Source organism: Cheilinus undulatus, linkage group 20 (assembly GCF_018320785.1).
Source record: "Cheilinus undulatus linkage group 20, ASM1832078v1, whole genome shotgun sequence".
In the NCBI taxonomy this organism is placed as follows: domain Eukaryota; kingdom Metazoa; phylum Chordata; class Actinopteri; order Labriformes; family Labridae; genus Cheilinus; species Cheilinus undulatus.
In genome coordinates, this window is record NC_054884.1 from 12,171,351 (window position 1) to 12,304,189 (window position 132,839).

Sequence of the window (132,839 nt, forward strand, 5' to 3'; positions counted from 1 at the left end):
ATAACACATGTTAAAAAGTAAAAGTTTTTTACAGCCTGGTTTAAAAAACAAAACACGTCTCATTAGCTAATGTCTATATGTTCTCAAACTGTATGGAGGGTGAATTTTTTTGTACAACAATTGTTTCAATTATATTTAGATAAAAAGCCTCACAGCTCACTGATTGGCGCGTCTCATTTGATTGACAGATAGCTCGACATTCAGAAGTTGAGTTAGTGGGCGGGCTGTTAGGTTGATCCAAAGTTCGGTGGAGACAGGGATTTCAATATGAAAGCCACTGAGGATTGGCTTCGAAGGCAGTTTGAGCCCACCTATTGTAAGCAGATGGCTGATGTCACACAGGCTTTGTCCAATTCTTTATACAGTCTATGGTGTTTTAGCATGCTAGCCATAGCATTAGCATCACAGAGTTGCAACATTCTTACCTTTTGGTCCAAATCCTCAGCTTTTCTGCTGATTTGAAGTAGACTTTAGTATGCAGTGTATTCAGTCTTGAATAATGATAAAATACATCACCCTCAGGGCAGACTACATAGATTCTAACTGCCTTCTTGATCTTCCCAAAATGCAATGCACAATGGAATTAAAATTAGGGATTAAAATGGGTTAAAAAAAAAAAAAATCTAACAAAGCTGCTTTTTGAAGTTGAATTGTGAACAGTAGCTTCTGATCAATAACTTACAATCTCATATGTTTTTATTACCTGTTAAATTGCATTATCACCTGTTAGCTTACACTGGCTGTTCTGTTAGCTCCATGTTCAACTAATAAATGATCATTTTCATGCTTTGCATACTATCCAAATATGTGGGGACTGTACAATTATAAAAGAGAGCAAGAAACATTTATTTTGACGTTATAATATGACCTCAAACCACCTCATATTTTCCATCATTGCTAATTCTACATTTGCTCTTTAACCATACATATATACATAACAAAAAAAACTGAAATAAACATGAAATAAACAACAAAATCAATCTGAGATGGCCAGACATAAACTAAATTTAGACATATAAACCAATTACTTTTCTCCTATAACTATCAAAGTATCATCTTATATAATACATCAGTTTGGATATCAACCTTAATGTGAGCAAATAAATACATGAGTGAGTACAACAATCAGTATTCAGCACATGCACAACCTATAAAGGAAGCTAAAATGAAGTTTTACAAGATTTAAAGGAATTATTACAAAGATTTGAAGGAACATCTGTAATAAAAGGAACATAATTGTTCTTCTTCTGGTCATTAAAGCAAAGCTTGGCTCACATTACCACATCAGTAAAGAAGACATTAATTAATGAGTGACCAGATCTATTCACAGCTTGCTTAATAGACAGTCATTGTTTAAACATGAGCTGCACTTGCGCTTTTAATTTATTATGAGAACATTTGAATGTCAGACTGTCCTCTTTGACACGTTTATTGATCATTATAGTTTCTATTAAATAAAGGCCATTCGACCTTCCAGCTCACTTAACTTTAATGACAAAATTAGAGCTTAGACAGAAAACATATCCGAGCATACTGGTTTAAACCTAATTCTAATCACATTTAAAGGTGTGTGTTGTGAACTTTATATCAATTTGTGTCTCTATTGATCTAAAATGTGGTAAAAATACAAAATGAATGATTATTTCTGTATTGTTATGAACTTCTGTCTCCCAGATACCTTCATGGTGCACATGTAGTCACAGTAAACTTCAAGAGTAGACGGTTAAGAGGAGTACTGAGTCCCATACTGCACCAGGAGAGGCTCTTTTTCTTCTTTCTTCTCATTGGAGAATTTAAAGAGAATCGTGCTCTGACCTTCAGATTCATCGTTCTTCAGGAACAGGGCGTTACTGGAGGCAGTAATCTGCAAAAATCACAAATGTACAGACTCATTTCTACCAGTAATGAAACACATTTCTCACCCTTTCTTGTTCTGGTAGCATTCATTTCTAGCTACAGACTGCCTCCCTGTGGTCATAAAGGGCATTAAACTGTGATCATCACTTCTCTGAGTGGTTTGGATTTCATATGTAAGAACTAATGCAAACAAATTTACAAAATTGGTTTCAGAGGAAATGGACTGCAAAATAGTCTTTTCAGTGTTCTAGCCCATTAAGTGCTTTTTACTTCTTATCAGTATTCATCCTTCCACACACACAATTACACACTTATTTAGTGGCATTGTACGACTGATTGTTTATACACAATCAGATAACTCAGGCCATGTCTTTTGGAGCCATTTGGGCAGTGCTTCTTAAAGTGTGGGCCATGCCCCCCTGGCCCTTGATGTACTGCAAGTGGGCTGCAAGACATCATTTTAAAAAGTTGAGATTAAAATCCTAGAAATAACAAAACAAAGAAAAAGGTTAAACTTTAACAGTACTGTGCAGAACTCTTAGGCATGTTTGGGCCAAAACTTGAGGCTGTTGTGGGGGGAATGTGGGAAGTAAGCCACCTGAGGGCACTAGTGGAGGAGGAGATGTTCTCCAAGTAAAGAAGGGAAATTTAAAATAATGTCAAAGGGTATTTCTGCTTCCAGCCTTTCTCGAAATAACTTCCAACATAGAATATTATGTTTTAAGACTGTTGTGTATTTCTGTGGTGTTCTTATGCCAGTGTTTAGATAGGCGTAGTGAGTGTTGGTGGTCCTTTGTAACATTATATCCTCCTGAGACCTGAGCTTTTGTTTGGAATGCAGTTAGTCTATCCCACTTATTTGGGATGAATAAAAGTTCTACATTTGTGGAAATTTTCATTTCCAACATCCACACAAATTCCCCAAATTCCCCCCAAAAATCTGTGAATATTCTTAAACATGTTTTAAAATATCCCCCAAAAATGACCCAAATTCTTTCTACTATTTTCCCCCAACAAATAGTCTAACTATGATGTAAATAAATCTCCAAAATTTCTCAAAATCACCAAAAATGTTCAAATGAGCTACACAAAACTTCATAGAAATGGTGGAAAATTCCCCGAAACATCTGCAAAAATTCCCCCTTAAAATCCAAATTAAATTCCCCCAAATTTTAAATACATTTATCAAATTTCCATGAAAATGCCTGAAAATTTCCATACATATACCTACCAAGCCAATACCAAACTTCTGTGCTAATCTCACAAATTCCCATGGAAATGCCAAAAAAAAAGAAAAAAAAAAAATCAAAGCAAATTTCCTCAAAAACTTCCAATGAAACAATAGACCAAAATATACTACATCCCATAAATTTCTATGAAAATACTTGAAAATTTTCACACAGATTCTTCCAAACATCCAAATTCCCTAAAATGTCCATGAAATTCTTGAACATTTCAAAGAACATCCCCACCCTGATTTGAATAACTAAAACTTCACTATGGACAATTATCTGAGAAATTCTAAAAGCAGAAATTATTACTTTTGTTTACTTTTGTTGTACAAAAGCAAAAACTGTATGTCCTCATATGTACACGCCAGGTCTCAGGAGGATATGCTGAAACATCACGATACTGGGAGTCCTCATCATCTGGCACCAATAATTTGGAACCCCTGCTTTAATTGAATGACAACAGTCAAACATTCTACTAAGCCCCTCACTTTGTAATTATAAAAGTTTCTCACCTCATTCAGAGCAATAAAATCGTTAGGAAAGAGTATGTGAAGTCTCAAGGTACATTTATATTGTTGAATATTATACAAGAACATATAGGTGATTTTGCAGATGCCTGATGTAAATGAAGTAAATATAATACTTGGGGACTCATATTTTGTAGGGGTCTTGGTGGGCCATTTGAAAATTTTCAGGTTTGAAAATGGGGCCTGGCATATTTAAGTTTGATATCAGTTTCTTGCCCATGGATATTTTGATATGTAAACCACAGAGGCTGGGTATCGGCCTGCTAACCTCAACTACCAATCTCCCTTATTGGAGGATGCCCAGCTCCACCACTGAGCCACAGCTGCCCTGATTATAACCATCAGAGATATTTAAATATCTGTTCCATCTAATTGCCACTTTTTCCATGAGATTATGAGCATGCATTGAACAAATCCCAAAAAAGGGACGAATTGTATTTTGTGCGTACAACTGAGGAGGTGTTTAAAAGATCTTGGGGTAGTTTACACAATTAGATTTGTAAAATACATTAGATGGTTGCATTAACATCATGTGAAACACTGAAGAGGAGTCTGATACCAGACAGATACCCTGTTCATGTGATATCATGCCAATATTCAAAAAAGATACAATCATTTAAATCCAGTTGTGCTAACTCTTTCATCAAGTAATGATAAGTTATTAAAGCAATTTGAAAATGTATTATTTCATGGACATATTGTCATTATTTTTTTTTAAATGTTTTTTAATGTTTTTTTTTATGTGGGGCTTGTTTGAAAATACTTCAAGAGTATAATATCAGTTCTTGTTGAAAAGTGATTAGTTGGATTAGAAAGAAATATGTTACAATCAGACACTTAATGTTTGTTTCTTGGTTGACACATTGCTTGGGTAAGGGTATTAAAAAGGGACATTCCTCAACAGACAGATCCCCATCATTGTCAGCATTGAAACAAAGGCTTGTACAGTCACTGGTCAAAATCTTTTCAAAATGCTTGTGCAGGGTCCCTTCAGCGATGGTGGTATGAAATAAAAAAGATAATTGATTAATAACCATCGCTACACTGTTATATTATTCTTGGATTTTTGGAGTAATTTCCAGACTTTTAAAATTCATCTTTAAACTTTTGTTGTGAATATTTCTTTCTTCCTATAAAATTCTTTTGCTAAACATAAACTAAAGATGTCATCAAGTTGTTTGTAAAATGTTGTAAAAGATGGTATGAACCATAAAAGAAGGAAAGCCTAATAATTTGTTACACACTGTAAAATGAAAAAAAAAGATGAAATTCTGTTATTTGAGCTTAGCTTAGAAAATAGGAATTAATAAATTTTCCCAAATACTTATCTATGTCCATCCATTTAAATGTCATTTAGTATGCCACATTTGCGATCCATGTAATGGTGGCATTGTCTAAAATTCATGTTAACTTTTGAGGCCCTTGTATTCCTTTTTTTAATTTTTAAATTCAGTCAGCTTTTTAAATTATAAGTTGGGGACTCCAATGAAAAAGGTTGTAAACTGCCAAGGTATATGATTACTCATTCATGCGAGATTTAACTTGTAAACACAATGTAAACATTTTTGGTACCTTTTGTTGTGAAATCTAATTTAGGTTAGTGTTTCCATTTAGACCATAAAAATCAATCCTTACCCCTATAAACCCTCGCTAATAAGGAAACTAATTTTTAAAATGAAATGAGATAATATATATAATTTAAAAGAACAATGAATTCCAATGCAACCTGCCTTACCTCTCTTTTGTTTTGACGACGAGGGCGACAAGCAATGACCATGATGAAGGAGAAGGTTGCCACAAGTATGGCGGCACATGCCAGGATGAAGAACATGTGGGTGTTATCTGAAAATAATAAAAAAAAAAAAAATCAGATTTCTTGTGAATGTTGAGTTGCTGAAAAGAGGATTATGTGAGCAACCATGAGAAAACCATTAACAAATCAGCCTAGCACAAGTCCTATAAAATGAAATCTTTTTTTCTTAAAAATCATAGTAATTTTCATACTTTTGCAAAAATTTAAATCACAAAGAAGCCACTCCATGCTTCAAATAATAGTATGGGGTATAGGGATCTGGAAAACCCCTGGAACCTCCTCGAGGAGGGTTCCCAGAGCCCCCTTTGAAAACCATTGTAAGGGACATTTTTGGATGTCCATTATGCCCAGACATTGTTGGAGAGCTTAGAAACCTCACTTTCAGAATCTGTATGTATCTCAAAATGTCCCTGGGGAGACTTGTTCCTGGTTTTTCCATGGCTGGACACATATGTTAAATTTCCCTTTTCTGCAGATTTTTATTTGTTCTTTTAATAATTTCTATTCCAACCACTTGGCAAATGAAATTGTTGACCATGTTTGGTGGGAAGAAATGAATAAAATATCTACAAGTTGTTTTTAGGCTGACAGTATCGAGGTCACAGTTTATGACACAAAGTTCATATTTCCACCAAAAAAAACTTAAACTACTGCCTGGTGGTGGGATGCCTGTCTAAGGTATATAACTGCTGGAGAGTTAAGTACAATTGGGTGTCAAGAACAAGGGCTGGGGCAGTTTTGACCTTGACCCTGTACCCCCAAAATACATTCAGTTCATGCTTGAGTCAAAGTGGACATTTGTGCAAAGCATCCTAAGATATTGGGTTTATCAGTAAGTACTCCACTCTCAAAAATCTAATCAGCTCATTCTTGTTGTAGAGTGGACATTTGTTTAAAGGTTGGAGAAGATCCCTTGTTATTGAGATATCACATTAACATTAACAAATAGGGACAGACAGACAACCTAAAAACATAACACCTCTGGACCTGCCTATCGCTGGCGTTGCAGCATTAAATGGAAATCAGCTGGCACTAAAAGTAGATTATTATAACTGTAACTTCACAGCAGAATCAAACTGATTGAACACAGCAGTCATGTGCTGAGCAGTCAGATCACTCTCAGCCTGGATTCCTTCATTTTCACTGCCTCCTCTTTGGCTGTGGAACTAATGCAGCGAAATGGCAAATGTTTAGATTTAGATCTGAAGCACCTCGAGACAGAGCAGCTTCTCCCCTTGGTGTTACAAATTTTGATGGTGGAAAACTAGAAAAGTAGATAATTATTTGCATGCACAGCCTACACATCAGCAAACTAATGAGTCAATATGATTTTGTTTGATATTCTTCAATTCAAAAGGACTTCAGAGCATGACACTGATTGTAGTTCAGGTAGGTGAGTTGTAGGGTCTCAAAACCCTACAACTGCTGGATCAGTCTATAATCCGATGTGTAATATGTAATCTGACCCCTTCATTATGTGTCATGTCCAAGGCCTCAATCTTGCATCCATAAATTTGTGAATTGTGATCCCTGACCTATAAAACATCTCAAATGTTCACTGAGGCTCAATCAGGAATAATGTTAACTTGATGGATAGGTTTGTTAAGGTCACATGGCACAATGACAAGGTGTGGAAAGTGAAATAAGAGCTTGACATTACAATAGCTAGATAAATAGACTTAAGATTTATATCAGATCTAAGAAAACTTCTTGAATGAGAAGAAAAACATCTTAAACACTGAAAACGAAGGAACGGAGCCTTGCATTGTTATGTAACAATATGACAATGCACTTTTGTCAAAAAAAGGATTTGTTATGCTTTTGTTTTGTAATCCTGAGAAAAACATGTTAAGTTATGAAAATTATCAACACTAGATTTGAATGGTTTTTACAGTTATGTATCTTTAATTCATGAGCACTCATTTACTTTACAACTGCTTCTCAGTTTCTGGCTTTCCATTATTGTTCAGGTCTTTTATGATTTTCCTTCATAATCTCAATCTTTTACATCAAAGTAAGCAAGTCAGTGTAAATGTAAATGACTTCTGTGAGTTTTACCACTGCTGAGGACATCTTTGCAAGATGGAGATAATTACAGGCCCTTAACTAAGCCATGCTCAGATGACAAGTTTTCAGCACGATTATCTCCAACATACACAGGGTTTCGAGACCACATCAAGTCTGAAAATTTGTAGTTTCATCTCTTGTAGTGTGTCATAGTGAAAAACAATTGAGAACATATCTGAGACACTTCATGACCGCTGGACAGAAAGTTTAGCGTGTTTGATTTTTGTCCTGCCTTCTTTGATTTGTTCTGTGACATTTGACAACAAGTGAACAGAGAATTTTGTGCAGCCATCACAAATGTAAACAAACTAAATTGCAAAGGAAAAAACAAGTAATGAAGTTAGTACTGTGAGTTGTGACTATGAGACAGAGGTCTCTTATGATGTGTTGTAAGAGGGACTGCTATTTTTGGAAAGTAATAGCAGACACACTTCAGCAACACAGATGTAAGCACTGCAACCACAGTAATCACTGTTAAGGTCATTAGAGACAGTGTAGCTGCAGACTGTTCATCTCTTACTTCCACTCTCACAGACCATTCCTTTAAGACACTGTACGTCTAAGAACAGATTTTCCATAATTTGCCGGTGCAACATAATTTCAGTTACAGTCATGAAATAACCGCAATGTAAACATTACAGACTAAGCAACATTTTGTAAATAAACAGAAAAAAATCAGTGGTCTAATCCAGGATTCAATTATGTAAAGACCCAATTCAGAAGTAGTTACACAAACATGGCTTGCTTTAACTTTGTTAGCTGTTGGTAAAGCTAACACGGCTATACTGGCTACATAGTTAGCATTACTACATAAGCCAATGTAGCTAAGTTATCTTAAGCAATGTGGGTATCAGCAAACGTGACTAAAGCTAACTAAAGATACATAGCTAACGTAACCACTCTGTGAGCACGTACACTTGTATTCTGACATCAAGGCACTGTTTAATACATGAGACCTCAGAAGTCCTGCTTTCAGATAAAGTCCTCATAAGTGTGATAAACACACATGTATGTATGAGTGTGTGTTCTAGTGCATCATTTAGAGGACCTGTGTAAGTTTAACAACTTACAAGGACTTCTTTATCTAAAGGGCATTTGAAACCATATCAGGATATTTTTAGGAAGTGAGGACTATTTGTGGATGCTCACTTCTATAAATCCTTACTATTTCTTTTGGTGAGTGATTATGGATCACAGAGCCCTGTTTTTCAAATAGGGCCCTCATTATTGTGTTAAAACCTTTGTGTGTTTGTGCAGCGTGTGTAAACCCTCACAGCTTCTCTTGACGTAGATGCTGAAGGAGCTCTGCAGCTTGCTGATGTCATTGCGGACCGTGATGTCGAGGCAGTGGACACCGGCTGAGTTGAAGGTGTGGTTCAGTCTGAGGGTGTTTTCATATAGCATGGTCAGCGTGCAGCCCCCCGCCGCATCCGGCACACAGTTTGGCAGAAAACGCCAGCACACCCACATTGGAGGACTAAAGTTACACACGAATACATACATATATTCATTAAGGTTATAGCAAAGATTACCCTTCAACTTTTTTAATTGTGCTGTAAAACCAGCAACTAAACCCCAGAAACTTTTTAGTTGAAAACCTATGCATATCTATATTTGTATTAATAGTATAGTTGATCAATTAGTGGCCAGAGCTTGATATTTGAGTACAAAGTATTTAAATCTAATATTTGCATAATGATCGTTACTCACAGGTTGAAATCCAGCTACTGCAAATGAATTTTCCTACTGGCTAATGGTGGCAACTGACACATGTAGTGCCAGCTTTCATCTCCCCAGAGCTCAACAGTGTCTGCCTACCTTTTCCACAGCTGTTGTTTCAAAAGTAAGTTTCCCCATTTAAGTCTTTTGTAGGGAAACATGGCTTTAACTTCAACTGTAATGATCAACAACTGAACTTTGAGGGCAACAGCAGGTTCTACCAATCAGAAAAGTCTTTATGATGCTGGAGAATTGTGGGTTGTGTAGTTCTTTTCATGTTTTTCTTTAAATAAGGTTGATAACATAGAAACATGTGTCTTCTACAGGATACATTTTTGACATTATGAGTAATAGTCAAAGCCCAAAAGCATCACTGACTGTATGATGCTGCTAATGGTGAAAGCACAAAAGAATAAGTGAGCATGTCTTATCCCCGTGATGCTCTAAAGGCATTTTGTGAAATTCCAGGATAGATGCACCTCAGTAAAAACTCTAGGGTCTCTATTTTTACACAGCTTCAAGGAGGCCACTAGGTCAGAATGTACACAAACATTATAAATAGCACCTGGAAACTATCATGTTTTTTAACAATTGATATTCATGGTTTAATTCACATGTGCCATTATTTCTTTTTGGATTGTGATGCACATCACTTTAAATCATAAGAAGTATTTCTGTATTTATATATTTTATTCATATTGATCAGAATAAATTAATGAACTTAAAGTAAGTATATTTAATTCTGAGCACATATTTGCAGCTTTTACTTTCATATTTTGGACTTGCATCAATAAAACGTGACTATCATAAATGTCTGTTTTTTTGCAGACAACATAACTTGTTTCAATTGCAGCCAACAAAAAGATTTTTTTAAAAAAAGAAGACAAAATGAAAAAGCTTACCTTCCATCAACATGAACAGCCAAACTTGCATTCTGAGACACTTCAAAGTCTGGAGGCCCCTTCAGCTCGATGTTTTTGATGGCATCTACAGAAATATTTCAACAATTATACATTTGCTGCTTAGCCAAAATGCATTTAGGAACAGCTTTATTGTAAAAACACAGAAAGCACTTTACATTTTTTACAGTTTCTGTTGGTTCAACAAGTCCAGGTTAGCTCCTTATTTTAATGAAATAATAAGCAAAATAGGGCCTGAATTTCTTGTAATGACTAAAGAAATCTAAAGGGGTCAGGCTGCAGACCGCTGAATTCAGACACCACCTCTTGCAGACCACTACTGAGAAGCTGTCTCTGTCAGAACAGATGTGGTGTAATTTGCCAGTACAGTGTATTTCCTATTTTAGATTTTCTTTTTTAAATTAAACTTTAATATTCATAAACAAGGTCTGGCAGTTGCAGTCATGAGATAAAATCTAAATCTAATCACTTTGCAAACATTACAGACTGAGCAACATTTCATAAATGAAACAGAAACAAAGGTCAGAAGTCTTAATTTTTCAATGTAAGCCATACATTCATTTTGGCTAAAGCTAATGATGCTAAAGTGAGCTACTGTTTAGGTAATTACTTGGTAAATGGTAAATGGACTTGAGTTTGTATAGTACTTTCCTACTCACACCTACCCATTCATTCCCTATAACTCCATTCAATCCACATTCAACACTGATGATGGCAGAGTTTACTATGGAGAATTGGCGATCACTATTAGCTAATCCTATTCAAACGCATCCATACCCATTAACACACCACCGACAAAGCCATGGAACTGTTGTGTTAAGTGTCTTGCCCAAGAACACGTCGGCATGTGAATGCAGGAGCTGGGGATTGGACCCACAACCTTTCAATTGTGAGATGACTCTACCAACTGAGCCACAGTCGTACTTCTGAAATGGCTCTAGGTCAAGCAAACATACAATAATCTCGATGTAGCTTTGCTAGCTCTAACTCTAGCTTTAGCTAGGTTGGCCATATAGATACTGTAGCTTCATTAGCCTTAGCTACATTAGCAACATAGCTACTGTAGCATCATTAGCCTTAGCTACATTAGCAGTTAGCAGTCAGGTTTTTAACTTTTAATATCCTAAGCTTTACATCAACCCTTATCCAAACCCAAATCGAGAGTTTAATCTGATGTCATTATGAAAGTTTTAGCATGTTTTTCTATTCCAACAGTCTTGAAAAATCTGCCAATCCAGTGAATGAATTTTACTTAAGTGTCTTGAAATGGAAAATTTAAATCTTAATATAAACGGCACACTTGAAAACTCTCAGCTAAAATTTGACTCATTACAAAAAGTTCAGGCCTTGTTTTTTTACTTTGAATTTAGATAGACTTGTTATGAAAGTTGTCTCATGCATCTCAAAGTTTTTATTTTCTTGTAATTTCCAAATACAAAAAGAGTGACTCCCATGATTCTTTCAAAATTACACCGATTAATTTCTTTTAAGGACACACCATAAAACATGGGACTTGGTATTGGGGAAAAATCTGAAATATTCACAAACAAATGCAAGTAGTCACCACTAAAAATATAAAGTAGAACTACATACCGAGTACTTGGACATCCATGGAGTAGACGTCAGTGATTGGTGCTGCAGATTTGTTGAAATTCACTCCCACTTGCAGCCTCAGTGTGTAGTTTCCTGACACTGGATAATGATAACGTACGACCGGCTCAGTCCCTTGGATCACCTCTCTGCATCACAGAGAAAAAGAAATAGAATAAGAGGTAGAAAAATAGCCCCCCAAAGCTCCATTTATATTGATGCTCTCATACCCGTTCCCTAAGTCCCAGGTATAAGTGAACTTTGCTGTGCTGTAATTCAAGTGTGGGTCGAAGAGTTCAAACATGGTCTCTGTGGGAACATCTGAAGCAAGCTCTCCTGTGTCCCTCACATAGGTGGCATTTCCTTCCATCTGATAGAAAACCAGCTTCCCAGCAATATTTTCTGCCCAAAATTAAACATATTGATGATTTTGTGATGCCTTTACATAAAGGAAAAATAAAATATAATGTATGACCTACCCAAATCTGTCAGTGGGTCTGTAGTCACCGCCACGCCCAAGACGACCAATGGCAGCAAAACCAGGATCCATAGTGAGTTTTGTCTGAAATAATGCATCCAATGATTAATAACTAATCAAGAAACATTAAATGTTTATCAGAATGTTACCTGTACCTGTCCATATCTGCTGGTCCTCTCAGAGAGGACCCCAAGAAGAAATAAAGAGGATCCTGAGAGCTCTTTCTGACTGGGCGTGAGGTTCAGAGTCTGCAGATGAGAGCAGTAGAAGCTTGAAATCGTCACCATGCGTTTCAATCATGTGGCTCCAACAACAACAATCAGCTTCTTAGTGTGAGGCTCCAGCCTGGGTCACATTCCTGTCAGAGATGTGGGGCATCTTTCGAAGATATGGGATTTTTCTCTACATTTATTCTCTGAAACCAACATCAAACTTTTGTTGGTGAGTCTATTCTATTGCATGAGATAGCCACATGGTGGTGCTAAACACCAGACAACAGTCTCAGTCCCTTCACCACAAAAGAATGACACAAAACTCATGTTACTTAATGTGACTAGTAACAGGGATTATTCTTTGTGAATATGCACTTCAATGTAAAAATAAAGGGTTTTAACTGTATCTTTCTGCAGGCCTTAGCTGAGGGTCTTATGTATGATCATATCACTGTTGCATTACGGAAAGGGTGCCGGGTACAACATGCCTGATCCAATCAAACACAGTTTCTTTGTCATCTTTCCTGCCATCGTTTAGTCATGGTGAGCAGCTGACTATTTTCAGTGTCGAAACATTGCCTGGTCTCGTGCTATTTTACATTAAAGTGGTTCCAGTTTAGGGCTGAATGGTGGAGTGGTCAGTGCTGCCCCCTCCCAGTAAAGAGATGTGTGATTCAGATTCCAGTGTATTCAGCAGTTGTCTTTGGGTACTCTAGTTTCAATTAAGAAGGAGAAGGAGGGGGCCAGTACAAGTTAATATGACATAGTTAACTCTTTATGTGGTCTCCCCCAACTCCCAGTGATGAAGTGGAACCAGTACGATATTTCTCAGCCAATCAGCAGAGATCAGTCAACATCATGGAAAGTGACATCTCAGCATCTTACCTATCAGCAGCGGCTTAAACTTCCTGTTTCCTTTAGAACTTGTGAAATGCAGTTTTACATCCACACAAATGGCCCTGAATCATAACTAACCATGGAAAGTTGTTGAAACTCACATAATATAAATATTATAGAAATCACTGCAATTTTTGCATAAAAAATGGAGGAACCATATTTCCCATTTAGGGGAATATATATTAGTGGCTGTATCAACCCTCTGAGACAGACATTGTCTTATACAACAAGGAAACACCCGTTATTCAAAGTTAAATAACTGAACCATAAATTGTAGCCACTTATTGTTTCCTCCAAAAGCTCTCTGTTGTGCCATTCTAATGCCACTATCCATGCCTGCACTGCTCTTACAGATCGTTTTATAGCAAGCCTGGAACCTGGAGGACATTGCAGGGTCTTTAAAGATTAAATCCACACCAGTACTCTGATTTTGAACTTCTTTTCATCCATCTATTAATTATTTTTTTAATTTTTCCTGCAGCTAGCGGGTTAGCCCACCACCATATTGTCTGTGTCCCAGGATGCACTGTGACTGGGTTGTGACAATAAATTGCAGGATGTTCCATCATCTCGTCATGCTTTGCCAAATGGAGAATGTGTACAGACTTAGAAACTTGAGGAGAGAGCCTGAATGACTTATAATGGAGAGAAAGGGAAGCTATTATGTGGCCCTCTGTGTCACTGCAGACAGGAACTACTTTGAATAATGACTCAAATTCCCAAAAGCACAAGGACTTTTTGTAAAACTGTAAATATTTTGAAGATTTTTTGGGTCACAGAATGATTAGTTTTTAATTATTTGGTCCCAAAGAGATGGGAGAACATGTTTGACCTAGAAAAAAAAGTCTTAGTCATTACTGTTACTGTCTTTAATACATGAAAATCCGAATTTTAAATTAGTCCAATTACTTTTTAAAAATTCAAGTGACATTACTGAAGTACACATATTCTTAAAGCCCATATTTTATTGAAAAAAGGATGTTTAGAGCTTGACTGTGCACCACAGCGTTGATGTTTTACAAGCTTTTATAAACAAGGATGCTTCCTGCCTGCTGCCTAATGGCAGTTGGGAATACATCCAGCCCTGAGAGACTATGTAGTATGGGTACTGACTGGTGCACAGATGGTTCAAGTTAAATGACATCAGGAGAAGCTTTCTGTTTTGGAAAAAGGACTGAAAACCTGATGATATTTGATATTGATATTTATATTCCTCTATATAACCTATATGCCTCTGTAGTGTTTAGTTTGCATACAAATAAAAGGAAATGACTTTGGCTTAAAAAAGCTCCAATTGTTAACAAGAAATACAATTCACTAATTAATTAATTTATTCAATTCAAGTTAACAAGTTGCATGAAATTAGTGTGTTGCAGCTTGTTAATTTGAGTTGAATAAACGTAATTCAAGTCTTTTACCAACTGAAGCATTTACTTAAGTAGGTAGGTAAACTATTTTCTCCTTAGATGCCTACACAACGTGCAGCTCATTGAAGAATGGTAATACTTTGGATTGAAAGAGAGCATGTATTTGATGGCTTTAAGTTTCTCTCTTTCAACTGTTAGTATACATCGCCCCCATCAGGATGTAGACGTTACTATCTTGAAATAAATTCTTCAGGAAGTATCTTACATTTACATTTTCTCAAGCTTCATAATTTCTTTTTAACTTGCATAGTGTTTGGTTCACTTTAAAGCCCCCGGGAAGTTTTAGCTATTTATGGAACAGACTAAAACTGAAGGTAATGCCTCTTTATGCCCATCAAAAACCAGCAAGATCATCAGCAACGTGACTGATTATTTATTTGCAGGTAGTTTCAAATGGCTCATTAGCTGCCACAAGAAAGGTGTCAGAGAAGACGATTCATAGCACTGAGGAAACAGCCTTATTAACTAAAATTCCACAGCAAAGATTCTCAACATATTACACATTTCACTTTCTAAAAGAACATAAATGAGATTTTTTTCCTCCAGAGTAACAAACACTTCAACCATAGGCAAATCCAGATGATGTTTAACCCCTGAGAGGAACGAATACATTTTAGGTGTATGACAACAAATGAAAACCAGATTCCATTAGTTAAAGATGCAGTGTTTTAGTGTTAGTCTTGCTGAAGTGTAATATTTAAGGATCTTATACTTGACTTCCCCATTCTTCCTCATGATTTTTTTTTTTTTTTTTTTTTTTTTGATTGTTTATAACACCGCTTTCCAAGCTTTTTATTTTGTGATAAATAAGAGGTCTGAATTTTTTTGGAAATTTTCTTCTCCAAAATCCACAGAAGTTCTCTACATTCTCACAGAAATTACCTAAACATACTTACCTAAACATGTTTTTAAATATCACATCAAAAGGACCCAAATGTTTCAATGAAATCTTATTTAAAAGCCTACACATTCAAACAGAAAATCCCAAGAATATTAAATGTTTATCCCTGAAAAACTGAAATAGATAACTTCGCTCCTAAATTTCTTTAAAAATGTTCAAAACATTTACTAAAATGAAAGTGACTGAAATTCCCCCTAGACATCCAAACAATTTCCCTGAAATAATCAGGAAAACTCCAAACCTTACCAATTTCCAAACAAATTTCCAAAATTTTACATATAAAAATGTAAATTTTCATTAAATATACAAAAACTTTTGAAGCAAATCTTAAAAATTAAATTTAATCACATTCTCCCAAACAACTTATTAATTTCCTACATTTCCATGAAAATGCCTGAAAATTTCCAAACGTCCACCAAATTTCTAATTTCTTTGCACAAATTTCCATGAAAATAGCCAAAAATGTTAAAGCAAATCTCCCCAAAAACTTAGAATGAAACTCTAAAGGAACATCCCCAAAAATTCCATGGAAATAAATGAAAAGTTTCAAGGAAATTCTCCAACAAAAACAAAATAAATTCACCAAAATGTCCACTAAAACTCTTGAAATTTTCATAGCAATTTCTCTCAATATTTTAAGGAAGTCACATAAACTTCATGAATATCTAATAGTAGAAATGATTACTTATATGTAGGATTTAATGTCTTCATATGTACATGCAGGGTCTCAGGAGGTTTTTGTTAAAACCGTCTATGAGATTGTGAAGACATTCATCACTCCACCATTATGTATTACAGCGCCCTCTGCTGGCCAGTTTTATAGTTAAGCCATAAATCCACAATACTAAAATGCTCTGTGCCTTCTATAGTTCTCTTTTCATGACAGATATTCAGAACTAACCTTCCTTGTCATCTTACGGCTCTTTATAAAATCTCCAATATCTTCAGCCCCGCTCATGACGTCACACCCCTCCCTCGTGCTCCTCCGCCCTCCTCGAGCTGAACGCACGGGAAGGTCCCTCGGTGTTCAGTCAGTCAGTTAGAGCGTCCTCCGCCGGCTGCTCACATGCGTGGAGCGAGGGGGCAAACAAGGACCAGGACCAACAGTGGGATTTATTACTCGGCGTGAGCGAACACCTGGATTACTAGAAATCGTTTCTATTTCTCTTTTTTTGTTGTTTTGTTGTTAATTTTTGACTTTGTGGGCTTGAGGAACAACCTGCCATCATGTCTCGCGCTCCAGATGATGTGAGCAAGCTCACTGAAAACACATACAAGGTGAGTGGAACTAGAAAAAAAAATTGTTTTACAGGCTAACTGATGAATATCATTGCTATTTTGTGATTAATGCGGAAATGGGGGAATAATTCTGTCATAGCTGGAATATAATTTAAGTTAGCTGCGTTTAATACGGACCATAAATCACAGAGATAACAACACTGTAAAATAGTTCAAGTTTTATTGGGCATGTGCTTTCCTTTTACTGCACTTGTCACGCTTTATGGCAGCTTTCTTTCCTCTTAGAGTAAATAAAATATTTTTTGCTGTCACACTGCAATTAAAACGCATCCTGGTTGAGCAATCGAAACTTTCTGTTGTTGTTTACAAGCACAATTCAGGACACACCCAGTTATCCAATTATTAGTCGGTTCATTTATGCATAAATCACAGTAAACCACAGTATGAGGGAGAGAGAGAAGAGACAAAGTTTGACCCATCAATCAGCTTGCCAGTGGACTTAAAGTGATCAATATCTATTTGATCATGGGATTGATCTTGATCCCTGGATTAATCTAATCACGTTCACACTGCTGTCTATCACATGTGATAAAATGAGTGTTACTGGAAGAATACGAGGCCCTAAAGCTCTTGCTGGGAGTTTTTTACCTGGTTATAAAACATACCTATACTTATACTGATGTCTCTTTATGGCCTATAGAGGCAATCAAAAACATTGTTGACACTTTGACTCTTTCTTTATAATTACTTTTGATGCCTGAAACCACTGTCAGGGGGTAGGTGTCAGACAGAATGAAACAGCATATTTTTCTTCACTTTTCCTTGACAAATTACCTAGAAAAACACATTTTAATGAGATATACATTTAAAATTTCTTGCACATGTGGGCTACTGGACAAATCAGAAAAAAGATAAGGCCATCAAGACAAGGAAATCCAGACAAACTAGAAGACGGAGATTAAAAAACAATAGAAGATGTCATACTTTTATCCTTGGCATGACATTGGTGTTGGCAGGTATAGCCAAAAATCAATCATCTGCACTGGTAAATATAAAAATCTCTCCTGATATCTACAACTGATATATGGGCTGTAAATTTCAGCCTTTATCACCTGTAAATAGTAGCTGTGTGAATAAGTTTGTGGAGTTTTAGGCTGGACCAACAGACAAATGTCAGCTGGTCTTTTTCTTTCTTCACCCTCATTCCTTAAACTTTAAAAATCCAGTATCACGCACCCCTACTTTTTTCTCTTTTGCCCTTCCATTTTAAGCCATACAAATTGTGTGTTTTGCGTCTAAATTGAGGTTCTCATGTACACGTTTTCAATTGCATTTTCCAATAAAAAATAAAAAATAAAATTAAAAAACTGACTTGAAACTCTGCAAATAGCGGAAAAACAGAAATATTGTGAATTGAGTATTTCTGCTGGGAAGAGGTGGAAAAGTTGACATAACAAAAGAAAGTGCAAATTAGAACCACATTTAGGAAATAAATGATTATTTAAGCTTATTTAAGCACAAACTGCTGTTACTAGAACTCTTCCAAGACCACATTGTTTGTAAAAAAAAAAAAAAAAAGTTTACCATTTTATTCTTTAACTAGCCTTGGATATACCGGCAGTGGAGCACTGAATTAAAGGCCCTTTACGTTTGCTTTTTTTTTTTTTTTTTTTTTTTTTTTACTTTTTTCACAAGTTCTCCTTATGTATGCATAATGATACTGGATGGATCGTAATATCACAATATGATCGGCATGATATCTGTATTGCCAGATATTAGCTAAAAAAGTGAAATATTGGTATGAAAATTAGTGCCAATATTTACAGCTTTTTGGCTATTAAAAATTGGCCTATTTCAACTGTAAATATTTGCTGTATGAACAAATAAGTTCATACTTTTTTAAGCTTTGGTCTTTGTCAGCTGTAGTCTTATTTCTGTCTTTATCCTCACCCTTACACCCCTACACTTTGAAGGTAAGCGAATGACGGAAATTTGTTAATTTGTTCCTCCTAAATCTTTAAATTGAGTTTTTTTAAAGACTTAAGCTTTGAGATCTGAGCTACATTTAAATATCTGTGTCAATATCAGTATCATGTAGAATTACTTTGCAAATATCAGCACATCGGATATTGTGAAAAAATCCAATATCACGCATCCCTACAAAAAGATGAATAAAAACAGAAGCAAATGTTTCAGCTCACGACTATCATTGTTACTGACGTGAGTGTTTCAAAAAGCAGAAATTGCCCTTTACTGGCACTTACATTGTGTAGAAAATGTAGTATTTTAAAAGTTTGAAATATCTCGACAGTATTGATTAAATTAATGGAGACATGTCACTTTAAAGCTACGGAGAGGAAGCTTCAATTTCTGTTGATTTTGGCGCCCCCAGTGGACAGTGATTTTGTCCTTTTCGCACCTGCAATTTGCTGTCTTTTAAAAAATATATCCCTGTTCTCTTGTAACGGTGTAAATAAAATTGTGTCATTTATTGTTATTTTTTTGTGGAAATGTTTTTCTTTAGTTAGCTTTAGTTAACTTGTCCCCTACCCCACCACAGCAGTTTTAAGGCGTTAAAAGTAACTTCATAGAAATATTCAGTTTATTTTTGATGTTTTTTTTGCTTTTGTAGCTCATAAAGAGTCTTCATAATTAATTTTAGTCTATTTCATAACCAGATTAAAACCCCTCACAGGGGCTTTAAACTAGGAAATATCAAAAGTATCCAGGTATTTATAAGTGACAGCCTGGGTTTCAGCTGTGTTTGTTTTGTGTGCATGTGAAAGAGAGAGAGAGAGAGAGAGAGAGAGAGAGAGAGAGCAAGGAACCTGTTTCCCTTTTTCTCTTTCTCTCCTCTGCTCTGCTCTTCATGTAAAGTCATACCTGCCCCTTCATTGTTCTGTCGAGGGCGTGCCTTGGGACTAGAGACGGGGAGGTGAACAGCGCTTGATTGTCAAGGCATTTCAATAGAAAGAGAGACAGAGAAAGGCAGAAGGAGAAGAGGGGGGAGCGGTGAGGTTAACGCCACAAATAGCTGCCACTTTGTATGGGACTTCGCTCTTTGGAGGGAGTTGTAAAGCATACGTGAGGGGTCAAGTTAAAGATTGAAAGTTTTATTGTTCTCACATGCAGATATTTATAGAGCACCAACACTCACACTTGTTTTCATGTATTTCTCCTCTCCACCCACTGCCACAAAAAATACCCCCAGGAGTTGTATTATCCCCAGAAAGCTGTTTGTAAACACAGAAAAGAAATGAGAGATGTTTTTGAGGAATCAAAAAAGAAAGTAACTCACAGAAAAGTCAGTGCTCCTCTCTGCCATTCTCCACCTTAAATCTGTGCTTTTTGTCCCAGATTGTGATGGAGCAGTTCAACCCAGGCCTGAGGAACTTGGTCAACCTGGGGAAGAACTACGAGAAATCAGTCACAGGTAAACACATCTACACAAAGACCGCACACATGGTAAAAACTTGGTGACCTTTTGGCGTCAAAATAACCCCCAAATTCTGCCTACTTAGGTATAAAATGATCTGTTTTTATATGAAGTGAAATTTCATTTTCCCAGCCTGTAACTTGATCATTGTCTGTCTCCGATCGCAGCGATGACTGTCGCTGGAAAGGCCTATTTTGATGCCGTCTCAAAGGTGGGAGAGAATGCTATCGCGTCTCCGGTCTCCAGAGAGCTCGGTGAGTTTCATTCAAATCCACCTTTATGCTAATCTCAAGGGGTTCTGCCTGACATGTCTCAAAGTATCTAGTGCAACTAGAGCTTGAGAAAGGTTATGATTTCGTGGCTATATTTCAGTTAAAGCACATGGAAGTAGGAATACGCTTCTTTGATATTATGTCAAATAGATGACAAATGTAGTTCTCTCACATCACTACTGTAAATGTGAAACAGCCAATTCACTTGGCTTAGCAATTCCTCACCACTTGGACAAAAGAAACTAAAGTACATCTACCATCTCTTCTTAAATCACCAGTCAACTCATTGTAAAGTGTGTTTTTGCCTGATCTATTTAACAAAAATATGTTGTTTGAAATCACACTGTTGTGACTGTAATTAAAGCAGTGCAGAAAGCAAACAAAAGTAAAGAGTGCAAACTGAACTTATTCCAGTCAGATGAAGCTTTGTAACTAAATGACCTACAACCAATTTCTTTATATCTTGGAGTGGTGAAGGAGGGGTGATTTATATGTCTGAGTGGATATGGAGGTGTATATGGAACCAGTAGTTGTTTCAGATATTATGGGAAATTGACTCATTCAAAGATAAATTAAAAAACAGTGAAATGGATTTGGATTTGGGCTGAAGCCAGAGATAATCAAACACAAAGCACTGGTGTGTTTTATATGGACATCTCCAAATAAATTCACAGACAAGTGGGAATTAAATGGCATAACCCACTCTTTAATCAGCTGCCTGGAACATTTGTTGTCAGCAACACTGTACGGCTCAAGTCTTTACTAATAAGGCATGAAAGTGCTGCCTGTGATCTTCTGATCCTGTGTAAAAGTTGAAAGAAAATTTAACTTGAAAGCATTAGTGCTGGCTGGAAAGTTAGGCAACAATGGCATGGTGTGGTGAGCCTAGCTTCTGATGCTAACTGCTAATTAGGATAGTGACTTGTCAAGAGTAGAGAAAGGTTGGCTGTGTTCCTGCAGTATTTTGTTTTTGCAAAGCTTGCTTATTGCATGACTCATGTCCACTCCTGACACATTTGAAGAAACCCAAAATAATCCAGTATCTTTGCTATCAGTCTTGCTAACAGCAGACTTTCTTGCCCATATTTTTTGCAGCTGCCTATTGATTTTTTTGCTAACTGCACTGTAGGGGATGCATATTTTAAAACTGCTGCCACAACATTTGCAACAGTATCAGTCCTGCAGCATCTGTATTCAAGCGTGTGTGTTGTGAAAGGAATACATGACATTATGTTCTCAATTCAATTTATTTTTTTTTAAAGATTTTTGGGGCTTTTTCGTGCCTTTATTAGACAGAGGAGGACAGACAATAGACTCGGAAACAGGGAAGAGAGCGGGGAGAGACATGCGAGAAATGGTGCCACAGACTGGATTCGAACCCGGGCCGCCTGCCTACATGGTGCGTGCCTTAAACACTCAACTACCGGCGCAACCATAATTCAATTTTTTGATTACAGGCCACGGTATTGTCGTTGAAGCATATCCCTGCTGAATTTTAAAGAGAACAATTTTTTGCTACAAATCATCTCAAAATAATCTAAGAGTAGCTACAGGCTAGCCTGACTAAAATTGTAAAGTCTAATGCCATTAGGGTCAAATTACCCTTGCATGTGTTGTGCCCAAAGTGGCCTAGGCATTCTAGGCATGCTACGCTGCCCCTAAGAAACTGCCCCAAAAGAAACAAGATGAAGGTGATAAAATGGGAGTGCTAAAGTGATAACAACCATATTTTCACCATTGGACAAATATCAAATTCGATGCTTGCTTACATCTCTGTTGACTGCTTGGTATGTGAAGAATGGGCAAATAGGAAGAAGGTCCAATGCTTATTTCAATACTGTTTGAAATATACATTCCCAATGGTGCATTTAACAAAAAAGCAAACAGGTGGCAGCAGACTCTAAACTGCATGATGCAGCAAACACTTCAGACCAAAACAAACTTATGGATGAAAAAGCCTATCCACTGTCAGCAAGTCAGAGAGCAGAGATTATCTCTGACTTCTTTTAACACCAAGAAGTTAGGGTTTGGACATGAGTCATGCAATATGCAAGCTGTGTGAGAACAAGGTAAAACGCTGCAGCAACACGACCAACCATAATCAACTCACCAGGCTAATTAGATGTTAGCAACAACAGGTAGGCCTGCTACACCTGGCTAAAGGGGCTGTATCGCCACCTATCATAACAGAGTCGGATACACTCCTGTAAATACATCAATTCTGCCCCAGTCATATACTGTGATAAAGATAAAAGTTCAGTTAAAGGGCCTAACTGAGCTTTATCTGTAACCTGAGTTAGCTGTGCATGTGAACATACAGAATGTTAAAGCTAGATTTAGAGCTTTTAGATGTTTTTGTACTGTTGGTGGTTGGTGTTGTTGCCACTTTAAGAAAATAACAGTCTAGTTGTTTCCTCTTCTTTTTGTCTTTGTGCTAAGCTAAGGAAATTTAGTGTTGTCTTTACCCTTTCATGGAAGGTACCGGCACGAGATGAGTAGATTTTAGTACTGAATCTAAGAACATGAAATGTTGTTCCATTTGTTGTCCAGATAATGAAGAAGTGCACATCCCTCCTGTTTCATCCAAACATCCCATTACTGTAAAAATTAGAAGATGAACACCATCAAAAAGCTGATTCTATCCATCTTCACAGTGGTGGCACATTTTGGCTCTATGTGACGATGATCCCAAGTATGTGGCAGTTATGCAAACATATGGTAATGACAATGATTGACAGCTTCACATCAGTAGTAGAAATTCATTATTGTCTGCTGTCTTCCCCTAGCTCTGATTGAAGTGCCTCCTTACCTCCGTTTTTTTTTTTTCACTGTTGCTGCCATCAAACATGCACAGGTTGTTTGTTATCCATCCTGTGACTCATCTCCAATTATTCTATTAGTGCTGAAATCTGGAGCTGACCTACTTTGCCTAGGGGCCCTCATTTCACACTATTACGATTCATCAAGTTGCTTTTTGTATTCTGATGCATCCCCTTTTAATGCATAGGGCTAGAAATTGGCTTTTTTGTTACCTCAGGCTGATATGGCAGAGGAAACAGACCATGGTGGTAAAAACTGAAAGGTAAGGATTGTGACCCACCAGACTACCATTATCATTCCCTCTGAAAAATAGCTTTAGATTTTCAGTAGATCTTTATATTTATCCAAGTTTTCTTATGAATGACATTTGCACAATAGTCACAATAATAAACAAAATCTGATATAATGTCACACTGGGTGAGGTGATTTTCCTGGAGATGACACAGTTTGAAAGATAAGGTGTGTCTGCAAGAAGTGATGAAAACACAAATAGAAAAATCAGGGATTATTCAGGTTGCAGTAATACACAATCCTCTGCACACTGAAAATGACTTAACAGTGAACAACACATTTCACTTAAAGCTTCATCAGGTGCACAGAGCCTCCATTATCTGAGCGTAATGAGGAAACTACAGGCAAAACACATTCACTCACCAACAGGCCACAGTAAAGTGATTTACAGTATATGCAGGCTTTATGTTGTACAAATAAGTCCACAGAAACACCTTATGTATTGAAATTACTGGCTAATAGTTAGGCATTTGTTTTTGTGTGTGTTAGGTAAAAAACACTATTATTTTAACTTTTGCAGTGTGGACAGTTTTGTTTGTGTTTGATGGATCGATGGATGGATGGATGGATGGATGGCTATAGGTGGGTAGATGGTTGGGTAGCAAATAGGATGCATGGTTGGGCTAGGATGGATAGATGGATGGATGGTTGGGTGGATATATGGAAGGATAAATGGTTGGGCGGGGAATGGTTTGTTCGCTGTATGGATAGATTAAAAAATAAATGGATGGATAGAAGGATGGATAGATGGATGGATGTTTGGTTGACAATGGATGGATGGATTAATGGGTGGCAAATGAGAAGATAGAGGGAATGGCAAATAGGTAGATAAATGGTTGGATGAAGATGGATGGATGGATTTATTTATGGTTAAGTGACAAGATGTTTGATGAATGGATGGATGAACGGTATGGTGGTGAATAGAAAGATGGATGGATGGGGAAGTTGGATGGATGGTTGGGTGGATGGATACGGCACAAACGGGGAATAGGTAACAGAATAAATACACAGTAAATAACACCACCAAATAGAAAAGTACATCCATCCAGATCTCCAGCTTGATATGAGTAAGTATAAAGCAAGGTTAATATCAAATATGACGTTAAAAACTAAGAAACTAGAAGCTTAAAAGCCTTACTAAACAAATAAAATTAAATTTACTTTCCAAGGATAAGGAGTGTATATGTGTAAAATTGTGATCACTTACGATGTTACAGTATAGCGCTTCACTTATATTATTAAAAGCTACTAATGTGCAATATCACAGATCAGTGTTGAGAATGGACATTTACAGTATATATACAGAGTTATGATATACAAATCAGTGGTTAGATTGTGTAAAGTGTTTAAAGCTTGACCCAAAGGGGAGACTGGATGACGTTAAAGGCATTTGAAAAGAAAGGTTTGAACTGATATGAAGAAGTCTTATGGAGAAGAGGTACAATGTTTTTAACCAAGTTCAGTATCCTCTTTGGATCAAGCCTTAGATAACCATAAGGGGATAAAAGACAGCCTACACAGATGTGATATAAAATGTAAAAACAAGGTCATGATATCGAGAACAGTACAAAAAGTTAATGCTTGGCCTTTGACTGCAGTTGTCCCATGTCCCATGAATATTTTATCTCTATGTTTTGTTGTTAAGATCTTCTTATTCTTTATATTCCCGTCTGTCAGAGCACAACACAACGTTGACTGGGATAACACTCTGCAAGGTTAATCGAGTTTGCCGGGCCACACCTGTCAGTGAACAATGCCAGCGCTTCATCGCTTCATTAAATAATATGTTGATGTTCCATGGTCGGCCGGTGACATTTTTACTACATACCAAAAAACAATGAGCTGAAGCAACATCACAGATGCCAAACGAAGTGCTGTGCCAACTACTTTTGATCATGTGGAGATTTGCAGCTTTAACATTGGTAGCTTAATTTCCAAAGCAACAGCTGTTTAGTCACAACAAAACCTTATGTAAAAAAAAAAATGACAGTCCTTCCTTAGTCAGTCCATTTTAATGGGAGTCAGAGAAAAGGCATCTGTGGATGTTTCACAAAACAAATATGATAGAAAAGGAACCAGCAATTTTTATGTTTTACCCCCATTCGGAATTGCAATGGCTTTTTTGAAAAACAGCACATGGAGATGTTGAACTTCCAGCTCATTCCCTCCATCCCTGTCATTCCTTCTCCGCCTGGAATAGACGACAACGAGACGGTGTGAATTCTCTCACTGCAGGGAGCAGGGTAGCAAACACGTTGAACAAACAGACAGACAGAGGGGACTGTCTTCCCAGCAGTGATCCTCTTCATACCCTGTCACTCCATCTGGCCCACCAAACCCACCACTGGTCTTTACTGTGTGTTTGTGGAGGCCAGGGGAAGCTAAATTGTATGGAACTAAGGGGGCTATGCTTTTTATAATTGGTCTAGTGTTATACAAGAAGGATTTTTAGTTTAGGTCAAAGGCTGACAGAATTCAGCAAAGCTTCCTTTAAAAAGTGAAGTCATTACTGTGTTGTGAAAGGATTTTTCCCCCGAATGGTTCAGTGAAGAAAGCACTTACGTCACAGTGGTTAGCAGGTATTTGCAGAAAGGAACCTGAGGTTTTCACTTCATACCACTCTGTTTATTCTCCATGACTCCTGTTTATCCAGGTTTTCTTTAAGAGTATTGCTGTAATGCAGGTCAAGTGTTGTAATAAGGCAAGACAGTCAAAAATAATGGCTTCCTGAATCCGACTAACAGCTGAGAGTCTGTGGCCTGTGCCCTGCAGCGGACCATTGTGCTGTAGAATTTATGATCCCATATAGGATAAAAATTACACTTTAATCACAGGTCACTAATAAAGTTCCTGATAAAAGCCAGCCTTTTGATAACCTGTTTATATGCTCTAATATGCCCTACTGAACATTATCTTGACCCATGTTCTCCAGCTTTATCTTTGAGTATCAGTGCTAATAAGTAGTGCTAATGATGGTCAAATCTCTGACAGAAAGGTTTCTGAATTTTACCTTAGAGTTTTTGTGTAATTTAAGGAATAAATAGCAGGGTGTTTTTAGAATGTCTGTAGATGAAAAAGACAGGAATTAGATTAAAACTAGTGCTGTTAATTGATTTAAAAAATTTATCAAGTTAATCACATCACTATTATGTGATTAATCATGATTAATAACAGCATTTTTAAAAAAAATAGTTTAAGTATATTTTTGTTTTTATATTTTTAAAGGTTGTTATTGTCAAGTATTATCATCTATTGTATACCCCTAAAATATAAACATATATTCACACTGTATTTATTGAAGTTTCTCATCAAAAACTAAATGTTCTCATTTTTGTGTGACATTTGAACATATCTTTTTTTTTTTTTTTAAGATTTATTTTTGGGCCTTTTCATGCCTTTATTTGATCGAGGAAGGACAGTGGATAGATTCAGAAACAGGGAAGAGAGTGGGGAGAGACATGCGGTCAAGGGCCACAGGGCGGGTTCGAACCCAGGCCGCCTGTGTACATGGGTAGCGCCTTAAACCACTCGACCATATGCACTCACATTTGAACACATCTTAACATAAAAATACAGTGGTCTAATTTACTGAGGTTACCTGAATGCATCAGATTTTCCGTCTTCAGCTCGTAAAGTTTGCTAATTAACTTCGATTGAAACTTAAAACTCGTGCTTCGGTGTAGACAGTTCATCACTGCAGCATGTACCCACAATTTTGGTTTTATCTTCACTAACATTCGCCAGCTTTTTAAAAAGAAAATGACCATTAAGCAGACCTGGGTCTGTCTCCTTACTTATCACTGCTGGCTGTGTCTGACCCGCCTCTTACTTCTTCACCCCGAGGCACATAAACATCCGCGCTGGTGGTCAAACTTAGTCATATAATTAAAGTGCGTTATTTTTTTTTACGCGTTAAGGTTACAAGGTTAATCACAAGCATTAACGCGTTACTACTAACAGACCTAATTAAAACATAAAAGGAATTTAGGAGTTTTAGTGCCTTACTTCATCCATTATCACTAGTAGCTCATGAGGGCTTATTAGGGCTGTCTTTAATTGCAAAATCATGTCTCCCAAGATTAACCAAAACTTAATTTAATAAATGTAATCATCTGCATTTACCTCACTGATGTAGGTCATAACAGTGCTACTTCTAGCCTATACCCACTGTTTGTGTTTTCTAGATGCAATATAGTTTTGTGATTTTGCGTTTTGAACATAAGTGACTGAACTATTTGACAGCTCTGTACAGTTGCCCTTCACTTTACTTTCAGCAAAAATACAATGCGTTTTACCCCTTAAGCTCATGGTGATATCTGAAAGCAAACAGCATTGTGATTTCTGCTAAACTAGCATTGATGCTGTTCGAGTTCTTGGTTTAAAAAGTCTGGCAGAGGATGTGGGAAAGAAGCTGAATGGCTAGTCTGGTTTTGGTATGATTGATGCAGGAGTAAATCAATACCCAACCACATTATCTATGTTTGTTTGCCTGATTTTTAAATTGTTTTTGTACAGTTTCCATCAGACTAACATGTTCTTATGCATGTTTGAAGTCCAATTTTAGTTCGATTCACACAACAGTTTGACTTACTATAACTGCACACAGACATACTGATGAGGCTTTCACTGTTTGAAACTACTACACTATAAAACTATATAACATAAGACAATTTAGCACTGCATTTAGGGGGTTTACTGATCTGCTTAAAGTCTCACTTCAATGGTGGCTAATGTGATCTATAACATACAAAAGACAAAGATACTTATTCTGTGACACGAATAGACTTATAGAGGCAAAACCAGCTAACTAGAAATGACACATGAATTTGTGCATGCCTAAGTAGATGTATTTGTGTTGCAATCCATCTTCTTTGCAGCTGGTGTGCCTTACATATGTCAACCCTGTGTATTTAAAGCCAGTTTTCAGAGTTGCACAATAAGAAACTTCCTGTGCATTCGTGTGTGACTGGACTCCACAGGGAGTTGGCTGCAGGTAGAGAGGGACTGAAAATGTTACAGGGGAAAGAATAGCATGATCCACACCCTTTCCACCTTTTCTCTGTGCCTTGGTAGAAATTGTTTTTTTGAAATATCGAACTGAAGTGAACATGAGAGGATTCAGGATGGAGAGATTTGTATGTCCTGTTAGCTGTTGTAATATGCTTTTGCTTTTATAACAAGCAGTATTAGCTGGTCCTCTAAAGTTAAGAGTGAATCATACACCATATTTAATTTTATTTTAATTTTCATGCCGTTTAGCTTAGTCTTGGGCACGAGTTAAACCACTCTATTTGTGCTTTTTTGTTTTTTTTTTTAAAGAAAGGGCCAGGAAATACATAGCTTAGCTTATATAAGCTAGCTAGTTAATTGGAACAAAAGGCGGTCAAAAGGGTCAAAACTTAGTACCTCTTTGTTAAAATGCTGAGAAATTACAGAGATGTTAAAAATCAAGTCTTTCATCCATATAAAATTTGCAGGTCCTCACACTGAAATGCTTGATCCCATAGAAGATAACTGTGTTTAATTTATTACAGTGACATTTATATTATAAAGGCCAGTCATTATGGCTTTTAGAGAAATGTTTTTTTGGGGAGGTGGGGTTGTGCACCATGGTTGAATGGAATGCAATGGAAAGGAATAGTAAAATGGAATGGAATAGAATGGTAGAATAGAATGGAATGATAGAATGGAATGGAATGTATAATGGCAAGGAACAATGGAATGGAATGTATAATAGAATGGAGTGGTAGAATGGAATGGAATGTATAATGGAATGGAGTGGTAGAGTGGAATGGAATGGTGGAATGGAATGAAATGGTAGAATGGAATGGAATGGTAGAATGAAATGGTAGAATGGAATGAAATGGTAGAATGGAATGGAATGGTAAAATGGAATGGAATAGAATGGTAGAATAGAATGGAATGGTAGAATGAAATGGAATGGTCGTATGGAATGGTCTAATGGAATGGAATATATCATGGAATGGAATGGTAGAATGGAATGGTAGAATGGAATGGAATGTATAATGGAATTGAATGTAAAATGGAATGGAATGTAAAATGGAATGGAATGGTAGAATGGAATTAAATAGTAGAATGGAATGGAATTGTAGAATGGAATGGAACGTATAATGGAATGTAAAGGTACAATGGAATAGAATTTATAATGGAATGGAATTGTAGAATGGAATGAAATGGTAGAATAGAATTGGCCCCTGTGGTGCAGCCTAAGCTTTTGTCCTTAATGGCATTTTTCCCCCTTACATGACTTTTACGTTTATGCTTAAGTAGTTTTGAAACCAGTACTTCTATACTTTTACTTGAGTAAAAAGCTTGAGTTGATATTTCAACTTCTACAGAAGTCTTTTTAAACTCTACTATCTCTACTTCTACCTGAGTAATGAATGTGAATACTTTGACACCTCTGGTTAAACACTACATAAATGAGCATTTCGCCGAACGGTGAAATAGACAGGAACATCCCTAGTGTCTTGTCAATTGTTGTTTTTTAAGTGAGACACATTTGCACCATAAGTGAAGTTATCCACTGAGTTAGAGTTCCATCTTTGACTTAAGATGAAGGACATTTAGTGAGTTGTCTTTATCAGTATGAATTGCCTTGCTATGAGGTTGACTCTGCTTTGTTCTTGCCAGAGGAGTTCCACCTTGCCACAGATTTTCAAGAATTACTGTTTGAACCAGAGCATCTGTACTTTTCATGTGCTACCTCGTTTTATATCTTTAATTAAACTTGCTGCATGAACGCAAGTCAGTAGCATTTTCAAAATACTAAACTATGCTGTGTGTCTGCAACAGTCATATATCTAATGGTTTTAATTATGGAGCATTTCTACAGAAACAATTACATGAACCATACAGTGTCTGGACCACTGCTTTATCAATGCAGATCACACAGACGGGGATTGTTTTTCCTTTGCATGCTCGTCTGTTGTAAAGAAGAAAAATAGAAAAGGGTGGAGGTTGTTTTTCAAAGAGTTCCCTTATTGCTCAGTCAGTTATGACTCCTTTCGTCACACTCCACGGCTCTGTAATGATCCCAGACCTCAAACACCCTCGCCCTGCATCCACCGTTGAACAAAAGCCTCTCCAGGCTCTCCTTTTGGGGAGTTTTCCTCGAGGGACCTGTAAAGAGACCACAGACTCACGTACCGCTCAATAAACTGTGATGTTGGAATATCTAAAACCCTGTCACACGTCAGTGCTTACCAAAAGTGCCAATGATTCTTTTTAGCCTCTCCATTTATCAGCTTTAGTTTTCACTCTGTGTTTTAAGGAAATAGTCCATAAACAGCGAGTTTTCTTTTCTTATCAATCAAGAGCGTTATAGCAGTGCAGTGGTGAGCACTGTCGCTTCACATGGAGGAGGTTTCTGGTTTGAACCTCTGCATGATCCATGCATGTTTAGATTCTCTCTGGGTTCCCTGGCCTCCCCTATGGATAGATAGATAGATAGATAGATAGATAGATAGATAGATAGATAGTTTTTCATTATTCATTTATGTCAGTGTTTGAGGCTGAAGTCTCATCTACTTTCATAAAAAATGATGTTTTGTTATGAATCATGTCAGGTCTTCAATCTCCGTTAAGGAACCTGTCAGGATATTGATCTTCAGTAAACACAGCTGATAGCTGAAAAACACCCAACTCAATAAAGAAACCCAAACCTTAAATGTCAATTTTAGCCATCTTTACAGAGAAAGAAACATCACAATACAGGGTGAGATATTTCATACATAAAAACAAATCTGTGGAGGGCTCAGAGAAAGTATACTTGTCTTTTCAGGGGTTAATTAAGTGTCTGCAAGAAAACGACAGGATTAGTTCAATGATTAATCAGTTAATCAGTTTGCATACACTTTTAGTGTTTCTAATTTTTAAAATGCAGTATATTAACAAAATTTCTGAGCTTTTGTCTAGAAAGTTTCATCATTCATTCACAGAAAAGCTGCTGGATTAGAAATTACTTGATACTCCATAACTAGATTTTTTTTTTTTCAGGTATCTTATCATAAGTATTTTGTGATACATTTTTGATATATTCTTCCAATAGCCCCTAATTTCCACATTACCATTTCTGAAATACCACCACCAAATTGTAATCTTTAGTGAAAATCAAACTCTCTTGTATTTGCATCATTGCTTGCTCTTGTATTTGCATCAAGACTTTCTTTTAAACTGGAAGTCAAACAAAGTTCAGTTGTTTGTGCAATCTTTTTTCCTGCACAAGAGTTGGATGGAAAATAGACAAAAAAGATGCAGAAACTTTTCTTTGACCTGAAGCCCTTTTATAGATTTTGTTGGAGGTTTCCCTCACAGTGAATTTCTTTATTTTTTTTCTGGTTGTGACTCCATTATTTGTTTGTTTTTCTGAATATATTGCTTGCTTTTTTTAAAAATCAATCAATATATGGAAATTTGAATTTTGATCCTTTCACCTTGTCTCCTTGCCTTGGGGGGGGTGTTGATATAGTTGGTGGTTTCACATTGTTGGATGTGGCTCTGGGACGTCAGCACTCACTGTTCAGCCCACGAAACAACAGTGAGGGGATGGTCCAGGTTGACAACCCAGGTGGAGTGCTGGCTTTTTGCATCCCATCGGCCTGCAAAGTTCAAAACTGGGTTTTGGGGATTTCTCACGAGAGCACCTATCTTGTTTTCTTCACATGTCCCCGGTGTCATCTCAAGGATACAGCCACACCTTTAGTTTAGTTTTATTTAGCCGCTGACAAAATAATATCTAGGTTGATTTAGAAAGCCATGTTTTTGGTTACATCACACAACCTCCATCAGGTGGAGTCGTAAATTTGAGATATTTCATTTTCATTCTTCAGTTTCATCAGCTGCAGTTGCCAAACATTTGAACCTCTCAGTTGATTTAAGAGTTGATCTGGAGCTTAAATTTCAGTGTACAGACAACTCAAAGAAGCGGTGTTCAGAAGGACTTTAACCGCCTTCAGTCTGGTTAAGCACTGATTTTTGACATTATTCCGTTCACAGAAAGGGAGTAGGTCATCCAGTGTCTCTCCCCTCCTCAGCTGTAATATGTTTAATTCTGATATCATTCTGAGTCACATATGAGATGGCTGCATTTCATCACACTCTGCTGACCTGCGTGGACAAGCCCAGTGATGCATCCTAGTGATAAAATCATGCTATGTGAGGATAACCGATGACCACTGTTAACCTTAGCTTGCACAATAGAGGACGGGTTATCCATTAATTGTGAAATAAAAGAGAGCTGTAGAAAAAGGTGCCAACAGGTCGGCTGCCAATGCCCACCCTGCTAACGTCACCCTTGTTTAGTACAGCTTCCTTATCTAGGACCAAACACAGGCAGGAGTTGTGTTGGCACGGGGCACTCCCAACTCATAAAAGGCATCACCTGTAGAGAGTGTTGAAGGTGTTGCTGTGCATCTTATCTGCAGGCTTGTAAAACAGGCATTCGATGCAGGTGAATGAAGCCATGCAAAATATGTATCTTAACTTGAGTGCTTTTAAATAACCACTGTATTTTGAACTGAACATAAAGAACTGACCATTATATGGTTGTTTTGATTCTATTCTCTCAAGCCTGTAATATTACAGAGGATTAAACGTGAGGTTGGGTTATGCAGTGGCCTCATCAACTGACCAGAATGAATCTACTCTTGAAACTAGGCCTGTATGATGTGAGGAAAATATGCAATGACACTGTTCAAAATGCACTAAATAGACCTTTGCATATTACCTCTAAATTCTCTGTTTTTTATTAGGTACTCCACAAGGGACAGACATTGCACTGCTTCTTTTAACTGGTTTATCAAAACAGTCAGAGACATAGTTGGTTTTCAACTGGTGGGCCAGGACCCAAAAGTGTTTGGGAAGATATTTTCAGTGGCTTTACAGATGTGTGCCAGGGAAAAAAGTGGCAAAAAGTCTATGATGTGCTTTTATTTTGAAAGATATGTCTCCATCTCTCCATTCCATTTCAAATCCAAACAGCCACATTTTTCATCAAAGATGTTTGGTTGTAATTGAAGAAAGTTGGGTCATGATTTGTTGTTGTAGGGGCAGTGGTGGATCCTGATGCTAGACCAGTTGAAAACCACTGGTTTGCCAGTAAACAGTGCCCACTGTGTGTTTTAAAAGCATTACAAATTTGTCTGTTTTGCAGAGTGCAAAACTACACTGTAAACCCCTTTACCTGTCTAAAATATTATAAGGAAAAATAAAATACACTTTGTAGGGACACTTCATCCAAACAGCTTTGAATTTATAAAAGGAAACCTAAATCCACCTCATGAGCAGATTCATCTTCTCTAATCCCCGACTCTACAGGCATTATGTCCTCAGCTAAGCATGAGTAATGGTGACATTTGCTGTAATGATAGCAAAGTAATTGACTTTCTGCTTGACATTTTTTGTTCTGTTTAAACAGTTCTGACTGTTTTGGGTTGTTTTTATAGTGGTGTTACAGTTGGTGATAAAGGTTTGTCATATTTCCTCTGAAAGTAGACACAATGGCTCGGCAGGTGTTACACAGTACCTGTTAGTAACGTGCCGTGTCTCCTGAATGAAAAGTAACCCCAAAATACAGTCTTTCTAATCCACATATTCTTGCCTCGTCCTAAGATCTCCGTCATATTTTTGTTGATAAATAAATTATCCAGCGGCGGTTGCATCCTGGGACAAGTCCAGCACATACAAACAATATTTCAATCAGGAGGGACTTAATATGAGTTTAACAATTTATTTTACAAATCGACTTAAAGAACTGTCCAAAGTCCTTGGCAATTAGACTCCACCGTGATGATTTCATATATTTGAAGGAGTAGTGAAGCAAACGGCAGGAATAGGATACCCCCCTATGGAGTCTATACATTGGTGGTGGTGTTGAGAGATACAGGATCAGATGAGGAGAAGACTTCTGAGAAGCTGCCCAGGAACCAATGAGGTGGCATGGGGGAGGAGACTGGATGAGATTAGCAGGAGACCTGTTAGGATCTGGACTAGACACTGAGTAGCTGAATGGATGTGGCTGGGGTGGAGGAGGGTTGCAGCGTCCGCACAGAACGACTGGCTGACTGTGAAAGAGCGAATAACAGATTTAAAATCTGACAGGTGCATGATGATTGGTCAAACGAGGTTGTGGCAGAATCTGATTAGCTTAGTACTTAGGAGAGTGAACGCCCTCCTAAGTACGCCCATAATCAGCTGATCATCAGAGTGGGAAGAGAGAAAGAAAGGAAAAGGGAGAGATGTGAATGAGTGATGACTGAAGAATGATCAGAAACAGTATTCCTGCTTGAACTTTTGCTGAGCTCCATATAAAATCGCACCCGGTTAATCTGGGGGAGTATGTTTGTTTGTGTGGAGCTTCATCTGATTGGTCAGCATAAGCACAAGTATCAAAATCTGCTACCAATAAAGTACGAATACCAACACATCTGATACGATATGATCTGATTTTTGGGCTTTTTTTTTTCTTAGCACTTCGCCACCCCACCACTCCAAAGACGGGGTGGCAAGGTTATCTGTAATAACAGGCTAGTTTAGGTTGTTTTCCTGAGATATCATGGGAAAAATAGGTCAGCATTTTGAGAAAACAGCCTTAATGTATTTTAACAACAAACCTGAGTCAAAACAAATACAAAGCTGTATGCCAAATTAGAGCTTCGGTACATCATAGACATTTTGTTCGATTTTTTTTTCCCCATTAAAAACAGCCCAAAGGTCCACCATTGAGCCCCAAACCACCAGTTGAAAACCACTCCTTTAGACCATCTTGCAAAACCTTGTATGAATTTGCCTTCTTGGTGATAGATCATGAGTAATAAGAGTGAATCATGGGTTATGTAGTTTTCCACAGCTGTCTTTTCCCAGCCCTGCTTGGAAACCCATGTTGACAGAGTTGTATATTTGAAATAGTTGTGGTAAGATTAGATTATCTCCATACTTAAAAACATCAAAAGAGAACAAATGACCAGTGACAGACAGAGATGTGAGATAAGATAAACGGAGAGAAAGCTGCACTGTGATGTTGTCACTGTGTGAAGGTGATAAACTTAAGTAACAGTCCCTTTCAGACCACCTTGTTTCACATTAATTTTATCTAAAGAAAGCCCATAAGCATTGACTTTTGTGTCCCTCTCATCTTCTCTTCAGTCTTCTGAGTTGTCCAGATATCTGATACACCATCCAGCCTCTGAATACCAAGCTGTGATAACTTTCTCCAGCATTTACTTTCACACCTTGTTAACCCCAAAGGTGAAACCTGCAGGTGTACAAGGGCCTCTTTAAGCACCCCCTCCCTGCATTTCTCAGCCTCCCTCCTCTAACCCCCCGTGCTGTGTGTTGTTTGGGCTGTATAAACAGCTCCCCAAGCCCGCCGCGGCCACCACTCCTACCCCTCCCCATCCAAGCACAAAGGCAGCATTTACCAGTACGTTCTGGTGACCTTCAGAGGGCAATGTTGTTGTAGCTGGACGCTGCCTGTCGGATCACAGAAGTTCAGCTCTGAATCTGCGGGTCATTACGTTTGTTTGCTGAGTGCAGGAGGAGTTTTCACGCATTGAAGCATGCTGACATTAGCATCTTTATGGATAATTCCCTTAAAAAGCACTTATTAACCTTACACCTGTTGGTTTTTGACTTTTTCTGTAGGTGTTGAAATCCTTAGAGGATTTTCCGTCACGCTAAGCCCACCTCACATCCACATCCAGTACAGTTTTCACAGGTTTCACCAGAACACTTTGTCCTATAGTAAACCTTGAGTCTAGATTTCACCCCATTGTGACAGAGGTTGGGCTATAAACTGCTTAGCTATGATTGTCCACTCGTGTTTACAGTATTGACTCAGTCCCATTGTCTCATGTCATATGCTGCTCTATCTGTGCTGTAGCCCGTCCGTGAATGGAGACTGTTCTGTGTCTGACCGCACAATACCAGAACCTTTCAAAGAGATTACTTATTGACAGCTGTTCAAATACAGACAGGAGATAAGTCATCTGTAAAATATGGGGCTGTAAAGATGTATGCAAGGCTTCAGAAAAAAAGAAAAGATTATAAGGTTGATATGGACTATTTGCAAAATGGTTATTGTATCTCATTGTGTGTTGCACCTCCTCCTGCATCTGCTTTTGTTATACTCCGCTTTTGGCTTCTGGTTTTTGGCATATTATTCTCCAATGAGGCAAAACTGAAGCATTTTGAGGAAAATGTTTTATCAGGGCTTTCCACAGACACATGGAGTTGCTGGATAGATTTGGGAAAAATATCCAGCCAAGTGAGTCCACAAAGACATTCCCTTGAGCTGTAAGTCCTTCCCAAGGAAATTTTGAGCATCCAACACACCCTGGTCAATTTTTATGCAACAATGTATATTAAATGAGAGCATAGTTATTCACCATGCAACATTTGATCTTAACTTTTCATGGTCATCTAAAAATACAGGGTTAAATATAAAAGATGAACATCAGAGAATTACATTTACCAGTTTCAATCGCTTTAAATGAAGACTTTCAGGGTTTAGACCATGGATCACAAATCTTACATAACAGCCACACACACACACACAAATTAGTAAAATGTTCAGACATGTCCTGTTTTGTGTTTTTGTTTTAATCCTCTTTTTAACATCAGCAACCAAATACATGTATTTCCTAAACTTAATGGTCTTAGTCAGTCCTTTGACCATTGTCAGATAAAGAGAAAAACAGACCATTTTTGGATTAATCAGATAATCTGACATACTTAAAGTCTGTTCCTTCTGTCTTCCTAGGTGTGGTTCTAATGGAGATCGCTGAGGCCCACAGAAAGGTTCACGTTGAACTGGAAGAAAACGTGAGTTGCCTTGAAATTTATCCACTGATCTTCTTACTGTCAGAACTGGGCTTTGATCAACGTGGCTAATTAATCTCATTCTTCTGTTCCATCAACCTCCCTTCAAAAGCACAAGTAATTAATCCACACTGTTGCACTGGGTGACATGTCCCTTTGTGAAGATTGATATGAGCACTGTAGTTTATTTTTTTTTATCCCATATCCACATCGACACTGCTGAAAGTTGGCAGTACAGTGAAAAATCTGCCTTTAGAAGTTTCCCAATAAATGCACGATGTACTAATATATGATTCAAATTTGTGATTCAATTCAATATAGTCTGCTTCACCTAATAGCATGTTGGGCGGTTTCCAGACTCCCTCAGTTCTGTAAAAGAAAACCACTGCTATTTTAGTTCAGTCTCTCTGGTCCTGAGTCAGAAGAATGAAGGAAAAGCAATGTGAAGAGAAATTCTAAGTTGCATTGCTTCCACTTAAAAAAGTTTCTTTGCGTCACAAACCAACAGTTGAGAAATTGTCATTCTTCAAAGTCCCCCTTGGCCAACAACACTAGACTTATCTTCACATCAGGACCATTTGGACAGATTTTCAATTTGTTGCACCGTCTTTTCTGGTCACCTCTGCCATCTTCTGAGCTCATTCTTTTCATTTTACAAAGTTTGAAAGTGTTGTAACAAAAGGGTGAAGGAAAGTTTGACGAAAGTGAAAAAGCCACAGAGTCATTTCTGACCTGGCTGCCTCAGGGTAAGATGCTTTGGATACCTAATAACTACGAGTCAATTGGAGTCAAGTGTCATTTGTAAAGTGCAACTTTGAGTGTAATGTAAGAGAAGCACCAAAAATACACAGTTTTCCAAAATAAAAGTGATATATCATTTTAAGGATAAACACTACAATTTCTCATTTTCCCTCTGGAAATAGGGGACTGATTTAAAAGCATCTACAAGAGGGGAAAGTTGTTAATCTTTAACTTTAACAGGCTGATAAGCTATCCCAACAGGTGGAATCACAACCTCTTAGAAACCCATTATGATACATTCCTCCAGGTCACTCCTCTCTTATCGAAATGTTTCCATTGAACCATGTGACAGATCTGTACATTGTGTTTAGAACAGTGTGTGGGCAAGGTGATTGGTGATGCAACGAACTGCTGTGCTAATGTGTGTGTGTTTCCTCTCTCTGCAGTTCAAGAGGTTCCACCGAGAGGTTGTTGTCGAGCTGGAGAAGAAGACAGAGATGGATGTTAAATACATGAATGTAAGTGTAATGAATCGTCAACTGTCCACCTCTTCTGCGAGTGAGTGATGTCTAATTAGCATCTTTTCATTTCCTAATACTGATCCCGACGTAGACATGAAGCGTTGCCAACATCCCTGCAGTAGTGCACAAATATAAAAATCAGTTCTTCACTAGATTTGAGCTGTTATACTACCAAATCTCACTAAGGAAAGTGTTACCGTTGCATACTTGTTCAGTCATGATTAGTACACTTAATGAATACTAACCTAATGACAAGTTAAGTGGCTCTCATGAAGGTGGGAAAAATCACTCCTTTAACAAAATGAAAAAATCACTTTTCAAGGCTTTTCTAACCAAAATATGTGCCCCTGGCCTGTCCGCAGTCCCCTCAAGTACCAGAAAAATCCATTCCCTCCCCAACTCTCTTTCTCCACCTTTCAGAAAATGTGTGCTAAAACAAGCCATTCTCAGACTTTCTCCTCATGACCTCATGTGGGGAGTTAGCCCTGCCCTCAGGTTTGGTTGGCCCTCCCCACTTGGAAGAAAGTTCCTCCCTCTTCTCCTTCAGGAGAGCCACATCCATGAAGCCACACTCACAAAACAAAATGGGCAAAAGAAAAAAAAAAAAAAAAGGAAAATACTTCGAAAATGAACTCAAACAATACTTTAATACAATAACAACATCATCAAATAATAAAGCCATAAAAAGATCTGATCTGTTTATTAAATACATGCAATACCCTGATCTCATAAAAAATATGTATATACTGTTTGCTCCCCCTATATATGTTTGAAATATTGTTTTTACATGACTCTTTGTGTTAATACTGTGATTTGAATAATAAGTTGATGTTTTTTTTGGAAAAAAAAAAAAAACATTAAGCCACATCCATTTTCTGAGAGGGGCAGAGTCAGACAGCTCTTAAACATTTAAAGCTACGGACACAGAAACAGCTTGTTCTGAGCAGGGCTCAAACAGAGGGCTTTTTAGACATGTAAAAATCCTATACTGGAGTATTTTTCTAGCATCAAACTTCACAGGCATGTTTTGAGGACCTCTGAGACCAATATAAACTTGTCTTTAAAGGGTAAAATATGCCCCCTTAAGGTGTAAAAACAATGACATATACAGAAGCGCTGGAAGTGATATACTGCCTAATTATTATTTTAGCATTTCACAGGTAAACTGACTTACATTAGATTTGAGGATCTAATGTAGTTTCTATTCTTACCCTCCTTCTAAGGCTCTCTTTTCCTCCCTCTTCTTTACCATCTTCAACCCAGAGATGATATGAGAAATAATAATCCAAAATAGGATCTGGAAATGTGAAAGTTCTGTTTGCTTTAAAACAAACAGAGATGGGCCTTAAATATTATTTATTTCCACGTTGTGCATCAATGTGAAGTAAACTTGCGTCCGGCTGTAAGTTCACTTTACAGGAAGCTTGGGGTCAGACTACTCCAACGCCAGAAATTTACCAACATGAACCAATTAACTTTATATAAATTTCACATTAAAAGGGGTAAAGGTTAGTCTAAATGTTTTTTAAAAACTGTTAATGGTTTTAGTTGTTCCTGATGCTGCTGCACATGGTTATAAATAAACTTTAACCTTTTCCATCACTTCCCTACACCCAGAAAGAGGAGGTACAGTAATTTGAAACTCACATCACAGTGGATCACATAACAGCCAGCGGTTAACAGTTTTACTTTAGAGAGGACTTTCACACACAGGCAGTGGTGCTTCTGGTGGAAAAGGACACACACTCCTAACAAATTTATTATAAATATTGGTTCAAATGATTGGTATATTATATAATCTTTTTTAAATCAACTTGGAAAGTCTCAGCTTGGAAAGTTTGTTAAAATGATCTTAATCCGTTTTATTAGGATTGTGCGTAGTCAGTTCACTGTAGTTTTATCTATGTTGTAATATTTCATTTTGTGTTGTCTTTTTGTGTTTTGACGTTTCTTTTACTCATGTAAAGCACATTGAGTTTTATTTTCATGAAATGTGCCATACAGATAAAGTTGCCTTATCCTGAGGTACCTTACAGTACAGAGTGGTGGTGAGGGCCAGCATAGGAAAAAAAATCTGATGGGCCAGCTCTTGCTACCCTGTAACCATAACTGTGACTGGCTATCACATATTCCTTCTTCCTTTGGACATAATATCATTTACTTTTTAAATTAAGAAAGCCATGCTAACACAGATGCTGGTATTTGTATCAAAATATCTAGTCATAGCAGTATTCATTTTCATTCTTCTACAGGCTACGTTCAAGCGCTATCAGTCGGAGCACAAGCTGAAGCAGGACTCCCTGGAGCGCTCACAGACAGACCTGAAGAAGCTGAGGAGGAAAAGCCAAGGAAAGCACTCCTCTAAGTACGAAATTAAAGAAAACGAGGTGAGACTTAAACCAATGTAACCCTAAACTTATCCTCACAACCTTTTTGAAACATGATGTGCACTTACCTAATACTTTGCATGACTTTTCAAACATGGTGCTGTTGATGCATGCTTTAGCTCTGATGCTCGTGAAAAGGAAGATGACAAGTGTACAATTTACGTGACTGGGTGGAGAGATTTGACAAAGATAGTCCTCATGATTGTTACATACCAGGGCTCAGGAGAAAGAAGGTGTGGAGCATGTGGTTTTCATTTAAGTTGTACTTTGAATTACATAACAATTTAGCATCAATGATGACAGTCGTTTGACATGTGTTTCCAAAGACCTTACAGCTTAAAATGCACTTTATTGGACTGGACAGGGGACTTTAACCACACCTATAGTTTTTTTAACATACGGTAGAAATCTATCTTGTCCTGCAGCTTTCATCTACAGACATTTGTGCATTTATTGATGCTGCACACACCCAAATTTGCAATATGCATGCATGAATGCTCACATTGAAGCAGGCAAATGCACTGCTTCACAGGTTGTTTCACTTTATTATTTCATTTGTATGTATCGTAAGGCCACATAGTGTTTGAAGGTGCTCTAAACATGTTGGGGCAGCTGTGAATTAGTGGTAAAGTAGGTCGTCTCTCATTTGCAAAGTCGTGGGTTTGCTCCTACTGTTGCATCAGTGGCATGTGAGGTTTCTGAATGGGATTAGCGACTACTGCTAGGGTTGTAACGAGCTCTCATGCCACGAGATCTCGCGAGGTCAAAACACCACGAGATTTCTCATCGCAGAAAAACTCATCTCGCGAGATTAATATTGTGCAGACACTTAGAGCAGCAGCTCTCCTTACAGAAAACAATACCAAACTGGAAATTATAAAAGATTACAAAGATGCTTTATAATTGTTGGTGGGAGAGCTAATGAAGAAACGGAGCTGATCCGTGACCCATCACCGTTCCACCTTATCTGTGACTTTATAACTTTGATTCAGTCGCTCCTTCATCATGTCTCCTTCTCGTCTCCCCATCTGTCAGTCACACATACATCAGGTGTTGGCTGTGCTATCATCAATCAGAAGCTTAACATGTGTAGAGCGACGGGCCATTTTATACTGCAGTGTAGCAAAACAAACTCAGTCTGAATGCCAGAGTTCGTTGTTAGCTCCAAAAAGAGAAGTTCTAGTCCCAGTTAAACGCGCCCTGTTTGTTGTCTGAAAGCAGACAGAGCAGAGACACACTCTCGCTCACAGACGCACACACATAATGCTCATCTGTGCATTTTGTCCAACATTGTCAAAGCTCATATGAGAAAAAAGACCACAAAACAATAAAATAATCTTATTGCTCTAAATTACAGCAAATGTGTTGTTGACAGAAATATTAATTCTGATTGTTTTAAATATGGATGTACTTAAAGAGGATGAGAATTAGTTTGGTTTTACTGATGCAGTTCTTTAGATTTCACTCTGTTGTAAATAGCTTTTAAATTACTTTCAATATAATGTAAATGCTTTTGTTATATATAATTAAATACAGTATTAAATATCGTAATTGTAATTGTAGAGATGAGTACATAGCATAGTAAAATACAGATGTGTTCAACTATTAAAATGAAAGGTTTGATGTGAAGAGCATTAAAATGTAGTTTGAGTCAGACAAGATTAACTGTGTAGGCACTGACAGCCTGTTCAGTACAACAGGAGTTAGTTTAAACATTTCTGAATAGACTTGAATGCTTTGCAACTATGATTTTCAGTTGTATAAAGGAAATATTATCCACCCTTGTATTTTTTTCCTAAAACTCAAAAAAAGGTATAAAATCTCGTCTTGTGTTTCGTGGGCCAAAATCTCATCTCATCTTGTCTCGTGAGATAAGTGTCTCGTCACACCCCTAATTACTGCTGTACTCTACCCTCAACCCTAAATGTGTGAATGTGGTGTGAATAGGTGTAATTTGTTAAGTGTAACCAGCTGCATAAAAAGGGGTCATCAGACTCACCTCGCAATTGACCTGAATTATGACCTTGGTAATATTGATGTTAGATACTCTTCTATGCTCACAGAGGATGTGAGTTAACCTTCCAAAACGCGCTCCAAACACTAGTAAGAAATCTCAGAGGGTCTTCTATCTTTACAAGCGCGTGTTGACAAAATGCTGAAACTAAGTCTTAAGCGTCTTAAATGCTGAAACGACATCCAGAGCTAAAACAAACATCTCAGCTGAGTGAACACAAGATCTCAAAGAGCTTTGAAGTCACAATAGTCAGTGTTGACATTGGCCTTGCTTGGGTATGCTTGTGTTGTGCCGTTCAATGACCCTGAATATATTGGTTGAAGTGTATGCTTTTCAAGGCCGGATGGTTACATAATATTGGTATTTTCTGCCGGCAGTATTATTAAGGACAGGGTGACAGATATGTGAGGTTTTAGACCCATTCTCAGTCTGCGAAGCAACCTGTACACAAATCCCTCCCTTTCTAGTTAATCTTTTAAGGCTGACAACACTAGTTGGTTGAGCTCTCTTCTGACCAAAATGTTGTTTGGTTGAATAGTCACAGAGCGAAAAAGAAAACATGCAGCAGTAGAGAGAAATAGAGAATGCCTGTATTTGCAACTGAGGTAGTGACGGAGAGAAATATGTTATTTCCTGATTGTTTCACAGCAGATGAAACAGTTAACAACACAGATGATAACCATGATAACATTTCCCCATGGTTATCATACCAATGATATCTTAATTATTATGATAACTGTTAGTGATAACTAAGCTTTGATATCATGGTACATAATGTCCAGACGACATGCTACACAGGTTGATTGAATTGGGAAGAAACATCCATGGGTCGACTAAAGACATGTAAAACATGTCAGAGAAGGAGGCCTCCTGTGCTTCCTCGCTATCACCTGCATGCACCACTCACTGTTCCTGTCAGAGCACAAAGACACGGACAAGTAGGCGTAAGGAGAACTTTAGCCATAGGCTAATACATTCATAAACTCCAAACATATCAGCACAATGAAACAAATTAAACCAAAATGCAGAAGCCAACTTTAACTAACAAAAAAACTCTGTAGGGGGAGCATACACTCACTGGCTTTAACTGCTCCTCTCTACTCAGAAGTCCATAAAAAGTTCTCACAAACTTTGGAGTAGCTCCCAATAGTTACAAATATTTATCCAGTGTTAAAATTAGCAGAATAAATGTTGATTAGCTCACTTAACAAGCCGAATGATGGTTATAATATGATATGTTCTAGGGCTGTAGGATTCCATGATTGTGGCAGAATGTGTAAAATTACGTAAAATCAAATAAACAGAAATTCAGCTTTTTGACAAAACATTGAATAAATCCAGTTGTGAAGACAAATAAATGTGTTTTTACTTTTTCTGCAATATAGAATAGAAATAAGAGACCGAATCATGACCCTTTTGACGTAATAACTCATCATCTACTTTTTACTCCTGTTAAAACAGATCATTGTCTTTCCACCAAACAACAGAAAAGTATCAATTACATTATTGATAAGGACACAGATTGGTACGGAGCATTGGACTGAAAATGTGACCTGTATATCTGCTCAGCAATGTTGGTACTTTTCTCTCCTATCAAACATAAAAATATGAATAATGGGGATTTTTATAGCATTTTGTATCTAAAAGTATCAAATTTTGACAACCTAATCAACAAAGAACATTGGTTAATGTACATTTGATAAAGCTTTTATGTTTACTTTTAATGTTTACACACACTTAAGGGGTAAAGTCTAGTAATTTGATTTGTTGTGTTTTACGATCAGATTTGACGAAATTATTTCAAATGATAAATTGGTGCCTTTTGGATTTTCATCAACCAAAACAATATTGGGATAATATTGATCTGCGTGAAATGAAATTTTAATACCGTTACAACTCAGTTAAGGCTGATTTTGTTGTTAATGCTAATGCTAGTGGCTAGTGCTGCTTTGTATTCCATTTATAGTCTGTCATAAGGATGACTATGTGACGTATAAAATCTGTTGTGTTACAGCTCGAGGAGTTTTTTTACTCCCCTCAAGAGGCTTCTTCTTCCTCTTCTCTGAAACTTAGGGCCATGTAACTAATGACTAATGTTTCGGAATGGGTATTATTAACGGTGGATTTTATCAGTTGATATTTTATTGTTATTGGAATAATAAAATTTTATAAAATATACAAAATATAGAATGATGATTTATCAGTACCGATAAGTATTGTGCATCCCTAATCAATATTCTTTGATTTTGCCTAGTAATGTGTCGAAATCCAAATTCTGGTGTAGTGACAACTATAATTTGAAGACATAATTGCCTCTCAAGTTATTCAGCTGTGAACAATACAAATGGAAAGTGGAAAAGAAGCCTTAGCCAGAAGCCCTACATTACCTGTAGAGTTCACACCCACTTTCAAAGGTTATTTACATCAGACTATATCTGATGGGTTTAATGACTGGCTCATTAGTGATCCTCCATTTCAAACACATTACTGTTATACAGTGCTGAGAGCATTACAATCAAAATTCAGAGTGTGTGGCTTGTGAACTACACACTGCTCTCTTTTAAAAACTAACCAGGCGTTATTTCTGCCTTAAATGTTCTGCAAAAAATGTTTTATGTCAGCTTGTATCAAAAAACATTGACTCTGGTATTGATATATCTGTGTTAGTCTTTCAGCCTGATGATATAAACTGAATAATATATTTGTCAGATACTGGATTTTTTTCAGACCAATTTCGTCATGCATTTTCAGGGAAAATGATCACTGATACAGCTGCTTGTGTGGTGAGCTTTTTTGCTTTTGCCCCCTAATGTTAATGCCCCAGTCTTAACAGTACTGGCTTAATAAAATTAGCCTACAGGCTGTATTGGTCAGGCTCAGCTACCAACAGTCCCAACACCTCAGCCAGCTATTTGTTTTGAATATCAATGTTGTGAGATGAAGAGGGGAATGCAAGTATCTTCCATCTGTCTCTTTTTTGTGTTTCCACAGCCTCACTTCTGCACCGTCACTGTCATTTTACTCTCCCGGCTTGTTTTTATAGAGTCATTACTCATTTTATTGAAAAGTCAAGAGGTGATTGCAGGTGTTAAAACGCCCGCAGTCTCTTTCATCCCCGCTTATAAAGCCTGAATCAGCTCAGCGTTGCACTTGCATGACACCTTAAATGTTAACTCCTATCTCAGAAGCGGCGTTTTCATTATCCGATAAAAATGACACCTGTTGACAACAAAGGCGACTTCTTTGTCACATGTAAAGCTGCTGGTGATGAGCTCAATCCGTCTGTCGGCTCTCACACATTTTACTCACAGCATCGATGAGTGTTTGCTGCAAAAATGGAAAATATAGAGGCTTGATTCAACGTCTGGCAGGCTGTCGTGGGGAGGAAGATGGTGTGAGAGGGAGAAAATGAGGCCAGACAGTAGAGTAGGGTCTTACCATGGAGCCCTTAGTAACAGGCTGCTTTAGTGTCACCATGACAACCCAGGAAAATAGGAGAGATAAGGCAAGCGGATGTAAAACATAAGGATGCAGGGTTTTGCTGGAAAGTCATTGTGAAGAGTTTGCTTTATGTGTGCTTTAGTTGTCCATCTACTCTGCCTAACATTAAAAACATCACAGTGGAAGCGGGGCTCTTTAGGCGATGATTTGGTTTCCTGCTGTGATAAAAATCAATCCACAAACAGCAGGAGAGCCGCATAAACTAGTCCCTGAGTGCAGAGACTTTGATTATGAAACTCATTATAGCTGTGGTTAGTGAGCCTGACTTGGGCACATAAACATTTTGTTTAGGCCACTTAATGTTTGCATCTTTAGTCAGAGAGAGAGCGACGCTCTCAGGGAAGACCTGCCTCCCACTCAGGTCAGCGTTTCTCTGCTCTGGTACTCTGCAGAACAGCCTGTGTCACATTATGCTCTGCAGAGCTGCTGCTGCAAACAGAACATATAGTCAAAGTATATTAAGATGTACTCAGGTCTTAAAAATAACTTTGCCTGCTGAATACTGATCAGAGCACTGCCTTTCCCACAGCTTTCATCAGCCTTTAGAGAACACCATGATATGTGCAAAAATTGTACTTGAAATAAACAAAATCAACAGATTGTGAATAAAGTTGTGAACATAAGAGTCCTGTGACAAGTGTGTGAAATAGCCTTTGATTCTGATGATAAAAAAACGCACAATAGTCTGAATGACACAGACATGATGAATGGAAATGATTCAAAATCAGTGCTTTTCAAAGTTTTTTGCTCAAGGCAGACCTAAGATCAAGGAAAAATATCAAGGCAAACATCCATGCAAAACAGGCTCTTTAAATGTATGACATTGTCATTAGCTATTGTTAGTTATTATGTGGTTGTTAGGGATGCAGCATATTAGATTTTTCCAGTATTTACTAGTTAAGGGTTTACTAGCCAATACTGGTATTTATATGTAGTTCAGAATTAAAACTTCAGTCCTTAAAACCCAATTTAAAGCTTGAGGATGAACAAATGATCAAATATCAGTCCTTAAAACAGATTTTGAAGTGTAACAAATGATAATGAAAACAGAAAAAGAATTCAGCTGACAGAGGTCTGCTGGCCCAGCCTAAAACTCCACTAACTTATTCAGACTCAAAAATCTCAGATGTATTGTGACTTAAGCTAGTATCTAATGATAGTGAGATCATAACAATAATATTGTGCATCCCTAGTAGTTGTAGTAGTTAACATATGGTTGTGCACATTCCAGATGCACACCTAGAGTTGGCTGAGGGTGCACCAGTGTGCCTTGCAAGGTTAGAATAGTTTTGCAATTTTATTAGTTTTATTTTTGTTTCATTTTCATTTAAATCAATTTCTAATACAGGTTTATTAGCTTTGTTTATTTTAAATTTTGCAAATAATGCTTGCTTTTAGTTTAGTATTTTTTGTTTTGATTAAGGATGTTCCTAAGCATCTATTTCCCTATTCAGCTCAAAGGTCATTTAAATTTTGTTTAACCGACTAGTCTTAACAGGAGAAAATCCTTAGAAAACAGCCAAATTCCTCACAGGGTCATTGTGTCAGTGGGTTTGTGTGCCTGATACAGCGTGGCTAACATTAAAAGCTAATGCTGCCAGCCTTCGTTCCTCTCTTAAGATTAATATCGTGCTTTGATATGTGGCCTCTTGTCATTTCGGCTGAGCCTACATACCACTTTATTTCCATTTACTTCTTAAAAAACTGTCATACCCTGCTGTTCATACTACACGCTAACGGCTTAGCCACTGCTTAGCTTCTCATATTTACGTCTGGTAAAGTACCAGACAGGAAGGCAGCCATTAATTGAAGATGGGGGGTGGGGGGGTCCATTACAGAGCATTATTGACTATAAAAAATGCTGGGTAATTAGTTTAACCGACTCAAAAACCTCTAATTTAACCCTTTTACTATTTAACCATGCACATCCCTAGTTTTAATGTTAGTCAGTAACAACAGAATACCAATAATCAAGTCAGGAGCAGAATAAAGGAGGAGCTGGGGTGGAGGAGGGTTACAAAAAGGCGGTTGGAGAAGGAGAAGCAAAGCGTAGACAGGCTAGGGTAGTTTAATATGGCAGCATGAGTGTGATTAGCCAATAGCATGCTTAGAGCAAATCAGCTGGCTGTCAGCTGACGAGGGCTTGCGTGAGATTAGCTGATCTCAAATATATGTCAGTGCTTGACTCGGTGGCTTTCCTGAACTAATGTTATACTCTCGATTTTTAGTTCTTTCATTTTTTTGGGTAATGCTTCATTTTCATTTAAGTCTCAGTTAACTAAAACAATGTTTACATTTTAGTTTTAGATTTTTTATCCACTGATCTAAATGAAGTAAAATGGAAAGTTACAACTACAAAAAGGAAGAATTTTATCTTTTTTGATCTAGTATTATTTCATTTTTATTGTGTTTTTTCAAGTAAGTCTAAAGAGATCTGGGGCAAATTTTGGACCACTTTCCGATCACTTATGAACTAGTTAGTCCCTGTAGCATTTTTTTTTCTGTTGTTATATTCAGTGTTCATTTTGTTCACTAAAACTGAGACTAAAAATGTTTGTTGTCCTGTGACCCTTTGTGCAGTATTTGGAGACTATCTCATCACGGCAGATGGACATGCAGAAGTTCATCGCTGACGGCTGCAGAGAGGCCTTACTGGAGGAAAAGAGACGTTTCTGCTTTCTGGCTGACAAACACTGCATGTTCTCCTATCAGATCAGCAACTTTCATGAGAAGGTAAGCACTTAAAGTTGACCGATTCTCCACATTCAGATCCATCGTAAATAGAATATTGCATCCTTTTTCTCTGGTGTTTCCAGGCCAAAGAGACTTTATCTGTGAAGCTCCCCACCTGGCAAGAAAAGTGCAGTGACATCACAAAGGTGCCGGACACGGTGATGACCATGATAGAGGGTCTGTCCACCACGCCAGAGCAATCACCGCTGGTCGAACGCTACAACAGGGTGAGCATCAGCTGTGCTGTGAAATTGGGTCATACTTTAAATACAACATTATGAGATCACTATGTGGTGCTGTTTATCACTTACTTTCATTCCATAGTGAGATATTTTAGATAAAAGCATTCCTAACACCAAATAAGTGGAACAAATCTCTTAGAAAGTTTTATCTTGTTGCTTGGAGTTTATCTTGCAAAGATGCTGATATCTGATCGAGGCAGCTTGTTTATGTGGCTATCAGCTGTAGGAAACCCTCTGTGTTGGTATCTGTTCTTTTCTTTCTCCATGGTTACTTATTCCAGCTTTTTCTTTTGTTTTTTAAATTCACCATGATTACTTATTCCTGCGTAGGAGGTCGGCAGCTTCAGCTAGAGAAAGTTTAGAATTCATTCGCCTGATAATATCTTAGTCTCATCATTCAGACAAAATGCTTTTAATAATTTAAGTGCTGTAAACTCATATTAAAGGACTCATTTGTTTTTTTTATTTCTCAGAACAATGTGGAGTCAATGGTTCCTCCTCCAGCACCACCACTTAAGGCTCATATCAGCCCACTCGCCAACATGTTCAACCCAGAGCCCAGATCTCCGCTCACCTCTTCTTCAGACCACAACTCAGGTATGAAGAGCTGCTCTTAAACAAAAACACAGGGAAATATCACATGATAATATAATGTGTCATCCAATCACCATTACATTAAAACAAAACAACGAGGATTTATAGATTGATTTCTAAAGCCCAGTTCAGACCAAAGATTTCCCACGCAATGAGACCGTTTAAGTGCGATGCAAAGTACAGTGGCATCTGTACGAACTGAGTTGTTGCAACTTGAATCAGACTGTTTAGCCCATAGACTGTAGAAAGAATTGGACAAACCCAGTGTGATGTCAGCCATCTGCTTACAATAGAAGGACTCAAACAGCTCTTGAAGCCAATCCGCGGTGGCTTCCATATTGAAATCAGGTGTCCAGATGGGACTTCCAGTGTTCCTGCAGCCAGCCTCAAGTGGACACCTGCGGTATTGCAATTTTTTGCACTTCCGCATTGGCTTCATTTTTCAGGACCGGAGGTTGCCTCTTGGTTCTGCCATTGTGTCAGACTGGTTTAGAACATAAAGCACATTCTGTGTTTTATCTAGAAGCCCAGAGTAGAAGTCACCTGGTCACAACAGCAACAAAGTAGCAAACAGCCAGCTGGTTGCAAGGCAAAGATTTACAGAGCATGTATTGATCACTTAGTTAGTAATATGTCATTTGTCTTCATGACATTTACTTCTCTTAAAAATGAGACTGCTGTAGGAATAATCTGGAGTAACTGACAAAACATGGGCTATCTCCTTCCTCAGGATTACAACATAAATTTCCCTTTAACCCCCTAATGTTTTGCTTTTTTGGACAAAAGCAGAATTGTAACTGTAGCAAGTAAATCTGTATCACTGTCCTCACTCTTATTGTGCACTAAGAGTTATATGCAACTACAAGATGGGCATAACATTTGAAAAAATGTAGAAACTGAAGCTCGGATTCTTCTTCAATGGAGTGTGAGATTGGCAGACAGATTGGGGCAGCCTGAGCAGTGTTGCAGGTGTTTTGTCAGACTGTTGGGAAGAGGAAGCTTAGCCAGAAGGCAAATATTTTGATTTACCAGCCAGTCTATGTTCCAACCCTCACCTTTGATCATGAGCTTTTGGTAATGACTGAAATATTGGAATCACTGATACAAGTGTTTGGAATGAGATTCCTCAGAAGAGTGGTTGGGCTCAGTCTTATGCCAAGGTCAGGCTACATGTTTTTTTTTTCGTCAGTTACGATGGACGCTTTGCCAGATTAGGCAATCAAATAGCCATGAATACATGCCCTAATTTGACTAACAGATATGCCTGACATGGTAGTATGTGATCAGGCATTATGATGTGATGACATTGGAAAGAAGAGGGGCTGGGCTAGATTTCACCCAGAAAGAAGACCGTAAACATACATACTGTATTTACTCTACTACATTGTTTTTGTTGGTCTATCCCAGCGGTACTCATCCTCACTTTACTCAGTAGCCACATAGATGAAAAAATATTTTTGTAAGAGCCACAATCACGCCCTCTGGCACACCCTGCCTCTTTCAATAGCTTTGTTTTTTGTGTTTATGCTCTTTTATAATATGGGTCAGCCGTTCATATAAGTTTTGATATTTTTTTCCTTGATATTCTGTTATCACATCATGTGATCTCTGCGTGGAGGCTTGAGTGCACAACAACATCAGCAGCAGTCAGCTGGGATTTTTAAATAAAGGCATAAGCAGCTTCAATTTTAACATAAGTCTCTCTCTCTCTCTCTCTCTCTCTCTCTCTCTCTCTCTCTTTCTTGCTAGCCAACATGCAATGGCAGTAATACTTGGTTTAAAAGCAGGCTGACAGTTTTACTTATGTAATTTGGCAGATCACTTCTGTATCATAGTCATATCTTTAATCTCTGTTTTTTGTGATCCCTGCTGTCTCCAGACCAGGGCAGCATTGGAGAGGGCAGTCTGTCCCGGTCCACATCTCAGTCGTCTGGGCTCAATGTGGTCAGGAAGCACAGAGTCAGAACCATCTTTCCCCACACGGCCGGCAACAACACCACACTCCTCAGCTTTGATGAAGGAGACATTATCAGCCTGCTCATCTCAGAGGAGAAAGACGGCTGGCTGTACGGAGAGCTGGAGAGGACACAGCAGTAAGTTTGAGACTATTTTCTTAGTGGAGGATCTGTAGAATTTACAATAATTGAAGACAGTTTCTCTTTCTTTGGTTGGTTCCACCCAGCTTTGAGTATATCACTTCTCGGCTTTGTTAAAAGATAAGTCTGGTGTTACATATTTTACTTGTAATCTCATTACAAGACCAAACCTTCTGTGGAGTGAACATACTCACAAATAGGGTTTTTTAAAACTGATCAGTTTGGGCGCTAGTTTGGATCAGTGGGTAGAGAGTATTTAGGCTGCAATAAGGTGTAGATGTGGCAGATAAGCTACCATCTGGCTAGAAGGAGGACTGACATAATCCAGGTCATGCTCTGGATGTCTTTGAGTATTACCAGGAGCATTGGAAAAGACTTTACAACTACATTTTGACTTGTGAAAGTCAGAAAGTTACGTTTGATGAACAAACTAGAAAAGCACTCGGAGAGCGCAGACCTCCACCATAAGCCCTATCTCCCAATAGTACAGAATCCTTAAAAAAATTCCTGGATCCAGACGGTGATCCGAATAACTCCCAAAATCTAATAAGTTGTTCCCTATGCCATTTCTGACATTTAATGAAAATTTCATCAAAATCCATCCATAACCTTTTGAGTTATGTTGCTAACAAACAAACTAACTAACAAACCCTGCCGATCACATAACCTCCTTGGCAGAGGTAATAATGTGTTGTTTTGATTTGCTTTTTTTATTGGCATAAACAACATGTAAAACTAATGACTGTTGTTCTTCAACTTTAAGAGTAGTAAAAATACAGGGTTTTTATGTTTATATATTTAATATAAATAAACTCAATCTTGTAATCTGAAACTTTCATGTCACCTTATAGATTAAAATGTAATCTAAACACAACCTTTGGCACACCTATGAGAGGAAATGTACTTTCATTCCAACAAAAATGCAGCAGCACTGACACACAGGCGGTTTCCACATAACTCAGCTGAGCAGTGTGAGTTTTTCTGTTTGTGATTATTGAACGGTGCTAATGCATCATGTTCAGAAACAGGGAGTATGTAAAGTATGTTCAACTTGACAGTCATAAAGCTCTCTCTCTCTCTCTGTCTCTCTCTCGCGCTCTCACCTGCCCTGCCCAGTAACAACGAACACGTGCATGAAAAAATACAGGTGCAGACAATCACAGAGGCACATAAACAAAAGACATCTGCTCTTTTATATTTCATCCTGATCAAATTTGTCTTCACTATTCCTCACGATGATGAGTGACTGAAATAAATTACACAAAAAAGAGCAATTACAGTGAAATTACATCTTAATTCAGCAGCTGTGTCTCCTGCAGACAACAAAGAGGAAAAATGCTCTTCTAAGATGCATCTAACAAACAGAAATCACTTGTTGTTTCAATCTTGATCCAATAATGGAGCTTGGGAGTATTTATGTAGAAAAGTTTTGTTTGTAGCTGCAGCACAAATCCATAAAGTCGTCTGAGTCATCTTCATCTCTGCGCTGGATCAATTAAGACTTAAAATGCAAGCGGAAAGGATTACAGTGTTTACAGAGCTGGTGTCGAAATATTTTCATTCCCACTTTGAGACATATTAACAGAAGCATTATCTGCTCCCTGTTTGTGTTTGTGTAATTAAGTGTCATTTTGATTTGAAGGGGTTTTAATGCAGTCGTTGGCTGTTTCTCAAGAAGAGGACACGTTGCAATAAATCATATAACGCTCTGTTTCTTAGCAACAAATCCAGCACATCAGTGTGATAAGCCCTCTTTCGTCTCCTCGTGACTTGACAATAACTTCAGAGTCTTAGTGAATAAAATCTGTCCAATATCTCATGTCTGCTATGTATTTCCGATTCAAGTGTGTAGCGGGGATGTTTAACTCTCCTTTAGTCACTGTCAGATCTGCCTCTTGTAGGCACACAGGATTGTAACAGCCAGTTTCCTTTTAAACCACTTCATATTAAATGGATTGGTACATTTTCAAGAGTGTTTTTTTGCAGAATTATCAGTCAGTCTTTAATAGCATTATTTAATCCCCAGAAAGTGCATCAAGGCAACGACACGTGCTGTATGTACATTTTCTTACATGCCACACAAGCACTGTTAAAAACACTGCTTGAAGCTCCTGTAAGGTGTTTTTGTTTGTTATGAAACAGGCTGAAATTAATAGTGGTGCCTCTTTATGAGCTACAAAAGCCAAGGAAGACCTTCCCTGTTGAAGATTCAATATATTAAGGTTTGCATTAAAAGGCCCCTGAAATACTGTAATTCAAAAATGACTGTTCTTTTATTATATATTTGTTGTCAGATTTCTACATTTAGACCTCCCGCATGGCTGGGGCTCTATGGGCCACTGCTGGCAGCGGTCCACCTCACCTAGGCGAGATCCCCTACCCTCAGTCCATTTTTGGCCCCAAAATTACATAGAAAGTCTCAATAAAAGAAAGAAAAAATTATGCAATTTGATGCATGTGTATGGCGGTGTGCGAGTGTGTGTATACATGTACGTATGAGTACATGTAAGTTTGTACATGTGTTTATATGTATATAAGTTTTTATACGTGTAAACACATGCATATATGAAGGTGTGTTTACACATGTATATAAGTATTATTATTATGATTTACCTTATAAATATATTTTAATTTATTATTTAATCTATTATTATTATGTCTACTATCATTTCTGTTATTATTATTACTATTTGATTGTAGCTCAACCCCCCCCCTCCCCCGCTTCTTTGTTACGTTTTATTTAGGGCAGCAACACTTTCTTTATAGCCATCCCCTTTCCTCTTAACCTACAAGACTTGAATAATATAAAACTTAGATTTGTAACAGTCATTCAGACTGTGCCATGACATGTGTTACATTGCCAATGTTGGGGTTTTAATACTAGGTCTTTTTCTAATGTTAAAATTATAAATAATTGTGATGATGAGTATTATTAATATAAAGAAATAAAATGATTAACCAAGATTAATAAATATGGGGCACCACCTAAAATACAGTCTCCAAATTCATATTTAAATAATAATAATATTTTTTTATACATATTGGTATTTAAATAAATAGAAGGCAGGAAATAACGACTGAACCTCTCAACCAGCAAATTCTTACAGTATTTGTGTACAATAATCACAGACAACTTCTCTTTAAATCCATAATATCATTTATTAAACAAAGCAGCATCAACTGTTGCAAATGAAACTAAATTCAACAAATTACTTTTATAACTGTCTATGAAAGATGGTGGACTTTGATTAAGAAAAAGATCAGGCTAAAGTCTGCGTTCTCAGTATGAGGATTTCTCCAAACAGAAACTTAGCAGCTAGACTTTGATTAAACAATAGTAAAACTAGTGGTCATGTAGGTGAAGGCACTGTTGTGGATATAGTAAATGGACACAGCAAAGCAAATGAACAACACATAAGCAGAGACAACAAGACAGCAAATGCATCTTTCAATGAATGCACATGAAACACTTCTGACATCTAGTTCTGCTCAGATCAGAATCTCTTATTTGTGAACGTAGTGTGTGTTTAGAGTTAACATAAATGTTCCTTCCGCGGTTCCAGCAAGTTAAAAGTCTTGTGGCATGGAGATTCAGCTTTAGGAGGAGAGCAGGGCTTTTATCATCCTTCTGACATGTGTCTGCATCTGGTCTAGGGCTCAGGCAGAGAATACTGTTTACTACTGTTTACTTCTTCTTTATAACTGAAGATGCTGCTCAATAAAAATCTGCACTCCATAATGTGTATTTGCTAACCAGTTAACCACAGATTCTTTTCACATATGAATTTCACATAATGAGGGAGAAAAGCTGTTCAAAATGGACTTAGTTGTTAGCGATCCCAGGATACTTTGGCAGCAAGAACCAGTCTTGTTTGTAAAAAAAAGCAAATCAGTCTTCTCTCCAGTACAAGGAAAGAAAGAAAATAAACAACTGACTTTCCCAAAGAGGATAGTCATAAAAGTTTATCTTTATTGTCTGTCATTAACATACTTCCAAATATGGGCATTGTTTTGTCGGGTTTTGTAATTTGTAGCTGTACTGCATTCAGATCATAGGAAGCCTGGAGCAATACTAGCTAATGGGTATTATGACTATTTGTTTTAATTATTTATGTGTTGATGTTGTTTGTTTATCTCTCATTAGGCGGGGCTGGTTTCCCTCATCTTACTGCAGACCTTACACTGAGCCAGCGATATCAAATAGGTGAGGAAACACTACGACGTGCTGTTGAGGTAATCAGTGACCTATTTTATGGTTGATAAATAAACTTTATTTCATGTGTGTTTACAGCAATCTGGGCACGCCTGTTCGCAGTCTGAGTGTAGCCAGTCTACCAGAGCAGGAGGAGGAGGAAGAGGAGGAGCCAGTCCTGCTGCCCCCGCCCGACTACAGCGATGAGAACCCAGTAGTCTCCTCAATGCCCACACCACAGAACATGGTCAGAACCAGGAACTGACTCTGCTTTCATTTACTACATGTGATCTCTTGTTTTGTAATAACCTAGATAAACCTACACCAAAAATAATGGAAGGTCAATATAGACAAAATGCACAGTACATGCAGTATGCACAATTGATATTGTGTTTTCCTCAATTAATTTACACAAAGACTTTTTCAAGCTTTGTTATTGACCCATAAATAGAGGTATGATGCTGTCCTGTTTGTAAGTACGCTGTTCTCTGGAGGTGGGTAACTTAACATTTCTTATTAATCCATAATGTCTCACTTGTTGAAACTAGGATGCTAACATGGGAGTAGCATACTATAAAAATATGTAAAATGCTTGTTATTAATAATAATATCATCAACAATGGTGTTACAAGCACTGTTGCATTGTTTAATCTATACATATTACACAAGCCAAAAGCAACAGAAGAATGACCATGCAAACAACAAACTGACAACTGAATGATAGCTCACTAATTCATACATTTGGAGGCTACTTAGCTTGATATTTTCCACATGAGCTTCCTGAAACAACGACCAAAAAAGGAAATAAACTGAGATAAAAGTTTGTATGCATAGACTTAGAAGAATCTACTCCAAATTATTCTAATTTGACTATTTGACTATCATTGTCAAGAAAAGAAAGATAGGTCAAATAGCATCAAAGAGTGATAAATTCTATTTTTTTTATGCTAAGTTTTTGCTAAGTCATGAATCAAGCTGTTTCTGGGGTGTAGATTGCATAGCACAGTGATCATATAGTAAAACATATAGTTTTTTTGTTGTTTTTTGTTGTTTTTTTTCACATTTATTTTTGGGCATTTTTATGCCTTTATTTGATAGAGTAGGACAGTGGATAGAGTTGGAAACAGGGACAAGAGCAGGGGAGAGACATGCAGTAAAGGGCCTCAGGCTGGATTCAAATCCTGGCTGTCTGCGTACATGGGGCGTGCCTTAAAACACTAGGCCACCTGCGCCCCTAAAATATATAATTTTAAGGGATTGTTTTGTCTGTGAAAATGAAAGAGAAGGGTTGGCATTGAATTAGCCTTACATCAAAGTTAGCATTCAAGAAATCTGGCTGTTAAAGGCACTGCTACTGCAGATAATGTAATCAGTGTTAAAGTTGATGCAATTCTTTTCCTCAATATGAAAATGTTTATGGTAGCCTTCTGCTTGCAAAAATAAATTTATGCTAATGCACATGAAAGGAAATAAGTAAAGAAGTATATCCAAACAGAGATGTATCATTATAGCGGCTTAAATCCTAGCTATGAAATATTTTACATCATGAACAAGTTGTTTGTGTTGGATGCAGTCCTAGTCTTAGAGACAGACTCTGTCAGTCTTTCATCAGGCTGTGTCGACGTTTCCCTCTAGGCTACACTCTGACCTCCCATATTTAGATGTCTGGTGCATAATTTAGGTTAGTATTTGTCCAGAAAAGGTCACAAACTTCCTTTACTGATGTGTTTATTGCCTTACCAAGTCATCTATGACTCTATGGCCAAACCCCAGTATGAAGTCACACATGCTAAACTTTTATTTGACTAATCACGTCTTATCACCCTCTCCTTGCTGCGTCATCATCACCTCCACGCCTTAAGACACTGTCAGCCAAGAACACGCCTTAATTCCTTGAGCCGTTTCAAGGAAACAAACTATATTTATCTGAATGATTGCCTCCCTTAAGGAAGCATTTGCATGTCGTAGGAAATTTCTCCACTTTTTAATGGATCAGAAGTTCCACAGGAAAAGCCTAAAATGCGAAACCCAAGAACTTCCAGTGTTTCATAAAAAATGCTCCCAGCTTGGTTTTGTTCAGTATAAAGAAGAATAAGAGAGAGTTACAGCAACGATAGGCGTAAAGGACAAGAGGTTACAAGCACAATTTCATTTCCTGCCCCGTATCAGCTGACCGAGAATGAACAAGGAGCTGTCCAGCCAGCGGATGAGCCTGGACACGCTCCTTTCTCCCTCATCATCACCTTCCTCTCTGCTCTGTCTGTACTCAGTGTCCTCTGTATCTGCTGCCTCAGGGATTCAGCACGAAATAAAATACAATGAGGAATACACCTTTTACGACCTGAGACAAGGATCCCCATAGCTTTAACTCACTAATTCTCTCATCTCATACGCTTACTTTGTATATTCATTCAAAACTTGAGATTGAAAAGACACACAACAACAAGCCACTTCTTATTTTCCTGTGGTTTACTCTGGGTTCAGAGAGCTGACTGTGCTGTTTAGGTTTGTTATTGTAACTGAGGTGCAGAGGTTGTCCTTGTCACCTGTGCTGTGGGGACTTTAGTTCCCTGAGTTATGTCTCTCAGGCAGCAGTCAGGTCCCTTCTTACTTTCTATGTCCTGGTGGGCATGAAGGGTCCATTTGAAACATCCAAAAACTGCCCCTAAGTCCATTCCTGTCCTCTTTTCTTTGACCAAATTTTTTTTTATTTTTTTTAAAGATGTCAACCTTGCAAGCCAGACAAACTGTTTCATAAATCTATTGCCCAGGATTTGACATAGTACATAAATTCAAATTCACTTTTTGCACAGCCATCTGGGAAACATTCCATAGTCTGTGTTAGGGAAGGGCAGAACTTTGATTAAAAATTTTAGAGTGTGATTGGACAAGCGCTCTGTGTGCCAATCCAATCCACTTTACATTGCCTATAAAAGTATTCCTCCCCTTGGGTATTTTACTCTTTTGTTAATTTCATAAATCAATCATTTTCAATATTATCTAGCTTTTTTGACCAAAAAACTACAAAACAACCTCTTTAATGTCAAAGTGAAAACATATTTCTAAAAAGTAATGTTAATTGAATTAAAATGTGTAAGGTAAAATAAGTGACAGCTTAAATATTCAACCTCCTTTAAAGTGACTGACCTAATTCAACACAGGTTCAGCTAACTGGCACTAGAGGTCTCACAGTAAGTTAAATGGCAATCACCTGAGTGCAGTGAATGTGCCCCAGATGCTTGTATTAGCCACTAATAAGTATCCATGGCTACCATTACACCACAAAGTCAAAAGAACACCTCAAGCATCTCAGAGAAAAGGTTATTGAAAATTATAAGACAGGGGATGGGTATAAAATATTTCCAAGGCACTGAAATCCCCTAAAGTTCAGTAAATTCTTATCAAGGAATGGAAGGAATATTGCACATGTAAATCTGCCTAGATCAGTCCAAACTGAGGGACTGTGCAAGAAAGAGACTAGTGAGAGACCACCAAGACACCTATGACTAGTTTGGAGGAGTTAAAAGCTTCAGCCGCTGAGATTGGCAGCGAAACCTATACAGAAATATCAATGTTTTCTTTTCTACTATGGACAAGCTGGGTGATGCACATTGTTTGTAAAAGCTTAAGCACAGTGATGACTTTACAATTTTGAGCTGAATTGAAAAGATTTGTATCTGGAGAGTTAAAAGAAAGGTTCACATTACCTCTATTTATCAGCTCTTGTCATGCAAACTGAACATCTGAATGATAAAATCTTAGTTTAAATACACATTCTTATCTGATCCAAGAGGAAACATCATTTTAAACAAACTCATAGGTTAAATTCTTGTTGTGTATTCATTAACCCATAAGCGTTTCTGACATTGTTACATAAGCAGGTATGCTCTACATAAACCCTCAAGGCTCATAGCTCAGATTTGTTCTTAAACTTTATCGTCTCTGCAGTCTATTGGCTCAGCAGAGGCGATATCGTCATCCTCAGCTGAGAGAAAAAGAGGAGTGTGTCTCTCACCAGCCTTTCTAGATTGTCTAGATTCCAGACGGGCTGAGGTCTGAGGTTGAAGCAGAACTACGTGTCAGATCTTTACAGCACTGATTTGGAAGGAGGGAGGGAGGGGGGCAAGTGCTGATGGGAAATCTGATCAAACCAGTCTGGTAGCAGAGACTTTCTTCACAGCTGGAGGCAGGGTGTGGATTTATGAGGATTCTGGTGGTGGTGTGTTAGATGTCGTGTGTTATTCCGCTCCGTCTGCTGCATCTTAAAGGGTTTCTTCTTCTGTGTTTTTTGACAGCAAGTGTCTTTAGTCAATGGGACTGCAAAGGCTCCCTTTCTGGGGTGAGTGATCTAACACAACTAACTAAAACTCACAGTTTTCATCATAAAAACGGTTTGTTAAAGACCAGGTCGTGAGCCCATACTCAATAGTTATTGTGTCCCTCTATTTTCTCCTCACAGGGGAGGGAATCCATTTGCCACAGTCAAACTGAGACCGACCATCACGAATGACAGATCAGCGCCGGTCATCTAAAACACACAAAAGGAGGATTTCACCGCTGTCATGCCTTCAGGGGAGTCATAAACATGAGGTCCCTGTGACAATATCACCCCCAACCTGACATCTCACCAGCCTGCATGCTAGTCTCTCTCAGTACCAGTCAGCTCTCTGAAACACATCCATTGTGTCATTGCACATGTGTGTTTTACATTACTTCAGGAAAGTATTTCTCAATAAACACATGGAGAAAGTGAAAAAAAAAGTTGTGTTAAAATAAGTGTCTGAGTACAGCTCACCCCAAAATGAGAAAAATAGATTATCTTATTGCTAATAATTACATTTTCAGAATGCCCTTCAAAATAAAAGCGAAGTTAAGAGCTTATAATGCAAAGCACTGACAGTGGGAAAGGTTGATTTGCAGCGATGAGACTCTGATAAGACATTTCAACATTTTTCAGCTGCTTTAGAAAATTTTCAGGAAGATCTAACCCTGTAACACCCTCATTTGCAGCAGGAGACTTTGTTGCTGTTTTGTTGTTGGACGGGAGGGCGAGAGCCCTAAACAGGCAGGACATGATGAAAAAAAGATGAGAATAGTGAACAAAGCAACAGCCCAATGCTAGGATAAAAGTTTTAGCTCCGTGTATTTCCTATTGGTCAACTCGTCCTGACTCTATATAGGGTTTTTGTTTGACTAGGGGACTGGCAGGAAAACTAAAAGGCAAATGGTATATAAAAATTTGCCCGTTTGCCTTCATGTATGCTGCTCACCCTGAAAGTTCAGAAAATTTTCAAGAGTTTTGTTTCTGTGTGAATCTTTAATAGTATAAAGATGAGCAATAAACATGAGGCTGGTAGCATAACATAAAGGCCTTCTTTTCTGTAAATCTATCATGAAAAAAGTAGGCTATAACAATCCAGCATGTGAATAATGGAGCGAGACACTACCACAACAAATCTACAATGCAAAAACTGCACCTGACATAAAGTAGTATTACAGTAGAGTTTGGTTTCATGAAAACAGAAGCTTTTAACAGGAAATATTCAAAGTGGTAAGCATGGAAACTGAAAGAAGTTAGTATAACTAGTACTTTTTTTCAGCATACCACTTAGTTAAAATGTCTAAAAACGTCTTCTACCATAAGCAAAGTTTTATTGAGAATCAGAAGTCAAACTTAAGAATAGTGAACAAGGATTGTTTGAAAAATTTGTTGTAAATTTTATGGCAAAGCAATTTATTTACAGAGCAACATTCATACATTCAGCAATTCACAGTACTGTACAGTATTGAATGGGCATTTTTCATAACATTATGGGCATTAAAAGACATGACAGAGCAAAAATGAGACATTAAAATATGAAACAGTTTGAAATGTAAGATCAACATGATTTGCAGTTTTATGCCTCCCAAGGGTTTACAGAAGTGAAAGTACAGTGATAGAGGGTCCTTAGACCTAGGACCGCCAGTAATCTAATCAGTTCATCCTTATGAGCACGTTAGTGTGGAGGAAATCCCTCTCAGCATTCTTAAGAGGTTGCATTCACAAGCCTAGGATAAGCATGACACCCTATGACCTTGTCCTTTGACCAACAACCTCCAAATTCCAACCAGTTCACCTTTGAGTCAGAGTGGACATTAGTGCAAAGTTTGAAGAAAATCCCTCTCACCAGTCTGGAGAAATCACATTTAAAAAGGTTTAATGGCCTTGAACTTTGATCTACAGACTCTTAAATCTCATTAGTTTATCCCTGAGTCAGAGTGGACGTTACCCTAACCCTGTGCAAAGTTTGAGGAAATTCTATCTTAGTTGTCTCAAAAAAAATCCCACTCATAATCAAGGGATGAACAAGAGGATGGATGACCCTGACTTCTGACCACCAGCTTTAAAGTTTGTCCTTGAGTCAGAAAGAATATTTGCACAAAGTCTGAAGGAAACCCTTCTCAGCGTTCTTGAGAGATCGCGTTCACAAGCCAAGCAACTTTCAAAATCTACTCATTTTATCCTTGATTCAGCATGGATACTTGTCCTGAGTTTGAAGAAAATCCCTCCAAGCGTTCTTGAGAAATTGTGAGAAGTGGATGAACATGAAGCCCAATTACCTTGACCTTAGACCAGGGTTGTCAAAACTTTTTCCTCTGGGGGCCAAATACAGAAATTTGTAAGGATGGTGGGGCCACTTTTATATATCTCACCTCAATATTAAAGTTAATAAAACCTATCTAATATTGGTTAAGGTATGCTCAGTCATTGGGTATGTTTAAATGGCTAGTTGATGGCTGAAAAGGCAAATGGCCAATCATTATCAGGTTTTGGGGCCAATCAGATTTCAGGGGGCCCAAGTCAGCTCTGGTCACCACTGGCACCGCCCCTAGAATGTCATTGGTGCTGCTATTTGTTGCTGTAATCAATTAGGGCATAAAAATTCAAGATATCTTATTCTCTGGTTGCAAATATTTTTTACTATTTATAGTTTCGTCTCAGGTATGTCCTGAAAAACAGCAATAAATCCTTGTCAAAATGTTTGTTTACAGTATTAGCATGGTAGCACTGCCTTGTTTCAAAACTAAAAAGAATAATACAGTGTAGCACAAGCTTCATGCTGTATTGAGGGCCATATTTGATTTAATTTAAAGAATTTTTGGGGGGGCCGATCAAAAATGGGCCATGGGCTACATTTGGCCCCCGGTCCATAGTTTGGACACCCCTCCCTTGGACCTACAACTTTTAAAATGTATTAACTTTATCCTTGAGTCATAGTGGATGTTTGTGCAAAGTCTGAAGGAAAACAGCGGTAAACTGCCTTTAGCAAAATAACACAATAATATTAAAAAGCATATTTATTAAGCATCTTCAAAGTGTACATAGATTCAAAGTATAGAGGGAATTTACAATTACTTAACATCTATGGTCTGGGTTCAAGTCCGGCCTGTGGCTCCTTTCCTGCTTGTCTCATCCCAACTCTCTCCTCCCTGATTCTGACTCTATCACTGTCCTCCTCTCTAAATAAAGACAAAAATATATATTTGAAAAATGTCAACCCAACATGCGTGCCTACTGTCTAGAGATAGGCTGTTCCACAGGGTAGCTTACTGTCGTCTGTCTGACCTTGGCACACTCAAAGAGCAGTCTCCTGTGAGTGCATTGCCCGTGCAGGCACTCACAGGTTCACCAGGTCAGTCAAGTACAATAATGCACTGCCGCTCAGTATTTCACAAGTTTGCAAAAGCAGAATGAAGTCTGCTCTAACCTAACAACAGAGGCTAGCCCTGGAGTAATAAGCTCAGAAAGCTAAATCAACCTATGAGGGCTTATTCTGTATCATTATCATTATTATTATTCTGTTCTTATGGTGCCAAAACAGAACGTATTTCCTAAACATGCTGACAAGAGATCGAACTTGGATCTTCATTTTGGGGTGAACTGTCCCGTTAAGATAGTTTTATGTTAGAGTTTGGAGAGATGTAAAGAACAGTGATGCAAAACTGATGCTGATGAAAAAGACGAGCACCCAAGCTGTCATCCTGACTTGCCAAAATGATATATGATATGTTATTTCTATTTTTATTAATTATTTTTAGAGGCATTGTGACATATAAGGTTGTGAGAATGAAGGGAGAGTGATGTGTTGGGAAAAAAAAAACAGTTTGTCATTTGATTGAAGGCAACAGTATGTCACTTTTTAACATGAGAAGGCTATTTATATATACAGTCGATTTGTTTGAGATATTTAAATAAGATTTGTATACAGGAGTCTATTCTGTGAAAGTGCCCCTTTAAATAGGACACACACTGTGTTTATGATCCCTAGCTGCTTCTGATTTGACTGCTGGTATTTGTTTTAAATGAGCAGAATGATGGTGTCGCTGTTTAATGTAGATTTTAACACTTTATGCAAATAAAAATGTACTTTACTGGTAGCCATTTGCAGCGTAAATGGGTCATTGTTTGAAATCTACTCAAGTATTAACTGTTTTGTGAGGACAAGGACTTTCTCTTTGCCATGTATTTGCTTTAAAAAATATAAATGTATGATGATTGAACTGTTTATTGACCCTCATAGACCTGCTGATGTTTAGTGAGTAAGTGAGCACACACTGACATAGTTAATCTGCTTTCTACAGAATACCCTGCCACTGTGTTGACCAGTGTAGTCGTTTTTTTTTCTCAATTAAACAAAGTTTAAGCATATGTCATGTTTGATTGTGTTTTATGTTTTTCTTTATGCTTTCAATGCATATTTTCATACTTTGGGATGATGACAATGACCTGTTTGTACACTTGAATTGCCATACACTAGGTACAAACCCAGATTCCCAAAAAGTTGGGACACAATATTAAAGTGAATAATGGTTTACAAATCCTTTTCAAACCTAAGTGTAATTGAATACAGCATATTATATGTATATATACACACACATTTTGGATTTGATGTCTTTAGTGTGTTCCAAAAAAGTTGGTACAGAAGCATTTTCACCACCATGTTACATTCTCTTCTCTTCAAACAACACTGTAAGCATCTGGGAACTGAAGACATTCATTGTTTGATGTTCATTTTTTGTTTTTGATGTTCATCTTAAATTGCTCATGAGTGCAGGATGTCCATTGTCCTATTTTGTGCTTCTTAATATATCAAACATTATCAGTGGGAGACAGGTCCAGACTGCATGCAGGTCAGTCTTGTACCTATACTCCTTTACTGTGAAGCCATGCTGTTGTAACTCATGCAGAATATGGCTCAGCATTTTCTTTCTGTAATAAGCAGAAACATCCTGAAAAAGATATCTAGATGAGTGGTTCTCAAACTGGGGGTCGGTCGCAAGACATTCAGACAGGGTCGCCAGATGCCTTAATAAAACTAAGAATATTTTTCAAATGATTTCAAACTGTATAGTTTACAAATTTTTATGAAAACATGCATAAATTAGTTAAATTTAAGATAAACACATGGTCATTTGGTGAGATTTATGCTGAAATCCAGGTCATGTTTAAAAAATCTGTAAAACGTCAATCTGCTCACAGGTTTTTCTGGGCCCTTGACAAACCCAGTGAAAGCCCACCTGTGAAACAGATGTCAATGCACGTGTGTTTTATCAGTAGCATTGATGCTGGTGTCGTGATTAACAGTTACCTCATTCTGGAGCTAAAAAATAGTGTCAAACTTTTACCTGGTTCTAGTGTTGAAAGTATTTATTTCTGCCACTGTTTAACCACTTTTTTCCCACCAAATTTTGCCACGATCATTTGCTGCTTTTCATCAATTTAACACAATTTGCACATATTTTTGGCCCTCTTTACCATTTCTTGCCACATTTTAACCAGTTTTCATCACTTTTTCCCACCAATTTTTGCCATTTTTATCATAGGTTTGCCATCGTTAACCCATTTCGGACACTTTTTAATCCCAATACACCACCCTTTCTGCCCATTTCTTCCTTTTTAATCCATTTTTGCCACTTTTAAACCCTTTACACTAGTTTTTCTGCCCATTTATACCACTTCTAAATCAATTCTTGCCACTTTCTGCTCGTTGTTGCCTCTGTTGACCAATTTTTGACAGTTTTACCCATTTTGGCTACCTTTTGCCCTTTTTTGCCACTTTTAGTTTTTCTACTTCTAAAATCCCATTTCACCACTTTTACCACAAATTTAGCAATTTTTGACCCATTTTAATTCTGTTTTTAAGAAAAGGGATTTACATTTTTAAGATGGCTGTATACCATAAGAATGGTTATTATTCAGGTAAAAAACATAAAATATGGATATCACAGCACAATGGAACATGATTTTCCTGACCTCCATGGACACCCAGTTTGTCTGGACACCAGAAAGCTCTCCCCTTAATTCCCCCTCATGGATGGCCTTGTCTGCACATGACTATTATTGAAAATGCATGGCTGTTTTCAAACACATTCAGGTACAGGAGAGGTCCCCAAGCTCTGGCAGCTTTACTTTTGGGGTTGTGGTCTGAAAAGTTTGAGAACCCCTGGTCTGGATGAAAGCATATGCTGCTCCAAAACCTATATGTAGTTCTCAGTATCAATGGTGTCTTCACAGATGTGCTAGTAATCCTAGGGCAGTCCATCTCAGATGAGCCTGAGGCCCATGGAAGTTGGTGAGGCTTCTGATTGTCACTGATATATGACTTTGGCTTTGCACGGTAGTCTTAACTTTAATTTGTAGATGCATAGACATGCTGTGCTAACTGACAATGGTTTTCTGAAGTGTTTAGCACACGTAATATCCATCACAGAGTAAAGGCGTATTTTTTTTCTGAGGGGTCAAAGGTCACAGACATTCAATGTAAATTTTGGGTAACCTTTATGTGCAGATATTCTCTCAATCTTTTGATGATATTTTGGACTATAGATAGTGAGGAGTGCTCCTTTTATACATAATCATGGTACTATGATCAACTATCAAGTAACTTACTTACTTGTGGAATGTTCCAGGCGCTTTCTGAACAACTCTTACAGTCTTTCCTTGCCCTTGTCCCAACATTTTTTGGATGAGGCTGCAGACATTAAATTCAGAATTTGTATTTTCAAAAATACATAGACATAAAAGGCTTTTCAAATCAATGGATTTGGTTTTTATTCATATTTTACACAGCATCCCAACTTTTTTGGAATTGGGGATTGTATAAAGACTACTATACAATACTTTGCTTTCTCTGTGTATATTTTAGCCTGTGTGCAGTGTTATTTTAAAAGTGTAAAAATATAATTTTCCCTCTAAGGAATTTATTTAGGACATACATTCTTCCTCTTCTTCTTTTCTGTATTTATCATGCCTTCATTTGTAAAACAAAGGATTATTACTATTTTTTTTTTTTTTTTACAAAAATTGGTTTAACATATTTTTTTATGTTTAACATAATGTTTACACAAATTTATTGCACATGATCTCCAAACATTAAGTTGCTCTGAAGCGACAGACAAAGTTAGTGGCACTTTCCGTTTACCGTGAGTCTCTTTTGATATTTGGGCCAACAGCGCCCTCTGCTGGACGTTACACGCGACAGACACCTGCTGCCGCGCAACTAACCAATAGGAACAAAGAGGCATTTGGACTTCCGGCTTCACGTAGAAAGAAATTATGATGTGACTACCATAGGGGGTACCCGTAGCTGACCCGGACCCGTCATGATTTAACGGCGGATTTTTCATTTCCTCGCGCTGAATGAACACCGGGGACGTCCCACGTTCGCCTACGCTGTATGAGAGGAAGCTCGAGGTTGGTTTGTTTGAACTCTGTTTGTTAGCTATTTCTAGAGAGCTAAGCCTGTAAGCCTGCACCAAAAGCAAGCTGAGTGTTGTCGAGTAAGCTGGTTTCATTGAGAAGTGTACCTTTTAACACCTCACTTTTTTCATTCACACCTGCAGTAAATTCCCTACTAACGCATATTCCGAGCTCGTGACGTCTGCACAGTGCTAAATTTAGCTTTATATCTTATTATACCGTTACAAACGTCACACGAGCACGGCTAAACCTTTTAATTTTGCTGCATTCGTTGTGTATGCACTATAAATATTTATCAAGCCTTGTTTCTTTAATTATTACATGTAAGTGTGAGCCTTGTGAACAGTGTAGTGGATGCAGTTGACAGAGGATACGCCTATTAGCATCAGCATCCCTCTGGGTTACGCAGTGTTGTGAAATGGAGACAACTGACAACAAGCTTTTAGCAATCCCAGTATTGTTTACTACACTTAATGTAATCTCATATTTGCAATGCAAACCTCAGTATTGTAATGGCATGTGTCAAGGTGTAAAATTAGGTCAGTATTTTGACTGAAATTGTTGTAAATAAACGGATCAGAGGGCTACCACTCTAATGCATGACCCTGACTAATGTGAACAGCTGCCCCAAATGGGCTTTAAAGCACTGATATGTAGGCCTGTATTCCTGTTTTTCTTGTTGGGGTGAAACTAGCACAAATATAAGTTGCATACACACCTTTATAATTACATAAACGCTATTATCATACTTGTCAAGCGAAGGGGCTGTCATCAAATGAGTCAACATAGTATAAGTTTAAAAAGGGGAACTCTCAAAGAGTTGACAATAAATAACTGTGTTATTCTTAGCATGCAAAGCTGATGGGGTGTCAAATAAGAAAGTGAATGCCATGTGCCTTTGCTGATTGAGATATATAATGGCAACCAGGACTAACTTTTACATAAATGTTTCTCTTTGCACAGGAGAGTTTGTATTTCTATCATGAAGGGAAAGTTGTAATTCAATGAATGGATGTGATCCTGTTCAGGTGTTAGACTGCATGTCCACTTTGAAACTAGCCCTATTGATGGACTCAGGAGACCCTGCAAAATTTAAGCCATTTAAAACACCAGATGGTACATTTAAAACCATTAAACTAACTTAAGAAAATGTTACACATCTGCAGTAAAAATAGAATTAGAACAGGTACAATAAAGCAGTGCACTAAGTTCTTAAAGGGGGTGTTTGAGAAGAAAGTTAAGTGCTATGTGCAGATTGAGCCAAGCTAACTTCATAGTGTCCTTACTGATTGAGGAATTAAATGGCAACCAGGACATTTTTTAAATCATCAGTATAATTTTCTTCGATAAATGTCTTTCTCTGCACAGGACACACTCTTAGTATGTCAGCATCTTCTCTGGCAAAAATCTTTTCACTAATTCAGCAGTTAGATAATAGATTTACCAGCTGCCAACATAAAATTTATTGGGCACAACTGATGTACATCGATTACTGATATTTTTTCATGCCACATAATTTGTGTCTCTGAAAGGGATCGATATCGGCCGATAATAATGTGAAACTGATGCATCTGTGCCTTCCACAAAAATTACGTTATTTAAAGTCCAAGATAAAATGTAAAAAGCCATGGTTAAAGTTGAAATTAAAGCAACAGTAATGATGAAAACGATGTTGTCTCCAATAACTTACTAGATCTATGAAACTATACAATACAGTATTGTTGGGTATATATATTAGATTTTTTTTCCCATATGATATGTTGATAATTCCAAATTCAATGTAGCTGTTACCGATATTGATACTGATATATATAAATGTAGCTCAAACCCAAAAATTCTTTCCATAAAAATGCACTTTAATGTTAAAGGAATGACAGTGATCAAAGCATAAATCACCACAAACCGACCAATATAGGCCAATATTTACAGCAAGTATTTGGTTGTATTTATCAGCTGAAAATTTTCGTATTCGCCAATGCACTGATTAACTTTTAAAGCTAAGATCTGCTGACACTTATATTATGCTGTTAATATCATGCATCCCTGAACATGATATATTTGAAATTCTTCTTGCACTTGAGTGATGCATACTTTTAGCTGCCTTTGCAGTTAAAAAAAAAAGCCTAAACAAACAATTGCAACAAACAATGCACATGTAGCAGAGAAGCACAGTGCAAGATAAACTATTAGGCTAAATATATTTATTGCGCATTAACTAGATTGCACAAGATCTGACCAAAAACCATAAGAGAGTGTTGTACTCAAGACCACACTATCCGAGACCAAGACTTGCCCAAGACCAGGGGGCACCGAGACCAAGACTATAAAAATCCATTTTAAAAAAACCATGACAATTTTGAGCAGTTAAAGAGCATTCTCTCTTTCATTTTAGTTTTCTTTTTAATAAATTTGACAGATAATAACAAGGTGTCTGCAACTCTTTCAAAGCGCAACATCCAAAAATTTCAAATCTTAACAAATGTGTTCAACTAGCTTCTTGTAAAAAATAAATCCTTGTATGTATTTAAAAGCCACTGTCAAGTCCGGAATTATTTTAAATATCTGAAAAGGGGATGTTTATCTAGATTTGTCCGGTGAATGAGGCCTAAAGTAAGTTTTCAGAGGTATTTCTGACTAGATATAGGATGGACTGATGCCTGAGTTTTTGAAGGTATAGCTATTTGTTGTTTTAAAAAGTGCTTCTCCTTATTATCACATTAATGAAGTCGAAGAATCAGCAGACCAGTGCTGGTCTTGACCGGTCTTGATGGAAAATCCTGGGCCTGTCCATTCCAAGACTGAATAAAAATGCTCTGCACAACCCTCACAGCCTTAAAGAATCTTTACAACAAAATTAAAATTTTCAATCAAGATGCACACAACATTTTTAAAATGATTGCATTTACATTTGGCAGCCGTTCACTAACTCACACTTGGTAAGAGCTCAATCTCATATGAAATGTTGAGGTCCCTAAAGGCAAGTTGAACCATTTTAAAAACCTGGTTGTACCTTCAGTATAACTAACTCAGATGAATGAATTGAAGACTACACTGTCTAAATGCACTCCTGTTCTCCAGGTTCCAGAGCAGCCATGCCCGTCTCCCTGCTATGGGCGGTGGACGTGTACGGACGGGTCTACAGCCTATCCACAGCAGGGCAGCAATGGGAGCAATGTCGAGATGCACAGATGGAGTTCAAGCGGGTAACAGCAGCTCGGCAGTGCTGTTGGGGCATCGCCTGTGACAACAACATCTACCTGAACGTCCACGCCTCTGACCTGCCTGTCCGCTACCAGGAGGAGACCTATGAGAACCAGGTGAGTGTCTTCATCTCAATTTGTTTAATTAAAAAAATGTTACCCTTAGACATCTGAAATAGAAAATGTGGAATTCCCCTTAGACTTGTGGCATATGGAATGACTGAAAGTGTGAGTGCAACATCCTCATTCAGTGAGGTCTTATTTCCTCTGTTGCAAACTTTGGCTCACTGTCAGCTGAGGTCAAAGAGTTCCCTATAAAAACCTCAAATGTGAGAAAAAATTTTCATGCTTCCTCTGAAGCTTTTTGGATCAGGTTGTTGCTCACCATGTGCACCATTGTTGTTTGTTTTGAGTGATTTTTTCCTTAAAATAACCCTTCTGTCTGTCTGCCTTTCAGCGATGGAACCCTGTCGATGGTTTCTCTGAGAGGTTGCTGCCAAGCGACCGCTGGCAGTGGAGTGATGTCACAGGTTTGCAACATCAGCCCTTGGATGGCTTTAAGCTCCCCTCCAGCAGCTGGGAGTGGGAGGGCGACTGGTACGTGGATGAAAACTTTGAGGGGGAGCCCACAGAGAAAGGGGTGAGTTTGACATCTCTTTTGCTTAAATAGACAAGTTAAACACTAATTTCTTTCTGTTATTCTGTCTCTGCTTTGATTTTTTGATTGACTTGTTTGTATCTGCAGGGGTGGAGCTACGCCATCGACTTTCCTGCTACCTACACCAAAGACAAGAAGTGGAACTCCTGTGTCCGTCGCAGGCGATGGCTTCGCTACAGGAGGTACAAAGCCATGGACACCTGGGCGAAGGTGGGTGTTATTCTGTATATATAAGTTTCTTCTTATGATTTACTTTGTTTACCTACAGCTCTCTTTTTATGTGTCCTGACAGATCCCCTCACAGCAGACGTCTCTACCTGATCCCTTCAGCGACATTAGCTGTGGAGGCTGGGAGATCAGTGAGGAGCCCAGAGGACGACTGTCACTGTGGGCTGTGTCTCTGCAGGGCAGGGTACAGCTCAAACACTTGCACAGTATTTACCTATCTAATGCCTGGCACACACTAAAAGACCTTAAAAAATCGTAACCAGTTTTTTAAATGTGAGAGATCCTACGTATGGCAACAGTAATGACAGATTTATTCATTTTGTTTTTATAGTGATTGTTGTCTGATTACCTAACCCTCCTTTTCACTCTGTCAGGTGTGGTTCAGAGAGGGAATCTATCACCAAAACCCAGAGGGCTCTTCGTGGGAGGAGGTGTCTCTCCCTGGGGAGGTGGTCCAGATCAGCTGTGGCCCAGGGGATCTGGTCTGGGCGGTGCTGTGGGAGGGGCAGCTCATCGTCAGGGAGGGGATCGGCAGAGATTGTCCCAAAGGTATAGCAACTAAATGTTAGGAAAAAAAACGTGGTTTGAGTTTGACTGTTAAATTGAAAATATTAATATGTGCTTTCAGGTACCTCCTGGGCTGTGGTGGAGTCTCCAAGTCCGGATGTGGGAGCCACTCATGTAGCTGTGGGAGTCAACGTTGTTTGGGCTTTAACCAAGGATAACAAAGTTAGAATCTTTAATTGTTAACTTGTTGAATTAAAAACTATTAATTAAAATACTGCAGAAAACATGTAAGAGAAAAGCTGGAGTCAATTACATAGATAGTGGAGGAGATAACCACAACAATTGTTCACTTTGTGATACAAGCATGAAATCTGGTACAGTTATAGCCAAAGGCATTCCAAAGAAAACTGAATATGGAGGCATCCTGAATTTTCAACATGGTGCCCACGGCAGCCATTTTTCAAAATGGCCACCAATGATAACCGTTTTCTCATCAATTTTCTTATCAGGGATGATAATAAAGGATGATGAAGAATTTAAAAAATGAATAATATTTATTGTGACAGTAGTCATGTGTTACAGACAGTGTAATAGAGTGGATGTCGAAGCACAGCCAGGGCACACTGGTGACACCACTGCTGTGAAACTCAGCATGGGGTTCAGTGTCAGCTAAATACATTAGCCATTAACGTTGTTATTTCTGTGGTCAGTATCAGTCTACTCCTTTTAGTGATAGTTTAGTGGTAGCGTAGTTTAGTTTCCTAAATGCTATCTAATGTTAGTCCCACATCTAGTTAATATTGTGTATATTTAGATGTAGTTAGATAGCCGCACCTGAATTGACAGGATGTGCCAGTGCGGGAGAGCCAAGCCAAGGGTAACGGGGTTTTACATGACTTCGTGTATTTACTCGGATGGTGTACTGATCGCATCATAAAATTACAATTTACGCTAAGTTGTATATCAACTTGAACTTAAATTAAGTTTCAGATCAATATATTTGATAACAAGAGCAAAAGAACTATGTACAATTTACACTAAGTTTTACATAAACTTGAATTTGAAATAACCTTCAGTGAATCAATGAAAACTTTTTTTTTTTTTGGTATTTTTCTGGGAGAGGGAGGGAAAAGGAGAGTGAGGGGAGTGAGGTGTTTTTTTAAACGACGTATAAGATGCGGTTAAAAAATGAAAAGAGAGGGAAAGCGCTTCTGTCACATCAGTCTTTTCAATATTCTCCTTCACAGAAACGAAGGGATGTGCAGTTTAATTCAGCTTTTTTGCACTAGCACTGCCTCACACAACTCTTCTTACATTTGCAAGAGACAAGTTCATAGCTGGACTGGCCAGCGTCTGGTAGGCATGTCCAGAAGGGTTCATAGTACCACTTAGATGTTTTTGACCGGCCCCATTTACACGGTGAAGGTAGCTCTGGTGTGGACACCAGCATCTGACCCCACACATGACCTCCTTGGTATACTGCTCTCTTAACATGCTCCTCTAAGGCAGGCTTTCTTTTGAGGGATTGACTGCACATTTTGCCTCTTTGCAAACATCTTCTTCCTTGCATTGTTTATGTCTGTGCATGTGCTGGTTAGGTCATAGAGCAGGATAATAAACCTCTCGATTGTGTCCATTACCTCCTGTGGTATGCCATCTGGGGCAGAAGATAGCTTCAACAGGGAATGCATAAGCTCAGGAAAGACTGTCCATACAGCCCATGCAGTCTCTTACTCTTGAGATCAAAAGAATTGATCTGAAGCTCAATTCTGAGGTGTCTCTAATTTTCTAATAAACAAAATATAGCAGGTAGCAACTTTTCTTCAAACTGTATCAATTTCAGGCTTAAAAAACACCAACCTCAAACTCAATTTCCATTCCATCTTTTCAATTTCTATGTGTCATGTGAAATTTCAAAAATAAAACAACCCCTGTTTAAGCCACACTCATTTCTAAGCCCCGCCAATTTCTTACCTAACCTCCACCCTCTCCAATGGTATGGTAGACAAAATTAAACTAATCAGGTCCTTAATATCAGTAAATATCTATTCTTGATAAGAAGATTGATAAGAAAACGGTTATCATTGGTGGCCATTTTGAAAAATGGCTGCCATAGGTGCCGTGTTGAAAATTCTTGATGCCTCCATATCCACATCTTTTGGGAATGCCTTTGGCTATAACTGTACCAAATTTCATGCTTGTATCACAAAATGAAAAATTGTTACGGAATTTCGAGTTAAGCTACCCCACTAAGAGGAAATTATTTTTCAGTAACCTTTATTGTCTTATATAGAATCCTGTGTATTTATTATTACATATTGATTTACTCTGATATATTTTACAAACCCCAACATGACGTTTTTTCTCCATTGATCATTTTCCATAGTTATCCTGATTACCTGATTTACAAGAGAAACAATATGCCTCTACATATTAACCAAAGATATCTACTGTGCTTTGTATCTACATTGTATATAGTCTATTAAAGTCACTTTATGTCATAATAACCAAGTTTCTGCAATGTCCCATTTGAATTATCAACTCTATTTGCCCCAAATATGGAAGAAATAGAGTAAACTAAAATGACAGTTTTATTTCTTCAGTTTGCAATTATAAACAGAGTAAATCTCTGCATAAAGGCTATAACACTGCATTCATAGATTAACTTAGCTTTTGATGAGGCTATCAGAGGTTTTCTATTTTTCAATACCAGTAAGCCACACACAAAAACTCAATCATCAAACAGGAAGTGAGTCCTGAGGGTAATCCAGTGTTGATCAAAAAGTTTGCAAATTCGATCTAGAGCAGTATGCTGGCATAAATATGAAAACAGTACTGTGAATCAGCCTTTAGTGTTCAAGTGGAGTTTGTCATACTACTGAGCACTTCATCTACTCTCTGTCTCTCTGTTTCTTCAGGTGTGGTTCAGACGAGGCGTGAACTCCCACAACCCCTGTGGCTCCGGCTGGATCAGCATGGTGGGAGAAATGATCATGATCAACGTTGGACTCAACGACCAAGTCAGTGTCCACACACGTGACGTCATATACCATCTTACCCTCTTCTACTGGTATGCAGCATTTAGTGTTAGGTCATATTAGTGGACATACTTTCAGTAAACCTTCTTCGTGTGCAGGTGTTGGCTATCAGCTCTGAGGATCGGGCGGTGTGCTTCCGACAAGGTGTGACCACTAGTGAACTGAGTGGAAAAACCTGGAAGGCCATCAATGTCCCCAGAGACGGAGACAGATCTCACTCCAGTGCGAGCGGAAGCAGCTTGCAGAGGTACAGGAGCTTTGAAGACACATTAAAACACACGTGATGTTTAAGACAGATTTTAAGGCACATTTAAGGGAGTGGGCAGCTGTTGTAATCTGGATGATCATGGCTTACAGCTCAAAGAAATAAAAAATCCACTATCTCAGAATATTAGAATATCACAAAACATCAGTCCAAGAACAGGATTAATAATACAGAAATGTTGGCCTTCTGGAAAATTGTGCTCATTCATGCACTCAGATTACTCAAATTACTGCATCTATGCTACATGGCATGGAGCCAATCAGTCAGTGGCACTACTGGGGTGTTATGAAGCCCAGGTTGCTCTGATAGCTGCCTTCAGCTCGTCAGTGTTGTCGAATCTGGTGTCTCCCATCTTCCTCTTGTCAATTCCCCAGAGATTCTCTATGGGGTTCAGGTCAGGCCAGTTTGCTGACCAGTCAAACACAGTAATACCACGGTTTAGCAAACCAGTTAGGTCTGGTAATTTTGGCTTCACTGTGGGCAGGTGCCAAGTCCTGCTGGGAAAGGAAATCGGAATCTCCATAAAGCTTCTCAGCAGATGGAAGCACTGAGTGCACTAAAATCTCCTGGTAGACGGGTGAGAGCGTTGACTTTGGACTTGATAAAGCGCAGTGGACCAGCAGCAGCAGATGACATGGCACCTGAAACCATCACTGACTGTAAGAACTGAAAACACTGGACTTCAAGCACCTTGGATTCTGTGCCTCTCCAGTCCCCAGACTCTGGGACCTTGATTTCCAAATTAAACTCAGAATTTAGTTTCTTCTGAAAATATGACTTTGGACTGCCGAGCAACAGTCCAGTTCTTTTTCTCCACAGCCCAGGTGATAAGCTGAAGATGTTGTCTGTAGTTCAGGATTGGTTCTAGGACACTTGGAACTTGATACCTAAAAGCCCATCTCCTGGATCCGTGTGTGGTGGCTCCTAATACACTGACTGCAGCCTCTGCCAGCTCTTTATGAAGGCCCCCTAAGCTCTTGAATCTACATTGTTTGACCATCACCTGAAGGCTGAGCTCATCCCTGATGCCTGTGCTCCTTTTCTTTACCATTTTTCATTCCAGTCAACTTTCTATGAATATGTTTTGATACAGCCTCTGAGAGCAGCCTGCCCTTTCAGCACTGACCTTCTAAGGCTTTCCCTCCTTGTCGAGGGTGTCAGTGATCATCTTCTGGACAGCTGTCAAGTCAGCAGTTTTCCTCATGATTGTGGTTGTGTGTACTGACCCAGAGTGAGCGAATGAAGGCTCAGGAAACTTTTGCAAATTGGACTTTTCCACAATATTCTAATACTTTGAGACAGTGTTTTTTTGTGAGCTGTAAGCCATTATCATCAACATTAAAATAAAAAAAACTCTTGAAATGTTTCACTTTGTATGAGATGAATCTAAAATATGGGGAAGTTTAACTTTCTTAAGTAAATTATGGGAAAAATGAACTTTTTTCAGATGCATAACATTTGAAAGTAACACAACAGGGGGCAAGACCTCTTAGCTTGTTTTTAAAAACTTAAGAGAAGATGTCACAGAATTCTTCGTTTTAAGTACAAACAAAAGCAAATGTGCATGGCGAGCTACAAGCAGCCTGCAACACAGACTGGAAAACTGATAAAAGTTCAAATCTCAACTCCGGCAAAGGGCTTAACAAACCAGGATTTATGATTTTGCGGCGGCCAATCAGATATCTAGGGTGGCCAAGGGGATACCAGGATACACCCTTGATTTAAAAGGTTAATTTTGTAGTTTTCATACTTTTATAAATAAAAGCATAGCATATACCTGGATGTGTGAGGTTAGTCGTTTACATTTTTGGTTGTTTGAATGACAATACAAAACCACAAATTAAAAGAATACAATGAAACAGCTATTTTGTCGGTGTTTGACATCGACAGAATGAAAGATTTGTGTAAAAACACCGCATCACTTCATGCATACTACAACAGTTTAGATGCTGTCAACAGCTATTGGAGGTGACATATGTCCCACTCTATTCACAACTCCTGTTCCTCTCCCTTGTCTTCTCAGTGCTGGCTGTTATTTCTGCGGTGAGGTCCAGGCTCACTCAGCTGCAAGTGATGCTGAATCTGATCCAGACAAGGCATCTACAGATGGAGCCAACTGCCTTGTCACCTCCACCTCCCCTGAGTCCTTTGTGGACGCCCCAACAGACCAACTGACAGAGACCCCCAAACCCCGCATTCCTAAAGTAACCAGCGACAGCTTCATCTCTGAGCTTGTCTCTGACCGAGGACCAGGAAAAAGCTCCAGAGAAGCCGCTTCAGATGTTCTGGAGGAAGAGACTATCACTGAGGATGGAGAGGTTAAAGCCCCCTCCGATGGTGCAGCTGTTTCCCCCAGCCAGTCTGGAGCTCCTCTTGACCCCCAGTGGAGCAACGTGGATCTGGAGGAGGCACAGAGTCAGCAAGCTCAGACGGGACTGGTGCTGGACTCGGCCGACACCTGCAGTCTGTCATCGGTGGCCACGTACACTTTGGCCATGGACGATCCGTACGGGGCAGACGAGCACCCTCTGTGGGCGTGGGTCAGTGCAGGAGGCTGCTCTGTGGACAGTCATTCCCAACTCAACTGGTTCAACAGTTCTATAAACACTTCCTGTGAGTGAAATTTATTCAGATGATCTCAAACTAAAGTGCTTCAATGGATTTTACTGTTCTGCAGCTAAGCGCTCTAAGGTTGAGACTAGCATGATTGATTTTTAATCTCATGTTAGAAGGAGACCTGTTGAGCTATTCAATTAAAATTATGTTTTTTTGTTGCAGTTATTCATGTTTTTTTCTCCCTGCTCTTCCCAGCATTGGTACAGTCAGTCCAGTCCATGAGTTTGTCCATCACCCCAGCACAGACAGCAGCCTGGAAGAAACAAATCTTTGAGCAGCTCAATGACAGGGCCAAAAGGGAGATGGAGAATTTCAGACACTACGAACAAGCCATAGAACAGGTAAATGAAAAAAGCCCCCTCCGGAGCTACAAAGGTTAGGGGTTTCAATCTTTCAGACTGTCAGAGCAGAAGTTAGGCAAATCAGATGTACTCTCTGGACACATCTTCATCTTTTCAGTAAAATGGAGAAAAAAACAGACAGCCTTGTGGATAAGTACTGCCTTAAACTAAGGGTCACCAGCTTTGTGTTTGGATACAGACCTGCTTTTATTTTGAAAGAAAATAAGGAACCTTTGGTAGATCAAAGCATGGACCTAACCACAGAAAAAAGTTACTAGTTATGGATGAAGAAGGAAAATGACAACACAATGAAAATGACTAAGACTATTTCATAACAAAATGTGCAGAAAACTTTTAACATATCTACTGAGCAGTTTGTGAGTTTTTGAAAAGTGATACGAGACATTAAGGAGTAGCGGTAGATTAATTTTACATCACTGTGGCTGCAGGGAGACGTAGCAATGCTTCGCCAAAGTGTGTTGAAAGTAGAATTAAAACTTATGATCAATGTGATTTAACATACAAAATGAATGCTGTAATCATGAACCCTGTCATACTGTGATTAATGCATTAATATTGACAGCCCTAGTTAAAAGTTGTCTGCTAATTGTGTTTTCACACATCTGTCATTTTCACCATTTTCTTATTTTCTGTTCAATCCAAGTTCCTCTATGGGCAAATCCACATAATAGCCTATATCTATCCCAGCATTTTTCTGCAGTTATTTCTTAAAGACATTATGTCTTTGTCTTTAGATTAAAATGACTTTTAGATTTAGTCACACTTAAATCATTCTAACCTCATTAGTTTTAGTCTAATTTTAGACAATGAAAACTGGGATTTTTGGTTTTCACAGTTTTAGTCAATAACAATCCTTACATTTTAGTATTTAATTTTAGTCCTTGAACTAAATATTCAATCACTCAAATTCAAATATAACCTTTCCTTGATTTAAATGACGATGAAAATACTGGAATGTATTAAAGCCCATTTCCTCCTCTTAAAAAATAAAGATAAAAAAATAAGAAAGTTAGTACTTATTTGAAAAAAAATTGGTCAAAATTACAAGAAAGTGAGTTATAATTATGAAATAAAAAGTCAAATTTATAAAATTAAAAGTCAAAATTCTGAGATAAAAATTCAAAACTATAAGATTTAAATTGGAAGTTAAGGGGTGGTCAGTCATAAGTCTGAGATAAAAGTGGAAATTATGATATTAAAAACTCATCACATAATTTTAAATTTATCTCACTACGGCGACTTTTAATATCATAATTTTATATTTCTATCTCATGATTATGACTTTTGATCTTATTATGTTTTATCTAAAAACTCTGTCTTTATTTTTCATAATTTTGACTCACTATCTCATCAGTTTCTTTTTTATATTTTAATAATTACTTGTAATCTTGTAATTCTGATGTTTTATGTCAGAATTTCAACTTTCCATTTCAAAATTGACTTGCCATCTCATAGTTTTGTCTTTTACCTCATTATTTTCACTTTTTATTGGTGAAATGGCATTTTATTTCATAATTTCAAATTCTGTCTCATAATTATGACTTGTCATTTTTTCCTTTCTGTCTTGCTCACTTTTTAATCTCATAATTCTAATGTTTATGTTATCATTTCAACTTTCTATATCATAATTATGACTTTCCATCTCATAATTTTGTGTTTTATCTTATAATTTTCACTTTTTATCTTAACATTGTCTTTTTATCTCACAATTATGACGTCTGATGTCCTAATTTCATCTTTATATCTCATAATTTGGAGTTTCTGTTTTGCAATTTTGACTTTTTTTCTCATAATTTTGAATTTTTTTCCTCTTGTTTAATTACTTTCATCTCAATTTTGTCTTCCTTTTCATAATTTTCACTTTTTATCTCGTAATTATGACTTACCTCCTTAAAAATTCAACTGAATCTCGTAATTTAGACTTTTTATCTCATAATTTCAATTTCAGATTAGAATGAAAAATAATAATTTTTAAGTGGCTGAAAAGGACTTTCATAAACATACCGCTTATGCACCCTGGAGAATATCTTGGATTTTAAATGTCCAACTGTCCAGCACTAACATTTTAGTCTTGTTTTAGTCTTCTTGACAAAAACTACACTTACTTTTCCTCAGAGTTTTTATCACCAATGATCTATTGGTGCCACTCTTGTTCTAATTTTCCTCATGGTAATAAGGTAGTCGACAGACATTTTTAGTCACAGCTTTAGTCAGTGAAATTAACATTGATCATCCAAAGTTACTTATTTTCTTTAAAATAGAAGCAGATCTGTATCTAGATAGGAAGCCAGTTACCCGTAGTTTAAGACAGCAGAAAAAAAATCCAAACTGAAATACTCTTAATCAATCATGATGACAGTTTTAAATCTAATGTCTTTATTTTCTTTTCTTTAAATAGTGTTTTACATAATCTATGAATTATTTCTCTGATTTGCCCGTGTCTGTAGTCTGTGTGGGTTAAAAAGGGAACCATGCAGTGGTGGAGGGACTGGAAGCCCTACAAATGGATGGACGTCCATTTTGCTCTGGAGCAGTTTTCAGGACCAGAGGGCAACAAGGACGGCATCCTTTTCATCTATTACAATTTCTATGAGGAGAAGAAGGTGAGCACTAAGTGTGTGTTAGTTAGAATGTCGGAGTGTATTTGGCCTTGTTGTTTTATAATCTAGAAACAGTGTCAGTTTGTGTTAAAGCCAACTGGTAGACAATAGATATCTCTGTTGGTAAAATGAGTCACCACTGCTGTTCCTCTTTCACTCACTGCTGCTTTTTCTTCAGTTTTTTCCAGAATTGACAATCCTGTTGGTCTACTTTTCCTTTTGTCTTTTTTTCACCAGTACCTACATGCCTTTATTAATGAGATCACCATCCTGGTTCCTGTGTTGAATGACTACAAACATACTTTTGCCATCTATACTCCTGAGCGGACCAAACAGAGGTGGCCAATCAGAGTGGCTGCTGCTACAGAACTGGAGATGCATGACTGGGTATGTACTACTATATTTTGTAGAGGACTAGGATGGAAATATTTTGCACCTAAATTTTTCTATTGAAAATAGAAATATGAAAAAGATGTGTGGTATGCACACATTTCTACAATCCCCTTTTCATTCCAATCTAATCCCTTTGCCTCTGTCTCCCTCTGTCACACACTCTGCTTCTCTTCCGTCACGATCTCAAGCTGGCTTTGTTGAGTGTGTCGTGCTGTGACTCCAGGGGGATCCAGGGTCCCCCCTCCAAACAGGCCATCTGGTCCATCACCTGTAAAGGGGACATCTTTGTCAGTGAGCCTTCTCCTGCTCTGGAGGCCATGCCTTACCCCACACCCTGTGATCAGATGTAAGAATAACATTAATGCTGATAAAGAAGAATGTTTATGGTTGTGATTTTTCCCTCTTATATGTGTTGCATTGTTTTTATTCCTTAGTAAATTAACCTATAAGAAGTATTTTTCCCATTTTTCAGGTTCTGGCGGCAGATTGGCGGTCACCTCCGTATGATCGAGTCCAACAGTGCTGGCATAGTGTGGGGGATCGGCTATGATCACACAGCCTGGGTCTACACTGGGGGATACGGTGGAGGCTTCCTCCAGGGACTGGCCAGCAGCACAGATAACATTCACACACAGGTGGATGTGAAGAGCGTCTATATCTATGAGAACCAGAGGTGGAACCCCGTCACTGGCTACACCAACAGGTATTTTACTCACTGCATTCAGCACCGACATTGATGTTGAAGAGGAAACTTTGTGCACCTAAGAACAACTTCTTTGTGCTCTTTTCCCTCCTGATAATAATCTGATTTTTTCTCCATTACATAGATTTCTAGGCTAAAGTGATCAGCTGTGTGATATCATGGTTACAACCCACTTTAGTTCAGTTTACCTGTGTTAAAGTTATAATATGTACGATTTTAAAATGAATTGTCATTTTTTACCTTTTTTTGCTGTAATGTGTCCGTCACAATACTCGTGGGTTTCCATACAATTAAAACGCAAGATGATTTTCAGACCGAAGCAGGCAGTATTTAGACTAACTGTTACCTTAACCCTTAGCCCAACGCTAGACGGAAGTTAAAACCAATTTTTATTTCAAAGGTTTTAACACGTATTTCCATTCTGTGATATACGTAGATATATAGATATAGATATAGATATAGATATAGAGATGAATGGTCTGTGAGAGTGGCTTTTTTGTGCTATTTTGAGTGCCATGTGAAACTGGCCCCATGTTTGTTCATATACACATGGCGTACAGAAGCACATAGTGGAAGAGAAGCTCACTTTCAATGCTTCTCTTGCCCCTTTTCAATTATTCTTGTTTTGCTCGTTCACATCTAGGGGTAGGGTGTTTACAGTTCTTGTTGTATTGGAGGGGTAGGGAGAAGTGCCAGGGCTACATGGCCCTTCAAATTGAGATTTTCCAGAGACACACTTCAAACCAAGTGTTATGGAAAATCTCCCAGAATGCCTTTCATATCATGAGCAAGACATTAACAAAACAATCAAAATCGTATTTTAAGATTGCTGCATTATGGTCCTTTTGATTTGAATAGGTGTTTTTTTAAAAAATGCTCACAGTAGAAATGTCCACTATTGTCCCACCTGTTTGTGTGAATGCCATCAATAACCTATCAGGAGTTTGACGGGGTTGCCACATTTTGTAAGATTTGATCACTACCCCTCTTAACTCTGTTACAAGGGGTAAAAGAGCTCTCAAAAATAAGGGATGGGGGCAAAAGTCAGGAATTAGACTAAACCAAAGTTTCCATATTACATCCAAAATTTGCAGTTGCACTACAGGTCATTAAAAATCTGTACCTTTAATTACAATGTGGTAGAAGATTCATATTCTCTTGTTAATTCATATAAATAAAAAAAGGACATACTTGACATACTTTTCAACACCATAAATAGTAACTGTACTTAATTTGAGTACATTTTTTTGTACTCTCTCCACCCTCGCAAACTACTAATCTAGAGTGTTTTTATTGTATTTTAGAGGGCTGCCTACAGACCGTTACATGTGGAGTGATGCATCAGGACTGCATGAGTGCACAAAAACAAACACAAAACCTCCGTCTCCTCAGTGGACATGGGTAAGAACAGCTATGCTTATTCAGAAGCTTAGTGAGGCCTCCTAGTTAACTAAAACCAGTTATTTTATGTATCCCAAAACTAAATCCCAGTGATTTCCTGTTTCTGTTGCTCCTTCAGGTGTCAGACTGGGCCATCGACTACAGCGTTTCTGGAGGGACTGACAGAGAGGGCTGGCAATATGCTGCAGATTTTCCAGCGTAGGTTTTACTTGCCTTCCCTTTAAGTTACCTGCTGTGTCATTTAGTTCGAATTCTAGTACCCTCATAATTATGGCCGTTTTATATTCCTTTTTCCTCTTCCTCTTGTCTCCCTGCAGGTCATATCACGGCCATAAAACGATGAAGGACTTTGTGCGTCGCAGGCGATGGGCTAGGTACTAAAAAAGCAACACTAGCATATCAACCTCTCATATTTGTTTGAAGTGTGCTTGACATTTACAGTTATTGTTTGTGTGATCATGCAGGTTTTTTTTTAAACTCGGATAGAGCAGGTACTCAGAATAGAACATCTAATCTGTATTCAGTGTTGGAAAGTATTTTCATGATAACTAGTCTGCAGTAAGGAGCAAAATGTATTAACATTCCCTAGGTTAATATCTTACTACAGTTTTTAAAGTAGTGTTACATATGAGACTGTTACATAGAGACATACTAGAAGATTGGTTCCCAACCTTTTAAAAGGAACCCTACATGATAAGACAAGCTCACCTTACTTGATAGATATTTGTATCTCTTATATGCATATTGATTAAAAAACTCACTTGATATCTGCATTTTGAGAAAATTAGAAATTCACCAGGACATTTTAGCCATATTTCAGTTCACGCTGCTCTCTCGTCATCTGGCTACAATGGTCGTCGGCCCGTGTTTTTTCTATGCATCAGCCGCTCACCAAGTCTTTATATAATATCATAATCTCACTGTTGGTGAAGAGAAAAATCCTGAAGTCGTTAACTAGTGTAACTCAAAGTAAATGTAGTCATTGCAGCAAAACTATGCGAGGGGAGCTGGGTGAGCATTAACACCCATCTTAGTACCATTCACACCTGGTCTGATCATCATCACATCCCAATATCTCAGTGATCACCTCAACTTCATATGCAAATAAACACGCCACCCTATTCACCTTCAATAGCCTTTCAAACAGGAAATAATGGCGACATACCATGAAAATAAGCAATGATTAATTAGGCAGATCATTACCGCCTTACTTTTCATTTATACATACATAGACACATCATTAACATGGTGTTAAGCATGTAGAGACAGAGCATTTAAAAAGACGATTTTGGCTAAATTCTAATATTGAAGACATGAACAGGGTTCTATGGAGCCTAAACAGAAACAATACCTCTGCATTTTGTGAATCACGCATCCAGAGATATTAAGAATAAAATAGGCCCAAAGGCAGATCCTTGGGGCACACCACGAGACAGAGCAGCAGGTTTGGACAAATATGGACCAACTGGCACAGATAACTGCTATTTGGCAGGTAGCTGAGAACCAGTTGAGGGGACTCCCCATGACACCTACCCACTGCCTGAACCTGTCAATTAAAATACTATGGTCTAGGGCAGGGATCACTAACTGGCGGACCACGGTCCAGGTCCGGACCCAGACGCCAATCCAATATGGACCTGGACCAGGACCTACCATCATTACAAAGAAGAAGAGAGTAGACGAAAAGACAAGTGAGCTAGCTGAGACAAGGAGTCTAGGGCCCTATGATTCCCGCGTTAACGGAATCGCGGACAGAACCGTGGAATGGGCCAATAAAAAACAGAATCTACTATTTAACGCAGAAACCACGGAAATTGAATGAATTTAACTGAAATGCTGTGATTTTTAGAAAGAGGAATGTATATCTTAGGAATATGTTCCAGGGAATCACTAAAGCGGGGCACAACTTGTGCCTCACTTCACAAACATTCACCTCGCCCCCTCCCAGACAATAATAGCATGTCAAAGCAGCTGCACGGAACAACGGCAAACATCACATAGCTCAACATGGGGCAGTACCGTGCAACATAATGTTGCACCTACAAGAAAACTCATCCGTGCTTCGAGTTATTTTACCTCACCACACCAGAGAGTTACAGAGAGGAGTGTGTCTGTGCATGAGGCACAGATGAAATCACAACTTGAGGACCTACTCACCCCTTGAGAGCTTCAAACTCGAGTCGGACAGACTGGAAGTCCTGTAGTCTAGTTTGGAAGCTGTTTTTGTTCAGCCTCCACGCATGTCCATCTGCGTGAGAGGGACCCGGATGGAAGACTGACTGACATTCATTCCAATGCAGTTTCTTCCAAAAGCCTGTCTAGATGCCTAGTCTTAATCATTTAGAAACATTTATTAAAAAATTATCACTTATTATGGGAATCCGTTTTTTTAGGCTATTTCATCTGGCATTACATTTTAATGCTTTTTCTTCCCCTCTCCATAAACCATATCCTGCCCATATCATCTCTGTCTTTAATGTAATCATCAGTCCCACACACATACATTGTTGAATTACTGGGAACATATTACCCAATAAGCAAATCCTCTAATGCTTTCAGTATACCACATGTAAAGACTTTTACTGTATACATTTATAAATTTGATGACAGTATAACAACCTCCTGAATTTTTTCAGCTGTTTATATAAGTCCACATGTGAGTTTTGTGTTTTTTTCTCTCCTTGGACAGGAAGTGCAAACTGGCCACGACTGGACCATGGCAAGAAATCCCCCCCATACCCCTGAGTGACGTGACGATCCTGCCGTGTGCATCTCAGAGCAGCGTGGACGTGGTTCCTTTGTGGGCGATCAGCAACAAGGGTGATGTGCTCTGCCGGCTGGGAGTCACTACTCTGACACCTGCTGTGAGTCCCGATTAGATTTTAGACACTCTGGGAACAGGTTTGACATTGTTTGATGAGTCACACGTAAGTACTCAGGTGGATTTACTGATTTGAATATCTAATTTATCTCTCAGGGATCCTCGTGGCTCCATGTGGGAACCGACCAGCCTTTCAAGTCCATCTCCATCGGAGCAGCCAGCCAGGTTTGGGCCATTGCCAGGGATGGTTCTGCCTTTTACAGGGGATCTGTGTCTGCACAAAACCCAGCAGGTCAGTCGGAGGCACTTAGATTTTCTGCAGGATGTTCAGAGAATTTTAGCTGTCACTACTGAGTTTAAAAATTAAAAGTGACAAATTGGGTAGAGTTAAGGTAATAATCCTCAACATTGCTGCAAAGAAGGTGACTTATAATTTAAGATTATGTTTGTCTCCCTCTGCAGGAGACTCCTGGTATCACATCCCCTCACCAGCCAAGCAGAAGCTGAAGCAGGTGTCAGTTGGGAGGACTTCTGTCCATGCAGTGGATGAAAATGGTAAGGCCAAAGGCTATTGCCATAGGAAGTATTAATTATAATCTTGATTGTTCTCAGACTTACACCAATGCGTGGTGGTATTAAAATTCTGATTATGTGTGTGGCATTCAGGTAACCTGTGGTACCGACAAGGTGTGGCCCCCAGCTACCCTCAGGGCTCCTCCTGGGAACACATCTCTAATAATGTGCGCAAGGTCTCTGTGGGGCCTCTAGACCAGGTCAGTGTCAGGATATCAGCACTACATGATGAAACTTCTTTTTGCCACTGTTTAGACCAGCAGTGGCCCTGCACCTCACTCAATGTGGCCACTAAGTCCATTTCATATTCCAACAAATAATAAACTTCAGGAAAACATGCCAAAATCTTCAATGAAAACATGAAAACAAAAACATTTCTCTTGTTGTCTTTCACCACCAGTATATGATTAGTTCCTTTTAGTTTTTGATTTTTTAGGTTTTTTTTTTCCAAGTATATCACTAAATGCACTTTAAAAAATATGCAAGTAAAATGACAGGTAACTATCATGTTCACTGCATTGAAATGGATTAATGCTGTGCTAATCTCATTAAATAACTTCAGTTTCAAAACAAAAATGTTGGTGTAATACATGATCATGAAAGCAGCATATTCAGAATTATTAGAAACCAAAGGTTAGATTTACAATATCTGACAATCTGAAACAGTTTGACCCCTTCATTATTGACAATAAAATTAATGCAGCCCTCTTGATACTTAATGTTGCCCATCCCTGGGTTAGAGTAAACACAGGTGGTAGTGTCATATTTTTTGTAGTTCTTAACATTCTTTAACAAGTTTTATAGATTTATGTGGGATGAGAATTCTCTGGGCAGGTTGATACTGCATAAGTGGAAATCTTCACTGCTTTTCCAACCATAACATGTTAAAAAAAAAAAAAAGACACACAATTTAATCATATTATGACCACAACTTGCACCTGTAGTCCTCCAGCACGGATGTGCCTAGGAGTGAAGAGGTGAGAGGCGGTCAGACACAGCCAGGAGTGATGAGTGAGGAGACAGACCCAGGTCTGCTTAATGGCAATTTTCTTTTTAAAAAGCTGGCGAATGTTAGTTAAGATAAACCAAAACTGTGGGTACATGCTGCTGTGATGAACTGTCTTTACACCAAAGCACAACGAATCTTGAGTACCACCTTTGGGCAAAGCACATCTTTGCTAATGTTAGCAAGGACACAAACAGCAACACAGGATCAAGCCATGGTCATACCACTCTCTTCAGCTGCTTCAGGACAGTATTCTTCTTCAGCTGCTCAGATAAATGCTGAAAAGTGCTCCAAAACTTTGAGCAAGTCCTGTTTGTTAACAGTATTAATCCAGTGTAAAAATCTGCGGTGGAATTGGCAAAATTGAACTTAAATAGCGAACTTTACGAGCTGAAGACAGAAAATATGATGCATTCGGGTAACTTAAGTAAACTAGACGACCATATTCTATATGTTATGTGTTCAAATGTCACATAAAAACTGGAAAATTTCGTTGTTGATGAAAAACTTCAGTAAGTACAGTGGTGAATGTGTTCATATTTGAGGGATATAAAATAGATGTGACAGACTGAATCATAGCTTTTTAACTTAAGCACTACTCAGCTAAGACCTCTTGTTGTTTAAATATTTGCCCTTATTTTGTCTTTCCAACTCACTATAGAAAGTATCGATAGTGGCATCAATAAGGATTCAGATCAGCACTTTCAAGTGCCATACATAGAATTAAAGGAATAAAAATAAAACACTTGACAATAACAACCTTTAAAAACCTAAAAACTTAAAAAATATACTTAAACTATTTTTAAAAAATGCTGTGATTAATCATGATTAATCACAGCGTAGTGATGTGATTAACTTGATTTATTTTTTTAATCGGGTCAACAACACTAGTAAATACACATCGTACCATCAGCAGTGTAATATTTCTGTTTATTGCACAAGCATAAAAGGCAGGGTGTGCAACAGCCAGCATAGCTCCACATTCACACACAAACTTAAGCATTCACACACACAGCACTGTTGATGCCCTGATAATACTCTTCCAACATTGCGCCACTGTTCTACCTCCAAAGGTGGAATGTACCATTTGTCCTCTGTGCATTACACATTGCAGTGGCATGAGCGTCATACTATCAAGTGGCAACTCATAGTAGCCTACTGAGTGGTTTAACTATTCTGTGTAAGAGTTTACACAAGAATCCACCAATATCTTCATTAGGGACACACTTAAAAGTTATAATCAGTCCTTACATGTGGGTGATATTTGGATGATTTGTAATTTTTAGGTGTGGATCATAGCAGATAAAGTTCAGGGAAGCCGCAGTCTGAGCTGTGGAACTGTTTGTCATCGACTCGGAGTCCAGCCAATGGAGCCTAAAGGACAGTCGTGGGACTACGGCATTGGGGTGAGGCTGCACATAAACTAAACATTATGAAAGTATTGTTTAGAAGGATTGACTTTCTTTGTACTTTGCCAATATTGTGTGTTGTCCAACTTAATTGCACCTATCTGAATATGCTGGCACAAGTATATGCACAGTTTTTTTTATTTTTTTACAAACTTTAAGCTGCACACAGCTACATACTGTATCAGAGTGAGCACTGAATAATGTAGATCGCCTGAATAGTCTGCTGGCGTTAGATGAACGTAATTAAGCTTCATCTTATCAGCCTATTGCCAGAATACCCTCACTGGTCATGAACTCTGTTATGACTGAAAGAATGAGATTGTGGGTGCAAGTAGTCGAAATGAGATTCCTCGGGAGGGTGTCTGGGCTCAGCCTAAGAGATAGGTGGCTCTGGCATCCAGAAGGATCTTGAGCCACTGCTCCTTTACGTCAAAAGCAGCCAGTTGAGGTTGTTCAGGTATCTGATCAGAATGCCTCCAGGGCGCCTTCCTGTGGAGTTCTTTCGGGCACACCAAACTGGGAGCAGCCCCCGAGGCAGACCCATAACTCGCTGGAGGGATCATACATTGCATCTGGCCTGGGAACGCCTTGGAATCCCTTAGGAGGAACTGGAAAATTTTGCTTGGGTAGAGGAATGTCTGGGTTGACATGCTTTGCCAGCTGCCAGCGTGACCCGGATAATTGGAAGACGATGGATGGATGGATGGATGGATGGATGGCTGGCTGGATGGACTAGATCAGCATCTTTTTTTAAATTTATTACAAGGAACAGTGCACATTAATGACTCACTGACTCACTCTCTGTGATACATGGTCTTATAATGAAAACTACGGTGCTGTGGTACTGGGCCCCTGTTTATTACTTGTTTGACTCTCAGGATGCAGTGTCCTAAGATCATCAAAAAGTTTGAAAACTTTGTGCATATTGTCCAAATAAATGCTTCCTGCACCCTGATGTTTAGAAAACCCAGAAGAAATTATAGCCCAGTTAGAGCTCTTTTTAAGGATGAAATCTTCCTCCCTCTTCCCCCGCTGGCTTGCTTTCATACTAGTAACATTGAGCCGTGTGAATGTACTCAGTCTGATACAGCAGGTGGAGGTATGAACATAGCGAATTTACAAAAATGCCAAGGAGGAGAAAGAAGAAGAAGCTACCATGGCAACCACTCAGGTCATGACCTGAGGGAAGACTGTTTTTCTTTTTTCTTTTTTTCTTCTCTCTTTTTTTAAGATTTGTTTTTGGGCCTTTTCATGCCTTTATTAGATAGAGGAGAACAGTGGATAGACTCAGAAATGGGGACGAGAGTGGGAGAAGAGACATGTGGCAAAGAGCCTCAGGCCAGATTCAAACCTGGGACGTCTTCTGTACCCTGGGAGAATAGACTATGATGTGCTGAAGTACATCATAGACACCCAAGGACAACCCCCAGACTCTGTTCTAGATAGAGGAGCATTCACACCGAGTTATTTCTATTTCCAAGATCGTGGCCCAAAACACTGATGGTTAAAGACGCCAGAGGATGTACAGATTGAGTGTGGCTACGAACACTTGGACTTTAGACACTTATGGTTGGAAAGTGTTGACCGTCTGGAGGACTTACTGGACTGTTAAAGGGGACCTAGCCAAGATCACGGCCAGTTGGTGGACCTTATTAAACTGCCTATTATAAGAACTTCAATGATAAGTAGCCTATGTGTTTATCATGTATCATGATGGTTGACGGGTGGATTTCCATAAACATGGAACACACATATGTAATTCCTGATAAAATGATTTAAATATTGATCATTTTTTGGGGTTGATTTAATAGCTATAGGGATATGAAGACCAAAAAAGTCCCAAAAAATGATGTGTTTCAGAATTTTGATAGTCTTTTAGGAGCCGGATGGGAAGCTTGGGGGGGCCTGATATGGCTCCCGGGCCACCAGTTGATGAGCATTGCTGTATATGTATAAATAATGCACCACTGCTGTAAAATGTGGAAAAAAGCTTGAAAATACTCCTTGAAAGTGTTTGCAAAGTGCTTGAATTTGATTTCAGCAAAGGTTTGCAAACCCTAATATGCTTTCCTTGAGCTCATTTGTGCCTCTGTCTTTGACTCCAGGGTGGATGGGACCACATCACCGTGAGAGGGAACTCTGTGGAGCCGCCCCGTCTCCCCTCTCTAACAGAACCGTCCCAAACGTAGAGCTTCATCCCTTTAAGGAACACAAAGGGTCAACGACGACGCTTTCAGGCGCTAGTAAATACACACACTCGCAAGTGCATAGCTGTTGTGAAAAACCAATCTGAACTACTTTACCTTTGCAGAACATTCTAGTTTACAGCACATGTTCTTGAAACACTAGAGTAGTAGTGAGGTGGGTTTGTCTTTGTATCACTGCATTTAGAGTATTCTGAGCATCCAGAAGAATCTTTAATGCCGAGCTCCTTCTACCTAAACAAGCCTCTGGTCTTTTAACCTGAATGTATTTGATTTCATCAGCCCTTCGTCTCCTCAGTGCGGGCATTGTTTAGTTTTTGAGGCTGGTGTCTGTCTTCAGTCACTGACACTGAACTTGCTCTTAATGTATTTACTTTCTTATTTGTGTTTGAGTTTCTGTGTACAGACGTGAAAGGTGAAGGTGGAAGCGTGATGCTTCTTAAAAGTCTTCAGGGAAATAATGGCGTGCTTCTGAGCTGACAGCTCCTCAGCTGCTATTGTGGTCAATAATGTTTCGTCTAAGCCTGCAGGCAACAGGCTGAAAACTGCAGATTAAAGCCCGATATAACTCGAGGAAGACTGGATCGAGCAGGCAGGTCAATGTTGGATCCAGTAGTCATTGGCTCCTTTTTTTCATCTGTTTTTGTATTTTTAGGTACCTGAAAGGATTCACAGAATCTTAAATTTATGTCAGATTTTGTGGAAAATTTGCTTCTGAATCCAGAAAGTTCAGTTTAAATTATTTGGTGAAAACTGGAGATGAGTAAGCTTGCTGTGATTCACTTCACAGCAAAGTAGGGTTGCCATGATGCTAGAATATAAAAATTTAATGCATTGCTTGTTAAAACTAAATAGGTTTGATACCATCGCAACAAAAACAGACATCGTAGTTACCCAGTATTAGATGATTTCATTTTTAATGATTAAAATTGCAGGGAGACTCCTGTTTTTGGGTACAGTGATGTCAATCATAAATCATCGCAACAGCACACAGCTGTTTTGGCTCTCATGCAGCAGTTTGGATTAAAGATATAATTCCATATCTGTTGTTTTTAAAGCTTAGAGTCCTTTAGAAGCTATCAAACATAAAAAAATGGTCTTGTTTAAAAACATATAGTGTCAAAATAATAGAAAATTTTTAAAACAGACAACATATTTAAGCCTTGAGCTTTTTTAATTTAACATCTGAGACTAACTCAGGGGTGTCCAATCTATGGCTCATGGGTCAACTGCAGTCCCTGGTGTATTTTAAATTAAATATGGCCTTCATTAGAATATGAAGCTTGTACTATACTGACATTCTTAGCTAGGCAGTGCTGCTGTTTTAAACCTATAAACAAACATTTTGACATTTATCGCCCCCTTTTTCGTGACAAAATTGAGATAGCAATGGAACTGGTAAACATGCTGAAAACTAAGGCTGGGCATTTAATCAAAATTAGGATGAAATTGCAAAATGGCTTCGTGCACTTTTCAAATTGAAAAAGGTGCTGTATTTCTTTAAAGACCCTGTAAAGTGAAATTCAAAATTTGTGTCTTAACACACTAGGTGCGTTGGAATATGGTTGCTGTAAACATGTGAAAACACTGAGATCTACATGTGACTGAATTTTGGATTTGGATTGTTAGAAGGTTTTTCACTTCTTTCCTGGCTGTTTAATTTGGGCTGGGCAAATATGTGGGCTGGTGATGTCACCGGCCCACAGTGAAGAGTTACCCCTACCCCTAACACTTCAATGGTTTACAGAAACTCACTACAGTCTGTTATTAGCGGATGTCACTACTTTCATTGAAAGTTTAAGTTGATTAAACGCTGTGTTTAAATTTGCCAAATCAGTCAGCTACAGTGGTCTACGGATCATTAAAGCGTCAAAACAGCGAGATTAGAGCCAGGCAGCTGCACTCTGATCACAAGGTCAGCATAAGGTCAAGGGACATAATTCTCATTCAGCGGACACGCCCACATCATTGTAGAGCAGAATTTAATGCCTCATTTTTCCTAATTTTGAGGTTTAATTTTATAAACCCAGAGATATTTTCTCTGACTGAAATTTGACCTGGGGGTTCGTAACACAGTGACCTGTCATACAACAAACCTAAATACAGATTTGTTAAAATGACATGTGTCAAAATACCAGTTTAAAACTCCTACATAATGTGCAACCATTCATCTTTCAAGAATAGTTTACAGTAGTTGTTTAGTTTTGTGAGTTTTTCTTAATCAAAATAAGAATAACATAAAAATGATCACCCCCTCAAATACAATAGTTCACACTGAAGTATGAGTCAAAATAATCGCAATTATCGCAATCGTTTCCTTTGCTGTTCTAACTGTTCTGTATAAAGGTCCAGTTTACAAAGCATATTGAGCTAATCATCTTCAAGCACCAACACTACTACGGATTTGGAGTTTGCACTTGTTTTGTGTCTGAGCGTTATTCTCATCTTAGCCAGGGCCATGGTTATTAAAGTTAACTACATCTGACTAAATAAGTAAAACTAAAACTAAAATTCAAAAATCATTTTAGTTAACTGAAACTAAATAAAAACTAAGCTTTACAAAAAAAAGGAAAACTAACTAAAACTGTATCATTCGCTTACAAAAGTAACTAGGATAAAATAAAAATAGAGACAAAATATCCTTAGTTTTAGTTTTTGACACAACCATACTGACTGGCACCTACACACAAGCCTGGGAGTGTAAAATCGCCTGATCTGATTGGTTAAGACTTCACACAGTGGTAGTTTAACTCTGGAGTTGTATTCAAACATCATCATTAAATAAATAAATAAGTTAAGAGTAGCCTGTTTTAATATGTTTTTATAAATGTATGATGCTCACTCAGCCCCGTCATGTATCCGAAAAAAAATAAACTAACAAACCAGCAGTCAAAACTAATGAAAACTAAACTGAAATCGCACACAGAAAGTGAAAACAAAATAAAAATAGGAACTAATGAAAAATCCAAAACTATTATAACTTTGGCCAAGGCCAACCAGAACCCCCAGAAATCTGATTAGCCCCCAGAATCTATAAGAACAATGCTTGGATATTTGCCTTGACATCAAATAGAAAGCTGAGATGTTGTTTTTTTTCTTTATGCATATTCAATTTCTAAGCTAATCTTAACCAACATTGGATTGGTTTAAATGACATTAATACACTAAAGCAAACATGGCCCAGTCATCTTATATTTTCCTCTGTATCCCTCTGTGATAAAAGTTTGGACACTCCTGCTGTGGCTAAGAAATTTGGACTTTTTCCATTGACCTCCATACATTTGGAGCTTTCTTTGTTAAATCCCAGAATGTATCAGCTGTAACAAAACCTGCACTGGCTTTATTTACTCATGATGGTTACTGCTGAGTGATGCTTTTTATAGATTTTAATGTAGTTTTCACAGTGCAGTGATAATTTACAGCGCATTCAAAGTATTCAGACCCCCTTTTCCTTTTCAGTTTTTTTTAATGTTGCAGCCTGGTGCTACAATTGTTTGAATTCATTTTTATTCTCATTAATTCTACACTTGGTACCCCATTATTGCAAGGTGAAAACAGAATTTTTGAAAATGTATTTAAAAGAAAAAACTGATAAATCACATTGACATAAGTATTTAGACCCTTTGCAAAAACACTTTATATTTAGCTCTCATTTCTCTGGATCTTTGCTGTTTCTATACCTTGATTGAGCTAACTGTGGTCAATTTAATTGACTGGACATTTGGAAAGGCACACACCTCTCTATAGAAGGCCTCACACCTGTTAATGCATATCAGAGCAAAAGCCAAGCCATGAGGTCAAAGGAACGGCCTGCAGAGCTCAGAAGACAGGATTGTTGCAAGGCACAGATCTGAAGAAGGCCTCTGCTGCACTGAGTGCAGAGAAGTTTCCCAAGGGTACAGTGACCCTCGTAAGGGCCGCATTTTTTTAGCGCTGGCAGCTCTTGTTTTTAATTCAAAACCATGTAGCCCAGCATTAAGAAGCGATCAGCACCCTGGGCAGAAAAAAACACCCTCAGAGTCAGCTGTTTTTGTTACTGGGTTTAAAAGGCTCTCAGTTGAAAACCTTTAACTTTTCGAACAGTGCAGCACTCTTCGTCACTTCTCCCTCACTTGCCAATCATGAGGGAAAAGCGCAATGTAAAGGGATCCCATCCTGCCTGTGTCAGGATGGGATTCCTTGACATTGTCTGCAAATCTTCTGTGTGATATTTCCTTGAAATACATAAATGTGAAGCACATACAGGTTTTTTAAAACAACGTTACATATTCTACAGAGGAAAGCAGGATTGATTTTTGTAATGAAGCAACTATAAACGCTGGTGAGAAGCGCTCTGAATAGGAAGTTAACACCACTTCCAGGGCTGAAAAAAGCCAGCTATGGACACAGGCTCTAATTCTCTAATGGAAGAAGTTTGGAACAACCAGGACGCAAGAGCTGGTCGCCCAATCAGGGAGAAGTGCCCTAGTAAGAGGGCGTGACCAAGAACCTGATGGTCACTCTTGACTGAGCTCCAGAGATCCTCTGTGGCGATGGGACAAAGTTCCAGAAAGATAATCACTGCAGCCCTCCACTGATCGGGGCTTATAGGCAAGACAGAGTTTTTTGCAGACTTTCAGCTGTGAGGCCTTCTATAGATAGTTGTGTGCCTTTCCAAATCATGTCAAATCATTTTAATTCAAAACAGATGAGCTCCAGTTAAGGTGTAGAAACATCTCAGCAAAGATCCAGAGAAATGGGAGGAACCTGAGCTAAATTTGAAGTGTATTTGCAAAGGGTCTAGTTGTGTAAATATATTTCAGTTTTTTCGTTTTAAATAAATGTGCAAAAAAATCTAAATTTTTGTTTCCACTCTGTCATGATGTGGTACTGTTTGTAGATAGACAGAAAATATGAATTCAAGTCTTTGAATGTGCTGTACATGGGATTGGATTTACTGACTTTAATTTCTAAAGCTGATGTCGCTCAGTCATCCTTTTATTTTTCTGCAAGTGTCCCTTAGTGACAAAAGTTTGGACACCTCTGCTTTAACTTCTTGTAAAAAATAAATTTTCCACTGACTTCCACACATTTGGAGCTTTTAATGTAGTTTTTATGGTGCAATGGTAATTTATGTCAGAAAGGGAAAAGTGTGGTTTTCATGTACTAAAATGTGGTGGAAATGCTCAAACTGAATCTTCCTTTTTTCTCAGGAGAATGATAAGTGCATGCTGCCTACTTCCTTTGTACTGATGGTCATGAAATGTCTGAGCAGTCAGAAAACAGTTAAGATGCTATATTTGTAAATCATCTGTATATCTGTAAGTATTATACAGTAAGTATAGTGGTAATAAATTAAGCTGGGGTAGTGTTTGTACATTTGTCAGAGAGAATTTATTCAAAATGCAGCTTCCTGTGAAGAAATGCTGATAAAGTGAAAAACACTGATGATGTTAATCACTTTTTTATGTTACAGCTGCCTATGTCCCTCACTTCATTTGTATTTTTTTAACAAGAAGCAGCTTGAAAATGTAAAAAATGTACAGAGATCAGACTGTAGTATCTGTGAATGGCATTACAACATGTCCCTGTAACACAACCATCCTTCAAACATTGTGGAGTACATTTCTCACGTGTTGTGCATGATCAAATTAACAGTCCTTGTCAATAAATAAAAGTGTTTATTGATAATAAACCCTCCACTCCTCATCTTTTATCAACTCATAAATCCTACCTCAGGACACGAAAAGTCAAACACTAAAAAAATCACCCCTGCCTTCAGGCTACGATGCTCAACAAGTGTTCTCAAATTGAAGAAATGAGCAAACAGACTGTCAAGTCTCAAAGTTTCAATATTTAGTCCTTCTGCTTGTCTTTCCTCTCTTCCTGGATGTGACAGTTAAGACTAGAGGCTACGCTCGGCAGGTTTCTCAACAGCAGTAAACACACGAGAAGATCACAAGATAACACAAAAGAGAACAACTTTCCTGCACCACTTAAACCTTTAGAAAATGGGGAATAAGACAGAAGAGCTTTTCACTGAAAAAGTAAGACAATAAAATTCAAAGTTTGACCTTGATGCATGTCGTTTTTCACTGTCCATGAGTAGGTTTTTGTGTTTCAGGCGGATCATCCTTCATATTTTAAGGGAAAGGCAGGTTATAAACAATGCTCCTGCTTCTGACCAGTATGCATTTCCTGCAAAAGTTTTAAGGATCAGTGATAGCAAAATGGCATCAACAGAAGATGCCACTTCATAACAGTTCCCAGAGTAGAAAACTGGATATTGTTTTTAAAATTTGGCCCCCAAAGGTCATCCAAAGCCTCTCTCAGCCTTGGAAACAACTTCCTGGTCTCTATACCATATTCAGCCTCTGTTAGCTTCGCTGACTCAAGCTGTGCACGTGGGTGAGGTACTGGGTGAGGTCTGCCTCCCCCTCCTCCTCCAGGTGCTGCTGGTAGCACTGCAGCAGCTTGGCAGTGCTTGCATCTGTCGGGACCCCTCCAGCGGGCAGGCAGGCCCCCGACATATCCAGAATGATGCTGGTTAAAGATTTGATGTAGTTCTTTGCAAGGGTCAGGGTCTCAATCTTTGACAGCTTCTTGTCGGTCTTAACGTGTGGGATGGCCTCCCGTAACGCTTGGAAGGCGTTGTTGAGCTTGTGCATGCGCTGCCGTTCCCTCTCGTTGCTCTCCAGTCGTCTGATGCTGCGCTCCTTGTTGCTGGAGCCGTGCTGCCTGCGTCTCCGGCCTCCTCCTCCTCCCCCCCCTCCTCCAACCCCTACTTGACGCTTGCCATCCCCGCTCCTTAGGGAACCTCTCCAAGAGCCGCCGATGCGCACTGAGGCCTCTGAGCCCTCCTGCTCGCTGGAGCCTGGTTCTGTGTCTGGTTCAAGCTCTGGATCGGGGTCGGACCAGGGCCTTCTGGATGATTTCACAGCTTTCCCTTTGGATTTCATCCTGCTGCCTCCTTCACGTCTTCACGTCCTTTTTTCTCTGTGTGACAGTAAAGATCTCACAGCCTGAACAACCCTGGAATAGAGACGGATATGTTAGAGGAGTGAGAAAAAGCTTAAAGCTCCAGTTACTTTCCATTTGTAGGGATTTTGGAGCCCCCTGTGGCTTAACTAGAACCCCCTAGGTGATCTTTTCCTGTAACTAGTTAAGTTGCATTTAAAAAAAAAAAAAAAAAGTCCTGATTGCTCTATAAGGTTATCAAGAGGCATCAGTATTACTTTCAGTCCCTTTCACAACCAGCCAAAATCTCCTTACAGGAGCTTTAACTTGAATTGTTAAAAAAAACACAACAAAAAAAAGGCTTTTATACAAAAAATCTTCTCCCATTCAGGCTACCAATGAGCTTCTCTCAAAATCAAACAGCTTTGTATCTAATCAGCCTGTTGCTGTGTGAAAACGACATGATGTTGGTGTGTTGATCTGCCCCTGTCTTATCCCCACAGGCCTGAGATAATGCCCATTTCAAGGTTACACTCACAGAAACGGAGACCCATGCAGCCAGCACTGAGGTTGTGAAAATGTTTGACACTTGTTGATAACACCTGTTTAAAAAATTTTAAAAATTAGTTTCACGCTCTACAGTATCAAAAAGTTACAAATCTTTAAATAACTACATCTATTTAATTGAAAGGGGGGAGCTTGAGAGGAATGAAGCCAGCATTAGTTGCAGCCAAACTGCTTCACAATGTCTACAAATACTATTTGTTGTGATGGATCATTCGTGAATGAGCAAGTACTAAGAGCTGGCTCTTTTATCATCCAAATACGATTTGAGAGCCATTTTATATTCTATTTATGATTATGATTATTGTTATTGTTATTTTATTGTATGTGTGTCAGTTTGTTATTTGATTGAGTAGTCGGGATGATCAGTCACAGTTACATATTTAAGGTCGGATATTCACGCACAACTACTGTAAGTTTCCAATAAGTAACGTCTTTAGTCTTACTGATTGAAGTGAACATGTTTATGGGTGTTGTTTGAATGGCACCAAAAATTTTAGTGAAGGCAGAGAGGATCTCCAAGACCATGAACCTTCTGGGCACTCATGCACATCAAAAACTTTTGAAAACATTCAACAAATTGAACAAACTGTTTGAAATGATTGACACCTGAGTATAGGACAGACAGTAAAGAGACATTTTGGAGAATTTTACATGAAAATTTGAACATGACAAAACCGTGCCAAAGTTGTCCCAAAACTTGTAACTCCTGAGCAAAAGGAAAACCATTTGTGCAGACATTTTTAACAAATCAATGGAAACCCACATTTTTAGGAAGTTGAACAACTTTTAAACTAATAATTTTCAGATACCTTAGCAAAAACATGTCAACTTCCATCAGCAGCTAGCAGTGAAATAAGACATTCCTGATTGGAAACGTACAAGTTATGCGTGAATACCCAACCTTTAATATATACCACTGAGTGTGACTGTGAACCACATGGTTTTATCCTCATAAGCACAGTGTCATTATTCAATAGCCATACTTCGTATTTTGAAAAATGACTCCATGAAATTTTCAGAAATTAAAAATTAAGTATACTTGTAGTCAAATAAAACACAAATATTAACCATACATGATGACATTGCTAAATTTGGCATGTTAAAGCCAAACTAGTACCCAAATGAAGAGCTGGCTCTTCTTGGTGAACTTAGCCAAATGACCCAAATCACTAAAACGCGCTGAAATTCCCATTAATGCCAAATACACTGGTAACCACAGAAACGTTACCAAAGGTTCCATTTTTAGTTTGCTGCACGGGTAAAAAGCTGTGACTACAATGTTTCTAAGTTTAAAAATGAGGTATCATGACGTCTCTAGCCAGCAGCTCATCTCTTATACTTTTAAATGTCATTTTAACTTTAGTTTTGGACATCCTATTGATGAACTCTCTTTGAGTACATTAAATTGTCAAGAAAAGTAGCTCGTTTTTGGTTTGACGCTACTTCAGAGAGCTAAGTGGCAACGGAAATTTCTTTCAGCTAATTATTAATTATGCTAATCAGCTCATGCAGTTAAACAGCCAACCGCTGTTTTACATAGATTAGTCCTTACAATGAAACGAACACTTTATTTTCCTAACGAAAGTTTTATCAAACAAAAGGTAGTGATATAACCGATAGTCACCTTTTTTCACTATTTGACACCAACTTCAGCCCTGACAGTGACTCAAATACCGCGATAAGTCATAAAAAGTCTCACCTTTTAGTAGCTTTCCTCCCTCTTGAGTGTTCACAGAGAAGGGAGCACCACGCAGCAGGTCATTGATAGCAGCATGATGCAGAAAGAGCAGCAGAGCAGCTCCGGACAGCTCAAACACACATTAACACACACACTAACAGAGAAGTAAATGTCACATGTGGGCTACCTGTTAGCTGACTGATGTCCACGTAGCTCTGCTCAGCCAATCAGAGAGCAGGAAACACTCCCCTCAGCTTCACTACCCTCCTACATTTACCAAAAACTACTGCTGCTGCTGCAGAAGAGTATGTCAGGTATCAAAGTGAAAAAAATTAAACGAGGCAAGAATTTTTTTGCTTTATTCAATTCAAGAAAAAGGGAAAATGCTAAGAAACAAAAGTCAGAATGTCAAAAAAGACGCTGTAATATAAAGGAAAATGTGGACAAAATGTTGATGGGGAAAACATCCAATTGTAGAGATAAAATAGAAATGTTGAGTGAAAAATGGCAAATATTAAGAATACCCAGAATGCTTCAAAACAAACATAATGTTAAAAAGCTCAAATAAAAGGGAAAAAGGTCCAAATTAGGAGAGGAAAAAGTCAGAATTTACAAGAAAATAAAAAACAACTCCAAAACTATTATTCATTATTTTTCTCAACCTTTCAGCCCTTTTCCCAACATTTTGATTCGTTTCTTGAAAAGCATAATGATAAAAGAAAATCCTCTGCTCATTTTTTTGGTCTTGTCTGATACTTACACTGGAAATCAGCTGTGTCCAAGGGAAAGGTGAAAAAACTAAGAAAGGTGACTGAATTACTTAGCGAGCACTGTTTTCACATTGTAGGCCTTTGTTTAAGTACAAAAGAAATAGCAACATCATATGACCAAACAAAAGGTCTGAAACTCTTGTGCAGGATTACTGTTGTTGTAACTGCTATACACATACACTTGGTCTATTTTTTAGGGCAAAAGTATGGTAACATATCACATATAATATATATATATATATATATATATTATATGTGATAGGTAGGTATGTTATGATATGGGATGGTAGGGTAGGGTACAGTATGGGATGGTAAGGTACAGTAGGGTAGGGTATGGAATGGATGGGATGGGATGGGAGTGAAGGGTAGGGAATGGTATGGTATGTATGGTATGGTAGGGTAAGGCAGGATATGGGATGGGATGTTAGGGTATGGTATTTTATGGTATGGTATGATATGATGTGATATGGTATGGTATGATATGAGATGGTAGGGTAGGGTAAATATGGTATAGTATAGTATGGTATGGCATTGCATGGTATGGTATAGTTTGGTATGCTATGGTATGTTAAGATATGGTATAGTATGGTATGACATGGCATGGTATGGTATGGTAAGATATGGTATGGTATGGTATGGTATGGTATGGTATGGTATAATTTGGTACAGTATGGTATGGTATGGTATGGTATGGTATTGTATAATTTGGTACAGTATGGTATGGTATGGTATGGCATGGTATGGTATGGTATAATTTGGTACGGTATGGTATGGTATTGTATGGTATAGTATGGTATGACATGGTATGGTATGGTATGGTATGGTATAGTTTGGTATGGTATGGTATGGTATGGTATAGTTTGGTATGGTATGGTATGGTATGGTATAGTTTGGTATGGTATGGTATGGTATAGTTTGGTATGGTATGGTATGGTTTGGTATGGTATGGTATGGTATGGTATGGTATGGTATAGTTTGGTATGGTATGGTATGGTATGGTATGGTATAGTTTGGTATGGTATGGTATGGTTTGGTATGGTATGGTATGGTATGGTATGGTATAGTTTGGTATGGTATGGTATGGTATGGTATGGTATAGTTTGGTATGGTATGGTATGGTTGGGTACGGTATGGTATGGTATGGTATGGTATGGTATGGTATGGTATAGTTTGGTATGGTATGGTATGGTATGGTATAGTTTGGTATGGTATGGTACGGTATGGTATGCTATGCTATGGCATGGTATGGTATGGTATAGTATGGTATGGTATGGTATAGTTTGGTATGGTATGGTATGGTATAGTATGGTATGGTATGGTATGGTATAGTTTGGTATGGTATGGTATGGTATGGTATGCTATGGCATGGTATGGTATGGTATGGTATGGTATGGTATAGTTTGGGATGGTATGGAATGGTGTTGATTATTTAGCCCACATAATTTCTTTTGGTCAAATAATTACCATACAATAAGACATTTTTCCAAGCATTTTGATTCGTTTTCCTCCCCAGACATTGCTGTATAGAAATATCAAAGTGTTATATAAGAGGGGCTACATAATAGTGTAACGGTCTACAATAAAAGCCACAATAATTAACTTACTAATTTGGTATAGCCCTGTTTGAAAGAAAATGACTTTAAAAAGTGAAAAAGTAATTCTAAGATTTGTGAGGAAGATGTTGCATCCTATAATCTCTCCAAAATTCAGTATTTTTTTAAAAAATGCTCAACTTTGCAGTCATTTGTTGCTAGCTTTTTTGTGAGAATGAGACACTCTGAAATGACACTACAGTGCATGTCCTGTGTATTTTATTCTTCATCATTCCTTACGTAGATGTAAACCTTTGCCTCAATTTGAAGCTGTAGAGGTAAACTGATTTCCCAGTCTAGTAGAAGGAGTGAAACTGCAAAGCAAACTGAATGTTGAGTGAAGTGTTGCATTTTGGTCCCACGTCCACTCCTCCACCCAGAGCAGTTAACATAATTTCCATTGAGGTTTATCACCTTCCACTGCTTCATTTGAATACAGTCCTCCAGGCTACACCTGAATGTACAGAAAGCAGCCATCTCTGTCACATTATTTACTCTCTACCAGACAAACTGTTTCCACTTTTTTTTTCTTAGGATTGTTGTTGGGTTGTTTTCTCTGAACTGACGGTTGTACCACAGGATACAGTCAACCCACTGAAGACTGAAGACTGAAGAAAGGTAAACAAACAAACAACGACTAAACTTAATGAGCTAACACACCCCTCACTCACTCCTATGTGTGATTAGTGATTACAGCTTGCCTGTTTGACCTGGGGGGCCAAATACACTGATGGCAGTTAGGATTACTGCCCTTTCCTGCTGTGACAGACAGTGGAGTAGATGTAGGGTGGTGTCAGGACACTGAGATAGACTTACATGATGTTAATCGTGTTTGTAACATGGTTTAAAAGATTGGTGATTAACACACCCCACAGACTTATAGCTTTTCTTAAAGCTCCTATAAAAAGTTTTAGATAGTTATAAAACAAACTGAAATGAATAAATATGCCTTTGTGTGAGCAAGGAGACTAGTGAGAGAGGCCACCAAGACACCTATGACTACTCTGAAGGAGTTACAAGCTTCAGAAGCTGAGATTAGAGAGACTCTGCATGCAACAACTGTAAAAGAAAACTTGCACTGAATCTTGACAAGAGTTCAACAAAACCCATGTGGGAGACTCCATGGTCAAGTGGAAGAAAGTTCCTTGGTCTGACAGCTAAAATATTGCATTATGCAATTTTTAGTGGACACCAAACACTGCACACCACCACAAACTCACCATCCCCGCTTAGAAATACAGTGGTGGCAGTGTCATGCTGTGGGGATGCTTCTCAGCAGTCAGCCATGGAAGGCTTGTAAAGATAGAGGGTAAAATTAATGCAGCAAAATATAGGAAAATCCTGGAGGACTATTTTAATCAGTCTCAGATAAAACTACAGCTTTGAGTTAAATTTTACCTTACAATTTTTGATTTGATTGACTTTACTTTTTAGAAATCTGTTTTCGCTTTGACATGAGAGGGTTTTTTTTTTTTGTCAGAAAAGTCAAACTTTATTGACAATGATTGGTTTATAAAATCACCAACAGGGTACAACATCCAAGGGGGCGAATACATTTTTGTAAGCATTATACCCACTAGATTTCAACGTCTAATGGCATTGAAAATGTCCAGCTGTGACGCTCCCACAGGCACACATGTTGAGCTTTAGGTGTCCTTGAAAAGCAGTGTGTTTATGTGTGGGGCTGCCAGGTTTCCTTTCTTCCTCAGGTACTCTGTATCTAATCAGCCAAACCTCGCTGAAGCTGTGGGAACATTATCTTTTCCTCGCAGTTTGCTCAGTTTCTGCTTCCATTGGCCCTCAGGCTCAGGCTTATGCTGTTTATTTAGTAGCATGTTCCTGATAAATACGAAGCTGAACACACATCAGTAATGAGGCAAACAAACAGAAACCTTCACAAGTAAGTTCTGTTTGAGCAAAACAAACAAAATAAAAACATATAGGTTACACTTTGAACTCCAAGGAGTAAAAACAAGGATGGATTCAAAACAGAGATTGGGATTTATTTAACTCAGAGTCATGTTTCAGGGTCAAGCATACAGTCTGACATGAACAGCAGCTTCAGACGAGTTTTTAGCTGGAAACAGACCAGCTCTGTTACACAACCTGGTTGTTTTATCACATCATATCCAGCAACCGTGTCATACCAACAACTGTGAAAGCTAAATGCACTGTCACACTGTCCTGCGTGGCCGTGATGTCACGAACGACAGGTGCTTTGGGAAAAGAGCTGTTTAAGTCCCTGACTCATCATAAAAGGGGGAAGGAGGGGAGGCCAGGAGAGGAGTAGGAGATGAGGAGGCCGAGATCTGGACGGTTCGTCAGTTTTTCCATTAGACCAAGGCCGTCTGTCTGACAGAAAAACAAGTGTGGATGTCACATTCGGCCATGGTGACGGAGACATGGCCTTTACATGGAGACAGATGAAGGGATAGAAATATCCGCCGACGACACTGCGTCATAAAAATCAGCACCTACAGTTTCGTGTGTGTCATTGACCATATCCGTTCTGCAACCATTTCCCTCCAGTCATCAGACTAAGGCTAGGAGGCCTAAAAGCTGTTATACTGCCTCGTTTCAGGCTGTCAGGTGTGTAAATTTAGAGGGTCTGACATCGCAGTTCACAACTTTAAAGCTAATCAGCTGCAGAGTAAAAATCTCGCAGGAAACATGGATGTATTTCAAGTTAAAACAGCATAATTTTAAAAAATCAATTACTGTTGGAATGTAGCTAATGTTAGCCAAAACAAAACTAAATAATCTTTGTTCATAATTGGATTACTTTTTTATTGTGACAAGCAACATGTTATGTCTCAGTTCAAGTTATCCCTTTTTTAGCTACTTTTCACTAAGGTAATCCACTACTGAGCAAAATGTGCTGTATTTCCCTTTACCTTTTCTTGCAACAAAAAAATAAAATCCCCTAAGCCTATGCACTGTTTCTGTTTCTCTCCTTCTTCATAGCAGGTAGCAGAAGGTAAACTTACAGTGGTGTCACTCATAGTAAATGGACTTGGCACCCTCTGCTAAAATCAGCTAGCAACACATGCTCACGGAAATCCCCACTTTTTCAAAAGAGTAGTTGCTTATTTGAAATTGCCCAACTTGCCCAGTTTGATCTACTCCTATGTCTTTTGGCTTGTTTTCATATACCTGGTCGCTTATTTTTCCTGCACGATCTGGCAGTATTGGTACAAAGATGGTGGCGAGGACAACTTCCTCTGTGTTAATATCCACCCTATGTCAAAGAGACGGCATCATGGTGAAATGTGAGCCCAGATGCCCGTGTTGTTTTGTCATCAATGAAGCAACTGTACCTAGGATGCCTCTGTCTAGAGCAGCGGTTCTCGACTGGTCGAGCCTCAGTACCCGTCATCAACTCCTCAGTGAGAAATTGCAACCCAAATTAAAAATAGTTTTCAGACAGTTTAATTATTATTTGAAAATTAATACAGTTTTGGCCTAAAACAGTACAAACCAAGCAACAGATCAAACTTAAAAAAAAAAAAAAAAAAAGCACATTTTAAAGAAGTTTCTGTTCTTTATGGTGCAATTTTTCTTCCTGAAACACAATCACAATCCGCTAAAAAGATCTCCCTGGCCCACTTTTGGGTCCCAGCCCACCAGTTTGGAACCACTTGTCTAGAGCACTGTTGGATTGTAAGTCTAACGAAGAGTAGTGATGGTTGTTGATAGACAACAGGCCGTGATCTTGCTGAGCTGATACATTCAAATGCAGACGTACATTGGGCTATGTACCAAATGGAAAACATGATGATTTTGTGTAACAAATCCTACAAAGAAGCATACTTTTTTCAGTGTGTAATTTAGTAAATTCAACCAGTTAGTTTTTAATAGCAGTAAGCTTTTAAGGTTAAAAGTTTCCTTTAGAATGCAACCCAAAACTGATGTTAGCATTTAGACGCCACTTGATGATTGTTAGCTTGTAAGAGACTAAAATCTTTGACTGTGTTTTGTTTTATGAAACTATTGAAAAAGCATAAATATCAAGCTTTACAACATGAGCTTAATGCCTAACTAACGTAATTTAACCTAATGTAAACATAATGCTAGCTAGGAAGTGGTTGAATGCTAGATGTTAGCCACTGTCAAACGTAAATCCTACTTTGCCTTACTTCCACTCACTGTTGAATTCATGTTACTTGTATTTTATGTTAACAATATTCAGCTCAGTCAAAAGCTTATTTTGCATCAGATACTTTTTTATTGATTGAAATGTGCTGCCGTTACTAATACATGTTAGCTTGCTAGCAGATGCTAACATTAGCTAGTGCACTAGCATCCTAACAGAAGCTTCAACATCTGCTTCGTCAGTAATATGGCGTTCACTGGGGCTGTGAAGAGTACATTATTCCAGACTTAATTCTGGGACATTTTTGAGTAGGCAGTAGTATACTGAATCTGAGTATACTTCTCAGTTTGAATGCACTTTGCACACTTACACTCAAAGTATTTAGTATTTAGTAGGTGATTTGGGACACACTGAATGTTTTTCAGCTATCATAATTTCAGCTTGCTTTAATGTTAACATCAGCTATTGTTAAAAGATGACATTTAATGACTGACTAAAAATGCTAGCTAGGCAAATGTAACTTTAGCTATAAGTATTTTAATGCATTTAGCTTTTCTTAAACATGATTGCATGGTTTGATAAAAAGGGTCGTATTTTCTTAATTCTTAGGCAAAAAATTAGGATAAGACAAGGGTTTGTTCCTTATTCTACTAAGGCAGATGCTGGCTAACAAATTTTTCTATGAGGTTGATGAATCCTAACATTAGCTTACTGAATTTCATATTTTAAAGGGGACATGTTATGCAAAAATTACTTTTTCCGGCTTTTCTAAAAAAAAATAAAAAAAAATGTGCCCCTGACCTGTCCACAATCCCCTCAAGTACCAGAAAAATCTGCCCTCCCTGGAGGGGAGGAGTCAGACAGCTCAGTAACATTTAAAGCCACACACACAGAAACAGCCTGTTCTGAGCAGGGTTGAAACAGAGGGGTTTTTAAACATACAAAATTCCAATACTGGAGTGTTTTTTTAGCAGCAGACTTCACAGGCATGTTTTGGGGACCTCTGAGACTAAATAAACTTCTCTTGAAGGGGTAAAATATGTCCCCTTTAATCAACCATATAGTCATATGGCAGAAGGTCTGACGTCTTTTTATTTGCTCATCATGTGTCAAATCTCTGAAATTTGTCAAATCCCCCAAATTCAACTTGAGCATGATGGGAGAAAAATGGCTGCTGTGTAATTATGGTGACTGAGCTCCTTATCTCACAGCTCAAGGTCTGACTCGGTGACATGTGTGAGGAACAGGCAGGTTTGGGACAAAGAGAAACGCTCCAGTCTGGATGCAGCGGTGCAGCTCTGTGCTGGCAGAGAAAAGTTGTGTTGTGGAGCGCATCGGACATGTTGAAAATGGCAGTTCTTCTCCAAAGCTGAGAAGTCGTCCTCCCATTCCAAACCTGCAGGCAAAACCACCCAAATGCACAGTTAGAGACAATGTGTCAACAGCCTGCAGCAGAGAATTAGAGTTTGTTGACTCTTTTAGTGTCCCACCCTGATCTTGTTACACTCTAAGAGGATTTTCAGTTTGAGGTTGATGTTGACACACTTAGATGAAGATTGTTAAGATTTTTCATTCATCTTGACAGTCTCAATGATCGATAGTAGAAAGTGCAATTACATTTCCTCAAAGGTCCCTGCTGAGCAATACTATTAAGTGCATAAGGCACCTTTGTAAGTTAATAACTGTAACACATATTGGTCAGACTTGTATGTTATTGCATTTTACAAGGCCTCATGCTGTCTTTAGCTTGCACTTCTTTGCAAATTAAAGACTGTCACCTTGGAACATCATCTGGATCAATCCTAGAAGATCATGACTTTAAATAGTTATACTTGGGTTCCTCTTTTTTTCAAACTCTCTCCAGTACCTTACTCCATTTGGCAGCATGCACTGCAGAAGTTGGCTAATCAGATTGCTTTTATTCTGGATTATGTATTCTCATGCAGTGCCTCCCCTGATGTCCTCTGGCATCCCTCAGGGCAGACCTGCCTCACACTTTGAATACTGCTGCTCTAAGGGCTTTTTATTAACAACATCAACCTAGAGTACATAATGCACACTTTCATTTTTATGCCGATGACACTGTTTTGTACAGCTCTGAGCCCAACCCAAATCAAGCTCTGACTCAGCTACAACTGGCTTCTAAGACCGTTCAGCAGAATCTTATGATTTAAAACTTGTTGTAAACGCAGACAAAACAAAAGTCACGCTGTTTCAAATGCTTAATGCTTAATCGTTACTTCTCAAGGTTCGCAGGTTTTATATCTCAGGATTAAATCCTGACTCTTTTATGAATCCACAAAAGAAGCTGGTTGCTGCAACTTTTTTGTCAGTGTTGGACTATGGGGATGTTTGGTACCTGCACGCCTCATCTCAGAGTCCAGATGCTCCAGACGCTGTGTATCATGGAGCTTTGCTGTTCATCACTAACTTGAAAGCCCTCACCCATCACTGTTTGTTGTATGAACGTGTTGGGTCGTCTTTCCCTAGCGTATTCTTATCCACAAGGCTATTCTTGATCTTCTTCTTATTATTTTCTGATCTACATCAGTCTGAGGAGCTATGGAACCTTTCCCATTCTCAGGATGTTTTCTTACTCTCTGTCCCTGGGGTCAGAACTGAACCCAGGGAAAGGCTTTTAAATTTGCTGCTCCTTTTGGCTGGAATGAAATATAAAAGGACCTGAAACTCCATGACTTGATCTCATTGGATGCTTTTAAGAGGATGACTTGGAGGCAGACAAATCTGTTTGTAGATGTTCTATCTGATCAATGAGGGTTTTATGAATGTTGTCCAATTTTGACAAATATTCACCTTTTTAAAAATCTATTTCTTGTTTTCTAGTATGCTGTAATGCTTGTATGTATGGCTGCTTATTGTTCATTGTGCTGCTGCCTTTCTTGGCCAGGACACTCTTGAAAAACAGATCGTTAATCTCAGTGAGGTTTTTCCTGGTTAAAGAAAAAAGAAAAACTTCTGAAAAATGCCGTATTAGATATAAAATTAAGTTTAAATGTTATTTTAAAAATGTAATTGAATATTTTTTCATTACAGACTGAAAGCATCAAATATTATGGCTCTTACAATTGCACTCATGTATTTTTTTATGTATTTTTATTTTATATTTTTTGCATTTGTACTAAAGATTTATGCACAAGTTTTTTAAAACAGTCTACAGAAGAGAATCAGGACCACTGAAAACCAAAAACTTAGATGCAATTTTTTTAAAGCCAAAATTCTGACTTTTTTCTCACAAGTTAAAAAAAAGGAATTCATCTCAATTTTTTTCAGTAGCCCTAATCCTCCTCTGTAGAAGTCCAATGTTTTAACTGTAAAATTTCTAAATCTACAATTAATGTCAAATTTCATGTGCTCAGTTTATATTATGCACATAAAAACTAAATTCAAAATCTAAGGTATGGATTCAAAGGCCCTCCCTCTAACTTGTAAAGAGTATAAACCCCTAACAATAGCAATATTCAAAGCAAGTACATGTTCTTTCAAAGTACTCTACTAAATAATCATTCACACTCGCTTTCAGTTGGTTTAAATTGTTAACCAGGAATGTTGTTCATGTATTAAACATGTTATATCACTGATATAGTCGTTCAGTACCAGTGTCTTCGAATGTGACCTCTGGAAGAATGCAGGAGTAGCTGCTCGGCAGAAATGTGCAGGGCCCAGCCCTCAGCTCCACAGTGGGACTCTCCTAAAAAGCAGAATAGCAGACAGATCATAAGTATTTCACCCTTATAATAGTGCAAATCAGACCCTAAGTCTCATAAATGTGGTAATAGTACCTGATCAAACAAGTAGACCGTCACATCATCGACAAAGGACACTCTCTTCCTCTTTGCTCCAGTCTTGTCCCTCCCAGATGACACTTTCAGAGCACCATAGATTAGACTGGATTTCTGTGGCTCGTTGTGCTGAATCTCCACAGAGTTGTTGGTGTTATTATTGACATCTTGGAGCTGTTTGGCAGTAGATTTTTTCACATTACTTGTCATATTTTCACTTAAATGCCATTGTGCATCCTCCATTGACTCCCTGCAATCCCCAGAATTGTAAATGTCTCCAAAAAGGTCTTTTGGTATGTCTTCATCAAAGAAAATGGTTAACTTATTCAACATAGCAAAAAAGTCCTGCTGTGTGACAATATTAAAACTCTTTGTAATCAACCTAAAAAAGTCTTTCATATCTAAAATGAGTCTTTTCCACGGGCCCTCAGGTGGGGCCTCTGAGACAAAAGAAGCTAAAAAAGTGCTCGTTGAATGGTGGGAGGGATCCATGGTAAGACAGCTATGAAGAGGTGGAGGCCATGCCAGCAGGCCTGACATGGAGTCGCTGCTCTCCCCCTGACTGTGAGGAGCTTTATCTCTTCTCTGATCAAGGATGCAGAGGCAGGTGATGGGCTGCAGCTCCTCATCTGTTTGGATCAGCTGACCAGAGGGCATCAACAAGTGGAGATCTTCATCCCTGTATGGCAGAATAAAAAAGAATTGGCGAGATTTAATGAGGGAATAGATTTGATCATGAATATTTGTTTAAAGAGAAAAACTTTAAAACGGTATTTTGGTAGAATAAGCAGCACAGATATCTCGATGACATGTAGAGATGTGATTCTCAGCTCTCTCCTGTTGCTCACTTGTTGATTTTTCTAAATTGAAGACTATTCTGTAAAAACTGCATAACTTCATAAGTTGTATTTACCAAACAGAAAACTGACATTTTTGTTGATGGATAAATTTTACATGAGGGAGAAAAGCTGTTGAATGTGCCCTTCATGTTCACACTATGAGCTGCCACTTTTACACCACTTATGACAACTTTTCTCCCTCATCATAAATAATTACATAAGACCAAAACATTTCTTATTGTTTTATAATTATACTTTGTGAGGTGGTGTTTGTTACTGAAAAGACTTTAAAGTTCAACATATAAACAGTGGATGTGGGCAAAGCTGAGCAGCATGCGACAGAACATGCAGCCATTGGCAGAACATAACCAGACTAGCTATGTAGCATATATAGCTAACGTAGCTGAAGACAGTACTCCTTTAACAGTTTTGCAAATCCCATAAACCCATATTTTAATCACATAAAATAGCTACATAGCTAAAGCTAAAACTAACAAAACTATGTGAGTGATGTTAGCTTATACTACATGCACTAAAGCTAATTTAGCTACATTAGCATGAGCTGTTTTCTAAAACTCATATTGCTAAAGCTAACTTAGCTACATTGGCTAATATAGTAGCATTAACTACATAGCTATTGTAGCTACATTAAGATAACAGTGCTACAGTAAGCCACTGTTCACATTACATTACATTAGCTACATTACCTACGTAGCTTATATAGCAAAATTAGAATTAGCTATGTAGCTAATGTATAACGTAGCTGAAGATGTTACACCTTTAACACTTGAAAACATCATAAACTCATACTCTATTCATATAAAACTGCTATGTAGCAAAAGCTAACAAAGCTATGTCAGGGATGTTAGCTTACACTATATGCACTAAAGCTAACTTAGCTACATCACCTACATTACCTACATAGCTTATATATCTACATTGTGCTATGTTTGCTAAAACTCTTATTGCTATAGCTAAAGCTAACACAGCCACATGGGCTAATGTAGTAACATTAACTATGTAGCTGTTGTAGCTACATTAAGATAAAGTTAAAGCAGGCCACTGCTCACATTAGTTTAGTTTATTTCGGTCTCTTTAAACATGTAGACTCAATTACACTGGTGAAGTGAAAAATTTACAAGTGAACAAACATTAAGCTAATGCTATTTCTGCATTAACACTAAACAATCAACAAAAAGAAATAACAAAACAAGACCAAAATGTCGTAGGCTGAAGCCTTCACTTACTTCACATTACATTGCATGAGCTACATTACCTTCATAGCTAATGTAGCTACAATAGCATGAGCTATGTTTGCTAAAACTCATATTGCTATAGCTAGAGCTTATGTAGCTACATTGGCTAATATAGTAGCATTAAATATGTAGCTATTGTAGCTACCTTGAGAGATAAAGCAAGTCACTGTGTAATTACTTCTAAAATGGGAATACATAATTAAACCACAGATTGGACCTCCAACCCTTAAAAGAACCGTCTAAAACAGCTAATACGTTGTACTGGCAAATCACTTCTGCTCTGACAGAGGTCAAGTCTCATAGTAGAGCTGCAGTCTGCAGCTGGACCCCTCTTGCAAGTTGCATATTGTGCCTCAACATACAAACATTATGCCATGCAGCACTAAAACCTGTACAACTGCATTGTTAGGGTTGATCATTGTTTTTTGCTTTGCTTTGTTGTGTAATTTAATCAAATGGTTCACAGTGCAGATAGCACATACCGCTGTCTCGTAGGCCATAAAAGACTTTTCCAGTACTCTTATGCCATGGTTCAGTTATAGCATGGGCTCTGGCATTACTCAGCATGATTCAACAAGGTTTATTATGGCAATTTGACCTTACATGACATTTGGACTATGACTAAAATAATCTGCTACACACAAACATGGTTCCATTTCAGCTTTGCCTTTTTAATCCACTGGATATTTTAGGGGGTCATCTGCAGGGCAGAGATGTCCAGTCAGTGTCAACAGGATGTACTAAATACTGATTTGTCAGCCCTTGGTCCACTGGATAAAACATAGCACACACACGCTCACAAACACATACATTATTTGGCCTGAATAAATATCGGGGCCCGTTCATCCACGGAGACAAAGACGCAATCGGAAACTTTGAGCCCTCTGTGGTCACCAGGCAACGGCTGGATGAGTGACTCAGGAAGGAAGAGAGGAGCTGACTCACAGCAGCTGTGACGTAAAGGATGTCAAAACACTCACACATACACACTAAAGACACACAGACAGGCATGCAGCAGGCCATGAAGCCTATAATCAGCCCTGGTTTGGGTAAATTTGCACCTCAGTGTGTAACAGGTGGAGGAGGGGAGAGGAAACACTGATTATGACAAACAGAGGCTCTTAAGTACCACTGATACAAAACAAAGATTTCTAAGCAATTTGAATGTAAAAAGAGTAAGAATTAAAGATAAAAATAATACCTTTTACTGGGTCTTTTGCTCCTGCATCTCCTTTTCGAAAGCCAGTTTAAACCCTCCAAGGAAATCACCAGAGTAGCTCCCTCTCTGCAGTACCTAAACCCTGCAAACATAAGTAAAGAAGCATGTTTTACATTTTTTTTGTTTTGCAGTTTCATTGCTTTATCCTTCTGCAACGTGACGCTGCAAAATGCATTGCAACACCTCTAATCTCTCTGCATCCACCGTGCATGCATGACACCAGCATATTTCTCATCTTACCTTGCATTCTGCGAGCCCCACTCATCTCTCCGGCTTTTTCTGCACGAGAGAAACCTCATAGAGGACGCTAGAGGAGAGAGGCTGAGCATATGGACAGAGAGAGGAGAGAGGGGGATGCACAGAGGAAGAGAGAGAGGGGGAGTCCCGGCTATAGCGGCGCAGGATAAAGAGGGGAAAACGTGGGGTGAAAGGAAATAAAAGGAAGGGATTAGAGGAGAAATGTGGGGATGAAGGCAGAGCGGCGGAAGGTGATGAAAAGGAGGAGATGAGAGGGCAGAGAGAGGACAAAGAGCTCACAATTACAGTAGACTCTCTGGAGGCTGGCGGCCTCTGCAGCAGAGTGCAGGATGGGATCAATAACTTATCTGCTCTAATGTAACTCAGCTGCCTGAATGATTAACAGCATAGATGTCAAAGTGGCATAGACTAAAATGTACATGCAGTGTTTTTAATACTTTCCCCTGCATTTTAAAGCCTCTCTGGAAAAATCAATAAAGATTTTGTTAACTGAAATCAGTGATATGAAGATTGTTGTGTATACTTTGCTTACGATCTATAATAGCTCAAACAGTTCAGTCCTATCAAAAGCCCTGATGAAACATCTACATGTGCTGTGTAGGGCCGTCTTTAGACTACTGTGATTTTGTGTGTGTGTGTGGGGCATTGTTTTTTTTTGAGAATTTTGAATAAAAGATAGACCTCTACAATTAAGTTAAATTATTAGAATGATTTTTTTTTTTCATAAATATATGTATTTTTTTCAGACATATAGCTTTGCCAGGTGTGCTGTTGTTTTGAGAGTGTTGGCTGTATCATGTTTGTGTGCTCAGTACACAGCCATGCAGTCGCCCTCATTTGGCAGATGCAGCAGGGAACAATAGCTCCCTCTAGAGGCTGAAGGATGAACAGCAGGCATGCAAAGAAGAACGTTCTTTCAGTGTGCTTTCTTGAAAAAAATAAAGTATCTAATCAGCCAATCACGTGGCAGCAATGAAGGCATTCATTCACTCCTTATGCAGACTGTGCAGCTGATCCTCAGCTACAACATGACTCACATTTACATGTTCTCATTTCTTTCTTTTCCCTCTCAAGGCTATTAAACAAAACTTATCTTCTCCATTCCTTTCTTGTTTTTCTCTTAGATCATTTCTTCATATTCTTTTTTCCTTGTCTCTTTTTATTTTTTACTTTTTAAAGGTTTAACATGAACTTCACTGGTTGTTGTTTGTTCATATATAAGGCCTGCCACTGACTGGCGACTAGTCCAAGGTAGTTTTCCTCTCATCCAATGGCACCCAGGATTGGCTCCAGCACCTCTGCAAGGACTAGTAAGTGGTACAGACAAGGCTGCCCATAAGGGGGATAAAGGGACCCATGGAGGTCGACAAAATCATGGTCTATTGTAACGTTCAGCTGCGATAACAATATCTTATCTTAGATCAGAAAAATCATAATCTGACACGCCACATGGATTTGTTTCACACATCCATCTGGGAAAGCTTCAATAGGAAATGTTTGAGAAAAGGCAGAGGCTTTGAAAAAATCCAGGGTGTGACTGGATGAACGCACTGTCTGTCACATCTCTACAGGCCAAAAAGAGCAACAAAACACGTGACATAGCAGCTATCGAGCTGCGCGTGCGCAGCTACCGAGAAATAACACAAAACATGGCGACTATAGACATGTAAGTACTCGACTTTTGTCATTTTTGAAAAGAAAACAACTCACTGCTGTTCCTTGTTCTTTTTTTAACGAAGAATTGTTGTCAAGTTCAGATAAAAAAAAAAAAGACAAAAATGGGCAAAATATGGGGAAACAAGTGGTGTAAAAGTGGCAAAAAAGGGGAAAAAGTAGGGGCAAAAAGTGGCAAAAATATGCTACAAGTGCCAAAAAAAGGATAATAAGTGGTAAAAAAAAATGTGTCAAAAATGGGCAAAAAGTGGAGGAGGAAATAGTAAAAAGTTGCTAAATGTTAATATGAGCAAAAAGGGGCGAAAGAGGAAAAAGTGGGAAAAAAGTGGAAAACAAAAGGCAAAAATGGACAGAAATGTTTTGAAAATGGTAAAAAGAAGTGGAAAAAAAGAGTTAAAAGTGGCCAAAGTGGTAAAAATTAAAAAAAAAATTAAAAACAGGCAAAAGTGGGGTAGGAGTGGGAAAAAGCTGAAAGAAAGATAAAAAATAGGTTAAAAGTGTCCAAAATGTTTTCCAAATGGTCAAATTGCAGCAAAGAGGGGAATTGGCTTAAACCTTGCAAAAATGTGGCAAAAATAGGTTACAAGTGCCAAAGATTTTGGCTATAAAGGGTTATGGTAAAAAGAAGTAACACTCTAACGACCCACTAGAAAGGGCTCTACGACCCACACTGGGGTCCCAGCCCACCAGTTGAGAACCACTGGTAATGCTATGGATTGATGGATTGATCTTTCTCAAACATTGCACAGAAAGTACTGTAGGTAAAGTCGTACCCCTGGCAACAAAATCACTGATGCTGGAGTTCTGCTTCACACACCCGGACAGCATCAGGATGTTGTTCCCAGGAGGCAACACTGCCACCATTCAGTCCACCTCTGATCCCAACGATGACAAAGAAAAACATCAGAGCAATAGAGAAATGAAACTCAGAGACGGACAGATGGTGATGCACCATGAACCTACAGACCCCATATGAGGTCATCCAGTCCTCGTAACTCCTTACATGACAGTGTTTCGGTATCAACTCTTCTTCACTGCACTTAGCAGTACATGTGAGGATGTGATACAGTTGCAGAGCTGAAAGCATTTTCTGCGGAGTAAAATGTGAGCTTGTTCTGCTCGGTTCCACTTTCTATTTTCACATGATTGATGTGTGCTCTCTATGTCTGCGCTGCTCATAATCTGATATCTCGACAGCTTCTGCATCCAAATGACAGATGAATGAATGATGCAGCTTTGGTTTCAGACTAATCAGGTAGAAGCCTTACAGTTGAATTCTATCATCTGCTGTTTTTTCTTTACCTAACTGGACTCGAGTGTTTCTGTTGTGCTAACAAGGCTCAGAACAAGCCCTAGCACTTCACACAGAACTTTTTTTATGACCTAGCATGGCCCTGCTGTTTAAATTGAGTTGTAACATTCACAGAAGAACTGTACAAGTGTCCTTTTACACTGCAGGCGCAGAATCACCCTATCCCGGCTGCAGACGGCGAGTGACACCGAACAATCCGTGGGAGGAGGTGTAATTGGAGATGATTTGGGGCTTATTCTGAGCATGCAGGAAACACCATGCTCAAGGCCTGAGTGGGCAACATATGGAGTCTCTACAGACGAGTGCAAAGCATGATGGGTGATAACAGGGGGGAATGAGACTTCCAGGCAGGACGGCGGCAGTGCTCCTTGCAGCCTTTATTTGGACACAGCAGGGTCTCATGTCTGCAGAGTGACATGTGACACTAAAACAACGACATTCACAGTGGTAAATATGTCACTGTTGTGTACATATTTGTTTAGGGTGTTTTTAGCAGCAATAAAACAGTTATTTCCTCTCTCAAAAGTGTGTAAAGAAAACCAAGGAGCTCTTCTTCCCTCTTATAATTCAAATATTACAACACAAGCATCAATTTTGAGTCAGTTTCCTGCAGATTGTGTTGAATATCAGTGTCAAACTCCACATGAAATGAGGAAAGACTTCTCTCTCTATGGCGGGAGATTATAAGGTCTATAAAGTGTTTGCTGACAGAGAGTCTTAAATATGATGACATAAACGTGTAATCAATCTCACATCACTGGACGGGTATTTATGAGCCTCTGTTGACAGCAGTACACCTGCTCTTCCCAAGTCCAGATCCGGGAACACAACCCACTTCAACTAGCACCACTTCTGCCATATCAGGATTGTATGTTTGAGTGGAAGGAAAGAAAGAAAGAAAGAAGAGAGAGGATTTGTAAGAGGTGTAAGTCTATATTTATTCATTTCCTGCCATTATAAGAACAAGGATTACTGAGACTCCTGTGTGACTCCATCACTCACTGTGCAGATCCACTTAATGACAGATGGAGAAATAAATATCATGTTTGCACACGGTGAGTCTGAGTAGACAGGGAAAGATCCTGCCGGGAGGCAACAATTACAGCGCTGTTGTACAAGGGAGCACTTTTTGGTGGAAGATTTTCCTGATGAAAAAGGTCGTTAACATCATGAAACATCAGAAAAAGCTCCATGTTTGGGGTGCAACTAGTTGAGTGGTTTAAGGGGTGCACCATGTACGTGTGCGGCCCGGGTTCGAATCTGGCCTGTGGCCCTTTGCTGCATGTCTCACCCCCACTTTCATCCCTTTTTCTGAGTCTATCCACTGTCCTCTATCCAATAAAGGCACGAAAAGTCCCAAAAATAAATCTTAAAAAAAAAGTTTCAGGTTTGTTTTCTAACCCCCTACATCCCAGTGTCCTTATTTGAGGACATTACATTTCAGGTTCCCTGCACCATCACTCTTAAGTTTTCTTAATTTTGCTAAACTTAGACCTGTTGGCCTCATTCGTGGACACTTTGCCTGCCATTTGAGGTCACAAACGCACATTACAAGAATCACTGTTTAGTCAGACCGGTTAGTCAGATTATTGACACAAAGTTCAAAAGCCAGCATCTGTAATGGTGTTTGTGTGTGTATATACCGTGTTCCAAATTATTCTGCAAATGCTATTTTTCACTGATGTTCATAAATAGTCGATGGAAATGACAGTCAGTATAATTTTCAAGTCATCCACCGTTAGAGCATAATTCAAATTTTATTGAACAAACCTCCCAAAGATATTTTTTTTTCCAGAAATAAAAAAAATGCACTGTTCCAAATGCTTATGCACAACAGAGTTTTAAACATTTTATAGGTTGTAAAGAACTGAAAATGGTCACTCATTGAATCTGCAGCATTAGGAGGTCATATTTACTGAAATCAAAAGCAATTTCAATCAAAAACATCTTAACAGGCCAAGTTCCATGTTAACATAGGAGCCCTCCTTTGATATCACCTTCACAATTCTTGCATCCATTGAACTTGAGAGATTTTGGAGATTTTCTACTTGAATTTCTTTGCAAGATGTCAGAATATCCTCCCGGAGCTGCTGTTTTGATGTGAACTGCCTCCCACCCTCATAGATCTTTAGCTTGAGGATGCTCCAAAGGTTCTCAACAGGGTTGAGGTCAGGGGAGGATGGGGGCCACACCATGAGTTTCGCTCCTTTTATGCCCATAGCAGCCAAAGACACAGAGGTATTCTTTGCAGCATGAGACAGTGCATTGTCACGCATGAAGATTGTTTTGCTATGAAAGGCTTGGTTCTTTTTTTTGTACCATTGAAGAAAGCGGTCAGTCGGTAACTCTAGATACTTTGCAGAGGTCATTTTCACACCTTCAGGGACCCTAAAGGGGCTTATTAGCTTTCTCCCCATGATTCTGGCCCAAACATCACTCACCACAGCCTTGTTGGGACATGTTGGCCATCCACCAACCATCCACTACCCCATCTAACCGGACCATCCAGGGTTAAACGGCACTCATCAGTAAACAAGACTGTGTATATTTCTGGTTTCACTGCAACTGTTTCTGCTTGTGAGCATTGGTTAGGGGTGGCCGAATAGTAGGTTATGCACGACTGCAAGCCTCTGGAGGATCCTACACCTTGATGTTCATGGGACTCCAGAGGCACCGGCAGCTTCAAATATTTGTTTGCTGTTTTGTAATGGCATTTTAGCAGCTGCTCTCTTAATCTTATGAATTTTTCTGTCAGAAACCTTCCTTATAATTCCTTTATTTGCATGAAAATTTTATGTTTATGACACTCAAATCCAATTTGCATAGTAATTTGGAATGTGGTGTATTAGTGCTCATTTCATGGGTTACTTGCGCCACCGTAAAGTCACCATTAATGCCGAGAGGTATGAGCATGAACAATCTTGTCTTTGTGCTGTTTTCCATTGAAGATGGAGAGAATTCACGAATCACTGTAAAATGTTTTCATGTGTATTTGCTTTTCAATGACAGCACTGAGTCTGTGTGGACATGTCTCAATCAAGTTTGCACATCTGGACAATGCAATTTTACTCCATTCTTCTTCGCAAAACTGCCCAAGCTCCATCAGGTATCACAGAGATCAGGCTTGAACAGCCTTTTTAAAGTCCATCCAAAATTGTCTACTGGAAAAAGCATTCACCTTGTTGTATTTAAACCATTTCTGTGTAGCTTTTTCTGAATGCTTTGACTCGTTCTCTTGCTGGGAAATTAATCTTCTCCCAAGCTGTAGTTCTCTTGCAGACTGAATAAGATTGTCCTCCAGGATTTTCCTATATTTTGCCCATTCATTTGACCCCCTACCTTGACAAGTCTTCCAGGGCCAGCTGCCGAAAGGCATCCCCACAACATGATGCTGCCACCACAGTGATTCACAGTGAGGATGGTCTGTTTGTGGTGATGGGCAGTGTTTGGTGTCTTGTCTAAAGGCCAAAAAGCACCATTTTGGTACCATCAGTCCAAAGAACTTTCTTCCACTTGACCATGGAGGCTCCTCCATGCCATGTGGTGAACTCTTGTCCAGATTTAATGAGTCTTCATCAACAGTGGCTTTCTCCTTGCCTCTCTCCTATGAAGCTTTGATTGGTGAAGAAACCAGGCAACAGTTGTATGCAGAGCCTCTCCCATCTACAGAGCTTGTAACTCCTTCAGAGTAGGCGTCTTGGTGGCCTCTCACCAGTCTCCGTCTTGCACAGCAACTCAGTTTGTAACTGGGAGACAGATTGACCATGATTAATTGATAAAAACGTTGAAAAGGTAAAACATTTGAGGGGGTGAATACTTTTTATAGCCACTTTATGATTGTTGGACAATGTAAGTCCAGTGGTGGGTCAAGAAGAAGGGCTGGGGTGGTTTCAGTGATGTTGTAGGTACATGAATGGATGAAAATGAAGTCTGATTACCTTGAAGACAGATATCTGTAGGTATCTGTGGTATTTCTATATAGCCTATTGTAGATTAACTTGCTTTAGGTTTAAGCTGCACTTTAAGACTTTGAGCTTAGTTTGACCTTTAAAAGACAGTGTGGGAGTTTACATCAGCAAACAAAACAACAGAACAAAATCAGCAAGAAAAAATCACCACTTTGTCCACAGGGGCCTCCAAAAGAACAATACCAAGAGCTCATCATAGGACTTAAAAAAATATAAATATTGTGAATAATTTAAATAGATTCTAGCAGCACATTTACAATCAGCCCCTATATTAATGGAAATGCTCAGCATCATAAAAACATCTCTGTAAACAGTGAATAATAAAATAGGTATGACTGTAAGGTGATCAGGCCTTTTCTGCAGCTATGTTGTTGCAGTGGTCCACCACTAGAGGGCTCTGTAGTGCAGGAGTTAGGTGGTTTTTGTGGCTCGGTGTTTCATACACTGGGAGAAACTGATGAACATACTGTTCAGGATAAATTTAAGCAAAACAGAAAGGAGAAACAAAGCCTGACCTTTGATAAAAGCCAAAAGTTGCTCATTTGCATATTTTTTTCTAATATCTAAGCAGAGTATTTACCAGCATCTTTTAACCTTGAATATTCATATCGGTGTGCTACAAAGCCAGTGCTGAAAGGCTTCTGCCTGTCTGTCTCTTGATGTGGGTCATTTTCTGTCTCTACTTGTGCCATTTCAAAGGTTTAGCAATAACTTAAACTGACATGTAAACACTGACTTCATCCGGCTCTGTAAGCACACCCCACCCGAGGGAGGAGCTTAGTGGGGTAAACTGTTTCAGCTGAAAGCTGTAACACACACTAAAACAGGCAGGAGTTTAACTGGAAAAGTCACAGAGTCTGGGTAGGGATTAAAAAACCAGTGGTAAAAGTGTTGAAAAGCAGGGCCATGACTTCTGACCTGGGCAAACACATTCACACAGAGTTGATCACACACAGGCGGGACAGCTGTGAGACTACTCCTCGCCTGGTTTAAAGTGTTTATGGAGGGGTAAAGGGTGAGCGCTCGTTGACAGAGCTCTCATTTACTCACACACACAGACTCTGATCAGATAAGGGTAGATCTGTTACAGCGGCTAATCTTAAATGTGATGAGGTTTACAGAGGCCAGTGGTATTGAAATATACATGAATGTCTTTATTTGGCAATCGAGCGCTGCTCAGGGGTGTATCGCACTACATCACGCTATATGAACATGAAACAGGACACTGCTTCCATCTCAATCCTTAAATGTTCCAAGACTTTTCTGACTCATACGTCCTAATAAAAGTTAATAAAAGTTATATGAAAAGAGAAAAAACGCTGCTCTGTCTGCATACAGTCTCTGAAAGTGTTAGCATTTCAGTTCTGTAAATCCACCAGTTCCAAACAAATCCAGGTCAAGCCTCTCGCCCTGACGCCACTATCTCTGTTGCAAGTCTCTCATCACAGACGTCTGAGGGAGTCCCTGACTCCCCCTCCCAAACCCTGTCCTGTCCCGGCAAAGACCCTATCAACTTCCATGCTAAAGCTTCACCAGGCCCTGATCCAGTTCCACCCCAGCAACAAAATTTAAGTCAAAATGTATGAGTCATGACTGTCCTTCTGTGAAAAAAGAGCTGAAGCAACACAGAGAAAGTGTCTGGGTCTTTGAGCGTTTAACAGCTAAGAACTAAGGCCCTGTCCACACGGAGATGAAAACAATATAGGGCCGTTTCGTTTTGAAAAAGTTGTCCGTAAAGACGGGATCGTTTCAGGAAATATCCACGTAAGCATGAAACCACTGAAAACGACTGAAAACCCTGTAGTGCATATGCCAAACCTGTATGTGGAGCTGTAATGCTGCCATGGAAATGCACCAAAAGAGAGGAAGAAGATCACAGAAACTGACCCAAACTGTCTTCTAGTTGCCCTTCTGGTTGTTCTCCGTGTTGGATTTAAGAACAATGGTGTGTGCGTTTCACGGTGGTGGTATAGGAGAGTCAGATTTTGCTGTAAAAGCCATAATAAGCTCAGTAGCTTCTGCAGCACGAACACAACCGTGAAGTGCACCATTATTGTTTTGGCTGGACCCGCGCAGGCTATGCTGTGTGTGGCGTAACCATTTACAAGAAAGGTGCGTAGGCTATAGCCATCCACACAGAGAAGAAACGGTTGTCGTTTACAGATTTATGTACTCTGGGACCGTTTTCAAAAAGTATCAGTCACCCAAAACGTCGTTTCCGTGTGGATGAAACGCCAATACAACAAAAAACTTTTGCATATACCCCTGAATTCGTCTGTGTGGATGGGCCCTTCAGCCTCGAGATAAAGAAGGATGACTGCCTTCAGCCACAACAGCAACTCAAAGCAGTTACTTTTACCAAGAGTGTTTTTGGTTTACATTTTAGAGACAAAGTTTGCAATGAAAAACATCCCCATGTTTTTGTGCTAGCTATGAAGCTATTAGCTCGCTAACATTACTTTATATAAAGATTAAAACAGGAACATGAGCTGCTTATACTAACTTTCCAGTTATGTGTACTTGATCAACAAAGAAAAAGGAGAGATTTTGCCAACTTTTGTTTCCTTAGAAATAGAAGGACTAAAAGTTTCTCCTTTTTGAGTTTTGGGGTAAGCTACATAAGTTTATAGATTTGACTTGAATACGGAAATGAGATTTGTTAACCTAGCTAAGCTAACTGCTAGTTGTAAGCTCCCTTAGTTGCCATACAGATATGAGACTGGCTACACTAAGTATGCTATTTGCTAGTTGTAGCCTACCCTTATATTCAGCTAGCATAAAGGCATGCAATTGACTAAGCTAACAATTATCAAAGTGAGAATATTGTATCACTAAATTTGGCGTTTTAACGGAGGATTAAAAAAAGCAGGAAAATGAGTATCATCCTCATCTTGGCAAGATAATACAAACTCAAATGTGGATTTATGAAAGACATACCATCTTTATGAAGGCAAGACAGTCTGGCTGTAGATTACAGCTCTGCAAACACGACTATGTGGCACTGCATTTGTCAGGACAGAAATGCATGCTAAAACTTTAAAAATAAACTTAGATTGAACTTTGGCTTAGGGTTAGAGTAAAAGTTAGGGTAAGGATAAGGACACCAGCAGTTAGAAGTAAAAAACTGACCTGCAAAAACAATACAAAAAAAACATTTAATAAAACAAACTAAATACTAAGTACTCAAACAAAGTGCATATCAGGCTAACTAACAAAGCTATGATGGCTATGTTAGCTACATACTGTAGGTATCATTGCTGAAGACTGTTAGCTTAAGTTACGTTTGTCAAAGCTAACTTAGCTATGTTAGCTAACTAAGCTATGTTAGCTGTGTAGCTACAGTATCAACATAGGCTTATGTAGTATTGTTAACTGCGTAGCTAGCTTGGCCAAAGCCCACAAAGCCACAGTGAGTCCCTGTTTGTATGACTACTTTTAAAACAGGTACGTACATCATTAATCATGGATTAGACCTCTGCCCTTTTTTGTGTTTTATTTAAGAAATGTCGCTCAGTCTATAATATTTGCAATTTGATTATTTCTTGAATGCAACAGCCAGATTTTGTTTATGGGCAGAGTTGAATTTTCAAAAACTTCTAAAATGGGCAATGCTCTACAAAATGAATGGGCACAAATTCCCACAAAAACACTTGAAAATCTTGTGGAAAGCCTTCCATGAAGAGTAGAAGCTTTTATAGCCGCAAAAGGAGGGAGGGCTACTTCATATTACACTACTTGTATTTGATGGCTGAATACTTTTGTCCATATAGTGTATACTTACTCCTAGTAAGAAAGCAAAAAAGGCTTCTATAAAATTTGCCCTTTTGATGAAATAGGCCTAACTTTCCTGTATTGTACAGGAATTGCTTTAAGAATACATACATTTGAATTCCTGCAGCAAGTAACTCTTTTAAGGGGGTAACTTCCTAAACACAATCCTTTCTCTCTGTAATATTAAATAAGATCAATAAACCCATTCAGATTGTACTAACCCTAATACACAGGCTGATTTATGTCATAACACCGTGGAGATGTGAGACACGAACTCATTAAATGCCACAGACAAACCACACTGATTGAAAGATTTGGAGCCAAACCCAAGGGGTCAAATGAAACTGGAGGGCGGAGCTCATAGTGTGTCGGAGAGGGCTGAATTTGAGAGCGTCACTGGCATGTCCTCATCACAGCTGGTCAGATTGAAATAGATGAGGTCTTAACTGAGCCAAGGAAAAAGGAGGAGCAGCCACAGCCTTTCCTTAGGGGCAAGTGCAGGATGAACAGACTGCTCTCATCTTCTCTCAGACACCAAGCATTACAGAGGGACTTAAGGATTTAGTTCAGTATGCAGCAAGACATCAGCATCCATCTGAATTAAAATGGCCCTGAGATAAACTGTTTCTACTGAAGACTAATGTCTGACATCCAATGTGTTATTATACTCTGTCCACAGAGAGAAGGTCAAACAACGCTGTGATCATCCAGAGAGATTTCCCCACAACTGGCCAAAACAATTACATCACAAGACCTTATTTTGCCATTATTGTCAGTATCCTTGAGCACTCTTATATTGTTTATTGAAACTTTTTCCTCTCCTCTTTCTCATAAGCTTCTTCATAAACTTCAACCAGTCCAGCATCAGATCATTTTCAGAATCCCTTCCATTGAATAAGTCATCCCCATCCTCAAACCTAACCCTGCCTGTCAAATATCACATAGACTATAAAATTCTCACATTTAAGACTCCACAACCTCATTATTACTGCACCTATCTGACCACAGAGAGCACTCCTGTCCTGCTACTGCAGTCTCCAGAACTCTCTCCCACAACCATATGCGACACTGGCTCTCTTTATACAATTTATTCATTTAACAAACAGGAGCCTCAGCAGCGTGTGTAAGAACCATACACAGCCACAATAGCCTGGCACCTCCTCCTCATGCTGGTCACCAGCCTGGTCACACACTGCTGCATGCTGGATGGCATCCCATTCTTCAGCCAGCATTTGTTGCAAGTCAGCCAATGTGGTTGTGTTGGTCATGCTGGCACCAACAGTACACCCAAGCTGATCCCACAAGTGTCCACTTGGCAACCAACTATACCTACTGAGCCAGTCACCCAACGTTAGCAATCAGCATAGCATTCTCAGTGTCCCTTCCACATTTTGACCCTACGATCCAACTGCCATAGGCAGGATCTTGACACATCGTTGAACATAACATTCCTCCACATGTTGAGGTTCCAGTGCACATGTTGCTGGCACCACGGCAAACAGGCCTGTCAGTGAAGGGCAGTCATGGCAGGCCTCCTGACCGCCCCATGAGACTTGAAGACTGGCAGCGTGTAGTCTGTTATGGATTTTCTGGGCAGAGAACCATCTGTCATATTGTCCTGCCAACCCTGACTGCAAATCTGACTGGGTGAGGAAACGGTCTTATTGGAACGCCCACTTCGTGACCTGTCTCTGACACCCCCGTTATGTGGAAATAGGCTTTCAGTTTGGAGATGGCACTAGGTTTCACTCCAAATAATGCTGTGACTTTGTTTTGCAGAACACCAGCTTGAAGTTGCCCTAACGCACAAGTGCCTGATTGTCAGCACCTGGAGGTACCAGAAACTCAAAACAAAGTCAACAACAACAGCAAATTTAGCTGTTTTGCACTAGCAGGGAAGATTTGGCCAATTTTTCATGGACGCATCCCACATACTAAGCTCTGCTGCTCATCCCACAAATGCATGCTCTTTACAAATGTGGCACCATTTTGCACGTTTGAGATTTCCAGTCAGGCCTTCTCATCCGAAATCAGTGCCTGACCTCATAAATGCTCAACAGAATGAATGGGCACAAATTACAACAGAACCACTCCTAAACCCTGTGAAAAGCTGAGAGTGGAGGCTGTTACAACTCCAAAAGGGGGGGGGGGGGACTTCTTATTTAAGTACATGTATTTGAATATCTCATAGCAGTCCTTGTAGGTGGCATCCAAATACTTTTGCCCATGTTGTGTATCTTATGAAGTTCAGTTTTTACCGGTCCTCAATTCGAAATGGCACACAGCTATAAGATGAAAGTGGCCCATTTAACAGAAAGTAAAACTTCTCTGTAGCAACATGTGAAACCAAATATGTTTAGAACAATTATGAAAAGAACATGGTCGATAAACATTTGTATTGAGATACCTTTAAACCTGACACAAAGAGAAAAGATAGGGTATAAAAAGCTTAAAGTTTAAAATGGCTTTCCCTGAAAATTTGTTTTATAGTATTTTACAACCAAACATGACTAATTCCAATAATAGAATAATAAAATATACTGCAAAGAAAGCTGCTTCCACCAACTAACATGTAATAAATCCAAACAAAAGCCAGAATGTGTGAACATCTCTATGATCCATCCTGTATTTGTGTTGAGTAACACACTGCATTGTCTACCAGCTCACATTTGTACGCCACTTTATAGGCTTTATTTTACATTTTATAGGTTCACATGCAGCCTTAAATACATTTACAGATCATTTTGGAAAAACTGGTTCTTTACTTGGTGTAAAATTGAACTTACCCCTTGTTTGTGTTGTACTCACCTCTGCTGGTTTTCATGTCCTGCTCTGCTAAGGTCAGTATTCCCAACAATGCATGGAAGTACAAATGGGCAAAGTAGGGAAGAAACGTTAAAATAAAAGTCCTGAGGTCGGGGTTCCTACAGGATTTCTTTAAACATACCAATGGAACCTTACCTCCTCAAAGTAAGCCCAGTTCTTAATGAGGCTACACCCTGTCTGCTCCCCTGAAACGGGACAAAACTCCTTCAGGTACAAAACACATTTTGTCATTTTTTAAAAATCTGCTCAGGAAATTTGTACTGTAATCTTTCCTGTTCCCAGACTCCCTTCCAGCTGTCTGTACCTGTCAAGGAAACAACCCACGCAACCGTCTCCCCCAAAACACTACGTGCACAAAACCGTCACCCCATCCCCATCCATCTCTCTCTCTGTCTGCATTTTCCTCTCTGTCCCATCCCCCTCTTCCTCCTCTCATCCAGCACTCCGTAACGCAGGAAAAGCCTGGTCTTCCTGAAAACAAGCATCGGAGCGTGGAAAGGGACAAGGCTGAGGGGGGCGAGTACGTTAGGGCAAGTAGAGGATGTTTTTGTCGTTCCTCAGGCCCTCTGGTTGCTGCAGGCCTCACTGTTGTCCATCCTGAGGAAACGGGGCTCACGTCACTCTGGCCAGGCCTTGGACCCACACGTGCTGCCTGTGAGAGCGGCGATGACGCAGTCACTACAGTGCTCCAGCACATGGGAGCTATAAACTCATTTGTAGATTGATAGTTGAAAGCATCACAGGATTAGCGAACTCAAAATCACTTCATAGTTACACAAAGGGGGTCAAAGTGGTGTAGAGCCAAACCACCTGCCAGGGTGGGAAATCCTCAACAGGGGGCTTTCCAGAGACCCTGTTGGAAAGTCAGATAAAATATAAATATTATGCTACTATCTATTCTTTTTTAGTTTCAGTGTGAAACACTCGACAGCTTTGGGTTTCACAAAGATGCTCACTCCTTTCTCAGCCTTGAGAAATTTAATTTACAGCACGTCAAAAAAAAATGTCTCAAAAGATGGTCTTTGCTTTTTTACAGTCTTTAAAAGTTGCTTTAAAAAGTAAACATTTGGGGCATGGATGCCCTAGTGGTTTAAAGTGCACCCATGTACACAGGCAGCCAGGACTCATGTCTGGCCCAAAAAATACATCTTAAAAAAAAAATGAGCAAAACTTGTCTGTTAACGAATTATATACTAAGTGAAGCAGATGGATACGCCCATTTCCTTGTTTTTCACTGGCGAATCCATCTTGTTAAGCTCTCATCTGAACCGTTTGGGCCCGGTTAGAAAGTGACAGGACCAATCAGCGACGAGGGGCAGTACTTTCTTCATGACGTTAACAAGTAGCAGCTAGAGCTGGTGCAGTTATATATAGAGGAAGAGATTAGCATTGATGCTGCTAAAGCGCCAGTTTTACAAGAACAACATTTCTTCATATAAAAAAGAACAAAGAACAGCAGTGAGTTGTTTTCTTTTCACAAACAACAAAAGTCGAGTACTTACATGTTTACTGCTACCATGTTTCGCGTTGTTCCTCAGATCAGTTAAATGAAAAAAGTAACATAAAAGATTACTTGAATTGCAAAATGAACACATTACATTGCTTGTTCTTTGATCGACAGCAGCATAATCAGCTGGGTTATGCTGATTCCTGTTGTGGTATCCTGACAGCCCATGAGCAACACAATGTGATGCATGATGCTGGGCGCCATTTCCCACCATTACCCTGTTCTTATTTTCCTCTCTGTAGCTCACGTTGAGATGAGAAAAGAATAAGGAAGCAGGTAAATAAGAAAGAGAGGGACCTGGCTGCAGACTGTCAACCTCTGACAGCCACTCTCACAGGCCATTCATCTCAGACACCATCGCTTTCAGAACTGACATGCATGCTAAATTTTCAAATTAAAATCAGATTAAACTTCTGTTTAGGGTATAGTGAAGGGTTTGGATACCAACAGTTAAAAACCTGACCTGCAAAACCTAATTACAAACATGTAATAAAGCCAAGAAATCAGTCTGCTAAGAGGAAAAAATCTTGTCCACCATGACAGCATTCTTAGGCCCCGTCCATACGGAGATGAATTCAGGCGTATAAGCAAAAGGTTTTTTGCCGTATTGCCGTTTCATCCACACGGAAACGGAGTTTTGGGTGACTGTAAACGATACTTTTTGAAAATGGGTCCCAGAGTGCATAAATCCGTAAATGACTACCATTCGACTCCGTGTGGACGGCTACCCACATTGTTCTTGAAATGATTACGTCACACACAGCGTAGCTCCCTTAAGGCACCTGCGCGGGTCCGGCCAAAACAATAATAGCGGACTACACAGTTGTGTACGTGCTGCAGAAGCTACTGAGCTTATTATGGCTTTCACAGAAAAATCTGATGCTCCTTTACCACCACTGCGAAACGCACACACCATATGTTCTTAAATCCAATGTGGAGAACAACCAGAGGGGCAACTAGAAGAAAGTTTGTGTCAGTTTTCTGTGATGTTCTTCCTCTCTTTTGGTGCATTTCCGTGGCAGCAACACAGCGCCACATACAGTCGTGGCATATGCACTACAGCATTTTCAGTTGTTTCCAGTGGTTTCATGCTTACATGGATATTTCCTGAAACGATCCCGTCTTTACAGACAACATTTTCAAAACGAAATGGCAATGTATCGTTTTCATCTCCAGGTGGACAGGGCCTAACCCAGCAAGCTACATAGCTGTAAACTATGTTAACTAAAGCTTAACTCACAAAGCAGCTATGTAAACAAGCTATGTAGGTAAGTTCTCTAGGTAGTTACATTAGCATTAGCCGTATTTGCTAAAGCTCACATTGAAAAAGCAATTGATGTAGTGCAGTACATACATAGCTATGCTAACTTTAGCTATTGTGTTCATACTTTTCCCGCGTTATCTCCTACATTTCCTGTGATCTCTCTTCTCCAGCTGCTCAGGACCGCACTCTGCTATGAATTGCATCCAGTGGGCGAGGGCGCATGCCATCCATCAGAGCAAACTGCAGCAAGCAGCGCCAGAACATGGCACAGGCGGAGCATGTGGAATTTGTGGATTAGACCCTTGAGTAAATAGGATAAAGACAAAGTGCTACCAAAAAGCCTCTTAGAAAAACTTGTGAATGAGAAACACAGCATGAATTCTTTCTTACGAGATATGCATCCATGTGGCAATTTTAAAAGTTTTCCACGTTTGAAATTATTACGCCTCCACGCTAGCAATACCTAAGGCAAGAGACGTTATATTTTTGTCTTTTACGGGCCAATTTTTGGAATTTGGAGTTTTGCAGTCTTGGTCATGATATTATATGGCTGCATCATTCTTCCATCTTTTTTGGATTTTGCTCATTAAATGTAAAAATGTCCAGTCCATGCCTCACTGCTAAGCTAGAACAAGCAAACATGGTCTCCATAAATAGAATTTAAACATAGTGAACAGGTTTATTATAAAGACAGATACATAATTGAGGGTTTTTAACATACAAAAATTTGCTTTAATTTATTACATTTTAATACAGCTTATGCACTGTGGGGTGGTTTAGAAATGCCTGTGTGCTCTGCTTCATTTTCTGGCTGATGGGTTCTGGTTTTGCTCAGTTGGTAGAGCAGGAGTCTACACACAGAAGCTACAGTCCTTGATGCACTAGTTGAGGGAGTCTCTATCTCTATGGTGCTTGTTTGTTCCCTCTCTCTCTTTCCATATTGCCTCTCTTCAGCTGTCCTATCTATAAAAGGGCAAAAGTCCAAATAATAATCTTAAAAATGCAATGAGATGTCATATTTATGAATTGTGTGAAAGTATGCGGTTTTGGACACAGCTTTGTGATGTATAGTCAGATAGCTTAAGCATCACATCACTGGAGAGAAGAACATCCTGTCGATGGATATTGTAAGATTATTATGTTTTTCCACTGTGTTTGGGTGTGATTGTGATGTTATTTCTGTAGCATGTTTAGCATCTAGCACAGAAATCCTGAAATGCTAACAGC

The 132,839-nt window shown here is 38.7% G+C and overlaps 5 protein-coding genes across 7 annotated transcripts; 2 read left to right on the forward strand and 3 right to left on the reverse strand.

The window, feature by feature from the left end:
• Positions 1–1,723: 1,723 nt before the first annotated feature.
• tmem130 (transmembrane protein 130) lies at positions 1,724–12,275 on the reverse strand. The gene is made up of 7 exons (XM_041816089.1): positions 12,233–12,275; positions 11,956–12,127; positions 11,729–11,874; positions 10,118–10,202; positions 8,774–8,973; positions 5,352–5,458; positions 1,724–1,864 (listed from the first exon to the last, which is right to left on the reverse strand). Exons 1-7 carry the CDS (start codon positions 12,273–12,275, stop codon positions 1,724–1,726), a joined length of 894 nt encoding a protein of 297 aa, XP_041672023.1.
• Positions 12,276–16,690: 4,415 nt separating this feature from the next.
• baiap2l1a (BAR/IMD domain containing adaptor protein 2 like 1a) lies at positions 16,691–63,666 on the forward strand. Its single transcript, XM_041815035.1, has 14 exons — positions 16,691–16,918; positions 20,237–20,312; positions 20,483–20,569; positions 37,479–37,540; positions 38,725–38,796; positions 41,052–41,186; positions 49,282–49,434; positions 49,518–49,661; positions 50,150–50,273; positions 52,150–52,363; positions 56,511–56,570; positions 56,658–56,805; positions 60,854–60,897; positions 61,018–63,666. Exons 1-14 carry the CDS (start codon positions 16,868–16,870, stop codon positions 61,088–61,090), a joined length of 1,443 nt encoding a protein of 480 aa, XP_041670969.1. The 5' UTR covers positions 16,691–16,867; the 3' UTR covers positions 61,091–63,666.
• Positions 63,667–68,159: 4,493 nt separating this feature from the next.
• Positions 68,160–97,528, forward strand: tecpr1a (tectonin beta-propeller repeat containing 1a). The gene is made up of 25 exons (XM_041815583.1): positions 68,160–68,292; positions 71,377–71,615; positions 71,956–72,138; positions 72,244–72,366; positions 72,449–72,568; positions 72,759–72,933; positions 73,013–73,113; positions 75,810–75,911; positions 76,028–76,176; positions 78,218–78,807; positions 79,006–79,151; positions 81,620–81,775; positions 82,010–82,159; positions 82,354–82,511; positions 82,638–82,868; positions 84,173–84,269; positions 84,388–84,467; positions 84,587–84,643; positions 86,959–87,133; positions 87,247–87,382; positions 87,553–87,645; positions 87,757–87,863; positions 89,956–90,075; positions 92,184–92,321; positions 97,475–97,528. The coding sequence occupies exons 2-24, from the start codon at positions 71,391–71,393 to the stop codon at positions 92,265–92,267; spliced, it is 3,558 nt and encodes a 1,185-aa protein (XP_041671517.1). The 5' UTR covers positions 68,160–68,292; positions 71,377–71,390; the 3' UTR covers positions 92,268–92,321; positions 97,475–97,528.
• A 1,103-nt stretch (positions 97,529–98,631) lies between these two features.
• bhlha15 (basic helix-loop-helix family, member a15) lies at positions 98,632–101,620 on the reverse strand. 2 transcript variants are annotated; one of them, XM_041815584.1, is made up of 2 exons: positions 101,485–101,620; positions 98,632–99,293 (listed from the first exon to the last, which is right to left on the reverse strand). In XM_041815584.1, exon 2 carries the CDS (start codon positions 99,218–99,220, stop codon positions 98,639–98,641), a length of 582 nt encoding a protein of 193 aa, XP_041671518.1. In that variant the 5' UTR covers positions 99,221–99,293; positions 101,485–101,620; the 3' UTR covers positions 98,632–98,638. The 2 variants fall into 2 exon arrangements, with proteins under 2 accessions (XP_041671518.1, XP_041671519.1); XM_041815585.1 differs by lacking the exon at positions 101,485–101,620 and adding an exon at positions 99,757–99,825.
• A 7,229-nt stretch (positions 101,621–108,849) lies between these two features.
• On the reverse strand, positions 108,850–115,893 carry LOC121528651. Of its 2 annotated transcripts, XM_041816186.1 has the most exons (5): positions 115,273–115,893; positions 115,015–115,114; positions 111,719–112,397; positions 111,534–111,627; positions 108,850–109,314 (listed from the first exon to the last, which is right to left on the reverse strand). In XM_041816186.1, exons 1-5 carry the CDS (start codon positions 115,295–115,297, stop codon positions 109,124–109,126), a joined length of 1,089 nt encoding a protein of 362 aa, XP_041672120.1. In that variant the 5' UTR covers positions 115,298–115,893; the 3' UTR covers positions 108,850–109,123. The 2 variants fall into 2 exon arrangements, with proteins under 2 accessions (XP_041672120.1, XP_041672119.1); XM_041816185.1 differs by having other exon boundaries at positions 115,015–115,893.
• Positions 115,894–132,839: the final 16,946 nt, after the last annotated feature.

Coding starts and splice junctions, on each gene's coding strand:
- tecpr1a (XM_041815583.1), top strand. CDS start 71,391: ATGCCCGTCTCCCTGCTATGGGCGGTGGACGTGTACGGACGGGTCTAC. Junction 82,512..82,637: donor CCCACACCCTGTGATCAGAT/GTAAGAATAACA, acceptor CCCATTTTTCAG/GTTCTGGCGGCAGATTGGCG. Junction 84,468..84,586: donor TATGCTGCAGATTTTCCAGC/GTAGGTTTTACT, acceptor GTCTCCCTGCAG/GTCATATCACGGCCATAAAA.
- LOC121528651 (XM_041816185.1), bottom strand. CDS start 115,169: ATGAAACTGCAAAACAAAAAAAATGTAAAACATGCTTCTTTACTTATG. Junction 111,628..111,718: donor CGGTCTACTTGTTTGATCAG/GTACTATTACCA, acceptor TCTGCTTTTTAG/GAGAGTCCCACTGTGGAGCT. Junction 109,315..111,533: donor GGTCACATTCGAAGACACTG/GTACTGAACGAC, acceptor TTTTGCCTGCAG/GTTTGGAATGGGAGGACGAC.
- tmem130 (XM_041816089.1), bottom strand. CDS start 12,275: ATGGATCCTGGTTTTGCTGCCATTGGTCGTCTTGGGCGTGGCG. Junction 10,203..11,728: donor CATGGATGTCCAAGTACTCG/GTATGTAGTTCT, acceptor ATATTTCTGTAG/ATGCCATCAAAAACATCGAG. Junction 5,459..8,773: donor CAGCATCTACGTCAAGAGAA/GCTGTGAGGGTT, acceptor TATTATTTTCAG/ATAACACCCACATGTTCTTC.
- bhlha15 (XM_041815584.1), bottom strand. CDS start 99,220: ATGAAATCCAAAGGGAAAGCTGTGAAATCATCCAGAAGGCCCTGGTCC.
- baiap2l1a (XM_041815035.1), top strand. CDS start 16,868: ATGTCTCGCGCTCCAGATGATGTGAGCAAGCTCACTGAAAACACATAC. Junction 50,274..52,149: donor TTCTTCAGACCACAACTCAG/GTATGAAGAGCT, acceptor TGCTGTCTCCAG/ACCAGGGCAGCATTGGAGAG. Junction 60,898..61,017: donor GCAAAGGCTCCCTTTCTGGG/GTGAGTGATCTA, acceptor TTCTCCTCACAG/GGGAGGGAATCCATTTGCCA.